The following is a 144179-nucleotide window of genomic DNA, read 5'->3' as shown; positions in this document are numbered from 1 at the left end:
CAAGAGGGACGGGACGGGATGGATGGGAGCCTTACCCTTTCCTTCGATGACCATGGGCGGCTTAGGTGGATTGCTTGGTCTCCTTTAGTGCGTTTGGTCTTAGGTGGTCAAGGTATCTCAAGATCATTATTCAAGAGCTTACTTCCAACTTGGAATCAAACTCTCTGTCTTTGCTAGAAGATGGAGTGTCTCATGGAGGTCGTAGCTGCAATGGTGATTCCATTCTGAGTATTGGTGTGACACTTGGTTGGGGAAGACCTGCTACTTCATAATCAATCACTTCCTATGTGCTCCATCTAGGTGCGATCACAACCCATTTGTGTGACTCCTTTCTCGATTCTGAAGATGCTCCTTTTTGGGGTTTGAAGTCTACCCATAATTGTTCAATCTCATGCCCCTCAGTTTCATACTCTATCGTGCTTATCTCTTCTTTGCTCTCGTCATTGGAGGAACAACAGTCTTCGTACTCATCATCATAATTATTCTCATCCAACTGCTTGCCATCTCCTAAGTGTGGTTCCTTGTCATTGGTGGCTAAGGCCCAATTTTACATCAAGTTTAGGTCGTGCACCTTGGTCTATTGCCACTTGGGTTCATCCAAGAGATCCTTGAGCGGTTTAAGATTTGCGGCTGGGTTACCAACTAATTTGTTTGTCAGGTGCTCTAAGATCTCGTGGAGGTCTCGTTTGTTGTTCAGGATGTGAAATGTGACAAAGGCGGGTTGCCCATGCGAGCTCCTAGCCATCATGTAGATTGGTACTGAGGGCATGTCTCTAGGCTTACTGGTTGCCTTAGTAGCTTGCTCATACTCCTTGTTATCTGAGAATGGTAGATTGATTGTGCCTAGCACATGCATCCAATCTCCCTTATTCTCACGGCATGGGATATACTTAGTCAGTGGCTTATATGATTTCCTGATCTGAGCTGAGATGATGTCTAGGTCCACTGGTGTAGTCTTCCAAGTATCCATCTCCACTCTTACCACTTTCATTCAATTTCTTAAGAAGATCTTATCATTATGCCAATCTTCTATGACTAGTGCATTGCGTATCCATGGTTAGCCTAATAGGATATCATAGTACACTCATTTCATGACTATCCACAGAGAACCGGACTCCTACGATCTTCAATGGCCAATTTTTCAACACTTTGAATGGCTTCACTTTCATTCCGTTAGCCAAAGCGTGATGTTGAACTTAGCATCCTTGACAAGTGGGTTACCCCAAGCCTAGAGTACTATGTGGCTCAATACACTGACTCTAGCCCATGTGTCTACAATCCTTTTCATCGTGGTATCACCTAGAGCTAGGGTCGACAAGACTACATGCATCTCTATGCTCTCCCAAAAAGCATTAACATTTCAAAGACTTGGGTAGTACTGAGTGCAGCATTAGGCTCGGTATTTGTGTTACTACATCGTGGTTTTGCAAGTCAATGGTAGGTTGCTTCATCGATTCTTCCACCCATTGCTTTAGCCACTGCCATAGCGTAGATGATGTCTAAGCAGATCTCCTAGGCTCAAGGTTACAAGGGTGGTCACTAGTGGGCTCCTCTCACCTACTCCTTGAACTTTTTTATGGCTTCGAGTTGGCGCTTTGAGTTGGGGTACTCCCCTATCTTAGCATTCCCTTTTTCAACCATCTTTGGAGCATGTGTTTCTCCCTCAACATCTATGACTTTCTTTCCGACAGGTAATGCTGTTGCACTCTCAGTTTTCAATGTGACCTTCACTTCACTTTTCTTCTTTCATCACCTATGACTTTTCTTTCCGATTGAGGCTACATCTAGGTCACTAGGACCTGGTAATGATATGCCGGCCTGCTTTGTCTATGCACGGGTCATAACATGCAATGGGATGGGTGTGGCCTATTCGTTGAGTGTCTCGACACCAAACAACCCCAATGAAACTAATGGTACCATTGCCAAACTAGAGGATGGTCTCCGCCTAGGACAAAAGGTGGGTGATGTAGCGCAAAGAGATGTGTCCTATTGGATGACCACAAGTCCAACAAGAAATTGGCTCTTGGATCTGTCCTCCTAAGCCTCTGCCTCTCCCTCTACCTAATGCCATTACCGGCATTGGTCGATAGTCCATGATGAGACATGGATTTCCCTCTTCGTCGTATGAGACATAGGGGTTCACGCAAGGCTCCTCATCATTTGGTTCCTCCACATAGTGGACTAGAGCGTCACTCGATGGATGGGTTATGTAAGGTCCAGGTGGCCTAGGTATCCATGTGGGATTGATCTCTGTCCTAGGGATGGATGGCTTTGCATCATTAGTTGCTAGAAGGGCCAACATGGCTCCTCTCCCAAAGAAATTCAGAGACCTATTCCCTAGGTAAGACTGGTTGTAAGGCTATGAGTATGGGAGTTTCCCTGGCAGTCTACAGTGCATGACATCATGGCCAAACCTACTGCAATTGGCACAAGGTCAGGACCTAGGGTCCTGACACTCAACTAGAAGGTGGTTTTGCCAAAATATACACATTGGACATGTGACTGTATAGGTCTTCTCATCATCTCTTGTAGTTTGGTAAGCTCCATTTTTATCTTTGCTAGCTCCGAGCTTCAATATTAATACCCTTTCTAGGGTTCTAGAGTCGGCTTTGTCTTGATTCGAGAGATCCTGGAGCTTCTCTCCTTAAGCTGGTCGTCCACTCGTATGGCCTCTTCAAAGACCCTAGTTAGTGTGTCTCTTTGCAAGCTTGAGTTGCCTGCTAAGGCCTTGTAGAGTTCCTCACTGTGTTTTCCGTTGATGAACACAGTGGATATCACTCTCTCAGTGGGTCATTCATTAATGGGAATTCTCTTATAGAGACTCTGCATGTGAGTAACATAGTCCCTAATGTCCTCTTTGCCCCCCCAGCTTGACATTCATCAACCGCACTATAAGATTATGTGAGTACCCGACCTCCGAGAATCTCTTAATAAAGAGACTCTTGAGGTCATTGAAATTGTTGCGCTCCGCAGTGTCTAAGCTTGTGTACCACATCCTACCCTTATCGCCCAAGCATAGTTAAAAGCTTGTGAGCATTGAGTGAGATCTGTGAGGCCGTTAGTCTCGCAAACCTGCTCAAACTGCTCTATGAAACTGTACAAGTTGTTTCTCGACTAGTACTTGTCTAGTTATTTCGCAACTGTGGGGATTCTCAATTGGCTCTTGGAGCCTTGGGTAACTACTAATCTTGCAAGCAACGATGTTGCTAGTGCTACTACACTTTGTTTTACCGATGTGTTTTCTATTAGTCGCTTCATGGTGAGAATATCGCTCAACATTAAATCTGCATCTAGTGCTCTTTTCCTCTATGCATTTGGTCCTGTTCAATTTTTATTTGCTAGGCCTAGCATGCACTAAAGTTTTCACATTTCTATATCCTGTTGCAATCTTCGAGTCTATTGTTGTTAGTTGTATGCCGCTATGCTTTGCAAGGCTCTTTGTGCCAGCTTTCTTTCCTCCTCCTCGAGGTCTGATATGATGTCTTTTGATAGTCTACCATGGTGGTCTAGCTTGGTTTGTGCATCGCATTCATCCACCATTCATTGGATTTGACTGGGAAATCTCCCAAGTCGAGCTCTTTGTTTTCATGGTTTGTACTGGGTTCTGCCATGTCTGTGGTCTCCTGCTCCACTAAGTTGTCGAGGTTGATCAAGTTGGGCAATGTCGCGCTCCCAATGGTGTCGGTCCTTCTATGTGTTTGACTTTCTGTATTGTGACTTTTACTAGGTCCTACCGATTGGGGCTCTTGATCACCCATCTAGGTTTGAGGGTCGTCTCCTATTAGTGGGTCTGTTTTTTTAATTAAGTTTGAGTGTGTTCCTTTTTATTTTCAAACAAGCCTCAATTTACGTTCACTCAATGTGTGCGTGGTGCTCTTTTTTGTGCACTATGCGAAATCAAGCTTTTAGTTTTTTAAAGTGTACTTCAAGTGTTGAAAACAATGTGGGTACAAACACGAGATAATAAATGCAGCTTCTACACTCTCATCTAAGTTCTCAGCCAAATACGGCTTTATACTTTGTCACTAGCCACTCTCTTTGGTTTCTAGGATCTATGCTATGCTACTAAGCTCAATCGAGGTTTACGGCTCTAAAAGGGGCTAAGAGCTGACGTGATTGTGTCAACGGTCGTGTCTAGCCATTCGGTTGTGATTTCTAAGGTCAATTGGGCATATAAGGCTCTCAAAGCCTTCCTCGGTTGCGAGAGGTGTTCTGCTTCACCCAAGATGCGCTAAATTTGTCAACTTCTCCTGTTAGAATTTTGGTTTGATTCTGCATTGTTCGATTTTACAGTGTCTGATCCCCAGAATTGGATATCTGATTTCCGTTCGTCCGATTCAAACTAGATCGATTCTGACATCTGATTGTTCTGCGTCCTGATTCTAGAGTGTCCGAGTGGCCAATGGCCAAGTGTCTGAATCCAATTTTGAAGGTGTCCGATTGTGATACATCCGATCGTTTGAATTGGACAAGCAATGGGTGGTCCGATTTTTAGGAACAAACGAGTAGCCTCCAATTGAAAAGGTCGAGGGAGTCCAATCGTTTGATTTGATAGAATTGGACATCTAATTGTTCGATTCTAGGAATTGGACCCTGTGGACCATGTCTAATTCCAACAGCATGCAAACAACGGCGATGAAAATTCGACTCATGATGTGTAAAAAGGCCAATGAAAAAGCCTCAAAAGAGGTAGGGTACCCAACTCTATAAAGAAAATGCTAAAAATTCACACACACACACACACACACACACACACACACACACACACACACACACACTCGCGCACACATACACACACACACACACATAAGTGTAAAAAAATGTTAATCAAAGCTCATCATAATGTGTGCCAAGTTTTGTTTCTCTTGCTCTTGTTTCTTGCCTACTTGCATGATGTTATTGAGAGAGAGAGAGAGAGAGAGAGATATATATATATATATATATATATATATATATATATATATATATATATATATATATATATATATATATATATATATATATATATAGAGAGAGAGAGAGAGAGAGAGAGAGTGTGTGTGTGTGTTACAAGACATGTCACGGTCACGGACGATGTAGCCAAAAAGAATTAGAGAAAGACCAAGGAAGCCCAAGTCAAAGTTGAAAATGGGTGTACAAGGTTAAGTGCAAGTCAGATGGTTCGTTAGAACGCTATAAGGCTAGGCTGGTTGCAAAAGGGTATGCACAACAATATGGCCTTGACTATGAGGAGACTTTCAATCCGGTGGCTAAAATGGGCAACAATCAGAACTATCATTGCTTTGGCAGCATGCAAAGGCTGGAAATTATGGCAAATGGACGTCAAGAATGCTTTCTTGAACGATGATTTGATTGAGGAAGTATATATGGAGCAGCCTGAAGGCTATGTTCACCCAGACTTTCCTACACATGTATGTAAGCTGAAAAAGGCTTTATATGGGCTAAAATAGGCACCTAGAGTATGGAATGCTCAAATTAGCAGTTATTTATAGCAACATAGATTTAGATTGGGTGATTCAGATCATAGTCTATTCACCAAGAAGACAGATCATGGATATGTGTTTCTAGTGGTTTATGTAGATGATCTTATCATCATAGAGATGATGAAGAGGGCATTGCTGAAATTAAATCATGTTTACAGGCTGGATTCAAAGTCAAAGACCTTGGTGAACTAAAGTCTTTTCTCTTGGGATTGAGGTAGTCTCTTTGCCTCAAGGTATATGGCTGCTACAGAAGCAGTATCCTCATGACATGTTACAGAAGTATGGTATGGCTGAATGCAAGCCTATGGAGACACCTCTTGATCAAAATGTCAAGATGCAGATTGATATTGGGAATGACATAGAGAATGTGACCATGTATCGACAAATGATGGGAAGCTTGATATACTTGACTATTACCCATCCTGACTTATGTTATGCAGTGGGGCCGATTAGTTAGTTCATGCAGAAGCCTCGCAAACCACATTTAGATGCAGTCAGGAGGATCATGAGATATATAAAGGGTACTATAGATTATGGGCTGTTTTATGCATATGGAAAATCCCTTGACTTGATAAGGTTTACTAATGTTGATTGGGTTGGTTGTGCCTATGACAGGAGGTCAACCACTGGTTATCCATTTGGATTGGGCAACAGTATGATCAGTTGGCAAAGTAAAAAACAACCTATTGTTGCATTGTCTAGTACAGAAGCTAAGTACAGAGGAGCTGCCTTAGCGGCTTGCGAAGTAGTTTGGTTGATGAAACTACTGAAAGACTTGGGAATACAGGTGGAAAGTAGAGTGAGATTGCATTGTGATAACCTCAGCAGTGTTGTGTTGGCTAGCAATCTTGTCTACCATGCTAGGTCCAAACATATTGAGGTTCACTACAATTTCATCAGAGAAATGGTTCTTACAGGACAGATTGACTTGCTTCATGTGAAGATACTGACGACCAAGTAGCATACATATTTACCAAGTCTCTTGGTAAAAAAAGTTCATATACTTCAAACAACTACTTGGAGTCTATTAGATGATTTGAGCTTGAGGGGGAGTGTTAGAATACCAAGCTCCCATTACTCTTCATTCAGTCTATCTTTATGTGTGTAACTGACATTAGCTGGATACAGTTGTACACGTGTGTGACATTCAATAAGCCAATGTAGTCAGTGACTTGACCACAGTTAGTCTTGGTTAGTCATACCTATGTGTGTAAGTCTCTTTCAGCTAGTATGATGGAAGAATAATGGAAGAAGAAAAACAATGTGTTGAGGCTCATCTTTTTCTCCACTCTGTCTCTCTCCCTCTCTTCCAACATAGAGTAGGATCGCCCCCTGCCTCTAGGCATGAAATCACCACATTCAAAAGTACTATGGCTATATGCAAAGCTGTCTCCACAACCATGATGATCCTCTAGCCCTAGATAAGCTATCATGGCTTTGTTGATGATAGAACATACTATCCTAATTTTCATTCTTTCCATTGTTAGATGCATTGGTGCCCATCTCTTTTGTAAGCAACACAATCAACTCTTCAAAATTAGGCATAGAGTGTCCTCTCAAAGAAATGGAAGTATCAAGGGAGTTGTATGTAGGTCCAAATATGTTTAGAGTGATTAATACTAAATCATCATCATCATCAACTAGTACATTGATTGAAGCAAGATCTTCTACAACCTGTTTTATTTCTGCCACATAGTCATTGATGCTTCTACTTCAACGCCATGCACCATGAAATCTATGCTTTAGCTATATCTTCTTGGCCTGCATTTGAGTGTCATACATCTTCTCAATCATTTTCCAAGCATCTTTATATACACTTTCCTTTTTAATGTGCAAAATCCATGTCTCTGAGATACATAAAGATATCCAAAGCAAATTTTTTATGTTTTTACCTATCTGGCCCTTGGATACCTGCGTGGGGCCCTCTCTTGACCCCGTCTAGGCTCTAGAGAAGCACAAGATCCATTCCCCAACCCAGTTATAACACCGACTCAGCACGACATCACGAGACACCCCAAGGCAACACAGAATGCAACACGGCACAAAGCATGCTCGCTGTTTGCAAAATGGCCCATCTTGAGGTCATCACGTCATATTCACATCCATAAAATATTTACAAGGCACAGCAAGGGACCTTGTCATGGATGGAGGGTGGAGCTATCAAAGCACATCAACACGACTCGACACCGTGGGGTGAGGGAGCTACAAAAGAGGTACTCCCTCATAGGTGTTGTGTCATGTTGAGGTGTGCGTTTCGAGTTGTGACAGGTGTCAAGCTGTCACGGGTGAGTGTCGAGTTGGGAAAAGATGTTGAGATGCGATGCGTCGCGGTCCTATGAGATGCCTCCAAGGGATCGCAAAAGCAAACCCCGCAGGGGATTCCAATCCTTATATTCTTTTTCTATTCTTCAATGGGCTCATCAGGTAGTTCTAGGTATGCATCTTTAACTATAATGAGGTCTCACAAATCTCTCCCCATTAGAAAATACTCCATACGATAGGACCATACATTGTAATTGTCCTTAGTCAATTTTCCACCCACAATTTGTATACTTTGTGTGGTTTTTAATATTATGATAGCTACAAATTTAGTAAAACCAATAGTACATAATGTGCCAAATCAATATCCAAGCATGTGAACAAGTTTGAGCATCAACTGCTCAAACCGAGACAAAAAAATATTCAAATTTTCCAAGAAAATGCATATAAATTGAATTCCACTACTATAGTTGTTATACATGTATTTATCTTTTGTCACATGTATCCATACATGATTCCCATATGTCAAACATTGGCTATCAACCAATAAATAGTGAAAATTGGACTCAAATGCTGTTCATATTACCCAAAATACATCAAAACACACGTCTAAAATTGACCAAATTTACTACTATTTTTTTGAAGTTTTTATACCAAGAATGAAGTTCCATCCAAAAATGACATAAAATTGGTCTTTTAGCCTTGAACCAAGGTAGTTCAACTTCTATAGTGTGAACCGGTTTGCAAAATAACCAGTTCCATCTCTTGTCAGTGTGGACATAGAGCTTCAAAATAAATTATTCATCTTCTCCAAGTGTGAACTCATCATCAAGTTAACTAGTTTGACTATCGTATTAGTGTGAAAGAGGATTGATTTGGGGGGGTTAATTTAGCATTAATAGGGATTTGATTAAAAAATCTTCACACTGATTTATACGTCATGCACCGTCTGTTGATGGCAAATTGCAACAGGCCTCATATGTGCCTTGACTAGCTTGACAATATCCAAGACATCCTTGGATCCCCATCAATCAATATGGAGCTTAAGCTCATTCTTAATCATAGTAATGACATGACTAATCTCCTCGTTTTTCTTCTTTATCACTGTTCATAACCTCGTGCTATTGATAATCATGCTCTATGTTTCTACAAGATGCCCCTTAAGCTTCTCCTTTACAAAAAGCAGGTCCCCCCGGTGAAGCTAGGCCTAAGCTTAAGTAGCCCATGTGCTTGTGAGCATCAATACATGAACCAATTCAAATCTAAAAACTAATTGAACATGGATGTCAAACATGATCTACATCCTCCTAAATTGGCTTTCCAAATACATTCAAAAAGCGAGCATCAATGCTCAAAATCCGAGCTCCAATAGCTCTACAATCTGATTTACCTATTTCGAAGAGATTAGATGAGGATTTGTAGCTAATTTAATGGTAGACAACAAGGTTTCAATTCAATGTAGACCCTCTTTGCCATGCTTCTCAACTTGAGCTTTTAATCCAACACTTCTGCTCTAATACGACTAAAAAGAATAGAAGAGGATGCGCAACAAAAAGAGCAATGGCACAAGATATGGAGGCTCAAGAGTTTTTCTCCTTTTTCTTCTTCATTCTTCTCCTTCTCTCATTGTCAACAATTGAGTACATGCAAAGTAATCTCAAAAGTGACCTTTAAGTCACTTCACACATAGCATCTACTTTATTTATGCATAAATGGGATATAGACTTACCCTACATCTTATTTCTCAATAACATTCCAATGCCTTTAGGATCCATAACTTCTATAATCTATGAATATGCATATTGATTGTTATTGGTTAACTGACAATTTATACAAATAAGAGCTTGAGGGCAATTTGTTTCAAAGAATTGAAAGACTTCAATCAAATTATGTTTTTCAAGAATATCATCTATCTTTATATCATTCTCAATATAAGTAACGTTCTCAACATCGACTTAGTAATTTCCATCCCACAATTTTCAAATCTCAGCTTGGATTTTGATCACTCAAATCCATGAATAGGCTTAAAGGTAACCAAGGTCACATTGCATAGAGCTTGAAATTTTATTGATCCATAAGCCAAGATATACATTGCCTAAAATATCTCCTAGTTCAAGACTTGGTTAAAGAAACACTTTAAAAATTATCCCAACTTTAATCAAGTTTTCTTGCCGACACAATAGAAAAAACATAAAAGCACACGGCAGAAAAAAAAACAACTAAAAGAAAAGATAAACATTTAGTCTCTTAGACCATGGATCCTATGGTCAAGACTAGGACCAAGAAATGAGAGTCTCTCTAAGAGAATAACACTCAATAACTATCTTTGCTATCAAACACTCATATAAGGTGACCTAAATGCCATCCTAGCCGCCCGCCGAATAGCCACCTAGGGAACAACCCACCCTCACATAAAGGCTCACAAGCACTAATAAAAGGCCCAAGAAGCTAACCCCCTGTCACTTAGGACCTAGTAATGCAAACGAAAATAAACTATAAGCCCAATATACCTTAAGAAATGTGCTTTCAATCCATCATCATATATATTTCATCTTGCTCTAGTTTTCCTTCTTTTTCCCCTTGTTCTTTCTTTCCTCTTCTTAGTAGGGATGGCTTGTTTGATTGTAGTCTCCCAAGGAGATCAAGGTATCGGTGGCTCAAACCCAAGAACCAACTAGAACCTTACCAAGCAACACATATGTTTGACTATTATTTTTCTCTTTTAACCTCATAGGTAGGTCTCATCCCAAGGAGGACAAGGTATCATCCTCGAGCTTGACTCAAACCCCAAAACCTACCAAGCCCTCACAAGGTGACAAGCTCAAGGAAGTTACTATATGTATATCATCTACATCATGTGCATTCAAGGCCTATTTATAAATATCCTTATTTGTGAATTTTTCATGAATAAAACATAACCCTTTTCTATTCAATCTATAAATAACCCCTTTATATTACACCCTTCTATATGGAAAAAATGTATAAAAATAGTATTTTAAAAATACCTTATTTAGAACCCACGTGATGCACACATATATTCATGAGTAACTTACTCGAGGTGACAAGTATCTTCTAGCACAATTGTTTTCCATTTTTCTTCTTTATTATGGGACTTGCAACAAATTTCAGCTCGTAGGTGTAGGAGCTTTCGCTCAACCGCCAAGACCCACGGACTGCTTATTGTTTCAAGCATTCTAAGCGAGCTCTAATGGCTATCTCTCACCTAGCTGACGTGCCGTCAATCCTACGAGTGTAGTGAGCTTACCTTGATGCTTGATCGAGTACCCTCCTCTCTCTTGCACTCCAGTAGCTCCACGATTCGTGATGCTAGCTCAAGCATCCTCAAATCTCCTCCATCTCCAAGCTTCATCCTCCATAGCCACATGCGCAAGAGAAGAGAAGAGGAGAGAAGAGAATAAGAGAAGAGGAGATGGCGAAGAGCTTTACCCTCTTGATCCCTCACTCTCACACACACTCACTCCCTCACACTCTCACACTCCCTCTCTCAAGAGCACACACAAGCAAAAAGGAGAGAAGAAGAGAGGAAGAAGAAGACTCTTTTTGCCACATACCAAAGAATGAGCTTCTCATTCACTTTTCAACTTTATATACAAAGTCCTAAATCCTTTTTGGGCGGTCATCCCCTTTTCTCTCTTTTACATGGCCGACCGTAGCCTAGGCCCTTTTTCCCATTTTCCACCATTCTAATTTATCCTATTCCCGGCTAATGCGTACACTTTGCACAGGAGCGAGCCTGGCACTCTTTTACAAAGATTCGGGGGCGCTTCCGCATTTTAATTCTTTTGTTGCCTTGGGCTGACACCGAAGCTCTCTGAGGGTCGTGCCCGAACATTTGAATTTTTCAAGGACTGGCTACCGGTCAAGGCACCTTTTTCTGCTTTTATCTTGCGCTTTTTTTGCTATTTCTATTTTTTTCATTTTTCGCTCCTCTATGCTGCGGGAACACAGTAACATTACCCCCCTCCTAGCCAAGTGCCAGTCCCATGGCACTGCGATGGGACATAGTGGCTAGTTAGGTTGGCTGTTAGGCGGAACAGGCAGGTGGGTGGTTGGGGGAATGATAGGTGATGGAGGTTGGGGACGATGACTAGGAAAGATTCCGGCGTGCCTTAGGCTCCATGAAGATACTCGGCATCTGTCACACAGTTGTGGCGCTGATTATGTAGCGGGTCGTCTTTTGAGTATGAGAAACGCTTGAAGCAATAAGAAATCCCTTAGGAGGATGGTATTGGAGGGATTTATTCTGGAGAAACCCCTCAAATGCTGTTTGTCTTGAAAACCCATGGCTTCGATTGAAGATCTTTGTCTTTGAGTTGAAGGTCTTCAGTTTTGAGTTGAAGGTCTTTAGTTTGAGTTGAAGATCTTCAGGCTTGTGGAATCAATAAGCGATCCATGGATCTTGAGGCGTTGGGCATGGATCTTTGGACGATGCGGTTCCAAAATCTATGCCAATGGCAGTTCTACCTTGACCTGGTTCGATCATGATGGCCATCAGCAGGCGGATGGCTGGATGCCGGCATGTTTGGGTCATTAAAGGGTGCCATGGGTGATCCTCTTCTGCGGGTAGCCATTTCTTGAGAGTCGAACATAACCTACAAGAAAAGTTGTGCACTCCCTAAGGGGTGTGTCTACTTGCCGTGTAGTGTGTGATGTTCGTGGCAGTGGAACTGGGAGATGGGTCTAACCTTGGGCAAGCCCTTGGTGACGTCCCACACTTGAGGACCCAACTTGTGCTTCATTGGAGGTGCGGTGGGAGCCTTAGGGAGATAGGTCTGAAAGTCTTGCCCTTGATGTGCCCTAAGTGTGAAGTGGGGGAGGGGGCTAGGGAGAACCCTAGGTGCAGTGACTGTGGTGCTTTCTTTCTTGCTTTTCTTTTCTTTTCGTTTCTTTTTCTCTCTTTTTTTTTTTGTATTGAAATGATACATAGGCCTAATTGTCTTGATCGGAATGAGGAGGAGAAGGGGGTCAGAGAGACTTGCTCAAAAATTGGTGACTTTGCATGTAATCTTTTAGATTCATGCGGACATGAAGGGAGGTGCTGGAGAGAAAGGGGTGGTTGCATCTAGTGAATTGGCTGTCGTTCATGTCCTCTAGGAGGGCTAGGCAAAAAGAGGGAAGGAGACTAGCCCTCATCATGAGAAGAGCCATGGCACAGTTATCTATAGCGTTAGGGTCAAAGAATAGGGGAGGCAGGCCGCGCTCTTGTGGAGCTGGGTCCTGCTTAAGAAGTAGCCTAAGTAACCTAAGATAATTACAAGTGGTTATAAAAGCGGGGTTAGGACATGAGGAAAAGTCTGCAAGGAAGCGCATCATAGACTCGTCTAGGCTTTCGGCGGTAAAAAGAAGGGCGTTCTCAAAGGATACTGCAGTGGAGTTATAAATAACGGGAAAGTCGTACCGCCCGTGGAGGGTGGTGTCAAAATCTACGCTTACCCTTCGAGGGTACGCCATGTAGGTAGGGTCGCTCCGCTTGAATGGTAGGGTATTACAAAAAGCCATCCAGGCGAGCATGCTTATGTTGCATACTCGGCTCCTCCACAGGGGTTGGCTCTTATAGTTTTGTACAGTGTGGGGGATTTCAAAAACCTTATCTTGCCAGTAGTCGGCCGCTTCGGTGCCCCAAAAGGTTCGGGTCTTTTCCCGCTCCTCCAGCCATTTTTTCCCCAACTCGCCACCGACCGCGATCACCTCATCCATCACTTTGAGAGGTAGAACCCTCCACAGACTGTTGGGTAGGAGGAAACTGAAGGAGAATGGATCCTTTCCTAGTTCCTATACCTCCCACACCACCAGTTCTGCGTGGAATCCTGCGGAAAGATCTTCTGGGCATGGAGGGAGAGGCGCTGACGGTAGCACGGCTGCTGTGAGAAATGCGGAATCTAGAGCATGGCATAACCGGAAGCTATGGAGGATGGAGAAAGAAGTGTAGACTCATGATGGAAAGGACACTGTTTGTTACACAAGTGAATTAGGTTCCAAGATTGAGACTTGGACTCATAAACACAATCTTGTGTATGTGGACAATGACATTGACACTTTACTGAAATGAAAAGAGTACTATCATTGCGTTAAGAAAGGAAGCAAGTACAATGCTTTATAGGAAAGTAGGAAACTACAGTAGGCACCATTGTGCATATGGGATAAGTTAGCCTACATGTCCTTGACCCTGAGACTCCATACAAAGAGGCTGTTTGAGTGTGATTGCTGATTCTCAACACCCCTCCTCAATCACAACTAGGAAAGGCACAAAGTGTGTAGAGGCTGTAATGAGAACCACCTGCAAAGTGTGGGCATACCACAGACATGGCAAAACACCAGAGGCTGTTGCAGAAAAAGCTAAGTGTGGGTACCATAAACATGGTGGACATCCAGAGGCTGTAACAGGGGCCTCACAAAGTGTACAGGGACTGTAATGCCAAGTTACATAAGGAGTTTACAAAGCTTATGGCAGGAAGCATTAGGGCAAGGAAAATACAAGGCTATTAAAACAGTCTATCAGAATTATGAGAGTACAAGGACTGATGAGTCTTGTCCTTCCGATCCTGGTGGTCTTCATCTTCATCTTCTTCCTTTGCTTCATTTTCTTCTTCTTCTTTGACTGTGACTAGATAGGCCTTTTGGGATCTCTTTCTTGCGTGGCAGAACTTCTCGGTGTGTCCGGTCCTTTTGCAGAAGTCACAAAAGAGCTGATCCTTCTTGCCTTTGTACCTGTTGCCAACATATAATGCATGCTCATCTCTAGAGGTACTTGGTTCTTCTTTAGTTTTTAGCTTCTTTTCTTCTTCTAACAGTGATGCCTGGATATCAACAAGTTCAGGATTTGGCATATTGATTAAAGTTGTTGATACATTATTATATTCAGGAGGCAAGCTCTTAAGTAGAACACCGATGCAAACATCTTCATCCATTTTAATGTTTATTCCTGCAAGTTGGGTTAGGAGTCCTTCCATGTAATTAAGATGTGTGGCAAGTGATGAGCTGGACTTCATTTCAAGCCTGAAGAACTCAATCAGGATGAGCTTGATGCGGGTTTGCCAAGTGTGGAATCCGACTCCTTTGAATCGAGCATTTGGAGAGTCTTTTCCCATGTTGAGATTGCAAGATCAGCAGCAAATCAACACCAAAATTCTGAGATTTTATCAGTAGAAGAGCAGAATGCAGTGTGTCAAGAGACACAGTTAATGACAATGTGAAAACACACTATGTCAGTGTTGATGTTGAGCTTGATTTTTTTTATTCTTCTTGTTTGGGATCGTTAGGTCGTTCTTCAATCTTCTCAGGTCCTTCCCCTCCTTGATTTGATGCTGGGTCAATGGATTAGAGTGACAGAGACTTGGGTTGAGTGTCAGGAGAAAGAAAAACTGAGAAAAAAAAGCTTGAGAAATTTTGGCTATGGTGGAATTAGGGTTTCTGAGACAGGGGCCTGGTTTTTTCAACATTGCAGGAGCTATACTTGATCATTTTAAAATTTTTTTACATGTCTAGGAAGCTGACTTCATGGGCTACAAAAGCCCTATCATGATGATCAAAATCATGGTCAGTATGCAGCACGCAGACACGTCGAACAGCAGCAGGCGCATTTCTGACAGGATTCCGCGATTTGCGCAATGCTGACGCCAGGGAGCAGCAATGTCATCGATTATCATGCCAGGATGAAGCGCCTTGAGCAGAGGAACAACTCTCCAGAAGAAATCGTGGGCTGAAATGGCCTGGTTGAAGAGTTATGGAAGCTCCAAGCAAGGTAGGTCCTGTCTGGCTATGGCAGACACAGAGCAGAGATTGGGGATTTTCACAATGCTGAGCTCCAGATGGTCCAATGTCCTGGATTGATGTGATACAGGGAAGCTTTGTGAGTTGGGGAATACTTTTCCAGAAGGAAGCTCCAAGAGATTTGACCTGTGGAGTGAGATATAAGCAGTTCAATCTGACAGGGTGCTGCTGGCTATGGCTGCCATGGAAGCTTCAGTGAGAGTAGAGTTGGGAGATGAGGTCATGAGCTGACATTGAGCTAGACTGAGGTTGAAAGGAATCAAGAGAGGCTAGACAAGCAATGCCATGCCCAACTGGGCTCTGATACCATGTGAGAAATGCGGGATCTAGAGCATGGCATAACCGGAAGCTATGGAGGATGGAGAAAGAAGTGTAGACTCATGATGGAAAGGACACTGTTTGTTACACAAGTGAATTAGGTTCCAAGATTGAGACTTGGACTCATAAACACAATCTTGTGTATGTGGACAATGACATTGACACTTTACTGAAATGAAAAGAGTACTATCATTGCGTTAAGAAAGGAAGCAAGTACAATGCTTTATAGGAAAGTAGGAAACTACAGTAGGCACCATTGTGCATATGGGATAAGTTAGCCTGCATGTCCTTGACCCTGAGACTCCATACAAAGAGGCTGTTTGAGTGTGATTGCTGATTCTCAACAGCTGCTCTCTTTAGAGACGGCTTTTCTTTCTGCACAACGGGGTCTTCTTGTGGCGGGTCTTGGGCCTGCGGCGAGGGGGGTTGTGGGACTACGTCTTCCCTGAATCGATTCACATCGATTTCCAGCTCTGCTTCTTCCCCCTGCCATTCTGCATGTGCTGCTTCTTCCTCGAATTCTAGGGCGTCTATCTCCTGGGGGGTTAGGCCGACCAGCATTAGGTATTTTTTATGTTCATCCAGACTCAGCCTAACCTCCGCAGGTAATGGTGGCATCTACAGTCTAGCATGTAGGGCTCTTCTTGCTATGCCGAGCTTTCTTTTCATTCCCTCCAGTGGCTCTCCTTGCGTTGCGTGCGTGGCGTCCATGATAGTGTCGAGGAAGGCCTTCTTTTGAGTGCTGAAGGCCACTTGGGCTGCCTCCGCCTTGCTCTCCGCGATGATTTTTTCCTTTTCTATCAGAGCAAGGTGGCGCGCCAGTGTCTTCATCCTCTTCTCGTTGTGCGTAGCCCACTCCTCTGCCCTTTTGTTCATTACTTCCAAGCCCTCTCCCTATCTTAAGGTCAGCATCATGATTTTTTGCTCATAATCTTCTAGTTCCCTAACTAGCCTCTCTTGTTCTCCTCTTTCAGAGGTCAGCTGATCTGTCAGGTGCTTGAGTTTCTCTTGCTGCTCCTCCATGCCTCGTTTTCTTTCTTCGTCCCTGGCATTCAGCTCCGTCACAAGTCCATCAATCTGAGCAGATTGCGCAGCAAGCTCCTGGTACTGCACTATTAAGAGCTTGTGCTCTCTTTGCATGTTTACTAACTCTTGAGTCTCGTTTTCGAGTAGCTGCCTCCAGTGTTCCTCCCTCTCCTCCCTAGCCTTCAGTTCTTGTCTCAGATCTGCAATCTCGCGCTGCTGCAAGGCTATCATTCTTATCTTGTCCAGCTGGAAGGCGGCCACGATTTCCTTCTCGGCTACCAACTCAGTCACACGGCTATCTTGCGTTCCTCCTTCGCTCTCTCCAATTGGGAGAGCAGCTCGGTGACGTATTCATCGTAATTAGCCGGTGGCGTCATCGTTGTGTGAATGGGTGAGGTTGAGGCTTCGACTTTTTGCTTTTTGGGCTCTTGCCTGGACTCTGCATCCGTGGCTGGCCTCTTCTATCCTGTGGCCGTAGTCTCCATGCTCTGCCCCTGGCCCATCTCCTTGTTGATGAAATACTGCATCCACGCCACAAAGTTTGACATATCTGCGCTAGTGGGGATGCTGGGGGTGATGGTGGTGAGTTCCGCGGAAGGCACCAGGAGGGTAGGGATCGGATGGAGCGGGGCCTTGCCCTTGCCTTCAGGGACTAGAGGTGGCACGAACTTTGGCATCTGTGTGCTAGACCCTGGCCCCTCTTCCCTGCGCGAGCTCAGGTTCCTTAGTCCATCTGCTCGACACTGTTGTTCAATGGACCAGTAGGTGGCCTTCGCCAGGTTCTCTTCCTCCTTTCCTCGTAGCTCCTCCTCTTCCTCATCCGCTTTTCTCTTCCTTTCCTCCTCCCTTTTCTTCTGCTCCTCCTTCTTTTTTCCTTTCTGTTCTCTTTTCCTCCTTTTCTCCTCTTCAGCTTCTTGTTTTGATGCCTCCTTTGCTTTCTGTAACTCCTCTTTTTCCCTCTCCTCCTCCTCTCTCTTTGTTCTCTCTCTCTCTCCTTTGCTTCTTTCAGGGATTCCTTCTTCACCCTTTCCAAGTCTTCCCTTTCCTTCTTCCTGCCTTCGTCATTCTTCTTCTTCCTCTGCGCCGCCTTCTTCTTCGTTGTCCTGATTGTCTTCTTACTAGTTTGTCCCTCCCCTTCTTCTTCTGTTTCCGTTCTGTCGGTGGACCTGTCTTTGTCCTGGCAAGGAGGCGGCCTCTCCGGCGTTTCTCCTTCTCCCTCCTCCGCCTCCTGTGCTGCCTTTACTACCTCCTGAATGAGTGCAGTTAAGACTCCTTTGTATCCGATGAAAGAGGCCTTGGAGGAGGCTTTCTTCCTTTCTGTTACCTTAGAAGCCGGAGATTCTGCTCCTGTTGGTGCATTTCCCAGGGCTAGCGCCTTGGTCGCTTGATCAATCGTCTTTCGCACGTAGCCATTCCAATCTACCTCGTCTAGGGTGTGGGCTACTACATTCTCCAGCATTGGCACGCTAATTCGATGCATTAAGGAATTGTAACGTTGGCTGGAGAAGAGCACGTGCACCAACTTGGCCTGCAACCTGGCTTCTATGTCAGGGATGTCCTAGATGCTTATGCCGTCGTTCGTGAGCACCTCTTCCTTCTTCATTTTCAGCAAGGCATAAACATCCCTTTTTTGTCTCCTTTCTGTCCTTGGTACCAATCCCAAAGCCTTTTCCACCAAGGCTGGATCCAACCGGACTTGCACCTACTTTGCACCCTCTCCTCGGCCCACTGTTACAATGCCACCTTCTTGGTCCGGATTGTATGTTCTGAGGAATTCTACGTATTTTAAGTGATCCGGCTCCTGCGAGAATTTTTCAATATACTTTGTAAGGTTGCACTGTTCCACTACCCTCTTGGCTGCCTCCTCCTTGACCACCACGACTTCGATGTTGTGGATGGTTCAGAACTTGAGCTGGCCGAAGGCGCGGTTCTCTAAATGGATGTGATACTACTCCCTTTCCTCGTCTGTGAACGGAAGTCGATGGGTGCGGTCTTGCTGCGACATTTTTTACTCCTACCATAATTCGTAACTTTCGTTAGCATTTTTCACATATCACTTTGCTGTTTATGCGAGAATAAAAACTCTTGACTCAATTTTTTAGGAAGACATTTTTCTCATACTATATGCTTATGCTTTTTACTACCTTTACTTTACTGTACCCCCTTTTTATTCATTTCCTATCTGATTATTTTCACCTTCACCACATACCCACATACCCCCTCCTCTTCTGGCTTAGAAAAGAATCCTTCCTAGGATTGGGGGTTAAAAGGTGAAGGGCTTTGGGCCTATTTGGGTGGGAGTTTACGTGTGAAGAAGCCACGTGTAGAATTTTGGATTGTATTCCAGTTGAGCATGACAATCAAGAGCAGATGGTTGGATGGAGACTTGGGAGATGTAGGTCAAGACATCGTGAAAGAGATCTCCAGTATTAAGGCGGTTGGCAACATGCAATTCCTCTTCCGTGAGGAATTGGTCAATGTAGGGGTGATCGAGCATAAGGTTGTCCAAATGCTAATTTCGGGTGATGGCCAAAACCCTAAACGAGATAGGTGCCACATAAGTAGGGTCATATTCGATGGTTTTAACTGCCCTGCGTTGCTTAGCATTGGTCAGTATCCGGCAACCTTTTTTCTCCCATTGGATTCTCAGAGCAAACCACTGCTGCAAGAACGTGGAAGGCGAGCTTGCCATCTGCGTGAGCTCTTGCAACTTGTGTTCAGGAACAAAACGAGGAGGCTTACGATAGGAAGTGATTAGTCTTCTGAGGGCAGCTTGCTCCTTTGAGATTTCGTCGTTTGCTATCAATTCAGCAGCAATTTTGGGAAATTTAGTGGTCATAAGTTCGTATTCTTCCCAAGTGCATGGCAATGCACGAACATCTGAAGCAAGTGTTTTGTCAAGAAGGCCTAGGTCTAGCCTCTCATAATTTCTAGCGAATGTAGTGAAAGTTTCGTCCAACATCTTGATGCAGGTTATTAAGTCATCCCCAGAAGTCACGGTGAGGTCCTTAGCCAAGGAGAGGAAAGGTCGTATCGCGTAGGAAGGTTTAAGACCTGCTGGTGGGGATGGTGCAACTGGACTGGATAGTGGTGACTCCATCACCGGTGTCACAGGTTGGGCTTTGCACTCCGAAGCACTTTGAGGTGCTGTAGGAAGCTCTGGGGGCATGGGAGTTGTGCTGGGTTCCGAGTGAGCAGTCATAGGGGTTTTTAAGTTCTCTGGATTAGGCAAGCTTAAGGCTTGTGGCGTTTGCTTTGGTTGATAGATGAGCTGGGGCTTACTAGACACAGCTGGCGATGGTGTGCTAACTACGTTTTGGGCACCACGTGGGCAAGCCTCCCTCACTGGGGTGAGATTGCTTGTAGATGAGCTTTTTAGCTGGCCATTTTTAGGCACCCAAATCCAGGGGTTGCCCTCGTAGTATCCTTGTGCTCGCAAGAGATCTTTGGGGATCCATTGCGGCGTGGTTGTGTGTCTATGTCGATAGCATCTAGACTGCCTCTTAGGCCATGTGATGCCTGATGATTTCAGCATTTAGGATCACGTTTGGGTGGTCTATCCGGATGTGGTCTTTGCCGTTTTGGCACCCATATAAGCTTGGACTCCTTGGCCTTGTGAGCACTCTTGGTGGGTTTGGGCCTAGGGTCGAGAGCCTGGCACGAGGCCGTAGTTTTCTTCTGTTTAGACTTGGGCTGGAGCGTGGTCGTAGGGGTTTCTACTGGTGGCTTCGTAATGGTGGAGGAATCATGACAGCCCTTACTGAAAGTCGTCACTATATGCACATTGCCGATAGCAAGATGAATTCGATTTAGGTTGTAATCCACATTACAGTTCGTTTGCTTCTTGAAAGTGCGACCCAATAGTGACACATTACCGACTCCTTTAGTGTCAGACAACACATGGAAGAAAGCTGGTAAACTTTCAGACTCGATGGAAATGACTACCTTGCACTTACCTAGGAGTGAATAAGAAGTACCCCCAAATGGGGTGAGTTTGGCATTAGTGGGCTATAGTTTCGGTTGACCAATGCATGTCCAATGGTCATGCGTCAAGATGTTGTAGTCGGCCCCTTCATCAATCAAGGCATCGAAAGAGTACATCGCTCCTGCTGCGACTGTGATTCGTAGATACGCCGGTGCCACTGCTTCTTCGTCCTGATCTGTAAGGTCGGTTATAGTAGCCATGCAGACGTTCATTGGGGGTTCTAGCATGGGTGGCTCATGTAATGGATGGGAAGGAGGATAGTACTTCTTTATGTGGCTACCGTTAAAAAAGCCTATTCCTTCACCTTCAAGTGTCTCCAACTCAACATTCCCTGTTCTACCAATCATGCATACTCTGAAAGGCCCTAGCCCCCAAAACTTCATTTTCTGTTTATGTCCTTTTACAGAGTATAGCAGAACAAGGTCCCCTTGTTCGAAGTCTTGTTGTTTGACATGCTTGTCAAACCACATCTTTCATCAAGCCTTCTCACAAATCAGAGAGTGAGTGGAGAGAAGTCGGGTCTCTGTTAGGCACTCTAGCTCCACTAAGCGATTGGTCCAAGCCTCTCTTCCCTCCCAATGCTCCTGGACTGCTAGCCTTAAGCTAGGGATGAAGAATTCTAAGGGCAAAATGGCTTCAGTTCCATACGTCAGCCTAAAAGGCGTCTGCCCTACAGCCATTTTATAAGTTGTGCGATAGGCCCACAAGGCCGCCATTAGCTTGTTGTCCCAGTCACTTCTTGAGGTAGACACTACCTTTGTAAGCACGTTGACTAAGATTTTATTTGTGGATTCAGCTTGGCCATTAGCCTGAGGGTAATAGGGAGAGGACTTCCGATGAATTATTAGGAAGGTAGAGAGCAGGTGGGCAATCACCTCATTAATGAAGTGCGTGCCTTGGTCGCTTACAAGTTCGATTGGACAGCCAAACCGTGAAATGACCTGCTCCCACAAGAACTTTGCAGTGGTCCTAGCATCATTCTTCCTCGTGGCTCGTGCCTCTGCCCACTTTGTTAGATAATCGGTTGCCACTATGATGTAGCGAGCTTGGGAATATTGTGCCGCAGGACTGATAGGTCCAATAAAATCGATGCCCTATTTTTCAAAGGGTTGTCGGGATATGACAAGGGTCAACTCCATCTTGTCTTTCCGCACAGGCACTTTGGTCCTTTGGCACTCATCGCAGTGCTTTACAAATTTAGCTGCATCGCAGAAGAGGGTGGGCCACCATAGTTGGGATTGTAGCACCTTTCGGGCTGTTGTGTCTCCGCTAAAGTGTCCTCCAGCGATTCCGCCATGTGCTTCGTTCAATGCATCGTGCATCTCGTGCTCACGTACGCATCTGCGCAATAAACCGTCTTGTCCCAAACTGTAGAGTTGGTCGGCTATCAGTTGGTATGGTTGAATTTTCAAGATAAGTCTTCTCAGCCTGGCCTTCTCAATGGGTTGCTCAGGTAGTCCGTTTTCTAGCACTTGCACTATGTCATCGGCCCAATACGGCGTTAGATCAACTTTAAACAATTCTATCTCGCTAGACAGGTTAAAGAGATGAGCATCCGGTAAATCCTCAGGTATGCCTTGTCCAGCGGCTTCTTGCGTGGGTATGCAGGACATGTGGTCAGCCATGTAATGCTACTTTCCTTTGCGTACAACCATAGAGAAGTTAAACTCCAGTAGAAGGAGTAACCATCTAGCTATGTGTCTCGTAGCGCAAGGCTTGTTCACAAGATACAGCAAGGCCTGATGGTCAACAAAGAAGACAAAGGGAGTGGCCAACAGGTAATGCCTAAATTTCTTTACCGCAAATACCATAGCCAACCCTCCCTTTCTGTCGTGGAATAGTTCATCTCGGTCTCTATGAGCTGCCTGCTGGCAAAACTCACCGAGTAATCTAAGTTATGTTCACCAGGCTGATATAGCACGGCTCCAATAGCGAACTTAAAAGGCGTCTATGTGTACATGAAATGTTACGTTCCAGTCTAGGGCTCGTAAGATTGGTGTAGTCGTAAGAGCCTTTTTAAACTCCTCATATGCGCCCTGGCATTCCTCCGTCCACTCGAACACTATCAGCAGCTTGTACAATGGTCTAGCAATTAGTACGTAATTTAGTACAAAGCGTCGATAATATCCAATGTGTCCTAAGAAGCACCGAACTCCCTTGTAGTTATCGGGTGGCGGTAAGTCAACAATGACTCTGAGTTTGGAAAAGTCAGTGGCAATGCCGTTCCTTGACACTACGTGCCCTAAGATACATCCGTGTTTCACCCAGAACTGGCACTTTAAGGATTTCAACGAGAGGTGATACAACCTACACCTTTCAAAGACAGCTCTCAATTTCTCTAAGTGTTCGGCCCAACTAGAGTGTAAGCATAAGTCGTCTACAAACACTTCCAGTTCGTGCCTAAGCATGTCCTTAAAAATAGTGCACATTAGGCGTTGAAAAGTTGCAGGTGCGTTCATTAGCCTAAAAGGCATGACAATATAGGCGAACACACCCCATTCCGTGGCAAAGGCAGTCTTGTGCTTGTCGTCGAGGTGCACTTGCACTTGATTATAGCCCAAGAAACCATCCAGAAAACTGCAGGCTTCTTTACCTGCTACCCTCTCAAGCATGTGCTCGGTGTAAGGTAAAGGATATTTATCCCTCTTCGTAGCGGCATCCACTTTCTTGTAGTTCAGCACACTCGGATTTTTCCATTTTTCTTCATGACAATCACGATAGGTGATACCCAGTCCATGTGCTCGATCTCATATATGAATCCTGCCCTCATGAGTTTATCAATCTCCTCTTTTACTGCATGGGCATGTTTGGGATTCATGGGGTAAGGTCGTTGTTTCGTTGGCACTACATCAGGGACCATTGTGATATTATGAGTCACAACCCTAGGGTCGACTCCCTTAAGCTCGTCCAATGTCCAGGCAAATATGTCAATGTACTCTTGCAAGAGCGCAACGAGTTTGGTCTCCTCATCCTCCGTCAAGTCATCTGCAATGAACATCGGTCTTGGCTTTTCACCTTCCCCAACCAAGTTAACTTCCTTGACTTTGTCGGGTCCCTCGATCGGTTCACTAGTTTGGCCTTGTCTTTTCGCACCTAGCACAATCACCACTCTGTCACCCTTTTTAAATTTTGTAAACCGTTTGGGTAGATCCTCCGGTTTCTTCTGCCTTTCTGCTTCTGAGTCCTTTGCTTGCTTCCTAGTCTCCTCTTTTAGCCTCCTGCGCCTTAGGTGGACTCGCAAGTCTCCCTTGGTGCATTTGACTTTAGAAGGTTGTGGTATCTCGGGATCACTCTCAGTGCTGACCTCTGACTCTGAGTTAAACTCGCACCCCTCACTTGAGGAAGGTGTTTCCCTAGGGGGTCGTAGTTCCGTAGGTGGATCCGTCTTGAGCATTGGGATTACCCACGGTCGTGCTACTCTGGCTTGCTCGTAATCCACGGCTCCTATGCGTTCTAGCCAAGATCTATCACACTCCATTTGCATGACTCCTTTTTTGTTCTGACTGGTCCTTCCTTTCCTAGGCCTTGAGTCTACCCTGATTTGTTCTATCGCCTTTCCTTCCGTGTCATACTCTATTGTATCTATCTCTCCTTCACTCTCTTCTCCCGTGGAGCAACAGTCCTCATACTCCTCATCATATAAGTCCTGTCCTTCTGACTGCTCATCATCCCCTAAGCTTTCCTCTTTAATCTCCTTGTCATCAGTAACTAGAGCCCAGTTATATAACAAATTCAGGTCGTGGACCTTGGTCCATTTCCATTCTGGCTTAGCTAAAAGATCACGTAGAGGTTTTAAGTTAGCAGCCAAATTGCCTTCCAATTTATTGGTTAGATACTCTACGATTTCCTGAATCTCTAGTTTGTTGTTGGGGATATGGAACGAGGCTGGTTTGCTTGGGTTGGGTGAGCTTCCTGCCATCATGCAGAGTGGCACTAGTGGCTCCTCAATTGGCATGGTTGCGGCTTTAGCAGCCTACCGATATAATTCTTCCTCGTTCGAGAATGATAGGTCAATGGTTGCCAAAACATGCATCCAATCCCTCTCATCCTTAGGGCAAGGAATATATTTAGTGAGTGATCCATAGGGTTTGATCGTTTGAGTACCGCCTTTCAACATAGCTGAGATGGCATCTAGGTCAACAGAGGTCGTCTTCCAAGTGTCCATCTCTACCCTTACTGCACTAGTTCTATTCCCTAGGAAAATCAAACCATTGCCCTAATCCTCTATGACACGTGCATTCCTCATCCAAGGTCGGCCTAATAGTATGTCGTGATCCACTCCCTTCATGACAATGAAGTTTACCGAAAATTGCACACCGGCAATCTTTACTGGCCAATTCTTTAAGACCCCGAATGGTCTTACCTTCATTCCATTTGCTAACGTGACGTTAAACCGGGCAGTCTGTACAGGAGGGTTTTCCCATTCCTCTAAGACTGCATGGTTTAGTACGCTAACACCTACGCCTGTGTCTACAATTCCTTTTCGCGTCATATCTCCTAAGGCTAGGACGGGCAAAGCTGCGTGCATTTCAGTGCCTTCCCAAAAAGCATTGATGTGCAAAGACTTAGGATTTGAGTGTAGAGTTAGACTTGGGATCTATGTAATAGCATCATGATCTTGCGGATCGGCACCTGCAAGTCCTATGTGTCCCTCGATCAAGTCTTTTAACTCCTGCCACAAGGAATGATTTTGCCTAAGCAGATCTTCCAAGCTTAGAGTTACTGGAGTAGACAACAAGGTTGTGAGGAGGTTACTGGGCTCTTGTCTTCCCCTGAGGCTAGCATTTCTAGGCCATGTGTTCTGTCTGCCCTGGCAATCTTCCCCCTGGCCTTGCTGCTGAGTTGCTCCCAGTGGTGCAGGTATGCTCGCAGCTTGTGGTTTTGAAGGTGAGACTGGTGTGCTCATGCTAGAGAAGTCATCAATAGGATCTTCTAATATGGGTTCAGCATCCTCGAGGTGCTTTTGGGCATCCTTGACCCACTCCTTGACCTTGGTTATAGCCTCGAGCTGTCGTTTGGGGTGAGGATATTCCCCTACCTTGGCACTCCCTAGCTCGGCTGTCTTAGGAGCTGAGGTCTCCGCCTCTACGTCTGTGACCTTCCTTCCCGTTACTAACATAGTCGCTTCCTCGGTTTTAAGAGTTATCTTTGCCTCGGTTCTTTTTTTCTGTCTCCTTCAGCTTTTCTTTCCTATTGAGGTTGCATCAAGGTTACTTGGCCCTGGCAAGGAGATGCATGCCTGCTTTGTTTGAGCTCACGTCATGGCATGTAGTGGGATGGGCGTATCCTCACTACCAAAGGTTTCCACTCCAAAGAGCCCCAAAGGCACCGATGGCATGTTGGCAGAGTTGGTTGATGGCTTCTGCCTAGGACAGTCAGGAAACAGATGTGTGATTCCACACTCTGTGCATCGGAGATCCGCTTTGTCCGTGTTAGCTTGTTCTCATTCTGGGCAGTGTGATGAAATGTGGCCTGGGTGGCCGCAAGTCCAGCATGTGGCTGGATCCTTGCTGGGCCCTCCAAAGCCTCTACCTCTTCCTCTTCCTAAAGCCATCACTGGCACTGGCCGATAGTCCATCAGGACTGGGTTGCCCTCCTCGTCATAGGATATGTATGGGTTGACGTATGTTTCTTCCTCATTAGGCTCCTCCACAAAGTGAACAGGAGCATCACTAGATGGGTGGGTTACAAAAGGCCCTAGTGGCCTGGGTATACCAATTGGGTTCATCTCCAGCCTAGGCATGGCAGGTCTTGAGTCAGTCGGTGCTGGAAGAGCTAACTGGGCTCCTCTCCCAAAGAAATTGGGTGGCCTATTACCTAAGTATGGAGGGTTGTACTGCTGTGCATATGGGAATCTCCTCGGCATTCTGCAATGCACTGCATCATGCTCGAAACTACCGCAATTTGAGCACGGTCGAGATCTAGGATCTTGGCATTCGACTAGGAGGTGATTGCCGCCGCAGTATATACATTGTACATGCGTTCTCACAGGCTTCCTCACGAGCTCTTGCAATCGTGCAACCTCCATTCTCATCTCTGCCAACCCTTGGTCGTGGTCTACGCTATTTCCCTTATCCTGCACACTAGCGGTTGCTTTTTCCCCCGAAGTGGTTGATCTCTTAGGGTCCCTTTGGCTTGCACTTTCTCGGTTGATAGTCCTCATGCTGCGTTCCCTGAGTTGGTCATCTACGCATATTGCCTCCTCGAAAACTCTAGCTAGCACGTCTCGTTGCAGGGTGGAGTTACTAGCCAAAGCCTTGTAGAGCTCCTCGCTCTGAATCCCGTTCATGAACACTGTAGACACTGCCCTCTCGGTAGGTCGCTCATTGGCAGGGATTCTCTTGTAGAGGCTACGCACCTGAGTGATGTAATCCCTGACGTCCTCCTTCTCCCTTTGACTGATATTCATCAACCTAATGATAAGGTTATCCAAATACCCAGTCTCCGAAAACCTCTTGATGAATAGGCCCTTAAGGTGAGCAAAGTTCGTACGTTTTGCGTCATCCAGACTAGAATACCAGGTCCTTCCCTTATCGCCTAAGCACAGGCCGAAAGCTTGAGCTCGCTGTGCAGGGTCGGTAAGACCATTTGCCTCACACACTTGCTCGAACTGCTCCATGAAGCTGTACGGGTCACTGCTAGGTTCGTATCTAGCTAGTTGTTTTGCTACATGGGGATTCTAGCCTGCCCCTTAGCCCCTTGCATGACTCCCAATCCCGATAATAATGCGGTGGCTAGGGCAATAGCGCTCTGTTCAACGGATGTGTTGTCCAAGAGTCGCTTTGCTACCAGTTCACTCAATATCGTGTCAGCCTCTGCTGCCCGTTCCCTCTCTACGTTCGGTTTGGATTTGGCCGCTCCTGCTAGGTCTAGCACTCGTCTAGCCTCATACATATCTATGTCTTGCTATACCCTTCTAGCCCTTTGCTCATGGTTATAGGCAATTATGCCTTCTACCGCTCTCTTGATAGCTCTTCTCTCTTCTTCCAAGTTTGCTACCACTTCCTCTATAGGTCTGCCCTGGATCACGGTCTTGGTGAGTAGATCGTAGTCATGGACCAGTTCGTGGACTGAGGTTGGAAATTCTCCTAAGTCTAATTGGTCCTCTCCTCGTTCGCCTCTTGATCTCGACATTGTTTCTGCTTCCAGCTCCACGAGGTTGTCAATCAATCCAAACAGCTGCGGCAGCGTCCAATCCTCTATAGTGTTGCTTTTCATGTCTTCGTGCCTTCCCCAGGTCCTACTAGTAGGGCACTCAGGCACTTGTCTATGTCTTAGGGTCTTCTCCTACTAGTGGGTTCCTTAAGCGATTTATCTGAGTGAGTTCCTTTGATTATTGAACACAAGCCTCAATTTATGGTCACTCGGTAGTGTGTTGTTTCTCGTGCACTTGTGCCCAATCAGGCTTTCAGCTTTCTTAAGTGTACTTCAAGTGTGGAAATTCAATGTGAGTGCCGCAAGCAATTCCCCGGCGTCTTACTCACTCTCGCTCATTTTGGGCCTGATGGGCTTGTAGGTCCATTTTCTGGCCGTTTCGTCAGGGTTTAGGGTTTCCTTGTACGTTGCCTTGTTAGCTTTGTGTCGATCAGGTTTTATGGTTCAGCGGCTCGCGTCCGAGTCCTTGGGTCCCTCAACTATCTACTGTTGACCACTAAGCAGTTGTATACTACAATTTCTCTTATCACGTGTGCCAGAATCAAGTTCTGAGCGCCCGAAGGGTTTCGACAAGTTGCGCTAATGCGTATTTGTCGGGTCGGGTCAAATTTCTAACAGAGTTGACAAAAAGTTGCATTCGGATCAACTGGTCCGAATTGCAGGGTCCGAGTGGGTCACTCGGATGGGCCGAATGGCACGGGGTCAAGGGCCGAATCTCCGGATTTGACTCAGACGATTTTTATTCGGATGGGCCGAATGGCAGGTTCGAACAGGGTAATTCGGACGGGCCAAACGGCGCTTGGCTGAGAGCCGAATCCTGGGTGTGGCCGAGTTCCAAATTTGGGACTCGGACGGGTCGCTCGGACGGGTCAAATGGCGAATGTGCCACATGGCAAAGAGCTTTGACTTGAACGGTCGAGTGGGTTGACTCGGATAGTTGCCTTCCGACTAGGGTTTCGGGCCGAGTGGCCGAATGGTAAGGGGCCGAGGGCCGATTCTGGGACTCGACCCAGAAGCGACCGGTCGGACGGGCCGAACGCGGCATGATGGAAACAACGCGATGTCGATCTCGCTCGATTCTTGGGATTTACACAATCATACCAAGCACAACCCTCCAGATCCTATCTAGGGGGATAGAGGAAGGGATTCATATACCTGAATGGGTCAGTAAGTGCGTCGGTGATGCGATCGAATCACACGGGCCGGGGCTCTCTAGCTTTCTCTTTCTCTCACACTGAAATGGCACAAATGAGCTCTCTTTTGGCCTCCTGGCTCTTATATGCCTTCCCAAATGTGGTGTTGACGCTCCCAATCACTCTCTCGTCGATCTTAGACCTCATTAGCGAGCATTTTGCGCATTTTGCACGATTTTTTCCCTGTTTTGCCCTGTTTTGAAACAGTAAACCCTACCCTTTTCCGGTTTGATTTCCTAACTCTAACCTACGCTAAATGCAACGACAATCGAAGGCAAAAAACTGAAATAGATCCTCCATGCTTTCCAATCATCAACCAACCAAAATATCCCAAAATACTTACTTGTTTTGAAGATTGAAAACATCCAACCTCCTACCTATCTCAAGCTCCGTTTCAGGGATGAATACCCTACTTCGATGCTCGATATGAGGCGCGCAAGTGCTCAATCTTGAATCCGTTTGTCCCGGCAACGGAACCAAAATGTAGGAGCTTTCGCTCAACCGCCAAGACCCACGAACCGCTTATTGTTTCAAGCGTTCCAAGCGAGCTCTAATGGCTATCTCTCACCTAGCCAACGCGCCGTCGATCCTACGAGTGTAGTGAGCTTACATTGATGCTCGATTGAGTACCCTCCTCTCTCTTGCACTCCAGTAGCTCCACGATTCGTGATGCTAGCTCAAGCATCCTCAAACCTCCTCCATCTCCAAGCTCCATCCTCCATAGCCGCGCGCGCAAGAGAAGAGAAGAGAAGAGAAGAGAAGAGAAGAGAAGAGAAGAGAAGAGAAGAAGAGAAGAGGGGATGGCGAAGAGCTTCACCCTCTTGATCCCTCACTCTCACACACACTCACTCCCTCACACTCTCACACTCCCTCTCTCAAGAGCACACACAAGCAAGAAGGAGAGAAGAAGAGAGGAAGAAGAAGACTCTTTTTGCCACACACCAAAGAATGAGCTTCTCATTCACTTTTCAACTTTATATACAAAGTCCTAAATCCTTTTTGGGCGGTTATCCCTTTTTCCCTCTTTTACATGGCCGGCCGTAGCCTAGGCCCTTTTTCCCATTTCCCACCATTCTAATTTATCCTATTCCTGGCTAATGCGTACACTTTGCACAAGAACGAGCCTGGCACTCTTTTACAAAGATTCGGGGGCACTTCCGCATTTTAATTCTTTTGTTGCCTTGGGCCGACACCGAAGCTCTCTGAGGGTCGTGCCCGAACATTTGAATTTTTCAGGGACTGGCTACCGGTCAAGGCACCTTTTTCTGCTTTTATCCTGCGCCTTTTTTGCTATTTCCATTTTTTCCATTTTCCACTCCTCTGTGCTGCGAGAACACGGTAACAGTAGGCCACACTTGAAACCCAACCCCTTATACACTAGGGGACTTTATCATGACAAGGAATCAAATTGAACCCTCTTAACTAGGCACACTACCTCACAGAAGAAAGGCGGCCACCTATTGACCATCAAATTTACAATGATGACACCCAAGATCATCCTATGAACAACTTCAAATAATAAACTAGTAATCAAGACACTCTGTGTGGCAAGGATACTCAAACTTGAGCCCAAGCATTGGCCCTAGATCTATGAAAAGTGATACACAAGTGATCCCTACTTGTGCTGCTCACAACATAAAGTAGAAACCAACAAAGACAATGTGATAGAGATACATGGCATTGAAAATATCCATGTAGTTGCATAAAACACCATCCTTGACTATGAATGAGCTAACCTTCATAACAAGACTCAAATAGGAACCCACAGGTTAAAAGCATCTGCACTAAGGAAAAGAATGTGGCCCTTTTGGCCTAATGAAATATATCGAGAAAGTAAAAATCTCATCAAAATAATGTTGATTTAGTCCCTTAATCCCCTTAAAACCTCTCCTGAAGCACAATACCTAGACCAATGGATGTGCAACTTAGGCCCTACACTAGATGCATCAAGTTATTAGTCAAATCCCTTGAATAAATAGCAAGGGGCATCCGATAAAGATGACATTGCATGATCCAATGCATCCATGAAAGGATCGGAAGGTGATCAATCACTACTTGACCCATTACCCACACTAACCATCGGTGGCCAAAGCAATACATATTAATGAGCAATCCCCAAAGTAGCCTTGGGTTGATATCATTAGGTAATTCTAGAAGACTCTTAGGACCACAGTTAAGAAACACATATTCAACAAAGGCATAACAACTAGCCAAGGAATCCACAAAGTTTCTCCACTAAATGGGAATCACTTGAGACTCAAAGATCTCCAACATGTCCATGGATGCTCAATAGTACATCAGCAGAATGGGGTCCCTTACATTGTAGGTCCCATCCAACTGGTTGATCACTAATTGCAAGTTGCCTTTCACCAATAAACTATGAATGCCACCACATCTTGCTAAATTTATCCCCATGAGTAAGAATTTGTATTCTACCATATTATTAATGAAAGCAATGCCTAAATAAACTCCCATTTTCACAATCACTCTACATTGGGGGTCTTTAATAACAACCTCTATACTTGCATTCTTGTTGGCGGGCCCTCGGGAAGCCCTATCAAAGTACAATATATAAACCAAGCCTTCGTTGATATACCATGCCATATCGATCAACCTATTTGTACTTATGATAATCAAAGTCTAGCCAAGAGAGGGGATGTGTGACAAGTACAATCCCTCCTTCCTCACTAAACTCAATAGGAACACTAGAAAGACCCTATGATAGTGGTGGAAATAGATCTTAATGTCCCATGTGAAAGATATATCTAGCCACTCAGTAATGTGGTAACCCTTACTCCACCAAATTACTCTGCCTTGGTGGTAGCACTGCTCTAAGTATGGATGCTCAAGATAAGGATGACTTTTTCCATCTAATAGCCTTGGTACACTCTACAAGTTTAAGCTAGATCTTGTGACACCTAAAAAAGTACCAAGTCTTATGTCAGTCCTTACACATAATAGGGCTTCAACTTATTGAAGCTCAGTTTAGTCTTAAACTCTACCCCTTGTAAGTCTAGTAAAAGAACTGTAGAGCCATTCTTCCCCAAACAAAAAATTTTGTAAGGGCCATCACACTTGGGTTCTAACTTCCTTGGGGATATCTCACAACATGCACCATAATACAAGACCAATTGACCCTTAGCAAATTTATAATTCTTGGCTCGCAGACATGAAGCGATTTCATCCCCTTCTTCCCTATCTCTTGATGCAACAAAGTTTGTAATCTGATTTCATCAAGATGTGCTAAGAAAGTGAACCATTCTTGCAATGCTTTTGTCTCACTTAAAGAATGATTTAAAGCAAATCTCATAGTAGATAATCTCCAAGGGCAAGACACACTCTTCCCTATACATTGGTATTTTGGATAATTCTGTCTTGATATTCTCAAATGCCACTTTATATGGTTGCATCCATTCAAAAACATCATTCTGCAACAAAAGATTTGTCAAGTGCAATGAGTGCTCAACCAATGCACTAATGAACCAATGATAATAGCCCACAAACAAAAAAAAGATATGAATCTCATGAGGGCTAGTGGGTGGACTCATGGCCACAATAATGGCTACCTTTTCAAAATCAATGGCAATGCCAATCATGCACACAACATGACCCAATAATAAACCATAGGGCATCCTTGAGGATTTAATGCTATACAATACTTGTGATAACACTCAATGAACTTTCGTAGAACAATAAGTTGTCTATTGCAAACCGTAGTAGTCCCCAAAATCATCCATAAAAACATTAAGATCTTCAAGGGAGATATCGACAAATGTCTTGTTAGCCATCATTTGCAAGGACACAAGAGCATTATATAGACCAAAAGCCACAACATGGTATGCAAAGGTACCAAAGACTATAATAAATGTCATTTTCAACTTATCCTCCTCAACTACAGCCATATGGTTGTAACCCACAAAACAATCCATGAAGGAGTATATCTCTCACCATGCAAATTGATCTAAAATCTAATAAATAAAGGATGGAGGGTAGTAGTCCTTTACTATCTACTTATTTAGCTCCTTAAAATCGTAATTAATCATAACTCCATGCAAATACATCTCTAAACTTCTATAGCAGTTTCGTATACCCTATGCACTCATCATTTGATAATATGGTACCAAGTTTGATTGGGTGGGGATCATTAGGAGTCCCAAGATCCAGCTCTATCATGTCAACATCACAAATCTAATCTTTTTCCCCTACTGGCCCATTCAAACACATTTGATAGACTTCTTCTGTGGTGGAACCCTCATCAAAATCACTAGATCTTGAGGTTCTAATGGCAAAGGTTTTCTCAAGTACCTCCCATTATATATATATAGCAAAAAATCTGTCAATATTTTCTCATGAATTTTCCCTAGTGATATGCAATATTGCTACACAAACTCACAAGCACTGAGTGTCCCATCTCATGCTACCCTTGAGTAAAAAAATAACACGCAAATGTCTTATATATGATATGCATTAGGATTTGATCCATTTCAGTGATATTTATTAGAATGCTTACCGCCTGGTACACTTAGAATATAACAAACAGCATCAGTGCCAAATCTATGCTACCGAAATGCTTGTTTCACATATTAAAATCTTAGTTTCTTTATATTTTGAAGATAAATATGAGATATTTTTGTATTTTATAGTTTCTTAAATCATTATTAGTATACTACTAATTATTAGTAATTTTCTATCTTTTTTGCTATTTTTGTATAGTTCTTAATTCTTGGATATTTATTTCATAATAAATCAAAAAACAAATAGCAAATGTGAAGTGCTAAAAATTAAGTTCAAACCTTTCTTTGTTCAGTATTAAGATATTTTTTACTTTGGATTTCATTTGCAATGAAAAGTAAACCATATATGCTTAGATTACTTCCACCATCTTGACCCACATGTCACCTCATGTGAAGGCCGTTGATGCTATCCAAAGTTGTTAACACACTTGAAATCCTCTCCATGTGCTTCAACAATGCTCCATGATCAATCTTCACCATGCTTCATCCATCTCTTCCTCTCTCATACCCAAACCCCTTCCTCTCATAGGAATTACCATTATGTGTACAGGAAGGTAGGAGAGAGAGACTAAGATGTAGAGGAGAGAGAAATATTGAAAAACTAGCATTCTTATTTCTTCATCTCAACATACAAAATTAGCATCTTCTTGAAGAGGATGAAGAGGGGGATCCGTTTCTCATGTTTTATGTGAGGGATGGTGCCTACATTGAGTGCAACAATCAACCAATGCTAGGAATGATCTTGCCTTGTTTTGCAGACTCTTTTCTCTCTCTCTCTCTCTCTCTCTCCATGATTCCTCTTTTTTTTTCATTTTTACTAATACCCTTTCCCCCTTTGTCACATGCCCCCTCAAAATGTGTCCACCTCTTGAGATGTTGGCCTCTTTTTGGCCCTCCTTAGTTACCCACTCCACATTCCCACATAAATTAAGGGCTTGAAGTATGAAATGATGAGCAACCCATGGCTAGACACTTCTTTGCTTTTTGTAGACTTGACTTCACACTCCACTTTACCTCTAGCTTCAAAATGACCCACATTATGTGCGCCTCAAACGAGTTGCACAAACAACCACTTTGAAGCTTCAAATCATCCATTTCCATTTGAAAATACCCTACGGATCTATTAAAATTTCTCTAAAATCTTACATAGTATGCCTCTAAATCCACCTCTCAACACCCACATTTACTCACTTATCCTCATACTTATACATTGTAGGTCACGGGCACCCATCATTGTCACTTTATTCTTTATTCCTTTAGGGACTACTAAATAAGGTAAGGCCAGTCACACATTGTGATTGTTGAAGTTTCCACAAATGGTGTCTCTCTCTCTTGCTCTCTTGCTCCATCTTCTATAGCTCTTGCTTTGCTTTTGCTTTTGCTTGTTTGATTCCTCTCGGGTCTATCTTTCAACTAGTATTAGAGCTTGAACTTGAGGAGCTTTCCAAGGCTTAGTTGAGCCTTGTTGAGTTCTTATTGAGGTGAGACATAGCCATTCTATCCATTTTGAGTGGATATAAAGAATGTTGCAAAAGTCATGGATAGCTATGGTAGTTTGGTAGCACTTTTGTATTTTGGTCACATCTTTTGCATACGATATCGAATTCAAGTGTTTTATAGCTAGCAAAAATGAAGAGCATAAAAAGAGCTACATATTTGAGCACTCATAGATTTGATTCTTGTAGTCTTTAGTTCTCTATTTCACATAGAAAAGAATAGTTCTAGTTTGAACATCAAGCATTTGATTAATTTATGCTTTATTGATGCTTATAAGTAATGTTTACAATGGTCTGATGATACATTGATGCTCCAAAAAGGCTTTTGGAATTATTAAAGCTTGATTATCTCAGTCATTGAAGTATTTATTACTATAATAATAGTTTGGATAAAGAAGCATACAATAGTGAGTTTCATGCTTTGAATTACTATTGTACCTACATGGTATTTCAGATATGCTACAGGTCTACAGTGATGCCTACCATTGATGTATGAGCCTAGATATAGTTAAGACATACTTTGGCACTTGGATTTGACTTGGGATTTCCAGATGCTTTAATGTATATGTCTTAAACTTTAATTTCCCAGTTTGTATTCCAGATACTCTTTCAATGGGAGATACTTATACTTACTTAGTAGAGCTTGGTTCTTTGAGACAGTGGGACTTTTGTTTCATGTGTATACTCTATTATATGCTATTGGATGTAGTTACCAAATAGTGGGACTCTTGGTTTACGTGTATGCTCTCTTGTATGCTATTAGATGTAGTTACCTCCCCTTGTGGCCTGATTTGATTTCGTATGCTTTAAACACTAATACTTATCTCTATTAGTAGTTTGTCAATGATGTATATATGCATATTGGTTATGTATTGAGCACCATTGCTCTTTGCTTAGTCAATTGTGCATTTGACCGATCTCTGCAATTGCTATTGAGATCTTCTACATGTATGACATGCATGATGTATATGCTTATGAGATGTATAGTTTACTAACACTTTGATTTTGTGATAGTCTTTTGTATTGGTGGTCTATGCTCAGTCCTTGCATTCTTTGTATCTCAATTGCTACTTGGATATCCCTTGTAGTGGGAGCTTACTTTCCTGGCATTTTTTTCAAAATTGGTTTGATATATATTGCTATATTTATTTCAACATTGTTGTAATTACAGTTATTAGAATAGATAGCACAGATATGGCAAGTCTTGGTGTAGAAGATGTAGGTTAAACCATTGAAGTTAGAGGGCATAAACCCTAAGCTTTATGATGCAGAGGATTGGACAGAACTTAATGGGCCATGCAAGTTCACTATTATTCTCTCATTATCAAAGCAAGTGTATTTTAAGGTCATTTTTATTGAGGGTGGTGCTTATGCATTATGGTAAAATATTTGTGCTCTTTATGATAAGCAAAGTCCTGCATCTTAGTTATAATGGTTGAAAAAGCTTGTGGACCTTTGCATAAAGAAGGGTACCACTATGTCTACTCATTTGAATGAGTTTCATTCTATTTTCAACTAGCTTGTATCAAAGGCATTCTATTTGAAGATAATATCAAGTCCTTGTTCTTGCTTGTTAAACTGCTTGAGTCATGGGACACCTTTTATCTTGCTGAGTGCTCATCCCCTCAGGGTGGTTTGAAATGTAGTGATATAGAGAGTTCTCTACTATTAAAAGAGGTAAATATGAAGAACATTGATGCAACATGTACTTCTTATGCCTTGACTATTAAAGGAAAAAATTGTGATAATGGTAATAATAACCATGGTAGAGACTCACATCCCAAAAGAAGCAAGTATCACTCTCATGGGTAATCTCATAGTAAGTCATGTGGATATAAGCCCTCTTTGACATTTTGTTATTGTGAAGCAAAAAGGTCATGTTTGACCACAGTGCTTTAAAATGTACAATGATAGATACAATGAGAAAGGTAAGGGAAAAGTACAGGAAAATACAAAGTCCATTAATATAGTACCTAAGTTCAATGTGAGGATGGAGGAGGTAAATGCATTGGAGTATAGCTCTAATGTTTATATACTTGTAGCTTCATCTTTTAATGCTACTCAATTGACCAATGCATTGTTTTCTTACTCTCCATGTTGGTAGCTTGATTTGAAAGATTCTTTCCATGCTAGTGTAATATCTCCCCCCCGTGACCCCCGTGCCTCCCCCCATGAGAACCCCCCTTTAAAAAATTTCAATTCAGCCTAAAACTATGACTAATGACGAATGGGATGAGCTTGATGAGTTATGCAAGTCTACCCTCATCTTGTCTCTCACTGAACATGTGCATTACAATGTAGTTGAGGAAGCACAGAGTGCTTGGCAGCTTTGGGATAAAATTAAAAACCTCTATGACCAGAAAAGTCCAGCAAGTCGGATGTATTGGTTGAAGCACCTTATGGACCTGCACATGAAGGAGAATATGGCAATGTCTACTCATTTGAGCCAGTTCCATGCTATTCTCGAGAACTTGACTTCGTAGGGTATTACCTTTAATGATGAGATTACTCCATTGTTTTTTGTTAGGACTCTAATGATGAGGTTCCACCGATTCTACTTGGAAGATCAATCGTGGCAAACTTGTGCTTGCTAGAGGTGCCAAAGCTGGCAGCCTCTATCCTCTTGTAGTTGATGGACTCTCTTGCTTTCTGGTTTGCAGTACTTACCGCCCCTTGACTACACATGTTTTGATTCATGTGAGCATTGTCTTTATGGAAAACATATTTGGAATACATATAAGAAGTCTGGTAGGACATGCATGAGTGAGCCCCTAGCATTGGTACATTCGAATGTCTGTGGACCCATGCCCTGTCAGTCTATGGATGGTGCAAAGTATTTTGTGACGTTCATTGATAATTTTTTGTGTAAAGTTTGGGCTTACCCCATTAAGCTTAAGTCCAAAGTCTTGGCTATATTTCAGAGATGGCTTGCATTGGTTGAGAACCAGAGTGGGCATAGGCTATGAAATGCATTAGGACTGACAACGAGGGAGAATATGTGTCACGTGCTTTTGAGCAACTATGTGACGAGAGGGGTATTAAGCGTCAATTGATTGCCCCCAATGTCCCATCCCAGAATGGTTTGGCTGAGCAAATGTATAGAACCATCCAGGAGCGTGTACACAATATGCAGGCTTACCATAGAGCTTTTGGGCTGAGGTAGTCAGTACAGCTGTGCATGTCATAAGTAGATCACCTTTTGGTGGTTTGGATTTCCAGGTTGCAGAGGATGTATGGACTAGGAAACCTCCATCTTATGCGCATCTATGTGTCTTTGGATGTGAGGCATTCTACCATGTGCCCAAAGACAAGCGTACTAAGTTGGATCCTAAGAGTGTCAAATGCATTTCCCTTGGCTATGGGAATGCAAGCGAGATGGGTTACCGCCTCTGGGATCTGCAAGTGTGGAAAGTCATCCACAGCCATGATGTAGTCTTCCATGAAGACAAAATGCATAGGCAACGAGAGAAGGTGGTAGAGATACATAGGGTTATATTCCAGGAGGAGCCACGTGCTCCTGCATAGCCAGTTGGACAGCCTGCACCAACAGTTGGTACACATGGCCAAGGTGTTGGACCAGCCGCAGAGCCTACCATGAGATAGTCTGTTAGAGATAGACATCCACCTGATAGATTTGAGCCCTTGATGCATTATGTCTTGGTTACAGATGCAGGAGGGCCTCTCACCTATGATGAGGCTATGTGCGGGGGTGATAGTCACTCCTAGGAGAGGGCTATGCAATCTGAGATAGACTCACTACACAAGAATATGACTTGGGATTTGGTTGCATTGCCTAAGATCAAGAAGGTTTTGGCATGGAAATGGGTGTACAAGCTGAAAAGTACCCCTGGAAACCCCAAGCTGGCTAATAAGGAAAGACTTGTCGCTAAGGGTTTTAAACAAAAGTATAGAGTTGACTTTGATGAAATATTTTCTCCTGTGGTCAAGATGACCACCCTATGCTTGGTTTTGGCCTTGGTCACGCAGCTTGACTTGGACTTGTACCAGATGAATGTCAAGATTGCATTCTTGCATGGGGATTTGCATGATGAGATATACATGGAGCAGCCTAAGGGCTTTGCAGAACCTGGCAAGGAGCACCTAGTGTGCAAGTTGAAGAAAAATTTTATGGCTTGAATTAGGCACCTAGGGAGTGGTATCATAAGTTTGATGCCTTTATGCAATCACGGGGCTACAGCAGAAGTGCTATGGATTCGTGTCTTTACACGAAGAAAGCTCGTGATGGCTCATTGCTTATTTTGGTACTTTATGTGGATAATATACTGATAGCAGGGAAAGCTCATGATGAGCTGAATGCTCTTAAATCTCAGCTGAAGAAGAGCTTTGAGATGAAGGATTTGGGATAGGCTTCTCACATTCTTGATATGCGCATTTGTGAAGGTTTCACAGGCCGATTGTCCGCAAGCGGATGAGCAAAGGGCCGAGATGGTCAATATCCCTTATGCATCAAGCGTAGGCAGTTTGATGTATGCCATGATAGCCACTCGTCCAAATATTTCCTTTGCAGTTGGTGTTGTGGCACGCTATATGGCTACACCTGGAAAAAAGCATTGGGATGCCGTAAAGGGTATCATGAGATACCTGAAGGGCACACCAGATATGTGTATTTGCTATGGCAGTCAGGATACAGGAGTTGTGGGCTACACAGACTCTGATTATGTAGGACATGCAGATAGTAGGAAGTCCACTTTCGGTTATGTCTTTACCTATACTGGAGGTGTTGTTTCTTGAATGTACAGGGTTCAAAAGTATACGGCTCTCTCTACCACCACTGAGGCCAAGTATGTTGCAACCACTGAGGCAAAAATCCGGTCTTCCATGCAAAGACGAAACACATTGAGGCTTCATACGTGGGGTCGTGGAGGATAAGTCTGTTGACCATGTCAAGATCTCCACTAATGAAAATCCTACAGATCTACTCACGAAAAGCCTCACTACTGAGTGCTTTGTCTTCCTCACGAGATTGATGGACGTTGGGTGAGATGACGTTTTTCCTCATCCTATTATACATGTGTACATTGTACTGTCTTTTTTTTCTTTTCCCTCCTCACTAGGGCAGATTCGCCTTTAAGTGGGAGGTTGTTGGGGGTAAAGGAGCCTCTGCCTAGCCGCATGTGTATTACTACACTGACAGTACCCGCCACTGCACACTGCAGGTGGCGGGCGCCCGTCACCATCACTTTATTCTTTATTCTTTTAGTAACAGTTTGAATAAAGGAAGGTCCGGTCACACATTGTGACTGTTGGAGTTCCCATTTGTATCTCTCTCTCTTCTTTCTCTTGCTCTCCACCATAGCTCACTTCCAAGCAAGCTTCGATCCTTCTCACCTTTCAGTATACATGTTATGTACGTATGTGTATGCACATGTGTGTATGTATGTATGTACATATATATATGCATGTGGATATATGTGTATACATATGTATGTGTGTGTAGACATGCGTATATGTGTGTAGATATATGTATGTGTATATTTAATATATGTGTTTCCATTCATGTGGTCTCATAAGTATGTGTATCTCTTATCTCTCCCTCATGTCATTTTTCTCTTATCTCCTTTCTTTTCTTCCCAAGTGCCTTGTCTTTCGTCTTTTTTCACATCATATATATGCATGTTATATGTACATGTGTGTGTGTGTGTGTGTGTGTGTGTGTGTGTGTGTGTGTGTGCACATGCACACATTGTTGAGATGACAAGCTCAACACATGCGGACATTGATGATGGACCGCCTGGTTAGATGGGTCCACACGTCTACACTTAGCACGTCGGTGGTCATTATGACTCACACATGGCCACTGACTCATTACTTAGTATATTCAGGTTGTTACACCTATTTACAGCTGGCATAGTTATAGCGCCAGTCGACTAGTGTAGTCGGTTATGCATTGTTTGACTTAGTAGGCCACTTTCCTTTATGTTGCATCTTATCTATACTTTGTGTACATTGTAAAGAGTGTGAAAGAAGAAGAAGAAACCAGCAAGAAAACGTTTTGGCCTCCATCTCTCTTCTTGTCTCTTGAGTGAGCTTGTCCTTGTGCATTCTGTGTGTGTTCGGCACAGCATCTTGAGCAATTCCCCCCACCACGCGATTCTTGACACACATGTGTGTATGCACGCATGTATTTGAGCAGGTATATATTTGTGCATGGATATATATGTTGTATGCATGTGTATATGTGCATCTTTTTCTCTCATCTCCTTGCTTTTCTTCCCAAGTACCTTATCTTTCATCTTTTTTCACCTCATATATATGCATGTTATATATATGCATGTTGTGTGTGTGTGTGTGTGTGTGTGTGTGTGTGTGTGTGTGTGTGTGTGCACATGCATACATGTGTGTATGCATGCATGTATTTGAGCAAGTATATATTTGTGCATGGATATATATGTTGCATGCATGTGTATCCATGTGTATATGTGCATGTTTCATAAGTTTGTATCCATTCTCTCTCCTCTCCTTTATTCTCTCCCTCCCTCTGTGTGTGTGTGTGTGTGTGTGTGTGACTAATTTTTCTAGTATCCCTCCCTTTTCTTTCACTCTCTCCATTTGTCTCTCTCATATGTTTCTATGTGTATAGGCATGTGTGCATACATGCATACACTCGAGTAAGTTACTCATGAATATATGTGTGCATCACGTGGGTTCAAAATAAGGTATTTTTAAAATACCATTTTTGTACATTTTTTACATACAGAATGGTGTAATATAAAAGGGTTATTTACAAACTGAATAGAAAATGGTTATTTTTTATTCAAGAAAAAATAATAGATAATGATATTTATAAATAGGCCTTGAATGCACATGATGTAGAGGATATACATATAGTAACTTCCCCAAGTGCATACATAAGCATATGTGTTTACACATCAGGGCATACATATATGTATAAGTGTAGATATAAAAATATTTGTGGGTATTTTTAGAATATCTACACATTACATGCACATGTTTAACCATTAATATATAATTTCATTGTGAAATTTTTTTCTTTTTATAGTATACATGCATTTTGATATTTTTAGAGTATACACACATCGAATGCACATGTTCAACCATTAAAATATCATTTCATCTCATATCTTCAATTAGAAAAGAATTTCATCTCATACCTTCATTTCATCTCATATCTTCAATTACAAAAGAAATTCGAGAGGAACACACACACACACACATAGAGAACTACGAATAGCTCTCCAAAGGCTCATGTTTGAGTCTTTTAATAAGCATATCACCTTTCAAAAGAAAATCTTTTCTTTCTTGCATACCCACTATACGAGAGAGAGAGAGAGAGAGAGAGAGAGAGAGAGAGAGAGAGAGAGAGAGCCATGTATCAACTTTTCAAAGACAAATTTTCCTTTTTCCTCATTAAATCACCCTTCAAAAAATTTCATCTTTATTTCTTGAATATCAAACCTCTCTCCTTATGGCTTGTGCCACATAGGCTTAGGGGCGAGTCACCCAAGCAAACCTTTAAATAATAAATAGTAAAGATTCACTAGGTATGTTTGCTATTTTTTAGCTTTTTGTATATGAGGATGGATTCATTAATTGCAACCAGCAAACGGAAGGGAGGTCTAGAAAAGGACTCTACCTTGGACCATTATATCACAATACCTTATCTTTCCAAAGTTTGTTATTATCCATCACAAGTTATCAAGGGACAATGTAGAGTTCTCTCTTTTTACATTGAAGAATCTATAAAGATGTTTTCGAGGGTATCCTATCAAGTGGAATGTAGAGAAAATAATATTTTTGGAAAAATTGGAAACTACGATTTTTTTGTCAAGGCCTTAGTTACTACATATGATGTGGTAAATATTACTTAGCATATATCACATAACTTACCTTTCCAATGTTTGTTATTATCCATCACAAGTTGTCAAGGGACAATGCACAATTCTCTCTCTTTACATTGAAGAACCTATCAAGATATCTTGGAGGGTATCCTATTAGGTGGAATGCAAAGAAAATAATGTTTTGGAGAAACATAAAACTCTACAATTTTTTTGTCAAGGCCATAGTTGCTACATATGACATGGTAAATATCACTTTAGCATATGCAACATTTGGTCTGATGAGTAGGATCAAGGATCCAAATGTGCTTATAGAATATGAAGATGTGTACTTAGAAGTAGATCAATTTCAAAAATTGATCAACAAACTTTAAAAGAACTAAAGCAACAATTACATTATGAAGTTGGGCCATCTTCAAAGAGACCATGAGAAATGAGCTTGAGTATTGTATTGTCGCTTTATTTTTAAAAAAATTAAATGAGAAATTTATTTTTTATGTAAAAGATTATTACAAATGTCACTACATAGTGTGTTTCATTGCTATACTAGATGTTAGGACCAAAAACATTAAAAAATAGTACTTTTGTTAATCCCTTGATTAAGAAAAGAGTCACAGAGAGTATACCATGTATACAATCATATGGTATTTTTTTATTGTCTTCTTTGGAGATAGTAATGTCAATTCCATCGTTCTCTCCTCTTTTTTATCCAAAATATCTAAAGTTTGACATGTTTTAGTGGTCCCAATAGTTCTATTCTCACTAGTAAAGCTATCAAAATATATGGCAATGATGGGACTTGAAATTAATATTCAATATTTTAAAAATTGAGAGATATTTTTTAATCAAAATATCTAAATTCTAACATGTTTTGGTAGTCCCAACAATCCTATCCACTGATAAAAGTTATCAAAAGATATAACAAAGATGGGACCTGAAGTTAATACTAGATATTTTGAAAATTGAGAGATTTGTCTACATGACTTTTTTTTATACCCACTTATTTAAGCCCTCTCAATTCTCCTTCTTGACCTTCTCTACACAATATATCTGCTCTCTCGATTCTCCTTCTGTACTTTCTCTTTAAAATTCTTTCTCTACACAATATATGCACTTTTTTTTCCATGGCATCCATAAGGTATCCTTCTCATTCTATTCGTATCATCTATAACAAAAGTATATGTGAAACTTGGAAACCCAAAACTTTTGCTATAAATGATTAGATTACCATACTACTATTCTACAACGGCTCCCATAAGGTGAAAAAAGCAAAAGAAGAGGATGTAAAATATCATTGGAATGAGTATTGCTGTTAAAGCTACACCTCAAGAATGTTTGCTTAGCTTCAGCATGTTTATATGACTAGGGATATATGCTTGCCTCAAACTAAAAATATTTATCTACAAATACACAAAAAGTTGTGATACAAATAATAAACGTAAGTTTTATTCTATCAATGTAAGTAATAAAAATGGAATATTTTTAATAAATATATTTCCATCAACAAGTTTTGAGCAACACTCTCCTATGAAGAGATTGAGTGGTCCTTTCTAGGACATTATAAGTTATTAGAGACATATTGAAGTTTTTGACAAGACAACTTAAGTTCAAGATATAAGTTCTTAAAATACTCACAAAATAAAACAAATAAATATATAATTTTGAGTTCAAAAGTGTAAATACACTATAACTTTTTAATAAGAAAATATAACTTTTGGATATATGTTCAAGGTCAATGGTATAAACCATTGAAAAAAAATATTTATTATTTGCTTTGTATCAATTGTTATATCTCTCACTATTGTATTTCTTGAACTAGAAATATATAATCCATTGAGAATTTGATCTTTCTCATTAACATTTCTTATGAAAAAATATTTTTAAAAAATATTATACTCTTTAATATGATTTTATAAATAAAAATATGATTTGATTTATATACCCAAAGTATTTTTTACATCATGAATTACAAGATATAAGTGTATATATAAGTATATAAAATAATAATGTACTTTTCGAGTGCATTTCTTAGATATTGGTAAATTATCAACAAAATTAGTTAAAATTTTAAAAGATAAAAAGTATAAAAATATATACACAATATATTTTAACATGGCCATATATTCCATTTAGAGTTTTCACAAACTTGACTTCTCAAGTATAAATACCAATATAAAGTAAGCTATTACAAAGACAAAATATACAATAATTTACTAGGCTATCATATGAGTCGAAAACTTTATAATCTTTGGTATTATTCCTACACACCATTAAAAAGTCATCAAAATAAAAGACTTTTTGAATGTTTGAATACATTCACAAGAAAAGAAAGTATCTCAATCTTCTATTTGTAGATCTCTTTCTCTATTTCAAATTCTTCTATTAACCTTCTCATCATGTCTAATACGACACAAATAAGGGGTTTTAGCCATCCTTGAAGACCCCACTCAATTTGTATTAAATATTTTTTCTTTTTCATATTTTTCTCAAGTTTTTTTAACTATAATTAAAATCTTTGTTTTAAAAAAAGTAATTTTAAGCCTAAAAATATTTTTAAATAGAAAATGAGTTTAACTTTTTTTAACAAACTTTAGACTTTTTTCAAAGAATAAGACATTCATGAAAAATTAAATTAAATTTGTTTGAAAAGTGTAAGATCTCATTAAAAATAAAGCTTATAGCATCATCACATAATTGAATCCATTAGTGGCCATTATCTTAAAGCTAAAAAATTGTTTCAAATAAAATATTTTAATAATAATTAAAAACTTTGAGAAAAACATGAAAAACAAAAATAATCGATACTATGTGAATAGAGGGTTCAACCACTTACAAGGCCCAAACTTGAGTTCAAATCTCCCCTAGTGTAAGAATACAAATCTCAACAATAGCATCTTCTACAAGATGTATCACCAATAGCTTTGTCATCCTTGCCATCTACCACAAAACTAACTCATCACTATCCATACCTTCAATAGGACCAACATTATCTCTTTCTCATCAAAAACATTTATTACTCCTCCATCATGACCACTATTTCTTTTGAGCTACCACATCAAGTGCATTTTGCATCTACCTTTGACACGAGTGCCATGGGATTAACATTCATTTTGGAAGGGATAATATTAGTAGTAATTTGGAAAAGCAAAGTCAAAGAAGGTCAACAAACTCAAAGCACAAGTGCTTACATTATTTTTGAAAAAATATTATTTTACAGAGCTTTAATGTATTATTATTGGGCACTTGTATTTTTTTTTGCCTTCATTCACATCACATTATCATGGTTGTATTATTTTGTAAGAGCCAAGCTCGCACCCATACACATTGTATTTTTTTTTTGCCTTCATTCACATCACATTATCATGGTTGTATTATTTTGTAAGAGCCAAGCTCGCACCCATACACATTGTATTGCCTCCTACAGATGTAATTATCACAGGCACAACCATTGTGTGGATTGTGCACATAAATATATAATTATCAATAGAGTAGGCTATGTCTAATTAGGTCAAGATACAAGCGTGCTTCAAGTAAGGATCGGTCTAGAGTGAGTCTAAAGTCCACAAAGTGGATAGGTTGCCCAAAAGAGGATACAAATCCAAAGATGCAAATGATGCACTATTCTAGAAATGGGACCAAACCATAACCCTAGTTTTTGTCTATATAAGGGTGGAAAATCTAGGGTATATTTATCCTTATGGATACATCCATGTTGCAGAAACTTTGTTAATGCAACTACTATAGTTTTTCATTTACTTTTTACTTTTTCTATTCTACCAACTTGTGAATTTTTCAATGTTCTACAAAATGCTAAGGAGCATTGGGCTGAGGATCCCAATGTCCTAAACCACCATAATCCACAATTCATCTAGTTTCTTACAAGCATAGAACTATAAGATATATATTCCAACATTCCTAAAAAAACAAAGATAGTTATAACCATAGAAACATTGTTTTTAGAACACCAATATATATTTGGATGGGTGAGCATGTGTCTCAAGTTATTGCTTGTGAATACTTGATAGCTTTACCTTCTCCTTGAGGCCTTCTTTGCTAATTTGAACAATATCATAATGATGTAAGTACAATGTTTTCTCCTTTCAAGTTGATAACTTGTTAAGTGAGGGGAAGAGAGTGAGTGAATGAGAGGTGTGTTTAAGTGAGAACCAAATCAAAAAAGCTTTACATCCTCTTCTTGCTTTTTCTATTCTTCTTTCGACATTGGCATACTTGATAGTGGATATGAAGGAGTGATGATATCAAATTGTATTGCTTGGATTGTGAAACCATCTTGAACCTTTAAGCTTTTGGACTATAATGCAAGAAGGTAAAATTATATTGCTTGGATTCTTGCTTTCTTAGATTGGAGAGAAGGGTATATAAGTAGTTAGAGCAAAGTGCTAAGAAGACAATGTAAGAGACCGTTGCCAAAGTGAATTGTAGTTTTTAAAACAATAACACCTATGTTCTCGTCCTATATTTGAATTGTTATACATCTATCCCAAAATTAAATTTCATATGAAAATAAATAAATATAAAAAATAAAAAGTACTTCAATATTGCATCACTATAGAATCCAAATATGAAATTTAAAGAATGAATCTTTCCATATCTCAAGCCCAAGATAGTAACATTTTAGTGCAAATTTCTCATGACATTAAGTGAAACTAGGTAGCACTAGGGAATTGAGATAATGAAATCTAAAAAATCAAACAAAAAAAACCTACTTTGATGGTAATATACAATCACATAAATAACTTAAATAATTTTTATATTGTAAGAAAAAAGACATGCCTAGGGATTCTCTTAGGACTTTGCGGACATGTATCTTAGCATATTTCCTTTTCAGTTTTTTCTCTAGAAGTAAGCAAGTATCTAGCAAAATGACTTGTTTGAAAAAAGCTTTATATTGTATAGAGAGTTTACAAAAAATCAAGTCAACATGTGGAAATGATAGATTATAATTTCATTTTCTTTACCATATGATCAAGTAAGTTATTTAGAGAATAAGGCATATCAACATTTTCAATATTAACTTTAACTTGATTGAGAATGGTGTTTAGTCCAAAAATTTGAAAAATGGTAAATTATAATATCATTTTCTTTACCATATGATCAAGTAAGTTATTTAGAGAATAAGGCATATCAATGTTTTCAGTATTAACTTTAACTTGATTGAGAATGGTGTTTAGTCCAAACATTTGAAAAATGGCAAAGAGTGGATTAGATGAAAATATGTGAAGTTGTTGCATCATGGAGTAACTCATTAGGGTCGAAAAACGTTAAAAACGGTACTTTTGTTAATCCGTGGATTAAGGACATGACCAAAGAGATTTTGAAACGTGGAAAAAAATATGGTATTCTTGTCTCCTTTGCTTTTGAGATAGTAGAGTTCATTTTGTGGTTCTCCCCTCCTATTTAGCCGAAATCTTCAAACCCCCTTGACAAGTTTTGGTAGTCCCAACGGCCCCTATTAACTAATAAAAGCTAACAAAACCTCTAACAAAGGCATAATGACGTTAAGTTAATTAAGACCATTTTGAGAATCATGAGAATTTTCAAAGTTCTTGGCGCTTGTAGTATTTTTAATCTATCTCCTTGACCTCTCTCTTTAGGTTTCTTTCACTGCACATTATTTGCATACTCGTTGTCTTTTGCATGGCATCCACAAGACGTCCTTCTCATTCTATAAACTCTTGCACCATGTATAGCAAGAGCGCAAATGGAGAATGGGAGCCCAAAACATTTACTATAAAAGATTGGGTTACAATGCTACCACCTTGCAAGGGTTCTCACAGAGTGGAAAAAAAAAGGGGGGGGATATCAAATATCATTGGAAGAGACGTATCTTTGCCTTCAAAACCACACCTCAAGGCTAGTTTGCTTTGGTGCAACATGTTTACATAGCCAGATATATGCACTTGGCTCCATGGGAATGTTTTTCCTAGCAAGCACACTGTAAGTTTGAGTTGTAAAATATACGTGAGTATATGGTTTTGTTTGAAGGATATGCTAAATAATGGATTGTTGGTTATAGATATCTTTCTATCAACAAATTTTGAGTGGGAACTTGTGGAGAGCCTCAACGGAACATTCCATGCCATTCATAAAGAATTCGTAGACATTATTTGTGCTAATCGGACCATGATTTTTTTTCATGAAAGTGAAATTTTTGTGTCTTATACACAATATGTGGTTCCTTCAAGAGGAGGTGTGTATGGATACCTTGAAGATCTGGAGTTACCAAGCCTCTCATCTTTGGATTGTGAGATGCCTGATGAAGCAACAATGAAGAGTTTTAAACTCAAAATTGCTCAAGATATTCAAAAGGCTATGACTCTTAGAAGGATCTCGAGAAGAGTACGCTTATCGTGGTTTTTACCCTTGCATGTTTTTGTAGCTTGCTTTAAAATAGCATGTTTACAACGAACAAATGTTTCATGGCTAAACAAAAAAATTTCAAGGAAGATTTGGACAAAATTTTAGGTCTATGTTGGAAAGTCAAGGAATCTAACCACAAAGATGACTTTATAAGATGCAATGTGTGCCCTCAATCATTGGGTTTATCCTATAATATATCTCGACAATCTCTTATCATCATAGGTTTTGATTATAAAAGATACAAACTTAGATTGGATGCTTGGGTTCTTTTAGATTCAGATATTGATTGTAAGACATTGAAATTTACACTACATGTTACCGCACAAGTAAAAGAGGTGAACATTACTTCAAAGTGGAGTCTTAAGGATGTGAGAGACACCTTGGAGTTTCTAGACAATGTTACTCCTGGATATAAGTTCAAGGTAAATGGTGTTGTAATTGGAAAAAGAGCTGAGAGCTCTATATCATGTATGAGTTGTTTGCCTCCTAGTGTTGTGAGTTTCGAACCATAAATATGAATGTACAAATAGTTTTGAATCTTTATTTTGCTCACAAATATTGCTGCCAGAAACATGGAATTATACACATTGAGAAGTACCATTTAAAAAAATCTTGGTATAAGCTTTGCAATGATTCTGTGAATAACAAATCGTCGTTTATGGACCAAAATGATTTCATTATATCATGAGTTACAAAATTGCAGTACAATTTAATAAGAAAGACTTGGTACAAGCTTTATAATTCTCTATGATTCTATGAACAAAAAATCGTCTTTCATGGGTAAGATCAATATGACATATCATTACATTTTGGATTAGAATATTACACTACAGATGTATAAGGACCCGCGGAATGTTACTTCAGTACAAATAGAAAAATTGATAATTATAAGGCTATTCTTTAGCTTCTCTTTTATCTTTAGCTTCTCCTTGATCTATAACTTCTCCATCCTTAAGACTTCTCTCTTTCTTTGGAAAAGCTACTTCATCTTCCATACGAAATCCGTCATCACTAGTTTCCTCTTAGTAGTTGTTTTCTTTCATTGCTCGAAGAACTTAATTGCCTTAGGCACTCTTTTCTCCTTAGACTTTAGAGGAGATGGATTGAATTTCAATGGGGAAAGCTTAGGCATGCCCTTCATTTTGTGCCCCTTTTGTTTGGACCTTGGAGACTTCTTTTTCTTGGTGTTTGCTATTTTCTTGCCTTTGCCCTTTGTTGTTGCCTGTCCTTTGGAATTTTTAGCTAGGAGAGGGGAATCTGGGTCCACTAGTGTAATTGCCCTATCTAAAACTAGTTCAATACACATCTCCTATATCCACCACATGTATGTCTTAGGGAAGTCTCTGCACTGTAATAGAGCACACAAGTTATTTAAAGTAGCAAGAGACTTTCACTATAAAAAGGATAAAGCATAGGAGACTTACATTCACCCCCTTTAAATTCAGTAACTTTGAATCTATTATCCTCGAAGCATTTGAAACCACTCTCTAGCCACAACTATGTACGTCATTTTGCAATGGGACCTCTTGAAGCAGAAACTTGAAAGGACTCTGAGGATCAACAATGCTTTCAAAGCTAGTGTCCACGTGGGTAGTAACAAGTCTAGCAGCACTGCACATATTAACTTATTAGTGAATATTATAAACTTTATCCAATAAATATAATATAAATAGTGTTTATTGATAATACATCTTTGATTGGCCATGGATTCCTAAAAGAGAATTCATAAAAATGATCTCTCTTGCATGAATATCGATATAGATTAGGCTCCAGTGTCCTCTGCAAACCAAAACACAAGTGAGAAATAATAACCCTAAAGACAAATCATCAAGAGATAGAATGTTGAAGAAAGTACATTTCAATATATGGAAAAAAAATATGATGGTTTGTGACACTATCGAAGTCCTTAAAAAACCTTGCAATATTTGAATCAGATTTTAAAAACAAATCCACTAAGAGAAGTGGATCATAACAAATATACTCTTAGCAATATTAATGCTAAGAGAAGCAACATATGCCCTGTATACAAAGTAAAGAATGAATAAGAAAATGAGTGCAATATAAGGACCCTTGGAAAAATTCGTTATAAATAAATAGAAGTGAAAGACCTTACCTCAAACAAAAATAAACTACTGAATATGTTAGTCGAGTATCCTTTTTCTCAAATAGGATCTTATCCTCTCGAGAAATGCTGAGGTAGTGTTCTTTCTCAAGACTAACAGAAACATTCACGACCATTTGGCCCTTCACTTTCCCCATCCTCTTGTAGTTCACTAGGCCAAGAGTCAAAATCTTTCTCTACCAGAACAAATCCTCATTTTCTATTACCTCTTTCCTTTTCTCCTCCATGACAAATTCCTGCTCACTTGCAACCCTTGTAGGGTACAAATGGATAACCTCTTCAATCTTGGGGGGGGTGCTGGTGGCTCTTTCTACTTTCTCCCGGGTGGAACATTGAGGATTTCAAATTCCTTTTGATCAATCGATGGAGGAGGCTTCAAAACTTTGTCAAACCTTTATCTAAGTCTGCTAACCATACTAAAGTCTTTATTCATTAATATAATTCGATGTGCATGGGCAGCTGCAATATAAGTATCATTCATAAAATCTATCAAAAAATCCTCTGCTACCTCTTGCAAGCATAGGAGAGTAGACAACTGCCATCTCTTGTTGAGGCCATCCATAGAAGCAATAGAGAACAACCTATAAAATATCTCCTTGACCAGTCTAAAAAATACAGCCTTAGAAATGAGGTGTCTGGTTGACTTTTGAGCTTTCTTGATCTCTGCAAAACACCTCTACATGTAAAACTATCTTGACTTTCTCTTTTTTCTCACACGGGCTTCCTTGGCAAGTTGAGAGTGAGGAGAAGATGAGGGCTCAAACTCACCAAATGACTTGTTCTCTGAGGATTCACCTACACATACTTTACCAGTCGATGTAACAGGGACAACAATTTCTTCAATCGTCTCCTCAACAGTTAGCTCAGCACCTTCTTTGGAAGATTTCTTCACCAACACCTTCCTTGTAGTTTGTTTTGTCATGGCCATTGAAACCAACACGATGCGATAAGGAAGCTAAATACAAAGGCGACTTACTCCTCTTGCGCGATATGGAAGGCAAAATAATGCTTGGCCCAATACAATGCAATAGTACGAATCTGAGGTTGATCCTTTGACCTTATCGCTTCATATGGAAGCCAAAAGGATGCTATTCCTTGAACCCCTTCTCCCTGCTTCAAATTTCTAATACAATGTGATTACGCAAATTTGACATCCTCCTTTAACGTTATCGCTTCATATGGAAGCCGAGACGGTTGTAGGCCTTGGACCCATCTTCCTAGCTTCGCACAAGTTTGGTCAATACAACACGATTAGGCATATTCGATTTCCTTCTTTGTCCTTATTGCTTCGTATTGGGGGCTTCCAACAAAATGCGAATGAATGAGCAGCGCTGACGTACGATACCTCTGTCAATCAAATACGTCAGTACTGTCAGTCGTACGACACCTCTGTTGATCAATTCCATCACTTCTATCGAACGAACGTCAGTCATGATGTAAAGTTTTAATTCGTGCTCGCACCAAATGAGGAGTTCTTATATACTTGGGTTGCTAATGTCCACATGTCATGTTCTCATTCGCTGTGATATTAGGGTTTTTGGAACGTTTCTTCTTCCCCCCTTGCGCCTATTTAAGTCCACTCAAAAAATTTTGCACCTTTTTCCTTCCGATTTCCTCACATGCCAAATGTCTTCCTCTCTGCCCTGCTCGACGTAATGTCACTTTCTTCTTCCCCTTCTCCCCTCGACTCCATCTATGTTTCCTTCTCCCCTCAGCTCCTTTCAAAGTCCAAATTGCCCGTCTCCATCTCCATTCCCTTCTTAATCATAGATGCAGGTCCCTCCATCATCATGTTCCCCCGACGTCACCCACTCCGTCGCCCCTACATTTCGTACTTCGTCCATAATCCACGCCACCCCCTCCGTTCATAATATCATTCCCAACCCGCATGTCATTTCATTCCCAACCTGCACGTCATTTCATCCACTTCGTCGTAGAAATTACCACATCCTCCCCTGTCAAAATCGTCTTCTATGCACGCCTGAGCACATTGCCAAAGTCCATCCCCAAGGCAATGTACACAAAAGCAGTGCAAGAAGGTGAATAACAAGGTTTTGATTTTTCTCTTAGCACGTCGTATTCGCTTCTCATCCTCCACGGCACTTCCAAATCCTCCCCCATCAAATTCATCTTCCACCAGACACGTGAGCAACTTCCAAAGTCCTTTCGCAAGGCAAAGTTTTTCTAAAATTTCCAAAGTCCTTCCGCAAGGCGCGAGAAGGTGAATATGAAGGTTCTGATTTCCTCTAATTGCATCATATTTGCCAATCCTTACACAAGGTTTTCTCACATATGTTTTCTCTTTCACATCGTATCAGTGTAGAATCCCAACCAACTTGCCAACCGGAACAGCGCGATGGTGGAGTTTTGAGATTCCTAAACACTTCAATTCGCGTCATATAATTCAATCATCCAACACAAAGCGAGGGTTGCACTTCAAGAGCTGTATACGTTTATATTCACGTTGTATATGCAAGCAGTCTACAGAGCTATTGTTTCTCAAGAAGATGTCAAGAACAAAAATGTCACACATGTCTGCCTCCACATCTATAAAGGGGAAAAGGGTCCTTGAGCCTACATGACAAAGGAGTCTGTTGCTTTAGATGTTTCAATAGCATCTCATATGACAAGTGAAGGTTCAAGGAAGGCTTTAAAGAAGGGAAAGGCTTCAAAGTCTCTTGTGAGGGTCCTAGGGCTTTCTCGAATTACAGATGTTACAACCTCTAAGAAGCTTTTGTATTTTCTCATAGAAAACAATATTGACATTACTTTATATCTAAGAGCTAGGGAGATTTTCAATCCATAGTTGATCAAGTTCTTAATTTCTCAAATGACTTTTGCAAGGAAGATTTTGTAGAGTTTGAAGAGTTGACATATCCTGTTGTTCAGTTAGATTCCAAGGAGTATGTTCACACCTCTATTGGAAGGTCAAGCACTGAGAAGTCCTTTTTTACCAAGAAATGTGGTTATCATTCTCTCGATAGATTTTATGCAGTTGAGTTATGCTCTATACACCCAAAAAAATGCAAGCTTAAGTCTACTGCATTCATTGTATTTGCCCTTGTGAAATACCCTTTAAAATCTGATGAAAAGCATAAAGAAACCTCAAAATTATCTAGATGTTGTCTTCTTAAAGAGATAGTAGATGAAGTTGATGTTGAGGAGCAACTAGACACCCAGATGGAAGCATTAGTTGCAAAGGACCTGGATGTTGTTGAATTCAAAGCAGAGACAGTAATTGAAGAAACCACTATAGAGGTTGATGAGCCATCTGACAGTCCTTCAAGCCTTATTGTTCCATCTTTGCCTATTTTCCCAATTAAAGACAAGGAATACATATTATTGTCTGATCTCCAAACTCTTTTCAATTTGAGAGAAGATTATTGCTTGGCAGTTATTGCACAGGCATCTGTAGATTCAAAAGGCATAGTGGATGTTGAAAATGAGTCCAAGGAGGACTTACTTAAATTAGATACTCAAATGTCCGATGATTAGTTTATAGGCGCATCAAATTCTTTTTCCCTATGTTCAAGCAAGGTTAAAGATGCTGAGAGAGAGTTACAGGCTGCTGACAAAGAGTTTGACCAATTTCAAGAGAAGCTTGGAATCTCCAATTTCGGAAGGGAGAAGTCATAATATATAAAGGGGCTCAATGATATCAAGGAAACATCAATTAACTTATGGAATCCAAGCAAACTTGAGAGTGATGAAAATCAAATGGTAATGCATTCTTTTGTTTTTGTGGAATCACATACATATTTTCATTTTTTTCATTTTGACTGTTGCTTTTACAGTTGGAGATTGTGGATGAGGATAATTTCTTGGGAAGAGCCAAAGGATCGAGAGTTGGTGGTAGTTTCTTAAAGGATGTTGCTTTTGGGCATTACATATCAAGGATTGATCTCAATATTCTGTTGGTTTTGCGTAGCACTTTCTCATAGGAGATCGCATGGCCAATTGTCTGTGTTAAAGCACTTACAAGGCTTCTTGGATACTCAAGTTTGCAATACAATGTGCACAAAGTTATGTTTTTGGAAAAGAGAGCAGCCATCCGAATATTTGGTTATGGTCCTAGCTTCTCTGCTTCCAGGGCTGGATACTTCCTTGCATACTCATCTTATGTTTTAGCAGCAAACAAAGCAGATATCAAATCCATAGCTAGATACAAGAGAATAAATTTTTTACGTTATAGAGGAAAAATGCCCGAGAAGGAAGAGGATTTTAAGGCTCTTAAAAGCTAGACATGTACATAACATTTTGAAAATAGTATCGGTATTTTAGATTCCACCACATTTATTGTGTTCTTTGAAGTTGTTTTCGAAAAAATCCATTGAATAACTCTTGAAAGGCATTGGTTTTTGTTGCTCCTCCTTTATGTCTGGTGCTCCGAAAGAAACACATACATGCTTGGTAGTGAGATTTGCTCTTCCACAAAATAAGGCCCATGAATAAGAAGAATATGTTGTGACAACCCAACAAGCAATAATCAGTTTAAATCATTAAACCTTATTTTCAAAGCAGAAAGATTCAAATTTATGTCCATCTTACCAAGTAGAAAGTAATATCCTTTTCTCCCAAGCTTCCTTGTTTGCTTGAACAAGATTCATAATTGAACATTTGTACTCTTCCGAATAGTTAGATGTTATATTTTGTTCCCTGAGCATTTTTTAAAATATGTCAAGGTGTCTCCAAACCTCCATTCGTAAGAATGCAATTCGTGGTGTGCTAGCCACATTTGTTGTGATTGCACACAACTCTATCCAACACTCCCATAATGTGTTCATTTGTTTACCAGTATGATTTCTTAGAAATCATCTAGCTTTTGCACCCCCCATAGAGACATCTGCTAAGACCTCTCTTGTTTTCCCTGAGGCTTTTGGATCCTTTCTCGAGCGAACTTGACCTCCATGAAAACCCATTTTTGATAGTAAAGCCTCACATTTATCAATGCAATGATCTGACAAAGATACTAGTTTTATTGAATATGCATAGTCAAGATGCAATCTAAGCAACTTATGAATTATTCTAATCTTTGCATGTAATGTACAAATATGAATGTTCCTTAGAGAGATTGAGAGAATAGGATCCCATAAGCCATCCACGTTTTTGAACTTACTCAAATTTATAGATTTTCAAGTCGGGGCTCTTCTTGCTGGCCGCAAAGTACTCCATTCTTTGGATCCAAAACTCTCCATGCAATAAATACAAGGATATTTTGCATTGGCCCCATTACTTACTCCAAGCATACATTTGATAGTTTTTAAGTCAGCACTCATATACCATTCAACATTAAAACTACCAACACCATCGACTATCAACATTTCACCTTCACTTTGAGACTTCATAATATCAAGAATACCTGTATGAGAGAATAACCATTTCAAGATTTCATGACTTTCAGTTGGTACTTTGGTCTGCCAAAGCTCCACCATCTCGGATTGTATCTTAAATTTTTGTTCTTGCCCCTGTCGGGTACTGTAATACAATGCCATGTTCATGATACAAATGCTAACTCTTTTTATCTTTTGTCTCTTTTAAAACTGTACTTCATCCAATTTTAGTGAAAACTTTAAAATACCACCACATTCTTGGACAATAAATTTATACATATGGTAATCTAGACTCTTTTAAGATCAATTCAAATCTTATTAAATGTTTATATTTAAAAAATATATTTTTTTATTTTTTTCATAAGATATGGATCCTTCTATATGAATATACTCCCTAAAAACATCTGGAATTCTACGATTCATAGTTGTCCTAGCAATTGAAACTACAAGAGACCGAGGCAAACCAAATGCACTTATTCTATGACATTTAAGATTTGTAAACCACAATTTAAAGAGAGCACGATAACCTCTATGACGAATACCCATACTGTCACATGTCTCCACTATTTTATCTGGTTTAACTATTCATTTTAAATCTTTCACTAACTCTTTCAGAGTTTGGCTTCTCAAGTCTACATTTTCAAGTGATTTAAGAATCCTTATAATGTCTTTCTTTGTCATGGTTTCTTTAATAAGCTTAATCCTCTCATCATTCTCTCGAATATTAATACCTGAAATATTAGAGACATATCTCTTTGCAAGATTTAATCTCTTTTTCTTCATCCGACTACATAAGTCCATTATATTTTTAAGTCGTCTTTTTCTTTGTCTAAATCCTATTGGATTTTCTTTCAAGCATAGTAATTTTTCTTGCAATGACTGATTAGAGTTTTCTAGATTATCAACCTTATTTGTTAGCTCAGAAATAGTTTTTTGTGCCAATGTTAATGCTTTTTTCATTTCATACATTTGTTCTATAAATGTAAAAGATGAAAAATATAACCTCATGCAATAGCCAAGCATCCCATCACAACCATCTCCAACATACCTTATGAAGTTGTGAATATTGTAAAAAAGAGGATGCTTACCTATGGAAGGGTCTGAAGGATAAATATTTCCATCCATCCATAAGTCTACATGCTTCTTTCCTTGTAATCGCAACCTATTAGCTTCATCATTGTCCAACAATGCTCGATGGTATATACTCCTCCAAGATGAATAGAGAGGATTTAACTGAATAGTAAGTTTATACTTGTGTGGTCGGGGTGCGCTTGTATTGCTAGAAGAGGTACTGGTAAACATTTTAATAGGGAACCCTAAACGGGACAACAATATCATAGAGAAGAAAATAAAAACCACAGAAAAGAGAGGTGCAAAAAATGAACGTCGAGGAATACAAACGAGTGGCGTCTTTTGGTGCGAAAATTCAAAAATACAAGATTTTGCAATTTCCAAGAGAATAAGTTTGAAAATGTGACACTTAACATCCATTGAAGATTGAAGATATTTAATACCCGACCTCTTAAATGAATCATATATTCTCTCATTAATCACGTCCAAGCAGCCAAATTTGGAGGGTTTTTTTCTTCTAAACTTCCTCTAATTAGCAACTTAATCATTTTTTTACAAGTACCGTTTTAAAAAGTTTTTGGCCCTAATGTAACTTAAAGCTAGAGTGCATTCACTATTTCTACACTCAAGGGATGCACTTCAAAACTACACATCTATCATGCACAATTAACAGAATGGTTATCGTATTTAATAAAATTTAAGTAAATTTACAAGATTAAAATTAATATAATATTTTTTAATAAATTTTAAAAATATTAAAAATTTTAAAATCAAATATTTTATTCCCTTACAACATGTATGTAAAATGGTTCTTTAGTGCCTTTTAAATGCACATGATACAAGTTGTTTCCTTATAGTTGTACCCCTCAAATCTTTGCATACAAGGGTGGGGCTTCATGCATTGACAAACTCGTTTTGAGAATGGTATCTTATATTACTTCATGAGTCAATACAAGGATTATATTTTGCTAATTCTAGGAAAATAGCATAGAGTTGAAAAACCAAAAACAACTCCTATCAACAAGCTACTAAAAGCAAAAACCACACCTATATGTAGAATCGACACAATTGATGAAATAACATGTGCTCACCTATGAAAGATGCTAGAGATGCAAGTTGGTATTATACAACTAGCCCATCATGACAACCTTCATAGGGTGAATGTAAATGGTGTAGGTTTCTCTTACGAATATGGTATTGTACAACTAGCCCATCATTACAATATAACACGTTATTAGTGAGTTTGGGAATCTCCCAATTCTCATTTTTTGAATACTAAAAAGGTGGCACTCGAATAATATGCCCATAAGTTTCTCAAAACCATATGATGTGACCTATCATTGAAAAGCGCTTGAAAAATGAAATCTATTGAGCTATAGAGTACTCGATTCAGAGTTATAGTGTTCAAGTTATGACAAATCCAAAGATTTGACCACGTGTCCCAAACTTTTGAAAAATTTCCATATTCCCCAATATGGTGTTATATTCATAGAACCAAGATATAGCTAGTGTGTAGGTTTCGCTTACAAGGGTGGTGTATTTCAATAAGAAGAGTTAAGGGTAGGCTTTGAAAGTAAAATAACTTGATATTACATCTAAAGTGAACGCAAGCTTTCATTCCATGTGGAATCCTCTTCAACATAATTTCAAACCACTAAACAAATGCATGAGAAACTCATTTACAATAGTTTTCATTTTCCAAAAATGTATAGCCAATCTCTCAAATAGTTCTTTTGGTGTTGTCCTTTCATCCATTACAAGTTCAATACATAGAAGACTTTTCTTTGTTGAGATTACATCAATTCGTATTAAACCTATTTGCTTATTTGTTGAACCTAAGTTCATTGTTAAGATGAATTGGTATGAATTTTCTAGCTAGTTTTTAAGGGCATTTAGAACTTATTAAGTTTTGTTTGGGTAGCTTAATCAAATGTGGGAATAATAAAAAAAGTGGAGAATGAAAATGAAAGAGTATGCATTGAAAAAATGGAGTTTGTCGGTAAGGTATTGACATTGCCAAGGAATCTTGCTAGAATGACTATATTACTTTTCCATCTTTTTCTAAACAAGTGAGGCCTAGTATAAGAAACACTACTTGAACTCAAAATTGTAAGTGGTTAGAATTAGTGGCCCATTCCATCTCCTTGGGATCTCTCTTGAGGAACCCCAAATCTTGGGGAATACCCTATATCCTAATTGAACATTTATCATCATTACTCTTATTCAACCTATTTTGTCTGGCATTGTGTTACATACTATTATTGATAGCTAGAGACTCATGACGTAGAAATTATAGATTTTCAAAAACATGAAGGTTCGGAAGAAGTTAGAAGACAACTTGAGAGTGATTAGCCATTATTGGTGCTTATTTGGGGTTTGCCAATCTTCTTTTGCTCGTCCATGAACGTATATAGACTAGACATGCGTATATACGTTTGTGAAAATGAAATAGAGCAGGGTGTAAGGGGTCTAGGAGTGTATGGATGCAAAACTGATTGACATCCAAAAATAAGTGTAAAGAAGTTTGGGGGAGGGGCATGAAGGCGACTGTGGTTAAATCTTGACGACGCTTTCGTGTGTGTGTGTCTCTCTCTCTCTCTCTCATATATATATATATATATATATATATATGCGCCTTATATTGCCTCTTGGCAAAATATAGTCGAGTCCGTCTTTCGTCCTTTGCAGGTAGAGCCCCTCTCTCACATATTGCTTAGACTCCACGGAATTTTATTAACGAGTCCAGCCCCTCTCTCAGATATAGAAAGCAGTCGTGAAGAAAAGAATCCAAGCTTGCTCAATGCTTACCACTCTCAACCACTGAGCGGTCAAGGGTGTCTTACCAGTTTCAAAACGGGTCTCATGGGCCGTGAGAAGAGAACATTCAAAGAAGAAAAGCCTGCCATGCATATAAGGGACGGATGGACAAGACAACGATTTTTGCAGAGGACGCCTGCAGAGCCGCCGGCAAGACCAGACCAAGTGTTTGAAGCACACTTCATGCCCAGGCTCTTTATGAGAGCCGGTGGCCGGTTCGGTTGGCAGGCAGTCACTATTAGCAGTGTTATAGTACGTACAACGTGTTACGATATGAAACAGGAAAAAAGCAAGATCAAAATCATACACACTACATGCCCAGCAGCCCATGAGTCATCGCTTCTCTCCCGTCTTTTCACGTTGTCATGATACACGTAAGGACGCAATATGGTCCCCTTCTGGCACACAGAATGGCTTTCATTGTATGGCCTTGGTTGTGAAGACCGCTTGGCGCTGAACCTTTCTCGAGGGATTGTGATTTTTACCCCTGAAGAGACGGATATGAAAAAGGCCACCCTTCCAAAGACGCTGAAATATTCTACCCTTCGAAAGAAGAGGTGTCTTTTGAACATTTTCAAGGGGTACCCTTCTTGCGTTGGTGCAATGGAGCGTATGTTTAGATTTTCCCCTTCGACACACTTCACACAAAGTATAGGACGGCTTTGTTGAGAGCACGTTGAAGATCTCGAGACCGCCATTAAATGGGGATTGAATTGAAGATGAGGCATCCCCCCCACCCCCTGCCAAAACACACACACGCTCTCTCTCTCTCTCTCTCTCTCTCTCTCTCTCTCTCTCGTGCTAATGAGACCCGTATACATTAGACAAAACTTTAGGATCCTTCTCTACTCTCTCTCAGTGAGACCCCGAGAAAGTTAGATGGATCTCTCTCTCTCTCTCTCAGTCGCTGCTACATCACGACATAGATAGTACAGATGGAACGCCGCATAATTGCATCAGCCAGGCACGTAGAAAACGTCGAAAACCTCTGTCTATATAAATTAGCTGAACCAAGCGTACATAAGCCGTAGCAATATCCGTAAAAGCAAACATCAGACGACAACAATTCCGAGGACTCCAAAACGTACCCAACAAAATACTTCGTCGTCGCTTAGAATTCCATGAGGTATCTTGGAACGAAATGTACACAAATTTAGGGAGGTTGTGTGGCCCTTTCAGCTATGATTCAGTATCCCCATGTAGCTCTTCAATTCGTGCCTACACTCACATTGCAGCACACGCTTTTGCTGGGAAGTCAACCTCAATAACGGCCCAGACGACAGGGTTTCGAGTTACGACTCACCCGACGGCCTACAGGAATAGGATTCAATGCGATATTACAAATCCTCGAATCAGGGAAAAGCTCCTCTAACAGCGAAAAGCTCACCTAATGAAACGGAGAAGATACAGACAGATTCTTTGCGCTGAACTGGAATATGTCCAAGTGGCATCATGTATACCAGTCTCTGCTATGGAGTCAGTTTCTCGACCCACGTTCGGCAAGGGTCGATGACGCACAGAGAGAGAGAGAGAGAGAGAGAGAGAGAGAGAGAGAGAGTTTGTGGTTGTGTATCAATAATGAAAGTGAAAATGAAAACTATAAAAGCTTACTCGGACCGAGTCGGACGAGAGAGTCCCAAGGGGAGACGGGGGAGGGGGGGGGGGGGAGGGGGGATGCTTGCATGCACTGCATGCTACACTTATCAGGTGAAGTACACAAGGAAATTAAACGGGGGAAGAAAGGCATAAAGCCTCTCTCGCCGTGCTCGCATTTAAGAGAAGCACGACCGTCTGTCCCAGAGAGAGAAAGAGAGAGAGAGAGAGGGAGAGAGCTTTTCCTCTTCTTTTAGTTCTTCCACTGTTTGATGGCAAGCACTTGAGTTCTCCCAGCGGTCCCTTCCCAGTACTACACCCGCTATAACACCGATATCATCGCATGACACAGCTCCGCCAGTCACACCAGCTTACCCACCTTCCTTCTTTTCTCTTCTCTTCTGGATATGTGTATTATTTTGTGACAAGACCCCACCCTTTTAAATTCATCGAATTTCAAATGCCCACTTCAATGTCTCGTCCTCCTTCGAGCCTCTTCCTCCCCCTTGTGTTAGGCTACACGATCCTTGCTTCTTTCTCTTGTTGCTAGGCTAGCAGGCTAGCTGTGGACTCTGGCTCGTCCTCTGTTACCGACGATAAGGTATTTTACTGGGCTACAACTACTAATGTCATCTACTGGGCTCCTTTCGTGACAAACGGTAGTTCCTGATCCCCCCTAAGTCACCAACTTTTACCTTGTCTTATTCCCATACTATATATGTATGTATACACTACAGACAGATTTTCCGGATCTCCTTCGGTCTAGCTAACCAACTACACTGCAGTCGTTTATCATAGGTGTCAGCCATCCTTAGAAGCGAGCAGCCATCTCTTATTTCAGTCCGCACGCACAGTTACTTAAACGGAACTCTCACTAATACAGAGCCAAAAACGCCAATATCTCACTACCAACCCAGCCCATCGTGTGTAATATAGCCATCATGAAAATCATCATTGTCGTTATCGTCGTCATGATTCAGGCAGTCATCTACTCCTGCCTATTCTTACTGACTGTCGCTGCAGGAGTATCCATAGACATACGCTTGAGGCCTTCCCCGCGAATTTTCATACAACATGCCAAGCTAAGCCACGACTATGGAAGCACGTTTCAGCTGCAGGACACGATCAGTAGCAGAAGGCTGTTGGGCAGAATCCCCTCTACTCAGAAGCACCTGTTCACGGAAGCAGGAAGAGCAATACAACATCATCATCATCATCATCATCGTGCTGTGCAGGCGCACGCGGCCATCCATCACCACCGTCGCACTAGTACTGCCGTTTCACACAAATTATCATGTCAAAGATCGGCGCCATGCGCAGATCAAACTGGACATTACTTGAGCCATCAGGCTTCGCTGTATTCAGCAGAGGAAAAGAAGGTTGTGCCCACTGGTCCTAACCCTTTACACAACAGGAGGAAGAAGAGAAGGATGTCCTAGCTGCCTTGAGACAGCCAGGTGATTATCTGGCCTTGCAAGCTCATATAGTCATCATTATTACCGTTAATTTCGAATTTCGCTCGATCAGGTTGTGTACACCCTAATTTTGGTTCATATATACTTAATGTTCGGTCTTTACACGACATGGACAAAAATGTGATTGTCACAGCCTACGAACCGATGCAAGGACATTGTTGTCTTGTCTCTTTCAAAGTCTGGACAGCTAATAACAAAACTATCCTAAGTCTCGTCGCATAACGAGTGGTCTATCGGCCCCAAACATACGTGGGACAGCATCGGAACTTGCTCAATATTTCACTCGACTCAATCACAGTTGACGTATTAGTTAATTTTGTAATCGCAAGGTGTGATATAACGTAGATGGGTAAAAACGTACGTGCATTGTATGGCGTCGTCAGGAGGCTGGTTATTTTGAAGTTATTGTCTGTACGTATGTAGGATCCATGCTTTTGTAGAACCGTGCGTGCACTGTGCACTCTCTGTGACTCTACATCCGTGTGCGCAGAGAGAGAGAGAGTGTGTGTGTGTGTGTCTCTATATACGGTTTCAAGTTTACTTTTGTACGTCACAAATGAGGGGTCACGATAAAAGATTTTGAACCCTTCTCCGGAAGTTTGTACTAACCTTTCGCTATTTCGGAAAGAAAATACTTATCTACAAATAAAAAAGTGGAGACTTGTAAATTATGTCTTGCATAAAGTTCGCAAAAAGACCGCCAAGCTATCGCAGTCATGATTATCCCTTGCTCTCAATAAAAAAATTTATGAATTATGAAAGTTCATAGTACAATAAAGCTATACATACGAAGGTGTCACATTAGTCACAATAAAGTTTACCGACAAAGGTCCCAACTGTTGTGATCATCCAGGAAGCATTGCCCCTTCCTCTCAACCACAAAAACCGTCGATAATTCGCAGGACAATAAAGATGTGCATATGAGGTTCTTTTATTAGAAACAAGTGTCCTAATTCATCTACTTCGAAGCACCAAAACTATGCATCACTTAGTCAACATAACACCTCAAACTATCTCCTTAGCTTGACAATGCAACTCATATTAGAGCTTTAAACTTTCTAATGGTACAAGAACTTGTGATAGAGCTTACATATGTTTCAATAATAGGTGTACACACCTTCAAGCATACTATGCTTTATGTCCCATGAGGTGTCAAGGTGCGACCTCAATAGTACTCATAACTCTCCATTCTCTCGCAACTAGTAACCTTCAGCAAGTCAATCGCAGTTATAAGTTTTCGGTCTTTTTCAACAATTTAACTTTGTGCATGACCACATACTAGACAATGGTTGCAATAATAGGACGTTATAAAACATGTGATATTAGAAGGGGAGATGAATTCAAAGATATGTGGTGGTGCAAGAGTATTTTTACAAAAACAAATTAGCTACTTTTTGTGGGTGCATGACGATTTCATTGAATCAATGACTATTTACTTCATTACTTCAGGGCGAACAAAGTGCCTTTCCAATGGGTACACACTAGCATGCACAAGAGCATTGCCTTCTGTCCCCCGAGGGAGGTGCCAGCACTACCTTAATTCCAATTGGCAAAAGTGACTTCTCTGTCTAGGAAAAAATTTTCCATGATGATTCACCGTACCATCCCACCATCGTTAAGGCATGTACCCTAATGGACAATGTTTTAAAGTCAAAGAATTTAAACTCCTCCCACAATGCCTTTTTAATTGGAGGCACCATTGACATTTGCTACGAGTACTTTTCAAACTATCCCGCTCAATGCTCATAGGAAACTTTTTTTGCAACCAATGGGAAAATGATTAATTAAGAAAAGCTACTTTTGGTGACTAGTTGGTTTTTATGGCTAAAGGACGACAAGATTTATTTCTCCCAGGGACAAGAAAGCTTTACTCAATAATCAAAAATCTCTCCTTAAAAACATACGGTGCAAGCCATGAGCTGTCCTAATTATGCAACACATGTATGTTTCCTTGATAACATGCATGCAGCATTTTCATGAACACACGAGAACCAGCTTCTCCACCAAGGTGTTTGGTAGGGCAGTGAAAGTGCACCGCAAACTTAATCATCTGTTGTCTTGATTCCAAGAGTGCAAAAGAGATGCAATGGATAACCAAGGTTAGTGCCCTTCAGCTCGGTTTCATTCATCAACTTAAAACCTCTTGATCCTAGCACTGATATTATACGTCCCTCATTCATCCTACATCTGTCACCCCCCATCACTGGTACCGATGTCAGGACCAAGAAAACAGGGAATACTAGCTTTTTCCCTTCATATTGATACTAAAAATGTTGAGCTCCTAAAGGTTTGAAGGGGCCATGTGACATTCCCCAAAAGCAAAACATACAATATGCAACTTATGACAATCCTTTTGGATTGAGTACGTCATCATAAACTTGCTCATCATGGCTGCACCTTATGAATTTCATGGTTGGCCTAGAAGTTAAGATCAATAAAATGCTCAATTGTGCATTAAAAACTGAAGGTACCAACATATTTGACTCAGTCTTTCAACATACAGCTTAGGAGCACTTCATCCTTTGACAGGTGGCTAGTATAACTTGAGGTTCCCAACAAATGCTCTATGAGATCTATGATGCTAACAAAACCAAAGGAATGAATTTTCCCAAGAGCTCGATCATCTTGCATGCTGACCCACAAGCAACAGGACAGAAAGACCCAAAATACAGAGATTGGTTGATCAACGCAGGAGAAAAAGGTATCCTGATACCATGATGACCTTTCTAAGATGACTAATCAATTGATAGGTTCTGCAAGATTCCTATCTAGTGCGAGGACACTATTAAGTAAAAGAGGGATATCAACTCTAAAATAACATGATATCTCGCATCATTACAGGGTTACATTGCGTGTATAGATGTCTATCCATTCCATTGAAATATCTTAAAACAGCATTGTTCAGCACTACTTCAAACAAACTAGTCCATGACAGCTTATCATGAAACAAAAACCAGTACATTTCCTGCCATTGCTACTGGCCACTCCATTGTGCAGACTTAGAAAAGAAAACTAGGAAATTGATACATTGTAAAAGCCATAGTTGTGGAATGGGCTTGTTACCTTCACCTTGGTGCAAACCACTTTTAGCAAAGAAGCAACTACATAAACTGTTTTATATTGGCCTAAATTTCTGCTGCAGTAACATCCATTTGAGAAGTCAACTTCTTTGTCCTGGTCATCAGACATATCAAGGATGATATATTTTGGACAAGTATGCATTTAGATAATGGTGAAAAGAATGAAAAAACCCTGTGTAAGGTAAACAACAAATACAACTGGCACTATCCTCATTCATAAGACAACTGCATGTCCCAGAACCTCCACATATTCATAAAGGAAACTGTAGGCTGCATAACTCTCCTCGAACATGCCAAAAAGTCAGTAATAAGAATTCTCTGTTTTTCGAGATGCATGCATTTCTGATGTATGGCAACAATCTCCTTATGCTTCTTTGAAAGGGCAAGAGAGAATCAAGTGCTATAATAGCTACCTTGTGATGATATATAACCACCAGCAATCTCCTTATGGTTCTAGGAAAGATCAAGATCAAATCAAGTGTTATGATAGTTACCATTCAAAAATACATAGCCAGCTCTTGACCACCACATTAAGCAGGTAAGAAAACTTAGCAATGTTCCTGGCCTATGCTTGGTCAAAACTTTCTATCGAAATGATTACATCTGCTTACATAAAAACTGCAAAACTCTTCCTACCACTCCACTGCACACATGTGACAAACACTTCTCGAAACATAAATCCCCAATAAGGACTGCGAAAGTGGACTCCAACAATGTAAATCTTTTATAAGAGATCTTCATGAGATCATGTTCAAGCTGAAATTTTATTGCTACTCTGATGAGTGAGTTAAAAATTCTTAATAAGAAATTTGGGACATAAAAGAGGTGTGTCACACCTGAGATTAGTGGGGGAGTAAATACCATACCATTCCTCCCACTAACCCTGTGGTTGCACCTTGTGCATGTGGGGGGAGGAGGTTAATCTGACCCTGCACTTACCCTGCTAGCACCTTAGACACAGCTTGCTATGCAGCCAAAATATTAGCCCACACAGCAACAAAAACATTGCAGTTGGATAGAGACCTCTGAACCAAATGTAACTGCATGCTTTCCGACCAAAAGACAGCGCATATGAGCATGATTTAAAAACCACTTATCAACAAAGAAGAGTCCTTGAAGCAAAACATCCACAAAGAAGAAGAAGACAGAAATAGGAGAGGAGTTCTTATTATCAATTGGCATTCTGGTGACCAAAAATGTACCTGTGCACTTAATGCCAAAATAATCCATAAATCGACTTGAAGCTATTAACATTTCTGAAAACCTTTCACAATGCCCGTAACCTCAATTTTTCACCAGGATAAATAAGATCTGGATTCAAAATTCCTGGATTCAAATCAACAAGCTCCTTCCAGCTGGATTTGCCAGTTTTTCTAGAGATTTTTGAGAGAGTGTCACCCTCCTTTATTTCATATATTGAAGGAGACCTACATGTCAGCATTACATCTTAGACAGCACAAAAAAGCATAATGGATCTCAATATATTAAAAGCACAAAAACGTATGGATACAGTGTCTATAATAATTATCTACACAAAAACATTACCCCTAACATACTGCTAGATTTCGAGCCCTTGTAATCAAGCTCTGAGTTACAGTATTTAAGGCCCAACCATTAAACAAAATTACCCAGATATCATTTTCTCCTGTTTCTGCAAAGACAAGATTCATCTTCTTTAAAAAATCAAGTACAACAGTAACTATGGCAGCTAAACTACAGAAACTCCCTAGGCAGGGAATAGATGGAAAGTAGCTACTGGGACAGCTGGAAGAAGACTTGCTGGTGGCCCACTCGGAGCAGGGATACAGCTTGATATGTCTGCTGATTTTGGGAGCCACAATGCACATGCATCTCCTGCCCTCTGACAGGATAAAACCTACATAAGGCCAGCAAAGGGCTCCTCCCCCACCATGACACCCCTGCACCTTGCATACCAGGAAAGTCATTGCCCACACATCCAGCTAACTCTCTAAGAAGTTTGCCTGTGCCTGTAGGAGTCCGCCCTCTGACCATGTAGCACACTAGCCTTGACTGATGCCTGGTGCTGCTGAGGGAAAGAGCTGACAAAATCACCACCAACTAATATCACCTAGTACATGCTCTACAAAACCTGAAACATGTATTCAAAAACACCTGTACTGTTTTACAAAACCAGAGGCAATGTTGGTTGCCTCTGTGGCAGTTCTCCAATAGTTGCACCATCTGCCATCCTTCCTGGTCTTAGCAAGCCAAGAGCTAGAAAAACAAGAGAACTTGATAGACTGCTAGTTCCTCCAATCCTACTCCAAAAATTGCAGTCAAAAAGTCTTTGGAGCCAATGTCCAACCAAAACTCCTTGTAATGCATCCTCCAGCAAAAAAGTGTCCATACGAGGAAAATTATCCTGGCATTTTTTTGGGTCTAGTTGGGGCCACTGGTCATTTTCCATTGGCCATACTTCATAATTGGTGTCACACTCTTTTGTGTTCTGGTGTGAATGCTTCCTATGCACACAGGCCCATTTTACCTTCTTGCTGGAGAAGGCCCAAGGGTCTTTTCCCGTGTGAACACCACTCTCTCTCTTTTGTTGTTCAATATTCACTTTAAGTGTGTGCACCCCACGCACATGCGCATGTGTTTAGCTGAGCTCCTGCCCAGCAATGGTATCAAAGCAGGTTCCATGGTAGACCTGCCTCACCACCATTGAGCTCTTAAGCTGCCACACTTGGCCACCTCTAACCTGAGCACTCAACTCCCTACCCATTTGCAGGCAGCATCACTACCTATGCCCCTAGGTCTGTCTATCTAGCACCCCACTCTTCCCCTCAACCACCTTGCACTAACTACACCTCATGATGTTAGACACTTTTTATTGTGTTCCAACTTCCTCCATTGTTCTAGTGTGAATGCTTCCTTATCCACATGCATTTTTTACCTCCAATTGGAGAAGGGTTTTTTGCACATGTGGACACCCACCTCGAGTGTGGTACTATAGAACCTTCAAGAATTGCACTTTCATCCTATCATTCTCTCATTTGTGGATGTAACATTCTAACACTTTCTCTCTTGTTGTTTACTTTTCACAGCATGTGAGTGTGTGGGTGCGTGCACATGTGTTGGAGAAGGGTTTTTTGCATGTATGAACACCCACCTCCAATGTGGCACTGTAGCACCTTTAGGGATTGTACTTTCATTCTATCATTCTCACATTAGTGGATGTGACATCCCAACACTTTCTCTCTTGTTGTTCACTTTTCACAAAGAGAGAGAGAGAGAGAGAGAGAGAGAGAGAGAGAAATGAAATGAAATGATATATTAACGTCTACAAAAGGCCAAAATGACCTATGAGACCATGAGTTACAATCATGCGTATGATGGTACAACTGTCTGGGCAAAATAAGTAGCACAAGCAAAAAAAGGAAAGAAAGGAAACTAACTATGGCTATGTGTAAAACATAGCTCTATCTAGTAACAATGAGCTCCAAAATGGTACAATCTCATGTGGGTATGGAGGGCCTAGCTCTAGCCCGAGCAATAACCCCATGTATCTGCCTATGTAGGTGTCGTCGGTGTCTGTGTCGAGGCCTAGGACGTCTGGATCGGCTAAGCTGAACGGCTCAATCCATCAGTATTCCTTGTCTGTGTGTGGACTGTGGCAGTGAGGGAGGCTCTTGTGTGGACTGTGGCTGTAATTGTATTGAAGTCTTCTGAGTCTCCTTTGCAAATCGTATCTCAAGAAGAAAAAGGCTATGGCATCGCTAATCGGTAAAATCCATGACTCTGGATAGTGGTCCAAATCTGTCTCTAAAGAGACACTGGAAACGACCACGGACCTCATAATACACTGGGCAGTGGCAGATATAATGCTCCTCTGTCTCTGGCTCTAATTGGCATATCTGGCATATGCGCTCCTCTGGTGGGATGGATCTATATCTGCTAGTCTCAATTTCTAGCTTATGTGAGGAGGTGCGCAACTGGCCAATAGTACATCCGATCCCATGGGAAAGGTGGGTATCCATGTATCTCAAGCGAACAATAAATCCATCATCTGTAGTATGAAGGAAATGCTCGCAATAGAAAGCCATCTTTGTCCCTAGCTCCAACCCTGGGGAGAGAGAGAGAGAGAGAGAGAGAGAGAGAGAGAGAGACTGTGTGTGTGTGTGCGCGCATGCACGTGCTTGTGTGTGTGTGTGTGTGTGTGTGCGCGCGCGCGCATGCACGTGCTTGTGTGTGTGTGTGTGTGTGTGTGTGTGTGTGTGTGTGTGTGCACGTGAGGTGCAACTCAGCATTGACCTAATAGTAGTATCAATGCATAGCTTCTCTATCATCACCACTCAGCTCATGAGCATCCTTTAGTGTGCTTCCCTCTTTGAATTTGCACATTGTGTGAATGCCGCCTATTAGAGATTTGGTCACCTCCAAGACAAGCACCGACTAAGACAAGGCATAGTGGATAGCATTGTGTGCATTCAGGGCAGTTGTGTGTGTGTGCACGTGAGGTGCAACTCAGCATTGACCTAATAGTAGTATCAATGCATAGCTTCTCTATCATCACCACTCAGCTCATGAGCATCCTTTAGTGTGCTTCCCTCTTTGAATTCGCACATTGTGTGAATGCTACCTATTAGAGATTTGGTCACCTCCAAGACAGGCACCGACTTAGACAAGGCGTAGTGGATAGCATCGTGTGCATTTAGGGCAGGTCGGACAGGCAGATTTGTACTCACCAAGGCAGTTTGGGCAGGCAATTGGCCTACCATGTGGCAAGTCAGTCAAACCCAGCAGTCGGACCAGTTTGTGCAGCAGTTGGCTGCATTACATGTGGATCGACTGCATATTTTCTGCACATTATTTTCTCCTATTTACAGCAGGCCTGCCTTTGGTCACTGTCACTTCAGTTTTGTGCAGTTTGACAGATCTCCAACTGTTTATACTCACATAACGCATCGTACATATTCTAGCTTCTGCATTCAGCATTCATTCTCTCCAGTCTTAGGTATATTCTCTCTCTCTCTCTCTCTCTCCCCCTCTCTCTCTCTCTCCATGTTCATTGTTTTCAGTCAGTCCCAACATGCAATTCTGCATTGCAGCACTCTCACATGGTATCAAAGCAGCTTTGAGGGGCTGATGATCATGGGCAGACCTGAAGAGGAGAATTCAGTGCAAAACCAAGGCTGTGTTTTCAATGTTCTTGTTTAGACATTCGGCCCCTTCCTAAGTGTCATTTCAGGCCATTTTGCATAACTGTGATTGCAAGCAATGATGGAAGCGATCTTGAAGTCTTATGATTTGGCAAAGCTCATGACAGAGGACATCGACCTTTTAATAGTCACCAATCTTTCTATTCTTTCTCAAACAAGGAAGCTGCAATTGTCAAAGGTCCAGGCCCATCAAGACAAACTGAATGCCCACATCTGCTTGTTCCTATTTCTCTCTAGCCAACCGATCGTGATTGCTCACATTAAGCACTCAACAAGTGCTCGTGAGATATGGCTAGAGTTGGACAAGCTTTACAGCCGGATAAACCATCATGAAGCAGTCTCTTTGGAGGTTTAGATACCAACTTTGAATCCAAACAAGTCCGCCTCCGTGCAAAAGCATCTTAACAAACTTTGGCAACTAAAGATGCATGTTCAGAGTACCAGAACGGTTGTTACATCCGAAGACATGGTGGTAACTAAAGATTACTTCAAAGCATATGGAGATCCTTAAGTGGGAAGAGTTGGTTCCTACGGTCTTGGACCAAAAGGAGCAATTGAAGAACCTTAATCCTCCAAAGTCGAAGGCCCTTACAACTCAAAATTCCAAGAAGAAAGGGAAAGATAAGGAGGAAAAATTCAAAAAACAAGTAGTCTACTTGCCACCACGTGTGGTGAAGCAGGTCATTGAAAGAAAGATCGCCCAAATAAGGACAAGAAGGACACCAATAAGAAGAAATCTATGAAGGACTCTAGTCTGTCACAAGTGATGGATGTCCCCTCATCAAGTAAAATCATTCATCTAGAGGTTATTGAGTCCTCTACATTGGATGCACCAAATGTGGCGATGATGGCCCCTCAGACTCGAGAGTGGGATGTAGACAATGGCTATGTTTGCCATATGACTCATAGAAGTGATGGATATTCCCTCATCAACAAAATTCCTTCATCTAGAAGTTATTGAGTCTTCTACACACGATGCACCAAGTGGTGGATGTTCCCTCATTAGCGAATTCCTTCATCTAGAAGTTATTGAGTCTTCTACATCAAATGCACCAATGAGGGCCCCTCAAACTAGAGAGTGAGATGTATGGTACTTTCTTCCAGATGACTCCTTCCCCAAATGATATTGCCCATATGTGCCCAACATATGGGCATATTCCCATTGGTCATAGATCTTCAATTCCTATCCAGAGCAAAGGTGATAAATAGCTTATTCAAAATGGGCTAAGTGGTGATCATACTTCATAGATTCTCTATGTACCAAGCATGTGCTACCATCTTCTTTCAGTGAGAATGTTGTGCTAAGGGTGTCTCCAAGATGCAGAGTTCCACAACTCTTACTTCCTTACTTCTTTCTTCACAATCTCAAACAGAGTTCTGGCATGCTTGGTTCAGCCTGTCAGAAGTGGAGCAGCGGTGGAAGCATAAACATGTGCTGAAATAAACTGCTAAAACACAAGACAAAAAGAGAAAAGAAAGAAGACGATACAGATGAGAACTCAGATGTATGCACGGGAAATGGAATCCATATATCTGAACACGAGACAGTCGCATACAACAGTGAGTCACTGGCTGCGTGGGCACTGGCACTGGCTCCTCTCTCCACAGAGTCTGCAGATGGTGAAGATGATGATGATGTGACTGAGGAGGAGCACTGAGTATAAATAGGCTGAAAAAGTGGGGAGCAATAATGCTGGTCGGACAGCATTTAATGCTGGCCGATTGGTGCATAAAATGCCCCAATGGCATAAAATGCCACACCAGAAAAATACCTAAAATACCTAATAAAAATGCCCAGCCCAGATCAAGCTCAGACTCACACATGAGCTGACAAATACTCTGCTAACACCCTCTCTCAGATCATGAGTGATCTGATACAATACAATAGTACAATGAAAAGGGATCAGAAACTATACAACATAGAACCACCAAGTAGAACCATGGATACCCAAGCAGTGGGTGATCAAGCCACCACCAAGGTGCCTCGGAGAGAACCCGATGTCGATGTCGATCGTACCAAACACTTGAAAATAGAGAAGATCATAGCATATCTCTGTGTCCATCACCAATGTCTCGCAGTAGCATACAAGACCATCCTGTCAAACATGCCGCTGAGCATATGTGACCATGGATTCTCCGCCTTTGGCCAGACCGCCAAAGTGTCCCCTCATGTGAGCTCCAGACGAAAGCCTCCCGCTCTCTGTCAGATAACCAGCTCAGCATGAACCTGGATGTCAATCCCAGCTCCAGGATTTGATTCCGCCAGACTGAAGTCGATGCGTCAGGAACGTCCCTCTTTGGAACCTGTGCACCTGTATAAAAGTATAGATGAGGCGCGGCTGCCCCATCTGAACACCTGCTCACACTCCCTCTCTGGCACAGGAGAGTCGTGAGGGATGACCTCATCACCACCACTAGAAAGCAGCCGAGGAAGAGGCCACCAAGCCCTTCCCGCGATCCAAAGAAGAGGATCCCTTCCGCGCCTTGGACTTCACCTTGGTCGGAGGATCGGAATCGGAGTCTGATAAAGGAGAGGACTCATCGGTAGAGTCAGCATCCCGCTTCGTCTCCTCCTCCTTCCTGGAAGCCGCTAACTTCTTGCAGTCCTTCCGCAAATGTCCCTTCTTGCCACAGTGGTAACACTGGGCCTTCGACTTCTTCTTCCCGTCACCCCTCTCTGAAGCTACATAAGCCTCACCTCCAGAATGTGCCGCAAGCCGCCCCTGTAATCTCAAGGATGCCTCATGCTTATCATCAGTGGAAGTGCACGGAGTCATATGGAGAGGATAAGAAGAGAAGTAGAGAAGAGATGGAATTGAGAGAGGAAACACAGCCAAAACACAAGCACAGACTACAGAAAATGAGAGTTCACATGCAATAGAACCCAAAATCTGATCAATAGAAGACAAAAGCTGCTGCAGAAAGTCAAAAAATCAGTCAAAAACTACCAAAAACAGAGAAAACGGCCTGAAGTAACAGTCACCCAGCCACGAGAGATGCTGAATCAGCAAAACGCAGACTGTAAACTGGAGAAAAACAGGTAGAAAACTGTCGCCAGCAGCTGCAGATGAAAAACGCAGGCAGCAGAGGGTGCGTAGGCAGCAGAGGGTGCAGAGGCAGCAGGCGATGGCAAAACTGCAAAAAACGCAGGCTGAAAACAGCCCCAAAACAGGTCGCCTGGCTGCGACAGCAGTCGTCTGATCAGCAGGGGTATAAAACAGTCCTGAAATCAGCAAGAAAACACAGCAGAAACACAAATCCTGAAAACTGATACCATGTCAGAAGTGGAGCAGCGGTGGAAGCATAAACATGTGCTGAAATAAACTGCTGAAACACAAGACAAAAAGAGAAAAGAAAGAAGACGATACAGATGAGAACTCAGATGTATGCACGGGAAATGGAATCCATATATCTGAACACGAGACAATCGCATACAACAGTGAGTCACTGGCTGCGTGGGCACTGGCACTGGCTCCTCTCTCCACAGAGTCTGCAGATGGTGAAGATGATGATGATGTGACTGAGGAGGAGCACTGAGTATAAATAGGCTGAAAAAGTGGGGAGCAATAATGCTGGTCGGACAGCATTTAATGCTGGCCGATTGGTGCATAAAATGCCCCAATGGCATAAAATGCCACACCAGAAAAATACCTAAAATACCTAATAAAAATGCCCAGCCCAGATCAAGCTCAGACTCACACATGAGCTGACAAATACTCTGCTAACACAGCCATCTCAACTACGAGTACCTTAGAAAGGTAGATCGTGACCAGCTAGTACGTGAATTGTCACATGTTGGGGTGACCCATCCCCCTTGTCTATCCTACATTCAAGGCAAACAGCAATGTAATTCAATTCCCAACAAGTCTTCTAGATAGGCCACTAAGCCCATAGTTGATAACATACATCTCATACTTCCATACGTGTACGAGTATGAAAGTATGATTCAGACCCTTGGGCTAACATACATTGCCCTAATTTATTTCTTAAAAGACTAGAAAAATATAAGAATGATAAGTTGAATCTTGATATGAATTGTAGATATTTCAAAAAAGCTTACACTTTGAAAAACAAGCATAAAAAACGTTGAAATTTCACAAGGGGACTATGAATTTTGAGATTATAATCAGCCCACAAAGATCACAAAATGTCATGACTCATTGACTCATATATTATAATCAGCCCACTAAGATCACAAAATGTCATGACTCATAATACATCATAGTACTCTAGACTCTATAGAGGCCACTCAAGAGACTGAAAACACAAGGGTCAAGACTCCGAATTGTAGACTTCTTGTGGTATGTGCTACTCAAGCTGACTCATGAGTCATTTTCATCTCTAGCATCCTCATCCTCCTAACCCTCACCCTCATCGTCATCCTCATCCTCCACCTCATCCGAGCACTTCATGCACCTACTGTCACAAGAGCTGAATTCTCATCATCTTCCTCTCTCGTTTCTTGCAAAGGAAGCAGCCTTTCATCATCCTTTTCCTTGTTTAGCATTTCCAAGGTCACTTCTATCTTCTCAAATCCTCTTTCTTTCAACTTGCTTATGAGACGCAAATCGGTGTGTATAAAAACAAGCTTCTCTGTATTCTGTCTTAAGCTTCTTCCTTGTCTTCCTATGAATGAGAGAAAAAGTGCTCTAATTTCTCTCACATGGTGAAGCACAAGTGCCCTTAGACAATATCCTGAAGTGCCAAGCATTGTTAATTTGGTGTCTCTACCCCAAAAGTTTCCCACCACTTCACACCTTGATGCATCCTTTCTTATCCTTTGCAATAGGACACACAAATGCATCTAGCTAAACTTATACTTATCCAATTCATCATATAACTCCCCTTGAGTACTTACATCATAGTTTAAAACGCATACACCTATATCCATCCAACCCTTACTCACCTCCCTGTCAGTGTCAAGATTCTTTGCTTTCCAAATAGCATGGAGCCCAAAAGCAACAACATGCAATGGAGAGTGAATCATGTTCTATCGATCTACACAAAGTGCCTTGACTTGCTATAGCTTGGAAGCACAAAAAACCTCAAGACTTTCAATTTTTTCCATCATGCAATCAGTGAGCTTATACAACTACCCCATAGTGGCACCCTCTCTATCAGCAAAACACAATATCTTTAAAATTGGACCACATAGCTTCACAATCATCTTGGCATTGGTCCAAAATGAAGAACCTAATATAATAGATGAAACCTGCAAAGCCTTGGCACTTCTGCTCTCTTTCTTTCTGCAATACTCATCACTAACAACCATGCGGTGCAATCCATTGAAGACTCATCCAACATGTTTGCTAAAATGATAAACATATATGCAAACCAAGTTTGTGATGGTTCAAGCAATTCTTTTAAGTTGAACTTTCCATACAAAGCAAGAACTGTATTTTTTTTGTGTGACAAATGTCACAAACTGCACAGTTTCTTCCAAAATAGGCTTCACCTAAGAAAGTTCTCCGATATCCTCAAACAACAAATCAAGGCAATGGCATGTGCAATAGTTAAAAAATGGTTGGCCACTCTTGTTCAACCAAGTGACCAGCACGAATACAATTGGCTCCATTATCCATGCACACTTGGGCCACGTTTTGAGGCCCCACTTCAAGAATTGCACTCTCAAGAATTTCAAAGATGTACTCTCCAGACTTATACTCACCACCTGTATCAACTGATCGCAAGAATGTGAAACTAAACATGCATGAAACCATTACGTTGATAATGGGTAGACAACGTGCATCAGACCATCCATCACAAGCAATGCTACCACCATATCTTTTCCATTTCTCTTTGAGATCGAGCAAGTCTCCTTGCACACATTTGACCTCATCATCCAATTCTTTAGTGCGCAAGTGATGGTATGAAGGGGTCTTGAAGCTTAGGCCAACATTTCCAATTGCCTTCACCATGTGAAGAAAGCGACGCCTCACCTTCCAATGAAGAATGTGCTTTGCATAAAAGAACCGACGAAGGAAAATCGATGTCTCTTTCCTTGCTTGTATGTCCCAACTTTAAAACAAGGGGCCTTCCCTAGCGTTAGTTTTGCACTTTTTAGGCATCATTCCATGAGCATCACTAGCTTGAGAGGAACAAGCAGCTACATTGGCACTAGCACTTCCTAATACATCTCCCAAATCAGAAACCTTTACATCCGTTGCATCCTGTGAACTCCTAGGAGCACTTACATGCAATCTACCAACTGCATCTTTTACATCTTGGGGTATACCAGAGCATTTATCAACCCCAAATCCTTTCAGTCCCAAGATGTGGGCACGAATACAAGTGGGGCCACCATTCCATGTGTGGGAACAATATTTGCATTGCATAATATACTCTCCATTCTTCAATTTCTGCAATTCAGTCACAAATTGCCACTCTTTTCCTTGCTTTCGAACCATGCTGACCTGAAAACTGAGATCAGAGAGAGAGAGGATGGGGCTGAGTACTCAACAATGAGCACAATACAGTCTACACACACTGCTCTCTTGTGAAGCTCAATTTCTGCACACACTCATCAAGCTGAATTTCTGCACACACGGATCACTAGTGTCTGAATACTGCTGGTTGCGCACGTGCAGGGTGAGAGCTGACCATGCGGGCTGCGCACGCAGAAAAAATGCAGAGAATTCGGGTGAAATTTGTCACAAGCAGAGCACCAAGAAGAAATCGAAGAAAATTGGGGCCATCATGGAAAAAAAAAATTAATGTGAAAAAGACATCAAGTATGAAATGGCACACTCATCAAGCTGAATTTCTGCACACATGGATCACTAAAGTCTGAATACTGCTGGTTGCGCACGTGCAGGGTGAGAGCTGACCATGCGGGCTGCACACGCAGGAAAAATGCAGAGAATTCGGGTGAAATTTGTCACAAGCAGAGCACCAAGAAGAAATCGAAAAATTGGGGCCATCATGGAAAAAAAAAATTAATGTGAAAAAGACATCAAGTATGAAATGGCACATCGTACGTTTTCATACGTGACGTTTTCAAATGTCTTGTATGATGATTCATACATGTCTGAATCCAACTATGACTGAGCCCATGCAGCTAGTTTCCATGGATTTGTGTGGACCTAGGAGGAATGCATCTCTTAAGGGAGTCTTTATTTCATGCTCATTGTTCATGATTTTATCAAGATGCCTTGGGCGTATATTCTAGAGTTAAAGTCAAAATTATTCTCTCATTTTCAAAATTGGACATCTTTTGAGGAGAAAGGTTATTGACGGAAGCTAAAGACAATGAGATCCGACAAAGGTGGAGAATTCATCTCCAATGAGATGGCTGGTTTCTGTGCGGAGCAAGGGATCATCAAGAGCTTGCCAATACAAATGCTCCTCAAAAGAATGGTATTTTGGAGCAAAGAATAGAAGTGTGATCGAGATGGCTCAAACAATGATGGAGCATCGACAAACACCGTAATGTCTGAAGCGACTGCCATTGCCATCAACATCTTGAACTGATCACTCACCTCAGTTGTTCCCGATATGACTCCTTTTGAGGCTTATTTTGTGCTAAAGCCTAATGTGTCTTATTTCAAGGTTTTTTGATGTGATGCTTATGTCTTCAGACCGAGAAAGAAATGTACAAATTCGAGCCAAAGTACAAGAAACAAGTGTTTTCTCGCTACAATTCCCAGTCGTCAAAGCACTATATTTATGCTCCAATCTCCCGAGATGTCTATCTGAGCCAAAACCTCACCAATGATGCACTTAGCAAGACTTCAACCCAGAATCTCACCAATGTGAGCCCAAATGTTGACTAATAAAACATCGACTTTCGAAAAATATGTCTAAACATCAATTTGACATCAAAATACCACCATCTTCAAGTATTACAATATTTAGGAATTTCATAGCTATGCATTTTATTTTTAAAGTATTGTTCTAACATTCAAATATGTAGGCACACTTTTAGATTCTAATTAAACATAAGAAATTTGTGTGATCTTGAGATTGGTTATCACATATTGATCAATGTAGATGAATCATCACATATTGATTGGCCATCGCATAATGATTAGTACATATGGATCTAGCCACCAACAAGAAGAGTTCCTTGAAACAGGTGCCAAGGGGGCTTCAATGACATCGATTGGGTCAGGTGATCTGCATTACCAAGAAAGAGACTTTGATTCATTGGTGAACCACAAGATATTGAGTGAGAACTTTTGATACTAGCATATACATGATCTCAATGATTAACAAATTTACTTCTTGTTTTTGAAACTTTATACATTCACGTATATATTTAATTTATTTTGAAAAGGGTTCTTTGACTAGTGTTAGGTCATGTTAAACCCATCAGGGACATTTAAGAAACTTTAAACATGGATATAGATTTTATGTTGGAGGAAATATGCCTCACAAGAAAATCAATCATTTGATCAAAACTCCGGTCAATAGTGTTTGATTCTTTGAGTTTTCCATGTATTTCAAATATCATCTCTATTAAGCACAATTGGGTTGAAGGTGTATGCATGGTTCTCCACAAAGGGTGGTTCTCAAATTATAGAAGGGTTGGCCAATCTAATAAGCACTAACCCTAATAGAAGGCTTATGAATAATCTCTTATATCGTGAACGTGGCATCATATATAACATGCCAAAACCTGCTATTGAAACCGGCCTTTCTCCTCGGATAGGGTAGTAATAACCTGATTTGACAATAATTATAGCAAGTAATTGATTCAAAGAAATTGAAATGCACACTTTTCCTCTTAATTATTGAACAATGGAGAGTTTGTTAGCCCCAAAACTCGCACCCCTTTCAGTATTTCTTTATCTTTTATTGCAAATGGATGGAGTATAATTGTGATTCACCGATCTCCTCCACTAATCCAAGTGCTACTTGCTATCATTAATGACCAACAAGCCTTCAAAACCATTTCCCCCCTTGGTTTGCTTAGGGAATTGGCCTTTACATTGCTCCCTACGAGACAAATTTAGCCCGACACTGAAATTACTTGGCTAACCTCTTGAATCTCCCTAAAATTCTTCTATTTTAGCTACTGGAATTCAAGACTTAGACCTTCAATTTTGAGTATGAGTCTGGAGGCAACTGCAAGAACCCTAATTTCTATTGTAAATTAGGGTTTACAATAGAGATAGATTGAAATCTCTTCCTATGATGATTCAAACTATTGGAAACTGCTAAGGGAAGTTCAAAAATGACTGGAGAATGAGAGAGAATGTTGAAGAGAGAAATTTCTAATTTTCTTTGCAGAAACCACCTCCAATTCGTTTATGCCCTGGTCAAAAGAGCCTGACATGTGATCTTTAGTCTAGGAATCCAAAATCGCTGTCACCCGCCTCAAACTTCTGTCACTTGCTTATTTTGACCCTTCTGGGTCTGTCACCTGCTACTACAGATCTTTAAACACTTGTTTCTGGCTTCTTGGCTTGTCTCCAATGTTGTAGCCTGTACAATAGTTCAAGTCCCTCTCCAACAAGGCTTCCTACCATGGTATGCATATGTATCAAACCATCTCCACCTAGCAAGAGTTGAACTCATAGTCCCTAAAAGAGATCATAAGGGGGTAGGCTAGTGTCAAAGTGCAATCAATGCGGAAGCGTATGACCAGATTGAAAGAAAGAAGTGAACATGGAGAGAGAGAGAGAGAGAGAGAGAGAGAGAGAGAGAGAGAGATAGTAGAATGTTGAAGACTAGAGAGTATGAATGCTGAATACTAAAGGCAGATATATACAAGGGGTTGGAGTATCACCAGCTGAAGCTCTTTGTCACCTACAAGAAATTGAAGTGAATGTAGCCCCCAAGCAGGCCAGCCATAAATAGGCTTTGAAAAATGAGCAAAATGCATCAATTTGTCCGATCAAAACTGGCCCACAGCATCAAACTAGTAAGATAATAAAAATGCAGCGATCAACTGTCTGCCACGTGGTATAGTCTGTCCACCTAGTCTAGCCTGCATGTCCTACCTTGAATCATGTCCAAATTGCTGGTGACTACATGGACTACTGCCCAACCTGCTCCAGAACATAATGTGGCTGCCTAAACTACCCTATACATGCATGTACCCATTCTAGAGATAAGCATATCTCTAACACTCCCTCTTAGAACTTGGACACAGCATCAAGGCTAAGGGATGTGGAATGCTAATGAAGAACGGCCTAAGAAAGTGCTTTGGTAAACAAATCTACCACATTATCCTCTGTCTTGCAATACTCCACAACAATGGTCCCATACAAGAGCTTCTCATGAATATAATGATATTGGATCTCTTTGTGCTTCATTCTAGCATGGAAAATGCAATTTGTAGATGAAGGGGAAACTGTAGGCTGCTTCTTGCTACTCCAAAAAGTTGCATCTAATACAATCTCAACTGGAACTATTGAACAAGGTTTATCAGCCTTTAGCTAATGGCAGCAAAAATAGATCATTTGGAGAATCAATAAGCAAAGAGCGAACCAAGGAAACCATCTTCACAATTAAGGAGCAATTGCTCAAAAGAGTCATTGCTCCCAAAGGGAAAATCAAATAAAAATTTGTCAACCAACTGCCCCCATATAACCATTAAAAACTGAGTGCTTCAAATAAAATGAATTGACAAGCAAGGGGAGCTGTCCCAATGTTGAGAAACACGGATCTAGAACTATGCTAGCTATGGCGGATGAAGGTTATACACATAAACCATGACTGAGATAAAGAATTGTAACTCAAGTGAATTAGGTTCCAAGATAGATTAACTTGGACTCATAAACACAATCTTGAGTGTCACAAAATGATGATAGCTTACCTTGAAAATAGAGCCAAGTACATGCTTATATAGCTTTTGGATGGTTCCACTCTTCCTCACTGTGCTTATGGGATTTAGGATATCTCTTCCTAGAGTATACATCATTATCTATCTCTCATACAAAGCCACTTATGGGCAAGCCTCTTTTGGGCACACATTCAGCCTCTATGGGCATACATCATTTGATTTCTCAACACCCCCCTCAAATGATGAGTCTCTACCCTTGCTGGCTTTTACCCCCCCTGCATGTAAACATGGACCAGGAGACTAGCTCTTTGGCAGCCTAGTCAAGTTAAGGCTTGAAACTTTACATCTTGGTAGGGTTTTTACATCCACTATGGGAAACACGATCCACTAAGGGAGATCCACTATGGGAAATTCTTTGTTGTCAGCAACGGAAATTTCTTTATATTCTTCTTGCTTCTTTGGCAACCTCTTGGTTTTCATGCCCTCGTCCCTTTCGTTGATGCATGGTACGTGCCTTGACTTGATAGATTCTCTTTGGACAACTCTTGACTAGCATGACTTGATAGCTCATTACATTTTCCTTGGATACATAGGATTTGCAACTTGGGTTGAATTTCATGATTTTATTTTAAGAGTTTCAATCATGGATTTCATGGAGAGGTCTTACCATGAACTTGCAATTGCTCAGGCAGTGTCTAACTCCTTACAATGAGATTGAGGTTTTTCAAGGATTTAATCAATTGTGTATACAAACACTAGCTTGTTACAAGGATATGAATCACTATTAAGCTCAAAATCAATTACCTCAACTTATGAAAAAGAGGATAATGTGAATGAGGTCAAAACTGAACTAGTAGATGTGAATATGGCTTTATTATAAAGGAGTTTAAACCTTAATAGTTTAGCTCACAATAAGAAAAAATAAACAAAGATTCCAAAGTTGATTGCGCCGATGATTAACTGTATCCAATCTGGGAGCTCCTTTGACCTGCTACGTTTCTACCTTTGTTCAAGTCGGTGGGCAACATCCTGGCCATCATCCTATGTTACATCGAGGCCTTCCTAAGAATAGTGTTCATGCTGGCTGTGGCTCAGGTTGAAGGTGTGGGTGATGGCCTTCCTTCAGAGCTTGGGCATCCTGGTGCAAATGCATGAGGATCGGGAAAGCTGCCAGCGAGCTTCTTGAGCAAGTTCATAGGCTGCAACATTGCTTTGCTCTCCTTCTTCTGCTCGATGGAGGAGATGACCTTAGATCACAGGGACCTCTGCTCCCTCTCCATCGCCAGCGCCGCCTTGAAACTTCCGTATTTCTCCAAGAACAGAACGGACGTGCCTCACAGCTTCTACAACATTACCAGTGCCAGCCTCACCTTTTGTTCTGATCATGGCTGCACCCTCTGCTATTCTTCGCAAAGCCTCTCCCAAGTTTCGACATCCACAGACAAAAGGAATACGAAAATTGTGCTTGTTTATGTGGTTAACATCATCTCCAGGTGTCAACACTTCGCTTTCATCGATGCAATCAACACCAATAGCCTCAAGTATCTGGGCTTCAACAAAATGCCCAATCCTTGCTTTTGCCATAACAGGGATAGTGACCACATTCTTGATTTCCTTGATCAGGCCGGGGTCACTCATTCTCGCAACTCCACCTTCAGCCCTTATATCAGCTGGTACACTCTCTTGCGCACGTCCCTCACCGCCTCTCTGCGGTCTGCTCCGCTTTTTGGATTACCAGGACTGATTCCACTCGCAAATGGCAAACAATGGAGTTGTTGCCGTGTATGGGAACGGGCCTATCTCAGACCCGAATGGAAAGCAATTGTTTACCTTTGTCCAAATTTCCCTCTGTGGGCTAGATATCTATATGTGTAGTAGTACCATCCTGTTGAGCAGCAAGAACCTCATTTGCATGTGTTGTCCCTTCTTTGGCTTCAGTACATTCTACCATAAAGTGACCCAATTTTCCGCAATTGAAGCAATGTCTCGCAAAGACTCCCTATTTGAGATAGAAATGCAAAGTGTGCATACCGCGGGAATTCGCTCGTAGCAAAGTGGGACACTTGCAAAAGGTATTGAAGAGCATGCACATTCTTTTTCTATTGCTAGCTCACGCACTAGGGGGGTACCAACACTTTGCCAATCCTAGTCATAGCATCAAAAGGGGCCAATACACGGCTGGGCAGCCCTCCACTCCCACCCAAATTGGACATTCTTGCTTTAGCAATTCTATGAAGTCTGCCATGGGCATGGGACAATATGCACTAGTTTCCGATCATAAAACAATGGCAGCTTACTTAAAAGCACCTCATGCTGATGAGGGGATCACAACACGACCTCATAGAACCCCCTTGAGGCCACAAAGATGTCCTCCACACAGTCCTCTTGCACATCACTCATCAGCCATGAGCATACCGAAGACATTGTAGGAATTCTTGCAGTAACAAGATGACTGCTTTTTCATGGAAGGAGGAAAACAAATGCAACACCTCTTTTGTATCCACAATAGTAACGATGGCATCACTCTCTTCAAAGTTACTACAATTATCCTGATTATGTTGCACATACTCCCCAAGCAACATGATGGCAAAATCCAAAAGACACTCCCAAACCAAGTCCTAGGAGTCATCCAATTGCCCTACTGCTTGAGCATAGGACAAAATGCAACCCATCTCTAAAGCACAAGGCAATGCTTGTGATGCATTTGTCCCTTCCATCCGGAAGGCCTCAACACAGTTGGGATGCTTGACATGGAGCTCAACTTGTTCGGTGTTAAGAGTTTGGGACCATTTCATCTCATCCATATCCAGTTGGGAGAGGTCTACCACTCCATCATTGAAAGCATTATTTAACTCAGCCATAGGGGAAGGGACGTCCCATTCTCAGTCCTGCCTGAGATCACAGTGTGTTGCCAGCCCTATCCAAGGATAATTTCAAATTGCTGCACAGTGAACAGGTCTATCATGTCATTCTGTGCAAGTCACTGAACTGAAGGCACGTCAGTCTGCACAGAAGATGCCAGCCACATCACGTCTCTATGCCTGAAGTCACATGTACACGGTTTAACTCCAGGAAATGACTGCAACAGGACTCAGTACAGAGTCCCTTCACACTGTGCAGGTCAGTGGAGTTAGGGCTCATCAGTGTACAACTTTACCCCCGCACGGTTTAGGAACAGGACTACCAGCGTACGGGGCTGCAGTGACTCGTGGCGCTGTGTCAGGTTGCACAGCTTGCAGATAGCCTGCCCAGGGCTGCACAACCTGCAGACCTGGAGTGGGCTATTCCTGCATAGGATATCTGTGCAGGGTCAGTCTGCAGGCATGCTCTCTCTGACTTGGCAAATCTGTGGCGTGCTGGACAGGGGTTCCACTACAACAGGTCTGGTGTAAATCAGGTGAGCGCGACTGTGAGGACTGAAGGGTGGCCACATTGTCAGAAGGGCAAGGCAGGCGTGCAAGCCCTCTCTCTCTCTCTCTCTCTCTCTTTTTTTTTCGTAAAAGGTAATTATATTAATTACGAAAAAAATACAAGATTACTGGATTACAAGATACATGATGACACAAAGCCATCATGTGAAGAGGTTTTCTCTTTCTCTCTCTCTCTCTTTTTTCTGATTACAAGATACACGAGGGCCCTAGGCCAACGTGTGGGGAAGCCCCGTAGTAATGCACTGAAAAAGTTACACCAATCATGGCAACGACCCAGAGGCAATTGCCATATGCCACGGATGCAAATCCTCTCGAGGGAGCAAGTCGGAGTGTCGGATGATATCCAGCTGCCAATGCAAGAGCCCTTTAAGCCTGGCAATATGTCGGGGTACATTAGAGGCCGAATCAAAGAGAAAAGCATTGCGCGTTGTCCAAATGTGCCAGCATCCCCAATATCTGAAAAAGTGAAATAAGATCTTCTCATGCAACTGTGGCGGTGCGGAATACATCGGGCGCACAAAAACCCAATCGAAAGGAGTTAGCGAGGATCCCACCACCGCGCGCCAAATGTGCGACAAGAGTGACCAGATATTCTTGGCGAGCGGGCAAGAGAGAAAACGATGTCGGGCCGATTCCACCGGTGTGGTACAGAAGAAACAATTGCCATTCGAGATGCGACGCTTGGCAAGGGCCGAGGCCAGAGGAAGACCACCAATCATTACCCGCCAAAGAAAAACCTTGCATTTGAAAGGTGTCTTATTTTGCCAGCCCTCCATCAGCGTTTTGTGCCACCATGACAGCGATTTCCGCAGTCCCCAAACAGTGTTAGCTTTCTCTCCCAGCCATTGGTGATCTTGAACAAGAAGATGATACACCTGATTAGTGGAGGCCTTTTCCAGACTCAGGCGGCCTGCAAGATCCCAGTCCTGCCAAGGGCGATCCACCGTCAAGGCAGGAAAGGGTTGCCGACCCTGAAGCTTCGACGAAAGCTGCTCCCACAAATCACGGTATCCACGCGGGATCTTAAAGAGTCGCCGAGCAGTCCGAAATGAGACGAGGACATTGCGAGTAGCAAGGGTAGCATCCGCAACCGACATCACACCTAAACGGGCCATGCGATTAAATCTTGGTCTGAGTTGATGTTTATCTTCCCATGAAAGGAGTCTCGATACTGCCAACAATTCCAGCTGAAAGGAATTAGTCTGCAAGCGGTCCCCCACTGGGTGCCAGCGGGCCTTTTGGAGCACCACTTTCCAAGAGGCGACCAAGTGCAGTAACAAAGAGGAAGAGGGACTGGAAACACGAGAGTCAGCATTAAGGACATGCCACCAGGAGGCCCGAAGCCGTGTGTTGCCATGGCGGAGCCCGCTGCCCTCAAGAAAATAACGGGCTATGATGGACCAAGGGTGGTGATCCACACACATGGCACGAAAAAGGGACCAACGGAGAGCTAACATATGAGTGTGTGCATCCAAAATCGCTCCGCCACCCATGCGCTTAGGGGTACATGCGTGTGACCAAGAAATCCAGGAAATGCCGGCCTGCAGTGAGTCCTTCTTCCATAGCATGAAACGGATGGGCTGAGTGAGGGCCTTCAAAGTAGTAGGAGTCCATGGCAACAATGGCAGGAAATACGTTAGCATTGGAAGCATGATTGTCTGGGCCACTTTGAGGCGGACATGGAATGGCCACGCTTGCGACTTCCAATACATAAACTTTGCTGCCAATTTTTGTGAAATCCACTCCAGCAGGGCTTTTGGCCGTACATCCACCCCCAATGGGTATCCAAGATGCCTGACAATGGAGCCACGGGAAACCACCCGGCCTTGCCAGCCTAAGGACTGCAAATCAGGCTCTGTACAACTGAGAAGGGCTGACTTAAGGGCATTGATGCGAAGCCCAGAGGCCTGACCAAAGAGTGTCCAAACATCTAATGCCCTTCGAATGTTGTCCCTGTCCGCCTGCAAAATCATAAAGGTGTCATCCGCCAAAGATTGGCTAACGAAGTGCTGACCCAACGGAAGAGACAGACCGGCCAGCTGGGCAGAGGCTGCCATGGAGGATAACATTGAAAGGACCGGGTGAGTCGCCAGGGCAAAGAAGAGAGGGCTCAAAGGACAACCCTGTCGGACCGAGCGTGCAAGGACAAATGGCTCTGTAACTCCACCATTAAGCATAACTCTGGAGGAAGCCTCAGCACTAATGGTGTAGATCAATCGGGACATTCGGGTACCAAAGCCCATAGCCGACATGAGGTCTGCAATGAAAGACCAGTCCACATAATCAAATGCCTTTTCCAAGTCCAATTGGATCAATACCACTTCCTGACCGGAGTGCCGCGCATAGTCAATGGCCATTTGCACATTTAAGATATTATACAGAATGTTGCGGCCCTTAATGAAACCATATTGGAGAGGATGCACAATAGCTGGAAGGTGCTTGTGGAGCCGATTCGCCAGCACTTTGGAGTAGATTTTATACATGGAGCCCATCAACGAGATTGGTCGCCAGTGTTGCAACTTTGACGGCGAAGGGACCTTTGGAATTAGTTTGATAAGGCCTTCTTTCCATGAGGAGGGCATGACCCCCGTTTCCCACACCTGCTGAAACATGGCCACCAATGGCTTCGCCAACTGCGTGGCCGAGGTCTGAAAGAATTCATTAGTGAGACCATCCCAGCCAGGGCTTTTATCATTCGGCAGGTGCAACAAAACATCCATAACCTCGTCCTCGCAAATATCCGTCTCCAAAGCGGCTTGCATATCAACTGGAACCTGCTGGCGGACCAGATGATAGAAGACCGCACGGGCATGCGTAACCTGGCTAGAAGCCGAGGAAGAGGAACCAAGAAGATCCATAAAATAGTTTCTGCACATAGTGACAATGGTCTGCGGATCCGTGACCATGCGACCTTCCGAATCCTGGAGTCTGGTCATATTTTCGCGGGGCGAAGATGCATGCAAGGCGCGAAAGAACTTATGAGACTGGCAGGTGCTATCTTGCATTGTGTCCATCAAGTTGTGCAGCTTGGCCTGTTGATAAGATTTCAACTGAAACACTTGAATAAGATGGGCCAACCGCCTCTCCAGAGACAGCAGAAAATCATCATCAGGGGAATCCAGGAGCAAGGAACGGACCAAGGCCAGTAAGTCTTCGGCTGCATGTCGACGTCGGCGGCAAAGCGAGGCATGATGGATCCCATACTGGCGAGCAACCCGCTGCACATTAGAGAGCAGCCGTGCAAATGAAGGCCAGCCCTCAGAGGCGAAGTCCAATAAGAACCTCTCAATCAACTGCTGCATATAGCCCTGGAAAACTGAATGCTTCAGATAAGAGGAGTTGAAACGTAAAGGGAGCCTATCCAGGAATTGCACAAAAGGTGCAATAGAGTGTGCCCGCATCTCAAGCTGGAGGGGGAAATGGTCCGACAACGCATATTGCCGCAAGACCTTCATTTCCAGCATGTCGGGAAGAAAGTCATCGCCCTGCATGATATACATTCTGTCCAGCCGCGACCAGGTAGTTGCATATTGTGCGGAATGAAAAGTAAACCCTGAAAAAGAAGGGTGAAGCCACGACCAAAGATCTTGCTTGAGCACGTGCAAAGCAAAAGAACTCCACACCCGGCTTTCCGGCGTATCCATTACCGAATACCCTGAAGTGGACGGAGAAGAGTCGACACACATATTGAAATCTCCCATCAAGAAACCCCTTCGGCCGAGTGACATGGAGCCTTGCAAAGTGGACCAAAGATTCCGCCGGGATGCGGGATCATTCGGAGCATAGAGGCCCAACAGCCATAAAATCTCGCCTTCAAATAAGACTTCGATCACCAGAAAGCGGCCCTGCACATCATTTTTAACAAGGACAGGCTGATATTTCTCATGGACAATCATCAGCACGCCCGAATAGTGCGTAGCATGGGTCCCTGCATAAAACAGGCGGAATCCATGACAATCCATCACTTTTCCTGCTTCACCGTGACTTTTGTGCTCAACTGCACACAATACATCCCACTGGTTCTCATGCAAGACGGTCCACATGGCATGTTGCTTATGGCGAGAGCAAATGCCTCGCACATTCCACGTGGCTATCTTCATGTATCCTCAAAGAAGGAAGTCAGGAACGAGGCACCTGCTGCCTCGATTTCACCTTTTCCGCGAGAGCATCCAGGACACCCTCATCCAGAAAATCAGCCAATACTGCAAAAGAATTCTGGCGACCTGCGTTGGAGGTAGAAGGGCAATCCACTGCCTTGGGAGCGGGGCGGGGATAACGCCGATCCCAGGGTGTAATAACATTTCCTTTGGCATCGAACGACAGCTTGGCAGGTGGGCCTCTGGGGCCGTCCGTATAGGCTCTCCTTGGAGACTGATTGCGGGGGCCCAACGGGGCCCTAGGACGCGGAGCCTGCTGTGAAGTGGCCATTTCTTTCCGGCACGTATACGTGCGCACGGAATCCTGGGAAGCAGGAGGCCCAGGATCCGCCAGCCTGTATCCAACTTTTTACCTTTTTGAGGACGTGCCTCAATCCAGTTAGTACGACGGGAATCCACACTTCGGACCTGTTGTTTGCCTTTGTCCATGACATGAGGAGACTGAAGGGCTTCCTGGGGCGTGGCATCAAGCAGCATGTCGTCCTTGGGCCGAAGACGATTGCTTTTCAGGGCATTCGGCCATGAAATGCCCCAATTTACCACATGAAAAGCAGTGGCCCGCAAAGTTGCCCCATTTTAAGCGAAAATACAAAGGATGCATGCCCGAACAATTGAGGCGAAGCCAAGCAGGCCTTTTCCTGGCCGTGTCCCATAGCATGCATAAACGGTTGCGGTTCATCGCCCTGAGGCTTGGGGGAACCAGCACTGTTCCCACAACTGCCATCGCATCCTTCAACATGGGCCAATAGACCGCCGGACAGTTTTCCACCTCTACCCACACCGGGCATTCGCGTTGAAGCAGACGCTGGAAGTCGGCCATGGGGCGCCATGGCACAACATGAACCAGGCGGCGATCAAAGAATAGTGGCAACTTGGACAGGAGCTCAGCGCGATGCGTTTCCGATTTCAGCAGGACCTCATAAAACCCGCGAGGTCCAAGGAAAATCTCCTCAACCGACTCCCCTTGCAATAGATGGTGCAGCCACTGGCGAATATGCGAAAGCATTGGGATCCTGCCAGTGAAGAAAAGAATAACTGCACGGTCATAGAACACCGAGAAGGATCGCAAGACTGATTTGGGGTCCACCGTGGCTTCCAGCACATCATCCGTTCCCGCAACAGAAAAAGATTCGGTATTATGCTGGACATAATCGCCAAGCAGAGTATTGGCGAAGTCCAGCAAATGCTCCCAGTCGATTTCCTGCGAATCCACCGGATCAGAGGCCACTTGCGCATAGGAGCGTTCCGGAGGACTCATAGGCTCATCAGGCGTAGGCTTGGAGCGTTTGCCGGCAGGCGGCTGTTCAGAACTCGGCGGCAACTCCTCCGTGCATGGCACCATATCTTCCGGCTCCTCTGCATCGGAATCAGGGCCAAGGGCTGCCACCGTCCGATCAAGAATATCCAAATCCAGGCCAGCCATACTACTGTCTTCACACAGAGGACGAACTCTCTCTCTCTCTCTCTCTCTCTCTCTCTCTCTCTCTCTCTCTCTCTCTCTCTCTCTCTCTCTCTCTCTCTCTCTCTCTCTCTCTCTCTCTCTCTCTCTCTCGCCTTCTTTATATAGATCAGTGGGCACGCTGTTCAGGATGCCGCCTCTCTGACAACCGCCAGATTTAGGGTTTACAGGAGCTGGACTCCGTTCTTCAGGCCCTATATGAAAATTTTGTGCACAGGTGCAGTAGCTGTGAACTCGCTTCTGGCTCTCGCAGTCGTTCAGTCACCTGCCACAGGAAGGAAGGAGGACAATGATCCTCCTCAGGCACTGCTGCTCCTGAACTGTGACTGCCGCAGGCCTGTGGAAACACAGATCCCACACGACTGCAGGACGACTAGGGTGTCAGCGGGGGACAGGGCCGTGCTGTCGTTACCTCCAATCTGCCACGTAGCACAGTCGCAAGAAGGCGGGGCGCAGGACGATTTGGAGAGTGCCAGGCGTAGACGCAAGTGGTAACAGAAGGCAGAGGCGCAGGCACGGACGCTGTAGCAAGTCGAAAGGCGGCGGACAGGCAACGGCTCCCAAGTCAGATGGCGACGGCAGGGTCCCCGACACGCAGGACGAGCGCGGGTCAGGCAGCCGACGGCCGCGCGAGGCGACCAGGCGACGACATCGCGCTCCCCGTCACGTTCCCCGAGAACTCTCTCTCTCTCTCTCTCTCTCTCTCTCTCTCTCTCTCTCTCTCTCTCTCTCTCTTTTTTTCGTAAATCTCTCTCTCTCTCTCTCTCTCTCTCTCTCTCTCTCTCTCTCTCTCTCTCTCTCTCTCTCTCTCTCTCTCTCTCTCTCTCTCTCTTTTTTCGTAAAAGGTAATTGTATTAATTACGAAGAAAGTACAAGATTACATGATTACACGAGTACAAGAGGCACGAGGGCCATAGGCCAACGTGCGGGAAATCCCCGGACTAGGGTACTAAAAAGTTACACCAATCATGGCAAGGACCCAGAGGCAATTGCCAAATGCCAGGAATACAAATCCTCCCGAGGGAGCAAGTCAGAGTGCCTGATGAGATCTAGCTGCCAATGCAAGAGCCCTTTAAGCTTTGCAATATGTCGCGGTACATTAGAAGCCGAATCAAAGAGAAAAGCATTTCGGGTGGTCCAAATGTGCCAGCATCCCCAGTATCTGAAAAAATGGAATAAGATCTTCATATGTAACGGTGGTGGTGTGGGATACTTCGGGCGCACAAAAACCCAATCGAAGGGAGTCAGTGAAGACCCCACCACCGCGTGCCAGATTCGTGACAAGAGTGACCAGATATTTTTGGCGAGCGGGCAGGAAAGAAAACGATGTCGGGCCGATTCCGCCGAAGTGGTGCAGAAGAAGCAAGTGCCATTCGAGATTCGACGCTTGGAAAGGGCCGAGGCAAGAGGAAGACCACCAATCATTACCCGCCACAGAAAGACCTTGCATTTGAAAGGTGTCTTGTTCTGCCATCCCTCCATCAACGTTGCCTGCCACCATGACAGTGATTTCCGCAGGCCCCAAACAGCATTAACTTTCACGCCCAACCATTGGTGATCTTTAATGAGAAGATGATACACCTGATTAGTAGAGGCCTTTTCCAGACTCAACCGGCCTGCAAGGTCCCAGTCCTGCCAAGGGCGATCCATAGCCAGGGCAGGGAAGGGTTGCCTACCCTGAAGTTCCGAGGAAAGCTTCCCCCATAAATCACGGTATCCGCACGGGATCCTGAAAAGTCTCCTAGCAGTCCGAAATGATACAAGGACATTGCGAGTGGCAAGGGTAGCATCCGCAATCGAAGTCACACCCAAACGGGCCATGCGGTTAAATCTTGGTCTGAGCTGATGTTTATCTTCCCATGAAAGTAATGTGGATACCGCCAACAATTCCAGCTGAAAAGAATTTGTCTGCACGCGGTCCCCTACAGGATGCCAACGGGCCTTTTGGAGCACCACTTTCCAAGAGCCGACCAAATGCACTAACAAAGAGGAAGAGGGACTGGAGAAACGAGCGTCAGCATTAAGGACATGCCACCATGAGGCTCGAAGCCGTGTGTTACCCTGGCGGAGGCCGCTGTCCTCAAGAAAATAACGGGCTATGATGGTCCACGGGTGATGATCCACACACATGGCACGAAACAGAGACCAACGAAGAGCCAGCATATGAGTTTCTGTATCCAAAATAGCTCCACCACCCATGCGCTTAGGGGTACATGCATGTGACCATGAAATCCAGGAAATGCCTGCCTGCAGTGAATCTTTCTTCCATAGCATGAAACGAATGGGATGAGTAAGAGCCTTCAAAGCACTGGGCGTCCATGGCAGTAATGGCAGGAAATACGTCAGCATTGGTAGCATAATTGTCTGAGCCACTTTGAGGCGGACATGGAACGGCCAGGCTTGCGACTTCCAATACATAAACTTCACGGCCAGTTTGTGTGAAAGCCACTCCAGCAGGGCCTTTGGCCGTACATCCACCCCCAATGGGTATCCAAGATGCCTGACAATCGCGCCACGAGAAACCACCTGGCCCTGCCAGCCTAATGACTCTAAATCAGGCTCCGTGCAACTGAGAATGGCTGACTTGAAGGCATTGATGCGAAGACCAGAAGCTTGACCAAAGAGCGTCCAAACATCTAATGCCTTGCGAATGTTATCCCTGTCCGCCTGCAAAATCATAAAGGAGTCATCAGCCAAAGATTGGCTAATGAAGTGCTGCCCCAAAGGAAGAGATAACCCTGCCAGCTGGGCAGAAGCCGCCATGGAGGATAACATTGAAAGGACCGGGTGAGTCGCCAGGGCAAAGAAGAGAGGACTCAAAGGGCAGCCTTGTCTGAGCGAGCGCGCAAGGAGAAATGGCTCTGTGACCCCACCATTAAGCATAACTCTTGAAGAAGCCTCAGTACTAATGGTGTAGATCAATCGGGACATGCGGATCCCAAAGCCCATAGCAGACATAAGCTCTGCAAGGAAAGACCAGTCCACACAGTCAAACGCCTTTTCCAGGTCCAGTTGAATCAAGACCACTTGCTGATTGGAGTGCCTCGCATAATCAATAGCCATTTGCACATTCAAGATATTGTGCAAAATGTTGCGTCCCTTAATGAAACCATATTGGAGGGGGTGCACAAGAGCTGGAAGGTGCTTGTGAAGCCGATTTGCCAGCACTTTGGAAAAGATTTTATACATCACTCCCATCAACGAAATTGGTCTCCAGTGTTGCAGCTTTGACGGCGAAGGGACCTTGGGGATCAGTTTGATGAGGCCTTCTTTCCATGAAGAAGGCATGACCCCTGTTTCCCAAACCTGCTGGAACATGACCACTAAAGGCTTTACCAACTGCGTGGCTGAGTGCTCAAAAAATTCATTAGTGAGACCATCCCAACCAGGACTTTTATCCTTAGGCAGGTGCAACAACACATCCATAACCTCCTCTTCGCAAATATCCGCCTCCAAAGAGGCTTGCATATCAAGCGGAACCTGCTGGTGGACCAGTTGATAGAAGACCGAGCGGGCATGCGTAACCTGGCTAGACGGCAAGGATGAAGAACCAAAAAGATCCATAAAATAATTTCTGCACATATTGATAATGGTCTGCGGATCAGTGACCATGCGACCTTCCGAGTCCTGAAGTCGAGTCATATTTTCGCGAGCCGGAGAAGCATGCAAGGCGCGAAAGAACTTATGAGACTGGCAGGCATTATCTTGCAATGTGTCAGTCAAGTTATGCAGCTTGGCCTGCTGATAAGATTTCAAGCTAAAGACTTGAATAAGATTGGCCAAACGCCGCTCCAGTGACAGCAGAAAATCATCATCTGGGGAATCCAGGAGCAAGGAACGGACCAAGGCCAATAAGTCCTCTGCTGCAAGTCGACGGCGGCGACAAAGAGAGGCAGTGTGAATCCCATACTGCCGAGCAACCCGCTGCACATTAGAGAGCAGGCGTGCAAACGAAGCCAAGCCCTCAGAGGCGAAGTCCAATAAGAACCTCTCAATCAGTTGCTGCATATAGTCCTGAAAAATTGGATGCTTCAAATAAGAGGAGTTGAAGCGTAAAGGGAGCTTATCCAGGAGCTGCGTAAAAGGTGCAACAGATTGTGCCCGCATCTCAAGCTGGAGGGAAAAATGATCCGACAACGCATATTGCTGCAAGACCTTCATCTCCAGCATCTCGGGAAGAAAATCATCCCCCTGCATGATATACATTCTGTCCAATCGCGACCAAGTGGTTGCATATTGCGCAGAATGAAAAGTAAAACCTGAAACAGAAGGGTGAAGCCACGACCAAAGATCTTGCTTAAGTATGTGCAAAGCAAAGGAGTTCCACACCCGGCTTTCTGGCGTATCCATTACCGAATGTCCTGAGGTGGACTGCGAAGAGTCAACACACATATTGAAATCTCCCATCAAAAACCCTCTGCGGCCAAGTGCCATGGAGCCCTGCAAAGTCAACCATAGATCCCGTCGGGATGTGGGATCATTGGGAGCATAAAGTCCCAGCAGCCATAAAATCTCACCTTCAAATAGGACTTCGATTACCAGAAAGCGGCCGTGCACATCATTTTTAACAAGAACAGGCTGGTATTTCTCATGAACAATCATCAGCACGCCCGAATAATGCTTAGCATGTGTCCCTGCATAAAACAGACGAAATCCACGACAATCCACAACCTTTCCTGCCTCACCATGACTTTTGTGCTCCACTGCACATAATACATCCCACTGATTTTCATGCAAGACAGACCACATGGTATGCTGCTTATGGCGAGAGCAAATGCCTCGCACGTTCCACGTGGCAATCTTCATATATTTTCAAACAAAGGAAGTCAGGAACGAGGCGCCTGTTGCCTCGATTGCATCTTTTCCGCGAGGGCATCCAGGACACCCTCATCCAGAAAATCAGCCAATACTGCAAATGAATTCGGGCGACCTGCTTTAGAGGTAGACGGGAAATCCACTACCTTGGGAGCAGGGCGGGGATAACGCCTATCCCAAGGAGTAATCACATTGCCTTTCGCATCAAACGCCAGCTTAGCAGGTGGGCCCTTGGGGCCCTCGGAATAGACTTTCCTTGAAGACGGATTGCGGGGGGCTGACGGGGCCATGGTACGCACAACCTGCTGTGGGGTGACCATGTCTTTCCTGCGCGTGTACGTGCGCACGGAATCCGGGGAAACATGAGGCCCAGGATCTGCCAGGCCTGCGTCCAACTTTTTACCTTTTTTTTGTCGTGCCTCAATCCAATCAGAGCTAGGAGAATCCAAAGCTCGGACCTGTTGTTTACCTTTTTCCATGACAGTAGGGGGCTGAAGGGTCTCCTGTGTCTGGGCATCAAGCACCATGTCATCCTTGGGCTGCACAACCTGCGCCTCTTCAGAAGACAGTTGCCGTTCCGGGCATTCAGCTACAAAATGTCCTAATTTACCACATGAAAAGCAGTGTCCGGCAAAATTGCCCCATTTTAGGCGAAAATGCAAAGGATGCATGCCAGCGCAATTGAGGCGAAGCCACGCAGGCCTTTTCCTGGCCGTATCCCATAACATGCATAGACGGTTTCGGTTCATAGCCCTGAGGCTGGGGGGAACCAGCACTGTGCCCACAACCGCCATCGCATCTTTCAACAATGGCCAATATACCGCTGGACAATTTTCCACTTCCACCCACACCGGGCATTCGCGTTGAAGCAGACGCTGGAAGTCAGCCATAGGGCGCCATGGTACCACATGGACCAAGCGGCGGTCAAAGAATAGTGGCAACTTGGACAGTAGCTCAGCTCGGTGCGATTCGGATTTCAACAGCACCTCATAAAAGCCGCGAGGGCCAAGGAAGATCTCCTCAACATACTCCCCTTGCAATAAGTGGTGCATCCACTGGCGAATATGTGAGAGCACTGGGATCCTGCCGGTGAAAAAAAGTATAACTGCACGGTCATAGAACACCGAGAAGGACCGCAAGACTGATTTTGGGTCCACTGTCGCTTCCAGCACATCATCCGCAGCCGCAGCAGAGAAAGTTTCATTATTATGCTGGACATAATCGCCAAGCAGAGTATTGGCAAAGTCCAGCAAATGCTCCCAGTCTATTTCCTGCGAATCCACAGGTTCGGAGGCAACCTGCGCATAGGAACGGTCCTGAGGACCCATTGGCTCGTCTGAAGTGTGCTTAGAGCGTTTGCCTGCCGGCGGCAGTTCAGAACCCGGAGGCGGCTCCTCCGTGCATGGCACCATATCCTCCGGCTCCTCGGTATCGGAATCAGGGCCAAGGGCTGCCACCGTCCGGTCGAGAAAATCCATATCCAGGCCAGCCATACCGCTGTCTTCTCTCTTTCGCTCGCTCCCTCACTGCAGCAACAGGATGCACTGTCTACAGTCTCTGCTCTTCAATAATCTGCTGCCTCCTCGGCACAGATCTGTCCTTGTAAAATGTCTATCTGCCTGTCCCTAAACTGTCGTGTCCCGGCCTGTGCAGGGATGTATTCTGCAAGCACACCCTTTGATCCTGGCGATTCTCTGGTCAGGGCTTCTACGATGCAGCGCAGCAAGGTTACAGGTAGACAGTGTGCAGGTCACGTTGGCGCGCCAGGTAGGCAGTGTGCAGGCGACGTTGACGGGCGCCCAGGGCCAGCACAGGTGACAGCAGCCCCGATTTGCTTGCTCTCTCTCTCGCTTTCTCTGCCTGAGCCCTGCGCACAGGGGACCACGCAGAGTCGCACAGGCCTGGGCACGTGGTGCTGGTTGCGCAAGCAGGCAGGGGCGCAAGGCTGAAGACAAGTCGCTGTAGCGGGCTGAGAGGTGACGCCGACCAGAGGACGATCTGTGGCGAGCAGGCGGGCGACAGCGCCCAGGCCTGACAGCGACCACCGACCAGCAGGTCCACCAGGCGACGTCTGCAGGAAACGACGGGCTGCCCTAGCCAACACGGGCGTCGGCGGCGAAACCTGCGCCTCCACAGGGAGGCGCCCGCGCGCAGGCGGACGTTTGCAGGCAGGACGCGAGGCGCTGACGACGGCGGGCTACGAGCAGGCGCTGACGAAAAAACGGCGGGCTTCAGAGGCAGCGACGGGCCTGCGAGCGACGGTGGCTTCAGAGGCAGGCGACGGGCCTGCGGGCGACGGCCAGACGGCGGCAGATAGCAGCAGCATAGGTACAAGGGCGAGTCGGCGTCAGATCGAGCTCCTCCATAGCCGTCCCGTCACCCGTACTCTCTCTCTCTCTCTCTCTCTCTCTCCTGACAGAGCTCTCTCTCTCTCTCTCTCTCTCTCTCTCTCTCTCTCTCTCTCTCTCTCTCTCTCTCTCTCTCTCTCTCTCTCTCTCTCTCTCTCTCTCTCTCTCTCTCTCTCTCTCTCTCTCTCTCTCTATATATATATATATATATATATATATATATACATATATAAGTCTCACTTAAACCATACTTTATTCAACTCATTTTAATGTAGTATGTATTCATTTCACGCGATCAAGTGGTCTTAACATATGGTGCATTGTTCATTTTGTTTTGTCTAGTGCAATATAATCTTTACAGTGATGCTTTTAGAGTGTCTTTGAATACGCGTGATGTGTTTACCTTATAATTATGAGAATTTCCTACTTTTACCTACTTTTTAATATACCGTTCCCTCCCCATTCCGAGAATGGGGCCTCCACATTTCTATGACATTTCCATTCCCATTCACTGTTCTCCATTTCTGGTGGCTATTAGATGCAGTCTCCCCAAGAATGAACATTCAAAGTTTCCCTTAGCATGGTACATTGTGTCAGGAAAATAGAGCCTTGGTGCAGCCTCCCCAAGAATTGAATTTACAGTTACACTTATCAATCTCCATATCAGAAGCTTGGCACATTGAATGAGCAATGCAAAGCTGACATGGAAATTTCAACAACCTGGTGCATGTTATCCATACAATCCCAAAGATCCAACAAAGGTTCAAATGCATTTTTAACCATACCTGACTCTTACTATCAGGACGGCACCTAGAAGGGTAGCTGCAGCAGCCAGGAGGGCAACCAAGTTACCTTTCTTTCTTCCCTTGCCATCCATTATGTTTCTGCTCGTCAGGTTTTCTGATTGTGCCTGTGAGTTACACAACAAACACTCTCATTCAGTAATTTGATAAGTAGTGCACACCTATTCCTGAGGAGACTCTAGCACTCAAAATATCCAAGATCCCAACATCTGCAAACTATTTAAGATTGAACCAGCTGTGATTGCATCTCACCTTACGTATGTTGTCATCTTGTGTGTCATGTGATTTATGATACATTCCGAAGGTTCCAACTTCTTTCAAAGAGGATTGATCACCAGTCAAACTTGTATCCTCCACAGCTTCACTTGAACTTGTAATTACATGCATAGCATGAGCAGCATTTGATGAATGTGTCTCAAAAGGTGAGGCTTGAGTTGCACATTCTTCATCAGGAAAAAAGGCTACACTCCTGCTTCCACTTAAAAAACCAGAATCGTCTTCTATCGCAGGTTGGCCTGATGGATCATGAACATTCTCTAATCGTCCGCTTGAAGAATCAACCACATCATTCTTATCAGAAGTAATGGTTTGGTGTGATTCTGTTAATAACTGATCAGGGGCTCCAGGTGTATTCTCGGACATTGAACTTAAAGATTCAAGTCCATCATCCTCATCAGAAGTGGCAACACATGGTGATCCCTTAGCTTGTGGATCGGGATCATGAGAGGATGCAGCTCCAGTAGACACATCTGAATCAACAGGTCTTCGTGTAGACAATGGACTAAATCGAGCCTGTCAGTGTTTGCACACACAATCACAGATCAGCAAGCCAGTGGTGAAGGAGTTGACATTGTAAACAGCATACTAACCTTCTCTGATGTTTCCCTGTTGTCCACTGATTTGGGACTTGACTGACTACTTGCTTGACGCAAAGAATCTCGAAGTCCACCAACCATCTCTGTCGGCATTGAAATGGTGTGTGTGACATAGTCAAAATTGGGCACCTATAAAAACATTCAGTACAGCATTAATGCACCACAAGTGAACAAACTCAGGTCAAAACAGATCACAACAGTTACAAGTGTGCTTCTGTAGCCAATACACCCCACATTGATTTCTTTACCTCCAAATTTCTAGCTCTGGCTTTCTTGGATAATGCTCTGATGCACAGACATACTCTGCGAATATCTTTCTTCTCGACAACATCGGGTGGGGAGAACAAGTCAACACCAGTCAATCCTAGCTTCTGGCAAACCTGTGGAAAGAAAAGTCTGCAGTTCTAACATCCATTTCAAGGAGGCCAATGTAGATAAATAATAGAGAAACACTATCCCTGCAGACGAAATGTAAAGAAACGCTATTATATATATACCATTTTTGTCATTATAACCTGACAACTAGCAGACTCAACGGGATAAGTACAGAGGCTTGGGATTACGGTACTTGCGTTCATGATGTGCAATTTTCACCTATGGGAGTAGAAACAAAGCCAAGACAATTCAAAGCTAGTACATTTCCACCTGTCAAACCAGATGGGAAACCAGGCACTCATATCCCATCACTGATGGACACTTTTGGAGGGCCTCACCTCAAGAGATGCCAACCCATGTACTGAGCTCCATCCATAGGAACTTGTTTTGTTTATTGATGACAAGACATTCCATGGACCTATTATCATCACTTATTTGGTTTCATATGTCATTTTGGAATTTAGTAACCTCCTTTCATATGATTTTCTTTCCTTCTATTGTAATGTGCTGATTTTCTTTCCTAAGAGACCCCCATGATTTTCAGAATGTAAATACTAAATAGGTATGTGAATATTTTGTTCATCAAAGGTGTAAAATTTAAAACTTTGGGAGAATACTGTGAAAAAACCATATTTTTGAGTATGTTTAGGAAAATTTAAGGCCAAAATATGCAAATTTCTGTATGTATGGGCTATTTTCTAAGTTTTGAAGCAAAGATTCTAGCCCTCTGACCCAGGAAGCCTCCAAAAATAGCCATTGGGCTATTTTCTAAGTTTTGAAGCAAAGATTCTAGCCCTCTGACCCAGGAAACCTCCAAAGATAGCCATTGGGCTGAAAGTCCCCCCAATTGTTTACCTTGGGAAGGAGCAAGGACCTCCAAACAGAACCTGAAAGATGTTGGTAACAAAACAGATAGACTTACAAAGACATTCTCTTCCTTTGTAGGACCTCCAAACAGAACCTGAAAGATGTTGGTTTGATGCTAAACTTACAAAGACATTTTCTTCCTTTGTAGAACATGTGCAACGAACTTCTGGGATGACAATAGAGCACATTGCAGTACTACCAAGCATCAAAGTGCAGTCATAAACAGCTTGATGTAAGCAAGGCCTTCTACTATGTTAAGAATAATAAGCATAAATGTGCACTTTAAGACTGGAATTATAAATAGCTTGAAAAGTTAAACAACTTTGCTTGTTTGCCTGCAGATTCCTTCACTGCCATTGAGACCATGGATGAACAGGGACAAACACAGAAACAGATTCCTTCACTGCCATTAAGACCATGGAAGAACAGGAACAGACACAGAAACAGATCTCATGCAAAAAACACTTCACATTCCAATTTGTTATCACAACTCTGAATGATGTGTATGACAGTCACTATGGGCAATCATTCAATTTGACAGTTTCAGAAAAATAGAGTAAAGCTTGATCAACACAAACAAGCATAACTTACTCTTAAAAAAGAGTCTACATTTGAATAAGGAAGATATTTGCCACTGTGCTTTCCATAGAAAGATGCTTCTGGAAACAATGACTTAGGGGAATCTGGTTCTCCATCAGAGTGGTTTTGCAACAAAGTTCGTATTCTCAAAGAGACTCTGTGCCTGCGGTACCCAAAACAGTATATTCAATGTCTATCAAATCAGGGACAAATAATATACAGTTTAATAGCTTTCAAGAAAAAACAGGCACAGAGAATCGTGTGGGCCTTAGCTGTCCGCATGCACAGACAAACACTGACTGCATGACACACACCCCTTTAAAACCATTGTGTCATGATGTGTGTGTGTGTGAGAGTGAAAGATATTGCACACACACAAAACACATCCTTCTGGTGATTCAACTTTCTAAGATTCACAAAGGAAAGACTCTCAATGTCAGAATCTCCTTAATGAACATCCAAAAAGAGTGGACACTTCAAATTTTAAGCCCAACACCTACATGCTGAAACTGAAGGCAAATATACACAGATCGACTCAAAGACTGCTGAAACACACAAATAAGATTCACAATAACCCCACAGAAAACATTCCAAATGTACATCATACAAAGCATCAAGAAGGCGACAATTGAGCCCAATCCAGAAAGATACCACATTGCCACACCTTTTTTTAAAGACAAAAGCACTGTTTCCATTTCATTCATGCTGCATTTGTACAGAAAGCCCTCAATGCAAAGAATTCAAAGTAACATACACGAAGAAATAGTGACAGAACAAATCCACATGGCTCAAGCTGATGAAGTTCAACACTTTGACAATAGTTGTTTCTGTAAGCATCTGAAACCTGGACCAGAAATTTGAAGACCCTTGTACAAATGGCATCTGAAATGATGGGTTCAGACATGGCTATTTTGGGGGTAAACTTTTTTGAAGAAAAGTGAAAAAAGCTTGCTGACTACTGGTCCATCTACAGAGAAAGTATCAAGGTGCATATGAAGGACAGATTTCAGCCTGTACGACCTGAAAAAAATAGCCCCCAGCTTGGAAACACAGTCACCTGAGTTGCTAAGAGCTGCCCAAGCTGGAGCAATACAAGTGAGTCCAAGCTAGACAGATACCATGCTCCCACACCTTCTCTCTTTAGGGTTAAAGCACTGTTTCCATTTCATTGATGCTGCACACATAAAAAGTCCTTGGTGCAGGGAACCCAAGTAACATACATAAGAAATGGTGACAGAACAAATCTACATTGCCCAAGGTGATGAAGCTCAACGCTATTGACCAAGAACTGCTTCCATGAGCAATGAAACACTGATACATAACAATGCATCGGGGTTAAGAAGCTGGCTTCTAATCCACACAGCCCACAGGCAATACTGGCAAGGTCTTAGCCTAGTGCCATCATGTCAATTGTAAGCATATACTGTACATACAGGCACCCAACCATCCTCATTTTCCTGCATGTCTTGTGCTTCACCTGGCATTTTTGTGATGCTCTTTGTATCCCTCATTTGAATCCATGGAATCACTGATCCATACATTTCTATCAGCGCCTGCAAATGGGTCTATCCTGATGATGCCTGTATGGATGACTTGGGGATTATTCACACCTATATATTGCCAAGTTGCACCTAATGTGATGAGGAACAGCTCATCTCGTTGTGACCTTGTATGTAAGAAGAAGAGAGCACTCATCCCAATGTGTACTTCCTATTTAGATGCTTTTATAGTTATCCATTGTGTCTAAACCCACTTTCTTCTATCTTATGCTACCCATTGCTTATTAGAGGTAATCATTAGGAGTTCTTTGGATTGACCATTCCTAAGACCAAATCCATTCTAGCAATGAGGTAAGAAGAGGAAAGATTGGCAAATAAGTGATTTACAATTCACATGCCAAGATCCATTTTGTAACCATTTTGTAATTTAAAAGATTTTGATGAGTGAGGGAATAACCATGACAATCGCTATTGAAAACTAGTAGGAAAACATGTATGGTAATATTGCAATGGTTACAATATGAGGTTTCATAACCCAATAGTTGATTGGGGAATGCAAGGCCAAAGGCATAACCTTTTCGAAAGGTTTTTATCGATCTCTTTAAGTTTTTTCAAATTATTGAGATCAGTCTCCACCTCCCAAAGTTACAAAGATAACACTATCAATTGCAGCATTATTAGCACCCCACTATTTTTTAGCAATGTACATATCTTGGGTGCCAAGTCCCACAACCAGAGAGTGCATTTCATTTTTATGTCTGTGCCATTTTTGACTGGCCGACTAGTATTCCAAGCGCCTCCAAATGCTGGCCAACCTGTATTTGTGACATATTTATCATTGCCTATTTATTGGCAGTTCCTCCTTCACTATCAATCACGCATTCACATACTCATCCTAAAGCATACCTGCTTCTTGATAGAGAGAGGGAGTTTACTGCACTCTGCTGACTGCACAGTCAGCCTATGCCACTGTATTGCTCTTGAAACCTAGGTATATGGATTTCATTTCGTAAGCCTGTTCTCTCTAAGTTCTTGTGTTCTTGCCATTCTTTGTGTTCAAACTTCATTGCAGTTTCTATCAGCAGTGTCTCTTTGCTTCCATTGCTACACACTTCCTTGATATGGTACCAAAGCATGTGTCTCTTGTTTTTAGTGTTGTCTGCTGTGTTTGACTGTTGTTTTCAGGTCTGATTGACCATAGATTTCTCCAAAAACTTGTGTTTACTGCTGATTTGATGTGGGGAGGCCCATGTGACAGCTTCTGTTGTTGGGCGGTAGTTTTCAACCACCAAGGGCCTATTGCAGCCTGCCATTTTTGCTTCTACAACTAACATTTCGCTGTTGTGCAATCGTTTTCAATTTTCTTTTTTGCAGGCCTGATCTTCCTCTGTCATCTACAGCCCATGTTTTCAGCCTGATCTAGACACACTTAAGCAGGATCACAAGTCAGATGTTATGTGGAACCAACCTGTAGATTTGATCTATAGGGTAGTGAACTTAAACTTACGATACACACACTATTCAATTCAGCAAAGAAAATAAATGACACAAGAAACTAGAGAGTAGGGCCAATAACACCAAGTTGGGCCTCAAGGTGAGGGCCCCTTATGGTATTTCTTCAATATCAAATATAAGCCTTTACACGAACCACTTGTGACCCACCCCAACAATCAATGCAACTATCACAAACCAACACTCTTTTAGCTAATGATTCCTTGTGTGCCCGGCTCTTCAATGGACCAAATTTGCTCCAATTGTTATATCCTCAATTGCCAATGATTCTTCATGTGCTTGGCTCTTCAATACACTCCAATTGCTATATCCTCAGTTGCTCTCACCAACCTTGACCAACGAGCTTTGAACGTATCTCAATTACACACTCAAACTAGTGTGTCTTCAAGCTGTGATCACTCCAATGTTGGCTAACATGACATTGAGAAATGCATCAATGATCTCTCACTGCTATCACATTGCAATCAATGAGAAATTCACATGAATCTCAGTCCCAAACCGATCTGATTATTGGAATGAGCCCTTCACACTGATTGTCCAACCTTAGAGCTTTGCCCTAACCAATGCACCTTCAACTCATTGTCAAATTAAAGTAATTCAGACTTGTAATCCTGCTCTCCATAGGCCCTAATCTCTAGCACGCATTTTCCCTAAGATTGGATGCTGAATTTAATGTTTTTGGTGGCCAGAAAGTCAGACCTGAAATGTCTGAATACATTTTCTCTAACATCTGCCCCAAGTCTTTGATGATTTGGTGGCCCAAAACAAGGGGGAAATTGAGGGGTTTTGGTTGGAATGTCTTGAACAAGCAATTCCACACCCAAAATGACTGATTTCTGCAAACCCTAGCCACTGATCTGCTGTAAACAACAACCCTAATTATAATCTATTGTAAAACAAAGCTTGCACAACCTAAGAGAGAGAGGAGAATAAAGAGATTGATTCCTGGATGTCCAACAGCTTGAAATGGCCGCAAGACACTCTTCTCTTGTTGTTCATAATGAAAAATCAGCTCAATAAGCATGCATCTACTTTAGTTGCTACAATCTCCAAACTCGCATTGCTCCAAAAATGAGAGAGAAGAAGAGGAAAAGAGAGCCCTAAAAAGCCAAGATCAAGTTTCCAAATGAATAACCAACTACTCCTTACTCAAATCACATTATGGATTAAGGGCTAATTAAAAACTTGATCATTAATCGTAAGTGAGTTGCTCGCAAGATGAAACTTTAACTCAAGGTCTCCTTAATCAAAGTGCCCTAAGTGAGCTGCTTACTAAGCAAAAATTTCAATATAATCAAACGTGCAAACTTTCAATTTAATGAAAGTTTCACATTACATCTTGTTCTCCTTTTGCCTTACTCTTCTATCACATAACCTATATACTTGTCCATTGTATACCCAATGTCAAATTCTTCATTGCTTGTACAATGATCACCACACTAAGAGCTAGGGGTACTAAAATTCATTTTAATTAAAATTCTTCATGAAACTTACCTAAATCATTAAGTTCTTTTCTCATTCTGGTGACATCATACTTCAAGTACTACAATCTCTTCACATTTGTACTCTCTCACTTGTGTTGCTATTAAAGCTTGGTTTGTGTAGGAGCAGCTTGGATACATCATTTCAAGATTGGCCTTGAGTCCTTGGCAGCCCTCTTCTACTCCAAATGATTGGGACAAAGACAATTGTGAGAAAGTAGCCCTTGACTAGGACAATGACAATTCCAAGGCATAGTCTACTTTTCTTCAATGCATCTCTCTGAAAGCCTTACTAACAATTATCTCTTACAAGACATCTCCAAAAGTATGCAAGAAGCTACAACTTGTGTACAAGGCTCCATCAACCATGCAAGTTGTGACCCTCTATGGTCAATTACAAAATATCACATTCAAGACAACTACTATAATTCAATCATTTCTTCTCAAGGTGACACATACAGAATGAGCTTCACAACTTGCAATCCGCCCTTTCCAAAGCCCATCCTCAGGAGACTATTCTCTACAAGCTACCTCCAAAGTTTCATGGTGTGACTAATGACTGACGAGCTTAGACATCGATGACGCCTAACCTCTATGCTACTTCAATATAATCCTTCTTTGCATTTATAAGGGAGGTTGTGGTATGGTGGCAAGCACAATGCTTTAAGTGCTCCACAAAGAGGTGACAACAAGAAGAAGAGTCAATGCTACCATTATGATAGGAAGAGCCACCTTCAAAAGGGGTGCAAGAAACTAGTAGCACAGCAAAAGAAAAAGGACAAGGAGAAAAAGAAGGATAAGGATGACTCCAACAAGAAGTTGTTGTGAAGAAATACCCTAGCGCAAAAATAGAAACTGAAGCGTACAACAAAGCATAAACTTAGAAGAACACAATTAGGGTTAGGGTAACTCAGAGACAATGAATCTAAATGAATTACTAAATACTAAATACGCAATGCTCATGCAGCAAACAAACCGTGGAAGAATGAAAAACATACCCAAAACTCTCGTGTCTGAAGGACCAAGGTAGAGATATTAAGGGGGAGAGTGTGGCATACTCCTAATGAAACCCGAAATGCAGCAAAGGTAGCCTCTGAGAGCCGAATACCACAGACAGCCAAGGAGGCCGAAACTGATATAGACACGTAATAGATGAGAGAGAAAACCACAAATGCAAATATCTGAAGGGTGTAGACAGCTTGGGCAGCAGCAATAAGGACCAAACACAACAATATGAAGTGTGGAAAGTGCTACGCGACAGCTAGAAGAACCAAACACAAGTGTAGAAGCAGTTGCCAAGTAGTTTGCAGCAATAAACGCAGAGCGTGCAGCCACCGGACAGCAAACATAGCCTTCTCGAGGTGGGTGACAATTGGCGATAGCACCTAGTGGTGATTACCAAAAAGACGGGATTGGAAATGGACACCTGATAGATGTAGACAGAAATGGGCAGCTTCAGTTGAGATGTGCTCTACGAACAAGGTGTGGGCAACGAGGCTAGAGGGTCTAAAAGCTGCAAAAATGAGATTGAGGTTGAATGGAGGGCAGCCGGCCAATTTATAGAAAGTTTCAAGACCTCGTACCACGCACTGTTTTAAAACACTCTCAAATCGCACAAGGCATCGCACAAAGGATACACAAAGGCTGCTCGAAGCAACCTAGCAAGGCTAAGCAAGCAAGGGAAACTGCCACGTACAATGTCCGAATATGGTGGATTGAGAGCCAACCACTCAAAGAGCCCGAAAAAGAATAAAAGCGCACAAGTGCATATTTACAGAACAAAATGCCAATGCATTAGAGTTATGCAAGAGGTAGTGTAAGGGTGATCATGTAAAATGCATTCAATAAATACAATGGCTAAATAAAAATTTGTAAGCATCATCACTGTCAATATCAAAAGAAAGAAAGCCTCCACCTCTCAAGCTAAAAGGGAAAGCTAGAGGAAATCGCCCTCTTTATCAACAAAAAGAAGTAGAGGTTGTACCCCAACTGATCCTAGATAAAACGTATTGCAACACTAGCCAATAAACCGTCTTCGTCATTATATCTGCAAAGTTGTCAGAGGAAAACACAAACTCTAGGCATATAGTGTCTAGCTCAATCTGCTCCCTGGTGAAGTGGAAGTGGACCCCCACATCCCACATCCATGGTGTAATGATCGAATTGCCTACAAGGGCAATTTAAGTCTAGTTGTTGCAATAGACAACAGTGGGAGAGTCGCATGGAAAGTGTAGCACTGTCAATAAGCTTCTCAAGTAAATGGCCTCTATGGTACCATCAAAAAGAGCCCAATACTCAACCTCCATTGTGAAAGCCACCGCCATCCCTTACCTACCGATGGCCCAAGAGACGGGTATCATACTCAACGTAAAGAAGTTAGACAACAGTGGGAGAGTCGCATGGAAAGTATAGCACTGTCAATAAGCTTCTCAAGTAGATGGCCTCTATGGTACCATCAAAAAGAGCCCAATACTAAACCTCCGTTGTGAAAGCCACCACCATCTCCTGCCTACCGATGGCCCAAGAGACGGGTATCATACCCAACGTAAAGAGATAGCCGCTATGGGAATGCTGGGTGTTAGGATTACTTGGCCAGTCAAAGTCAATGTACCCCTACAGACATAAACCAAATCCATAAGTTGGGCCATAAGAATAAGTACACTGCAAATATCTCAAAACACGCAAATATACAATCCAATGTGATATTCCAAGTACAATGAAATATTGACTAAGCAAACTGGCAAGTAAGCTAAAACTAGCCTAGTACGAATCAACCAAAGAAGCTTCCCTACAACAGACCTATAGGTGTGCTCGAAGGGCTGACCTAGGGTATCTTTACAAAGATGAACAATGGGATAAAGAGACAGGCCAATTTCCAGCCTCCACACTGCTGCGTTTTGGCGACCAGCCTGCTGCCATTCACTATTCAGCACTCCTACACTCTGACTGGTGGTCACAGACTTGGGATCCGTCTTCGGTGGACGTCACACTCCGACATTGCTCTACCCTTGAGCACACTGTACACTCTTACATTCATTTACAACATTCATTCACTTCAGAGTTGTGTTCTCTCTCTCCCTTCTTCTGTTTGTGTTTGAGTTTTGAGTTTTGCGTTTAGGGTTTGAGTTTTGAGTTTTGTGTTTAGGGTTTGAGTTTTGCCCTCTGTGTCTGTGTCTGTGTGTTTCTGTCATGGTCTTACACTCTCTGTGTCCTCAGTGCAAACCCTAGTAGTCTTCTTAACACCGGGAGGCGGCTCCACATAGACTTCCTTATCCAAATAACCATTCAAAAAGGCACTTTTGATGTCCATCTCATAGATCGGCCAAGCGTGGTGAGCAACTAGCGCAACCAGCAAACAAAATGAAGTTAATCTCGATGCAAGAGCAAAGTTTTCTTCATAGTCAATACCTTTCTTCTATCAAAACCCTTGCACCACAAAGGTAAGCCTTGTATTTGTCCAAAGTCCCATCGGCTTGTAGCTTAGTCCTAAAAATCCACTTTGTCCCAATGACTTTCTCGTGACTCGAACACTTACCAAAGTTCAAGTCTCATTTCAATCAATACTTTCTAACTCCTTTTCTATAGCCTCTCGCCACCATTGGGGGTGCTAATGAGCCTCCTGCCAATTATACAGCTCGAAATGTGTTATATAATCAGTAGTAAACAGCAATGCAAATGAAGCACAAAACCTGATATAGAAGACTACACAATGTCCCTTTCATCAAACACCACATCTCTCCTAGTGATCACCTTTTTTTTTCAAGGATCAAACAAACAGCAGGCTTTCGCTTCAAAGGAGTATCCTAAAAAAATCAAGAGATCAATGTGGAGAGTGAGCTTGCCTATTTTGTCATCAGGGATGTGCATGTAAGCATGACTCCATAAAGTGGAGAACTATAAGCCGAGAGCCAAAGAACGCCTAATATGGAGTCCTCTGAGAAACAACCGCAGTCAAGCACCAGTTGAGATTGTACACTGAAGTGTTAACAACCTCGAGCCAAAGGCACTCAAGGAGCTCTACCACGAACAACATAGAGCATGCCATGTTCATGATGGTTCGATTCCTATACTCTACGACTCCATTCTATACAGGGGAGTTGATAAAGGTGAGTTGGTGTTAAATACCATGCTCCTGTAGAAACTCGAAAAACTCGTGGAAGGTAAACTCACCCCCACTGTCACTCCTCATGCATCCTACACGACGACCAATCTGGTTATGCACCAACAATACCCAAGCAAATAAATATGTGAAGGCATCGGACTTATGCTTAAGAAAGTATATCCACATGTAAGAAGAATGATCATCCACAATCAAAAAGAAGTACAATACGCCTTTCAAGACGATGGTGGATGTTTGACCAGAAAGATCAACATCAATCAATCTAAGAGATGCCTCAACTCTAATGTTGACTGCTAAGGGAATGGGTTACAATATTGTTTCTCGAGTTGACAAGCTTTACAAACATCCCACAATAGCTTCAAACAAGGAAGACCATCAACCATCCGACAACGTGACAACTCATAAAGAGAGTCATCTCCAAGATATCCTAGGCAAAAATACCAAAGACCCTCAGTCCTCATGACTCTTGTGTAGCAGCTAAAGACTAGAAACAATGAAACTCAAAGCCCTGGGCTGTCCACTCGGAAAGAAACTGTCATATGGTACAAGCCACTAGTTTGCATCTCATTGCCAGCAATTACTAAACTAGTCTGAGAGTCAAGGACCTCGACTGTGAGAACTGTGAAGAAGACTACTCAATCCAACCGGCAAAGCTATTGAAGGGATAACAAGTTCACCCCAAGCTAGGGGACATAGTAGACATTATCCAACATAGCTCAATCCGGACCTTGGTCAATGGAAAAACTAATGTGACTCTGAGCCTAAATTGTGACCAAGAAATTGTTTCAAACTCAAACGTGTCTAGCTATAGGGGCTTGGGAAATGAAAATGTCCCCAATGGGGATCAAGTGATGGATAGCTCCACCGTCCACAATCCGAGTAGCTGAAATACTCAACTATGATAAGTGGGCCTCTGCAACAGTCACTTCATCACGAGGCAACTTGCATATGTGGACAAGATTCACATCCTTAAATGTCTCTATGGAGATGAAGTGGACCTCTGCAGACTAGTCAAACAATCCCTTTGACCTTGAGAGCCTTGTCGACTATGATGGCTGACTAACGGTAGTGTGGGTCTAGCCTTACCGTTACCTTTGTTGAGGATTGCCACCACCTTGCCTTCCCTAGTGGGGGGGTTGCTCAACAAAGAAGCAAGGATCAGAATCCAGATTCTTAGCTTTTGGTGTTGTGGCTCTTGCCTTTGATTGACATTTGTCAAAATGGCCAGCCTTCTAACAATGTTGATAATATCAATTTTCAATCGATACACTCTGCTACCCGCTTTAAGGAATACCTAGTAGTTTCCTTGGGTCTCACTTGTTTGGTTTTGATTTTAATTTTAAGTTTGTTTTTTATTTCATTTAGCATTTTCATTTTGTTTACCCTTCCCTTGTTGCTCCTTCTGAGAAAAAGCAATGAGATCCCTATAGAGGTCAAACTATAAAACTAATTGAATAGCAAAGCATAACACAGCTAACACTCAAATTCGTAGAATGTGGGCATGGTAGGCTATGAGATCATCTATTGTACAAAATGGGACTATTTCTACGGCAACTTATTTAGAAACAATGTGACCTAGTCATTTGAGAACTTAGGAGCCCCTGTGGTAGAGTACTCGGCGACAAGGTCCCAATACTTAGTCAGCTTAACTTTCGACTCATCCCAACAGTGATTTTAAGTTTTGGAACCCATAATCCAAATTGATGCAACAGGTCCTATCCCAAGCCACATAGTAGTTAGTCAACCCTCACATGCTAAGTCAAAATGTTGAAGCTGTGAATGAAATTCAAGTAATAGACCTTGCATCAGATCGAGAATAGCGTAGGCATTTCTAGCCCTCCATGAGTGTTCAACCTTGTATGGAACAAGTGCGGGATCAAGTTGGGATTCCAACCCCTACACAAGATCCCATAGCTTTTGAGAGTCAAGTACATGTCTCATCATGTTTGACCAAGTAGTAAAGTTCAATCCATTAAAACGAGTTTTATCATTAAAAGCACATTAGGCTAATGAGGACAAAGAACCATGAGGTGTTCAATAAGTGGAATAGAAAGGAGGCGGTGCAAAGGGATAAGTGGGAGAGGGAAGGGGGATGCAAAAATAGGCTGTTAGTGTCCAATGGGTGCTAATTTATGTAGAGGAACTAGAACATGAATGTTTCCATAAAGTGTCGGTGGAGGTGGAGGCACCTAGACACACAATCCTTATCCAAGAGATGGATAGGGCACAACAAGATGACCAAAAGGCCCACTAGGTAATACCATGGAGGCAAATTGTGGTATCAACTAGTCCACACTCGGTCGATGGCCTTCCCAAACCATAAAAAATCCAAAAGTGTAGGAATAGAAGGATGAATCTCCATCTTGGAAACACCATCCAACTCGGGAAAAGACGAGGTCTTGAGAGTCATGCCTATGGGTGAAGGACTTCCCCGTGTGATATGAGAGGGCATGGGTGGTGCACTTAATGGAGACTGAGAGAAACGTGCAACAAAGCTGATGGGTGGGTTGGGTGGAAGATTGAATGGATTTGTCATTAGAGTTGCTATGGAAAAAGTGTTAGGTTCCTTTTATCCATTAAATGCAAATGATAAAAAAGATGAATCATCGAAATCATATTGACCATGAGATGTAAAAGTGAATGGAAAAGATGGAGAAGGAGCACTTACCATAGATTCTTGCAATTTTTGTTTATCTTTTCTTGAGTTTAAACAGAAAAAATTGTCTTGTTCAGGGCTTATGAATCAAAACTCGGTAGGAAGAGTGCCTTCATCCTAAGCATCACCGATATCTTGCTGAAAAGAGGAAGTAAAATCACAAGATTGAAAAGTGGTAGCATGTGTACCTAACACGGAAGGGAATGAAGGTGGAGAAGAAAATGGCTTATACTCCATGCTAGTTTCCACATAAGAGTGATCAGTCCTTTGTGAAACTTTTGTCCTTGCAAAATCATTAGACTCATGCACCAAATCTAACAAGGAAAACCCAAATTTACCTTCAATCTGTCGTTGAGCTCAATACATGAGAGAGATCGTATTCAGCTCGTGAAATCCATGATAGTCCAAAGACTCTCTGGCCATGTCAAATGGATAAGCAAGCTATGAAGCCCACTCTGTTGTATATCTCAATGTGCTAGACTCGGGAGCATCATGTGTGAGAGTGTGCAACAGAAAAGAAAAACGAACATAGAGAGAAGCATAGAGAGAGAGAGAGAGGAAGTAGAAGATGAAGGAAGAATAGTACACTAACTAAAGAAGAATGTTGATACAATGGAGATGGATTGATCTAACCCTGCACACAGCCCAAAGCGTTAGTGAGGGCACCAGATCAGGCTGATAACAATGGCAGCACCAAGCACAAAGAGTCGAAGTGTCATAGTATGCACCTGCAAGGGAGAGACGGAAGACTCAAGAGTGTGTATGTATGCCAAGTGGGGATGCAGCTATAAATAGCAAAAGCACCAAAAAATTGGCCGACCTGATCTTGAAGAGGCCATTAATGCTGGTCACTGAAGAAAAATGCCAGAAAAATAAGGGAGACCCCAAAAAAATCCTAGATGACAATGACAATGTGCCACAAGTATAGGCAAACTATGGAAAGCAAAAACTGACCTAGGAATGCACACAAGAAGCTGACAAATAAAGAAAAACACCTAAACTGCCAAAGCTCCTATGTCTTCATCTAACTCTAAGAGGAGCTCACAACCAGGAGATAATAGACTGACATAACTAACATAGGCAGGCTAACACCCCCTCTTAGATGCTAGGAGTGTCCGAAGACCCAACTACTCATGTGATGAAGCATAGAAGCCTAGGGCAAAGGCTTCACCTATGTTGTCCTCCATGGGATAGTAGGCCACTGCTTACTCAGAATCCACGATCCACTCTCAAACATAGTGATACTGAACCTCGATATGGTTCATGCGAGCATGACATACATGGTTCTTTGCCAGAGCTAGGACACTCTGGTTATCCATACACAGCTCCGTAGGCCCGGGCTTGGAAAAGCCAATCTCCGCTAACATACAGCAAAGCCAAACCACCTCCATAGCTATAGAACATAATGCATGATACTCTGCCTCTATAGAAGAAAGGGCCACAATAGGCTACTTCTTGCTGCTCCACGAGATAACTCCCGATCCAAGGAAGAAGGCATGACCTGGAGTGGACTGTCATGAATCCACATCACCTCTCTAGTCAGAATCACTTCAACCATAGAGAATAACCCCCTCTCCATACATGATCCCATAGGATCGAGTCCCCTGTAAATAACAAAGATCGTGCAAGGCAACCCTCCAATGCTCCTGAGTGGGAGTCTTCATGAAAGAAGACAACAATGCCACAACGGAATAAATATCCAACTGAGGGTGAATAAGCCAAAGGAGGGAGCCAACAAGACACCTATAATGGGTGGCATCTATAAGGGGAGCTCCGGCCGCCAAAAGCTTGGACTCTAGGTCCATGGGACAAAAAATAGGCCAAAAATCAACCACACCAAACTCCAAGAGAAACTTGAAAATGTACTTACGTTGCAAGATAAAAATACCCTATACCATCTAATAGATCTCCGAGCCAAGGAAAAAATGTAGGATCCCAAGTTCCATCATGTCAAACTCCTATCGCAAAAACTCCCGAGTTCAATCAACCTGCTAAGTATAGCTCCCTGTAATGATAAGATCATCCACATACAAGATAAGCAAAACACACCTATCACCCTCAACCTTAAAGTATAGGTTGGGGTTATGAGCTAATCGATGGAAGCCACTCTGTAGAAAGAATCGATCAATCCTCTAGTACCAAGCACAACGAGCCTACTTCAGACCATAGAAGGCCTTCCGCAATCGGTACACATGGTCCTCCTTCCCCAACACTAGAAAACTTGGAGGCTATGAAATATAAATGTCCTCCTCGAGGACACCATTCAAGAAGGCAAACTTTATGTCCATCTAATAAACAGGCCAGCAATAGTGAGTTGCAGGAGCCAAGATAGCCCGAATCATAAACATCCGAGCTGTAGGTACAAAAGTCTCAAAATAGTCCAAACCTACCCCCGTAAGCAAAACCCTTGGCTACAAGCCTAGCTTTGTGCTTGTCCAAGAAGCCATCTACCGTTAGCAAACATGTGTGAGTCTGTGCATGCTTTAAGGCTAGGCATTATTTAGATTATTTTAGGAATGTCTATATTGAAGACATATTTTTGTCCTATTTATTCAAGCTCCTCCTTCTCAGTCAATTAGTCACTCACCATCACACTTGTGGATCTTCTGCTGGAGAGAGGAGCAGGTGCTGGTGCTCACATAGCCAGTGACTCACCGTTGTACATGACCGTCTTGTGTTGGATATGTGGATTCCATTTCCCAAGCATACATCTAAGTTCTCATCTGTATTGTGTTCTTCAGTGTTCCTTCTTTCCTTACTCTTTTGTCTTGTGTTCGGTAGTTTGTTTCAGCACATGTTTATGCTTCCATTGCTGCATCCACTCCTCACATGGTATCAGATTTCAGATTCTATGCTCCTGCTGTGTTTTCTTTGCTGATTTCAAGACCGTTTTGACCATTGCTGATCATGGGACTCCTGAGCTGACCAAGGCGACCTGTTTTCCTACAATTAATGCTATGTTTGCTGATGTCTGCATCCGTACAGCCTGCGTCAGTCCCCCCTGCTGCCTGCATTTCTGATCCAGCCTGCATCAGCCCCTCCACTGACACTTCTGGATCTTCTGCTAGAGAGAGGAGCAAGTGCTGGTGCCCAAACAGCCAGTGACTCACCATTGTATGCGACTGTCTCGTGTTGGATATATGGATTCCATTTCCTGGGCATACATTTGAGTTCTCATCTGTATTGTGTTCTTCAATGTTCCTTCTTTCCTTCCTCTTTTATCTTGTGTTCAGCAGTTTATTTCAGCACATGTTTATGCTTCCATTGTTGCATCCACTTCTGACATCTACAAGGTACTTGGTCTTATAGACCCACTTCACACCTATTAACTTCCACTTTGAGAGACCGCGGAATCAACTCCCAATTCTAATTACACTCGATAGAATCAAGCTCCACCTATATGGCCTGACACCAAATATTCCATGTAAGAGCCTTCTCAATGGTAATAGGCTCATTGGCATGAAGACTCTATGACATAAGAGCATAGTTCACACAAAGTGAACTATTCCACTCTGCCTGTAAGCGAGTTGATCTGCATGGACTTGTAGGAGAAGCAAGAAAGTGAGAAACACCTGATTCCTGCATGAGCTAGCGGTACCAACGAGCAATTGGAATAGGCTCATCCTGCTATGAGGGAGACCAAGTAGCCTCCAGTACCTGTAATGCACCTATCTGGGTAGGGACTCGCCCTCACCAACAAGGGAAGGAAAATCCTCCTAATCTGAGAAAGAATCTCCCTCTAACAGCTGAGCAACCCTAGAAGACTCCGAAGGGGAGGCTGAAGGGTGGAAGTATGTGACGAAGTAGTAGTAGTCACATCCATCAAAGGTGGTAGGGAAGCCAGAGTAGAGGGTGGCGAAGGAGGAGGGGGAGAATCCGAAGACGAAGAAGGGGTGTTAACAGGCAATCTACAAGGAAGTAGAGATATTGATAGTGGGGGAGGATCATTCAATGACAAAGAATCACCTGCAGTAGAATCATCAATAGGATCCTCGGAGACTGAAGCCTCATTGAAGATCACATCTGTGGTCACCTCAAGCTTCCATGTCGTGGGGTCATAGAGGCAATAGCCCTTAGCTTCTTCAACTTCAAGTCAGCTTCATTTTCCTCTTCTTCTTGTCCACATGGACAAACACATCACATCCAAAGATGCAAAGTGACACACGAAGGGCTTTGAACCAAAGAAAGCCTCGTAGGGAGTCATGTCCTGTAATGCAGAAGTCAAGGAGCGGTTGCATAAACGAACCGTAGTAGCCATTGCCTCACCCCAATGAGAAAGACCCTGATGCTCCAACATTGAGCGAGCCATCTCTAGCATGGTCCAATTTGCATGCTCCACCACACCATTCTTCGAAGGGGTATTCGGATGGGTATATTCCACCCAAATGCTGTAATCCTTGCAAAACTAAGAAAAGCGACTAGAAGTAAACTCTCCACCATGATCTGCTCATATGCAACAAACTTTGAAGGTAGTCTATGTCTCCACAAACACCTTCCACTCGCAGAAATGGGAGTATGCTTCGCTCTCTTAGACTCCGAAAAATAAGGCCACACATAACAACAAAAGTCATCTATAATAGTATCAAATACTTGGCCTTCCCAAGGGAGGCTATGCCCATAGGTCTGCAAAGGTCGGTATAAATCAACTCAAGCAAAGTAGAAGCTCTCCAAGTGGCAACCTGGTGATGAGACTACCTATACTGCTTTGCCCCACAAACAACTAGGGTACAAAGTGTAAATAGGAGGAAAATCAAGAAGTCCCTCCACCATCGTCTTACAAGAAGCCTTTTGTATAGCATCAAAATTTAGATGACCATAACAAGCACACCAAAGCAACCCAAGCTCATGGAAAGACCTCGCGGCTAAGATTGTGAGCATGTAAATCCCACCCTCCTAAGATCCTGTCCAAAAAACGGCACCTACAGAAGCATCCTCCACTGTCACCATAGCCTGTGTAAATACCACGCGGATACCAAGCTGTGTAAAACCATGAACATACAATAGATTAAAACCTAAATCCGGTACATAGAGAACTTTGGCCGAAGAAGATTGCCTGTCTAGCAATAAAGAAATAGTCCCCACTCCTTGTCATGTGAGAAGAGGCTCCACTATTAACGAGCCAAGGCTTCTCCTAAGCAAAAGAAGTGAGAGTTGTATCCTCCTCAGCAAATATATGCACAAAGACAGACTCTATCATTGTCAAGGCAACCTTATCCTTTGAATCCTTCTCGTTTGGCTTCAAATGGGGATACTTTTGCCAAAACTTCTCTTCCGGCTTTGTATCCTTCCCATAGTGTGGGCGTTTGAGCTTCTTCTCCTTCTTCTCATCCTTCTTTCGTCCTACTTCTTGTCCTTGACTTGTGCCTTCTTCTTCCCTCCACCTATGCCTGCAGTAAATGCCTTGGTGGTGCAAAAACCACTGGCCCCAACCTCTCTAAGTCACTCATCATGCTCCAAGACAAGCGGTGAAAGCTCCTTCCATAAGAGTATCTCGGGGGTCCTTGATGTGATAAGGCTGATGTAGAAGACATCAAATCGAGGAGATGGCAACTAAGTCTAAAGCATCATAGCTATGTCTTCAAAGAATATCATCCAAGCAAGAGAGGCAAGCTCACTTCTCATCATAGTACGGAGGACTTTCAAAAAAGAGGGAAACGGAAACGGGAAAAACCGGAGTTTCGACCAAATTTTGAAAACGGAGAAACAGCGTTTTGGATTGTACACTAAAATAATACAATATTATGTAGGTATGTAAATATATCAATGCCTACAATAACATGTACCAAAATTTCATACAAAACTTTTGAGTCCATGTTATATGATTGAAACCATGATTCATTACACATGTCACGACTCACGAGTGAAGATTGAAGAGTTAAGACTCAATGGTTAAAACTTAAGACAGCTTAACACAATTAAGACTCAATTTTCAAAACTGAAGGCAACAAATGAATTATAATTTATGACTCCTAAATCATCTATGATCTAAAGAGCAGTGAAGACTAACATCAAGAACAATGGAACAAGAATTAAGATGCATAATAAGTGAAATCAAGATACAATGATATATGTAACTATGTCATGTGAATAATCAATTAAAACTCCAAAGTCCAGTGAGCACTGAGTATCGTATACTAGTCTCTAGACTCTAGTAACTACTGAGTAATAAGTATCAACATCAATGAACGACTGGCAACTATAGTTTGGACAACAAGGCCCGATGTCTTTGTTGGAAACGCATGCCAAGTGGTCTTTCACACGTGTTACGCTCCCTGAATTCTCCAATCCACAATAATTGCACCGCCACTTCTTTGATCCGCCGAAGCCCTCGTATCCCTTGATTGAAGTGACGTGTCTCCAATATGGATCCAACGCCACGATTAGCCTTTAGATAATGAGGGGAAGAAGAAGAAGAAAAAGAAGAAGAGGAAGAGAAAGAGAAAGAGGAAGAAAAGGAAGAAGAAGAAGAAGAGGAGGAGAAAGAGGAAGAGGACGAAGACGAAGAAGAGAAGGAAGAGGAAGAAGATGAAGAAGTAAAGGCTAATGGGGGGAAGAAGAGGAAGAGGAAAAAGAAGAAGAGGAGGAGGAGGATGAAGAAGACGAAGACGAAGAAGACAAAGAAGAGGAAGAAGTAAAGGCTAATGGGGGGAAGAACAAGAAGAAGAAGAAGAGGAGGAGGAAGTGAGAGGAAGAGGAAGAGGAGGAGGAGAAGAAGAAGAAGAAGAGGAAGAGAAAGAGAAAGGGGAAGAGGAAGAGGAAGAAGAGGAGGAAGAAGAAGAGGAGGAGGAGGAGGAGGAGGAGAAGGAAGACGAAGAAGAGGAAGAGGAGGAGGAGGAGGAGGAGGCGGCGGCGGCGAGGGGAGCTGGAGTGCCCCGAAACGGACCGCAGGATGCAAAAACGCTGGTCTGCCATTTCCGTTTCGGCCTGAAACAACCACTCCATTTTGGCAGCCCCGAAACGCCATTTTGGGGTACTAAGCTTCTCATGTCCTCCATCTTCGTGATGTGCTCCTTCATAGCTGAGGAATCATCAAGACTGAGCATCCACAACTTCTTCTCAAGGGAAATCTTGTGGGCAAATGTCTTGTGCTAATACAAAGACGCAAGCTTCTTTCACACTTCCACCGTGGTCTTCAACCTGCGAACATGCACAAGGACAAAATCTTGCAAACTCATACAAAGAAAGGATTGGGCTCAAGAGTTAAGCCAATCCCACAAGGCTACTCAGTCCATGGAGTCCCATTTGTTGGATCCTCCTTAGAACGGGGGATGGAATCCGAAACAATAGCCCAAAGATCAAAGGTGTTGAGTATGCACTACACCTTACATGACCACAACGAATAGTTGGAACCATAAAGTTTGTCTTCTTTGGGTAGTCTCTTGTTTGCAACTAGGTTACTATGACCAAAAATATATTTTCTAGCCTTGGTGTGTTTAACACTCCTCATGTGTTCACAAGCCAAAGAGGGACTGAGAGGGTTTTGGTAGTGGGGAATCAATGCCTCAGTCATATGTATATGATGCGATGGTTCCTTGAGCATGGCTTTCTACATGCATGACTAATCTGAGCTTTCAAATCTTGAAGCCAATGTGCCTTCACGTCCATGATGAAAGTGCTCGTTGATGACCAAGCTAGCTTTACTCATACTTGGTTCTCACATGGGAGACCCCTTTTCAGGATAGCTGAAGGAGGAGAATCCATGGTCATGATAATATGATATACATTGTTGTTCATGGCAAGCAAAAAGCTTTTGCTATTTCTACTTTCTTTCATCAAGGTTCAAGTATGATCAACATTGACTTTAGTGTCTTTTCCAAGGCACCTCTAGCATTCACCTAATTGCCTATGTATTCTGGTATTTTGTACAAATCACCTATGATCTAAGGGGTGTTAGCTTGCTATATCTCATGGGCTTTATCTTGCATGGCTTGGGAGGCACATAAGGGTAGGTGGCACATGTTCTCATCATGGGTGGCACCTTTCTACCTAGCTGACCTAATCACAGGTCCAACTTGGTAATCAGCCTACACACAGTTATTGCTTTGTGCTAGCCATTTATGGCATACCCTTCCTTCTCACTTCTTGTTTCCTTTGAAGCATTGTTATTGGTCATGCATATGGAGTTGTGTACCCATGACCTTATACTTTGCTCTCATGCTCATGTGATGGATTCCAATGCCCGTCCATAGTCTTCTCTAAGCTCTCTACTTTCTACTTTGACCATTCAATGTTTAGTGTTCATGTGTTTGCGTTTTATGCTTCCACTTCCATTGTGCACTCTTATAGAAATTACCATTCATCCCATGATGGCAAATGCTCATGAAGATTATGTTTTTGCTGTCAAAAGTGGGTGTAGCGATGTAAGATTGTTGTGATAGATTGCACAACACAAGAGAAAAAGAGAGACTATGAGAAAAGAGCAACAAAAGAACAAGAAAAAGGGAGAACTCAAAGGTATGCTCCGAAAATGGGATCCATATACAAAGACATGAGAATGTCACATACAACAATGAGTGACTCATTGCGTGGACCTAGCACCGACTTCCTCCCTTTGAGACAACCTGCTTTGGAAGTCTACAAGTGATGAATAAATGAGGAGAAGGGAGCCAATGAATAAATGGGTAAAATATACCAATATCTAGATCAGGTCATCCAGCAAATAAAATAATAATAAAAGTTGGTCAGCCATAAATTAAAAACTAGATCCTCAAAAACAAGTACCAAAAAAATGCAAAAAATACACTACTGTGCCCATCCCACTAAACCACACACAAATTCACTTGTGATCTGACTATTCTACCAACACCCTCTCTTAGATCATGGGCAATCTTGTATAATACAATGATACAATGATAACGACTCATCATAGTACATACGGCAATAACCATTAGAATAGGACCATGGGTACCCAAGTAGTGGGTGATCAAGCAACCACCAAGGAGTTGCAAAGAGAACCTGATATCGATATTGATCGTACCAGCTCTTGAAAACAGAGAAGAATCACAACAACTCTCTATGTCTGTCAAACAATGCCTCAAAATAGCATGCATGACAATCCTATCAAGAATACCTCTAAGCATACATGGCAATCAATTCCCTGTCTTCAACCAAACCACCAAAGTGTCCCATATAAGCTTGAATCAGGAGCAAATCTTGCTCTCGATCAAGAAACAGCCCATCATGAACCTAGATGTGAATCCCAACTCTAGGATTTCAAAATATTCTAGAGTTCAATCGATGCGAGAGGGAAGTCCTTGCAATCCTTGCATAAGTGACCCTTCTTATCACAATGGTAGCATTGGGTCTTCAACTTCTCCTTCCTGTCACCCCTCCCTAAGGCAGCAAATGCCTCATCTTAGCCACCATGTCAAGATGGAAGCCTTCCCTGTAACCTCAAGGATGTCTCAAGCTCAAGCAATATCGAGGACATATGAGTGAAACTCATTAGCTAAAGATGTTTGGGCCCTTATGGTATGCACCAACCAATGCGTGGTTCGATGTATCCAAGAATGGCTAGTGGTATCCATAATCCAATGTATAATCATTTTGGCATGGTTCTTGGTGCACAAGCGATATGTCTAGGAATGCACCTACTTGCCTTGAAGCTCATGGAATGAATATTGGTCATATGAATGCTCCATTTAACACTGGTCACAATGTAAATGCAGCCACCTATTTATGATAATATGGCATTGAAAGAAAAGGAAAAAGATTTCAATGAGGGTAGAAAAGCAATGAAGTTTGAGATATTTAGTGGTGCACGAGCCAGACTAAAAGCTTTGACTTTAATTCAACAATTTTATGTAACATACTCAAGAGGGAACTTCATTGTGTCATCCAAAGTACACAAGATAGCCACATTCTTGAAGCATAATGCACTGCAATGGTGGACATCACTTCTAATGCAAGACAAAGCACTATCAACATAGGTATAGTTTGAGCAAGTGTTTGCTTCAACATGGTTGACAAGCACCTTTAAGGTTAATGTAGTGACTACTTTTGGCATAAGTCGGATGCTCCTCATGATTGATTTTCGTACAACAATAAGTCACACGTGTGGGTACTAGCAATAGCTCCCTCTCTCCAATAGAACCTGCTCTAGAAGTCTGGAAGTGATGAATAAATAAGGAGGAGGGAGCCACTATATAAATACGCAAAAATATGTCAATATCTTGATCAGGTCGGCCAGCAAATAAAATAATGATAAAAGTTGTTCAACCATCAAATAATGATTTGAAAAACTCAAAAATGCACTAGAAAAATGTGCACAAAATAAACTATTGTGCCCAACCCACTAAACCACGCACAAACTGACTCATGAGCTAACTAATCTGATAACATTTACTTGGCATAACTTTCATTTGTGCATGTAGGCTGTATATAAGAACAAATAAATGGAACTTGGCTAAGAGAGATAGAAGGCTTCATGCACTAGAAGTCAAGGTCAACACAATTATACAAGGCAATTGAATATTAAGAGCAAGATATATACTACAGATTACCTTATGGCACAAAGCACATAATACTCAAATGCTTTAGGAGAAAGATAAGCACTACGAAACAGATTGCCTTATGGCACAAAGCACGTAATAATCAAATGCTGTGAAATTGGCAACGTGAGAGCTGGACCAAAACATTCTTTAGATAAGGGATGCTCTTCTAAAGGTTTCTTCAAATGTTTGCAATTTGAAATATGAAAGCAGTCCATCATTGCAATGACACAAACCAATGGATCATGAACGCAAAGTTAGCAGACATTGGAAACAAAATGTGTGATACGTTGTCCCCCCACTGACATTACTGATCCTAAAGAAGCTCAAAAGTTAGAGGAACCTTTAACAGATGTGAAGTTACACTATTGCTTTGGGGAATCAGAAATCTCCCAGCTGGGTGGATTGACCATGGAATTTTTAATGGCTTTGGGAGAAATGCAAGCCATCATATTGATAGTCATGCTTGGCGACAATGAGGACAGCTAAGACCAATTACACTGATGTCTGTCATACACAAGCTTGTTGCCACAAACTTGGTTAACTGAGTTAAAGGCATCCTTCGTAGTGGCTTGCAGCCAAGGCAATATGGATTAAGATTTGGTCCAAGGCAACAATAATGACACAGCCTCTGTTCTCACACTGCAATGGGATTCCATCTCTCAAGTCACAATGAGCCTCAACTTTGGTTATAAATCAATAGAGCTGTGACAAAGTGAGCAACTGAATTGGAAGGGTACATGTCCAAATGGGAGAATGAAAGACCCACATCCAAACACAAGAAGTCTTGAACCAAGGAATGTGAGTGGAAATCACTTGCCACACATAAAGTAATGAGCTGCAAACCTCCCGTACAGCTTTGCAGCTGACTTCTTGATCCAAGCTCTCCAATAAAAAGTCCCTCCAAGCACAAAAAAAATTTGTTGTCCTGTCTGATGGTTAAAACCATTATGCATAACTGCTTGAGCTCCCTACAAAAAGAATCTAACTGAAATAAGGCTCGTTGCTTCTAAGCGAAGGAGCATTTGGACCGTGTAGATTGATTGTTGTGCTTCAATATTAGGTCTTTGTTTTTTCCAAACATATTCAACCTCAACAATCCATGGAAAATCCAATCAAAGAACTTACTACTATAAAAGCAAAGAGCCTTCACATAAAAGAAAGAACTAGTCAGTTTGCAAATTCGTCAACTGAGAAGAAAATGCAATCTTTTCCTTGGACGCTCCTTGATGAGCTGTTGGTAGAAATGGCATAAATGTGCAGCATGACTTACAAAATTTCTCCATCCGCAAGGAGGTCTGGAAGACTGGCATCTTTATTATATCTCTCATTGAGAACAGACTCTAGCCAGATCCTTGCTTGTTGCTGCAATCGTAAGTAAAAGGATAAATATTTAAAGCATCTCAAAGGATAAGACTATAATAATCAGTACCTGTGTGAACAAAGTACGGAACTTATTAGGAATTTGAGGCCTCAAAAGTATAATATTATTATTAGCAATACCTATGGCACTGTAGTGAACAGAGCACTAGAATCGAGCACTAGAATCTTTAAGGCATCACGAGCATTGTAAGTGTAGCTTCAACGAATGAAGGCTCTCTTTTTTTTTCAGAGAATGAAGGAAGGTTCTTAACAAGAACAGCTTGGCGGAATTGCCAGTCTAGTGTCGATGCAATCAGAAGGAGCATTTTGCGAAATGTCAAAAGCAAAAACCGCAATACACACCCCAACACACACACACACACACACACACACTCTCTCTCTCTCTCTCTCTCTCTCTCTCTCTCTCTCAGAGACACTCGGACCTGGGCTCAGACAGAGATAAAGCTTGCCATTTCAGACAGACTCGGACTCAGAGAGAAAACGTGCCGTTTTCCCTTCCCTTACCTTCAAGAACTCAACGTCCGACTCTCTAAAATGAATGTCAGGAGACTGAGGAATTTCAGCCGGTTCCACCATCGCACTATTCATGCCGAAAGGAAGTGACAAGAGGAGTAAGAAGGGGGCATTCTCGAAGACGAAGCTATCAAACGAATGCTTGTGTGTCGTCTGGCGATGAAGAGAGATTGGGAGTTGGAGGTGGAGGTTATTTCGGGGCGGGCAAGGCCAATAAGTGGTGCTGAGACGGGTCCCCACTCTTCCCACCTGAGATTGCAGCCTCGTCCCTTTCGCACACACGTTTGACACGGTTAAAACAATAAGAATGACGACTGCAAAATCTTTCCACGGAGAAAACCGGAATCCTTTGATTAAAAATACCAATACGATCGTTTCGAGTGGAAAGATGATACCTTTAAAACTAGCCTTGCAAGAGCTTCGCGACCTAGCAGTTTTACGAACCGGCAAGCAAAGTTGTCATTCTCTAAATATTCTTTTTTTCTCTCTCTTGAATTTTTTATATCTAAATTTGTTCTCTCTCTTTCTCTCTTTGCCTTTTATTTTTATTTATTTTCTTTCATCTCCTCTCTCTCTCTACTCTTTTTCCCTTTTTTTCTCTTCTCTCTTTTTTTATCTTCATTCTTTCTTTAAATTATTTTTCTCTCTTTTAGATTTCATTTTTCCTCTATAATTCTCTCCTTCTTCTCTCTCTTTTTCTTTTTCTTTCTCTCTCCCCGCTTCTCTTCCTTTTCTTCTCTCTCTCTCCTTTCTTTTCCTTCTCTCTCCTCTTTTTTCATTTTTTTCTCCTTTTTTAAATTCTATATTTTCTCTCTATAATTTTGCCTATTCTCTCTCTCTCTCTCTCTCTCTCTCTCTCTCTCTCTCAAAGTATGTGAAAAACTGTCAAAATAAATTTAAATTTTTAAAAAAAATCAAAATATGTAATTAAAAAAGAATTTTTCAAAAGGCTTTTAAAAATATTTGTTTAAAATAGGAGAAAAAAGATTTTAAAAAGGGAGAGAGTTTTAAATTAAAAAGGTTTAATATGGCTAAAAGAGGGGGAGAAGTGAGTGAGAAACTTTTGATTTAAAGAGGGGGATGGGTTTAATAAAAAGGGGGAGGGTTTAAAAAGGGGGTAGGTTCGAAAAACCCTTTGGAGGTTCACAGCTTCTCGAACCTACAACCAAAATAATATAGTAGTATAGACTAGTGATCCCTACACACGAGCTCTGAAGATGGCCATGTAAAGGAAGTGAAGTTGTCATGCAAAACTTCGCTTCCCTCACTTCTTTCCCACACATTGTATTTTGCTTTCCTTATCTTTCCCTCTTCATATTTTATTCTCTCTCTCTCTCCAATTTTTTCCTATTTTCTCTCTCTTATCACCTCTCTTTATTTTTTCTCTTTTCTCTTTTCTCTCTCTTCCGTCTTTATAAATCTTTTTCCTCTCTCTCTCTTCTCACCTCTCTCCAATTTTCTTATTCTCTTCAAATATATATATATATATATATCTCTCTCTCTCTCTGCATATGAGCAAGGTCCGACAACATTCCGTCTACTTGTTGCTAATGTGGCCACACACACATGTACCTTTCAAGCTGAAAGACAACTCATCTCTCTCTCTCTCTCTCTCTCTCTCTCTCTCTCTCTCTCTCTTTGTGTGCATATGAGCAAGGTCCGACAGCATTCCGTCTACTTGTTGTTAATGTGGCCACACACACATGTACCTTTCAAGCTGAAAGACAACTCGTCTCTCTCTCTCTCTCTCTCTCTCTCTCTCTCTCTCTCTCTCTCTCTCTCTCTCTCTCTCTCTCTCTCTCTCTCTCTCTCTCTCTCTCTCTCTCACACACACACACAACTTTTACTTTCTTCTCTCTCCCCCCTCTTTGTTCTCACCTTATATTTCTTCTCTTTTTCTCTCTTCTGTGTGTGTGTGTGTGTGTATGTGCCATGTTCTACCTTTACCACCCACCACCTCTCTTACATGCGATCTCTACTATCATAACCTTAGCATGTTGAGAGATAGACATGTGAACCCTATGTATGTAAGGGTGGATAAGGGTAGCTAGGTGTGAATGAACTGGAGGGCAGGGGGAAACCCTAACCCTAGCCATCTAGAGGTTATATAAATAGCCGAAAGATTACTCTCAACGTAGAGGAGAGTGTACCAGTTGTACTTGTGAACAACTCATTAAGCAAAATCTTCTTATATTTGAGCTCTCTCTCTCCCTCTCGTGCACACTCTCATGCTCTCACTCTGATATTTCAACATGGTATCAGAGCCTCCTTTGATCCTTTTAACTTTCATCGTCCACATTTTCAACTAAGTGCATATAAGCATTCATCTTCTTCATCTTATCCCTTGACCTCCATAGCCAATGCTTGACCCCCTGAGCTAGTGTGAGCAAAGGAGGCTATATTAACTCATGATTTCTTTTGAAGACTCTATCCCCAACTCACGACGCTTTAGCACAGCACATTAAACAATGACATTGGTCAACAGGGAAGACAACATTGTGTGTTTTCCAGAAATGATGCAGATTTCGCAACAACATGTTCAGTCCGATGGCGCAACTAGCCCCTCTAATCCCCTAAGCCACCATAGGGCTTTGTTAGCCCCCCAAGTGAGCTATCTCGACCTAAGAGGGTTTGTCAAAATTCCATCCCTATTGCTCACACAGAGCAAAACCCTAACTAGATATCCTGCTAGCAACCATAGCCAAAGCTTGAATGCTTGGTTTTTTGAACATTTTTCACTTATTGAAATCATTAACAGTGATTCTAATCACTGAAGCATATTCTCTAAAGCGTGTTCCAAATTTGGGAGCAGCTCCAACACTCACAGGACATCAACAAGCTTACTGAGATGCTAACTTTCAACCGGTCTTTACTCATTCTTTACTCAAGTAAGTTTGACATCAGTGTTTCTAAACACTATTGATTAACCTTCTAATTACTTGCTTGCTAGATATTTGTTAAATCTAGCATAAACACATTGTCCTCATCCCTCATCTCATCACATTTGAGCTTGTTATGTATTAATCATCTCCTTTTGCTTTCACACTTATTGGCCATTATGTAAAGAACTAGACATTGCCATTGAGCAAATCGGTAAGACCTTCCTATCATGGCCATGGCTTATACCGATGTTAGACCTCAAATCCGTAAGTTTAATGGAAAAGACTTTCATCCATGTCAATTACTAGTGAAATATAAAATGATGGAATGGGGCTATTGGCCCTTCATCAAAGGGACCAAGGTTATTGATCCATCAAGTCCACTTGATGGAATAGGGCTATTGGCCCTTCATCAAAGGGACCAAGGTTATTGATCCATCAAGCCCACTTGATGTAGAAGATGATGAAAGAGCCCAAGCCATAATAATGCTTCATCTAGAAGAATCACTAATCCATCACATTGACCAACTCTCCACTGCCAAGGAGAAATGGGATGAGCTTGAAAAGCTCTACGGTGTTGTAAGAAAAAACTCTAAAATTTTCCTTAATATCAACATTTTTAGTCTGGAGTATAAACAAGGAGAAGACCTAGGTAAGTTCATTTCTCACATGAAGGGGCTCATGGCACAACTATCCTCAATTCAAGCTCCAATTCATGATGAAGATGCCATTGCAATTCTCTTGAAGGCCGCAAAGAATGTATTTTCAACCCTTGTAGCTAGTCTTACAAATATCCCTAATCCAACTTTGAAAAGCACCATCCAATCTTGTTTAGATGAGGAGAAAAGAAATAAGAAAGAAGGTAGCACTAGTCAGGCATCCACTTCAACATCCCATGACCAAGTCTCGGTTCATACTGTATCCACTAAATGCTCCTTCTGCAAACAAAAAGGGACATCTTGTCAACAACTATTGGAAAAATGGTACTGACAAAATGAAGTGCAACAAATGTAAGAAGGCAGGGCATACTACTAGTAAATGTCCTACCAACCTTGAAGTACTAAAAGAATTGGAGGCCAAATTTGTCTCCAACCCACCTAATGATCGACTTTTCTAAATCTACAAATCATCTATCTATAAGCACTCTTGTAACTTGATTTATAAAGGCATCCCACTTTGTTTTTTTTTTTTTTTTTGGGCAAGGGAGGGGGGGGGGGGGAGGGAGGGGGGGGCATTAACATGTCTCATAGTCCAATGCCACTTTGGCATTGAGGGGGGGTGTTGAGAGATAGGCATGTGAACCCTATGTATGTAAGGTTGGATAAGGGTAGCTGGGTGTGAATGAACTAGAGGATAGGGGGAAACCCTAACCCTAGCCATCCATAAGCTATATAAACATCCTAAAGGTCACTCTCAACGTAGAGGAGATGTACCAATTGTACTTGTGAATAACTCATTAAGCAAGATCTTCTTCTTGTACTTGAGCTCTCTCTCTCCCTCTTATGCACACTATCATCCTCTCACTTTGATATTTCAACATCTTTGCCACGCGTTGCCACTGTTGTAACCCTAGTGCCCACCACCTCTACTATGCACTGCCTCTACTAGGAGAGAGAGAGAGAGAGAGAGAGAGAGAGAGAGAGAGAGAGAGAGAGAGCTCTACCCCCACCACCATAGCTGTTGCCTACGACCTTGGCCTTCACCTACCACCTCTACCTAGGCACGCCACCGTGACCATGACATTTAGGCCAATGCAAGTTGTGACTGCAACAATCCTTATTATTGCAATGATGTTATGCTCCATCTGTTGGGGGTAAAGGCGCCTCCGCCGTGCCGCCCCGTGTATTACTACACTGACAGTACCCGCCACTGCACACTGCAGGTGGCGGGCGCCCGTCACGTCACTTTATTCTTTATTCTTTTAGTGACAGTTTGAATAAAGGAAGGCCCGGTCACACATTGTGACTGTTGGAGTTCCCATTTCTTGTCTCTCTCTTTCTTGCTCTTGCTCTCCCGCCATAGCTCACGTGCAAGCTTCGATCCTTCTCACCTTTCAACTGGTATCAAAGCTTAGCATTCTCTTGCTCGAGCTTGACTCGGTGCTTCCCAACCTTCGCATCGACTCGCTTCACGCATTGGATCTCCATCCCGGCAGCCATATCTGATCTCCCCGAGCTCCCGTCACTCCCCGGCTTCCCGAGCACCTTCCCAGCCTATTGAGGCACCTTCAAGGCATTGATACTGAGGTATTTGATCATTCTTTCAGGGTTTTATTTCAGTCTACAGGTTGCAAACAGCAAGGGCAGCCATGGCTTCAAACCCTTGAAGCTTATTCCCCTCATATTGTGCCTTACACCTATCAAGGCTCAAAGAGGCTTGTCATAGGCCTTTGATAGGCCCTTCTTGAGCCCCCCATTACCCCCTTTTTAGCCCATGTGGAGCAGCAGCAAGTTCAGCACCAACAGGGCAGATTGCATCATTTTTTTCCAGGCTGTGAGCACACATCTACTTCAGCTCCACACTTGGCCATTGCTTCTTGCTCTCTACCTTGATCAAGAGGGCTATAGACTTCATGCTTGATGTCATTCAAGCTTTGGGCATTGGTCTTGATCATTCGGGGATGATCTCTTCAGATTTGGGACTGTCATAACAGGCTCAAAACAGGGCAGCACCATTGGCATTAGCATTTGTTGCTTATACTCCATTCCGGTTGTGCTATTTGATGCCCGTATGCGGTCTACATGATGCCTAGTGCCTTGGGAATGTATGCACATGATTATGCCATGATTTTGGCCTGAAATATTGGCTGATTTGGGAATGTTATTTACTGTTATACAGTGCTGAAAACAGGGCAGCCACACTTGGCATTGGCATTTGATGCTTATATTCTACTCCGGTTACCTTATTTGATGCCCGTATGCGGTCTACTTCCTACCCGGATGTATTGGGGATGTATGCATTTGGTTTGACCATGATTTTGGCTTGAATTTGGGGCTGAAATCTACTGTTTAGAACAGTAAATACATGCTGGAATAACAGTGGGCTGAAGGTACTTTACATGCTTTGGCACTTACCTACCGATACCGGATGTATGCTTTGAGCTTTGGCATGATGTCTCTGACATTTGGGGACGACTTGGAGCATATGTATGAGATTATGGGATGCTTTTGAGCTTCGCATTAGCTCCGTCTTCACTGGCATTTGGACCGACTTGGCATGCTCGTGGACCGCCTATGCCTCATGTCTCTGCTTGACAGTTAGGCTTTTGCATTACATGCTTTGGTTCGTGACATATGCTATTTGGTTCGTGTATGCCATACCGACATTTGGAGCTTGGATTTGGATGTATTTGAGAATTCCCGGCTTACTTGATCACTGATCTTGGTTGCTATTTGGATGTCATTGAGTTGACCGAGAGCTTATTTGGGCTTATGTATTGCTTCATGGTTAATACGACCGGTGCTTCATGTATGTCATGCTCTCTTGGATGCGCTTGATGCATTGACAGGGTCACTTATCACTGGTGCTTTCTCTTGGGTTGTTTGAGCTTTTGAGCTCGCTTTGTACGCCTTTTGTGCCAGTGGGAGCATTTTACATGCTTGCTTGACCTTTGACAGTTGCATGCTATTGGAGCACTTACATGTATTTGGAGCAGTTTATGCCTTGAGCAGCTACATACGCATTGAGACTTTGGGATCATACTCCGATCTTTATGGATATGCATTGATGTACTCTTGGTTCACAGGATGCTTATGAGCTGAGTCTCATATTTGGATCTTTCTCTTTGAGCAGACACCTATTTGTGTCAGGTTTTGGCAGTTACACGAACACTTTGCCTAGAGTGTCTGGGGGTGTGCCTTTCACTAGCAGATGTTATTTTGACATGCTTCGGTGTTGAGCTCATGTTCTTTTCACTGTCATTGGCCTTGCTTATGTCCGTTTCATGCCGACTTTGGACCTAGCATTGTTTGCTTGACATTGGATCCTATTTTGGGACAATTTGCTCTCTAGACTGCATACCTGCAATTTATTATAGCAAGCAGTTATTGGTGGACTGAGGTGTACTTTTCATGCTGAAATATCCTGATTTGGTGTACCGCACCTAGCACTAAGTGGGCAGCAACTTTTGGCACACTTTGCTCGCCCTTTGGACCCCGTTTTGGTCATTTTTGGGCAGTTTCTGCAGTAAAACAGCAAGCAGTTTTGGACTGTTTGGGCATTTCCAGCCTGCATAATGGCGTCATCTTCGCATGATAGTGCCATCTTTAACATTACAAAGTTGGATGGTACCAACTACTCTTACTGGAAGAGTCAAATATGGCAGGTTTTGGTGCAGAAATCTCAGATTAAGCCACTTCGGTTAAGTGGGGAGCATCCTGAAACTATGGACAATGACGACTGGCTTGAACTTGATGAGCTATGCAAGTCCACGATTGTATTGTCTCTCACTGAACAGGTACATTATAATGTATTTGAGGAAGCACAGAGTGCATGGGATCTATGGAATAAGATCAAGAATCTTTATGATAAGAAAAGTCCGGCGAGTCAGATGTACTGGTTGAAGCAACTTATGGATCTGCGCATGAAGGATAATGCGACTATGTCTGCTCACTTGAGCCAGTTCCATGCTATACTAAAGAACCTGACTTTGCAGGATATCACCTTTGGAGAGGAAGTAACTCCTCTTTTCTTACTTGGGACTCTGAATGAGTCATGGGATGTATTCCGCATTGCTCTTTGTGCCTCTAGTGCTTCTCTAAAATTGGCAGATGTTGAGAGTGCTCTTCTTCAGGAAGAGGTGAATCGCAAAAACTTGGATGCCTCTCGTGGTAGTCATGCTTTGACAGTTAGAGGCAGGAATGACATGAATGATTGTGGTAATAACCGTGGTCGTGACTCGCAGAAGGGTCGGTCTAAATCTCGTGGCAAGTCGCGTAGTAAGTCGCGTGGGCGCAATGCAAATGTCACTTGTCATCATTGTGGGAAAAAGGGCCATATTAGACCACAGTGTCATGAGTTGCGCAATGAGAAGCGCAAGGATAAGGGGAAAGATAAAGTGCAGGAGAAGTCCTCTGATCGCAGCATAGTACCTGCGAAGTCTAGCGTCAAGATTGAGGAAATTAATGTCACGCAGACTGAGGAGTCCGATGGTGGTGATGAGTTTATACTTGCAGCTAGTTCTTCTGATGCTTCACACTTGACTGAGACATCTAGTATGTATGCACAGTGCTGGTTATTGGATTCTAGAGCATCCTTCCATGTGACGCCTTACTGTGAGTGGTTCCACTCTTACCGCACTATATCTGGTTCAGTCAGACTTGGAAACGATAGGTCTCTTGACATTGTGGGCATGGGTGATATTCAGTTGCAGTTTTCCACTGGCAATTCATTTTTGCTTAGGGATGTACGTCATGTACTTGCGCTTACACACAGTCTTATGTCTGCAGGACAGCTGGATGATGCAGGATTTCATGTATGTTTTGGGGATTCTGCCTGGAAGATTACTTGTGGCAGACTTGTGCTTGCTAGAGGCGCCAAGTCTGGCAGCCTCTATCCTCTTGTTGTATCTGGGTCCTCAGTTGACCATGTTTTGGCAGTGGGCTCTATCCCACATGTATCACTTTGGCATGCCCGTTTGGTGCATATGTCTTTGAAGGGAATGAAAATGTTATCTGGTTTGCAGTATCTTCCGCCTTTGGACTATGCACGTTTTGACTCGTGTGATCATTGTCTTTATGGTAAGCAGAATAGGTCTATGCATAAGAAATCGGGTAGGCCACGCATGAGTGAGCCCTTGGCATTGGTGCATTCCGATGTTTGTGGGCCTATGCCTTGTATGTCTATGGGTGGCGCGAAGTACTTTGTTACCTTCATTGATGATTTTTCTAGGAAAGTGTGGGCTTATCCCATAAAGCAAAAGTCCGATGTCTTGTCAGTCTTTCAGCGTTGGCTTGCTCTTGTTGAGAACCAGACTGGGTATAGGCTGAAATGCCTTAGGACTGACAATGGGGGAGAATATGTCTCACGTGCTTTTGAGCAGTTTTGTGATGATAGGGGTATTAAGCGTCAGTTGACCGCCCCTTACAGCCCACCCCAGAATGGTTTGGCTGAGCGCATGAACAGGACTATTCAGGAGCGTGTGCGCTCTATGCTTAGCCATGCAGGCCTACCCCAGAGTTTTTGGGCTGAGGCAGTTAGTATGGCAGTGCATGTCATAAACCGATCGCCTTCCAGTGGATTGGATTTCCAGGTTGCAGAGGAAGTTTGGGCTGGTAAGTCACCCTCTTATGCGCATCTCCGTGTCTTTGGATGTGGGGCATTCTGCCATGTGCCCAAGGACAAGAGGAGCAAATTGGATCCAAAGAGCATTAAATGCATATTCCTTGGCTATGGTGAGTCAGGAGAGATGGGCTATCGCCTATGGGATCTGCAGGCGCGGAAAATAGTCCGCAGCCATGATGTCGTCTTCCATGAAGACAAGATGCACAGGCAGCCTGAGAAGGTGGTTGAGATCTGCAGAGTGATCTTTCAGGAGGAGCCTAGAGCTCCAGCACAGCCAGTAGTACAGCCTGCAGCAGTTCCTCCACAGGGCCAGGATGTTGGACAGGCAGTAGAGCCTGCGATGAGACGGTCTGCTAGAGACAGACGCCCACCTAACAGATTTCAGCCCTCTATGCATTATGTTTTGGTTACAGATGCAGGAGAGCCTTTCACTTATGATGAGGCTATGCGTAGGGGTGACATCACTCCTGGGAGAGGGCTATGCAGTCTGAGATAGACTCCCTGCATAAGAATGAGACTTGGGATTTGGTTGTCTTGCCTAAGGGCAAGAAGGCTTCGCCATGCAAGTGGGTGTACAAGCTGAAAAGTATCCCTGGACATCCCAAGCCGGCATACAAGGCTAGATTGGTAGCAAAGGGTTTTAAGCAGGAACATGGTGTGGACTTTGATGAGGTCTTCTCTCCTGTGGTTAACATGACCACCCTGCGCTTAGTCTTGGCTTTGATTGCACAGCTTGACTTAGATCTATATCAGATGGATGTCAAGACGACTTTTCTACATGGGGACTTGCATGATGAGATCTATATGGATCAGCCTAAGGGCTTTGCAGAACCTGGCAGGGAGCACCTAGTGTGCAAATTGAAGAAGAGCTTGTATGGCTTGAAGCAGGCACCTAGGGAATGGTATCATAAGTTTGATGCCTTTATGCAGTCACAGGGCTACAGCAGGAGTGCTATGGATCCATGTCTTTACACGAAGAAAGCCCGTGATGGCAGTTTGCTTATCTTGGTACTCTATGTTGATGATATGCTGATAGCAGGGAAAGCTCATGATGAGCCCCTCTCATCACATAACTCCTCAAAAGCACGTGAGACATACTCACCCCCATTATCTGTCCTAGGCGTTTTAGCCTATACCTAGACTGGTTCTCAACTAATGCAAGCCATCTCTGAAACACAGCCAAGACATCGGATTTCAGCTTAATGGGATAAGCCCAAACTTTCTGTGAAAAATCATATATGAACGTAACAAAATACTTTGCACCACCCATAGACTGATAAGGCATGGGCCCACAGACATCTGAATGTACCAATGCCAAGGGCTCACTCATGCGTGGTCTACCAGACTTCTTATGCGTAGACCTAGTCTGCCTGCCATAAAGACAATGCTCACATGAATCAAAACATGCATAATCAAGGGGCGGTAAGTACTGCAAACTAGAAAGCATTTTCATTCTCTTCAAAGACATATGGCCCAAATGGGCATGCCAAAGAGATACACGTGGGATAGAACCCACAAACAAAACATGATCAAGGGAAGAAGCGGATACAATCAGGGGATAGAGGCTGCCATCCTTGGCACCTCTCGCAATCACAAGTCTGCCACGAGTGATCTTCCATGCAGAGCCTCCAAAAGATACATGATAACCTGCATCATCAAGCTGTCCAGTTGACATGAGATTGCATGTCAAAGCAGGTACATGACGTACATCCTGCATAACAAAACTGCTGCCAGAAGGAAATTGCAGCCTAATATCACCAATGCCCACAATATCAAGAGATCTGTCATCACCCAAGCGCACCGAACCCGAAACAGTACGGTATGATTGAAACCACTCTCGACAAGGTATCACATGAAAGGACACACCTGAGTCCAAGGGCCAACATTGTGCATACCTAGAGTGTATCTCTGTCATCTGCGAAGCACTAGAAGAAGCTGCTAGGATATAATCATCATCATCATCAACATCCTCGGACTGCATAACATTGATCTCTTCAATTTTAACACTGGACTTTGCACGCACTATGCTGTAATCAGAAGACTTATCCTGCACTTTGTCTTTCCCCTTATCTTTGCGCCTTTCATTGTGTAGTTCATGGCATTGTGGCCTATTATGGCCATTTTTCCCACAATGGTGACAAGTAATATCTGCATTCCTGCCACGGGATTTACTACGTGACTTCCCACGAGACTTGGACCGAGATTTCTGAGAATCCCGTCCACGGCCACTGCCACTGCCATGCTTTCCATATCCATCATTCCTGCCTCTAACTGTCATAGCATGCGACACACGAGAGGCATCCAAATTCTTACGGTTAACCTCTTCCTGCAGAAGAGCACTCTCAACATCAGATAATTTCAAGGTAGCAATAGAGGCACATAATGCAGTGTGGAATACATCCCATGACTCATTAAGAGTACCAAGCAAGAAAAGAGGAGTGACATCCTCTGCAAAAGTGATAACTTGCAAAGTCAAGTTCTTGAGTATAGCATGGAACTGGCTCAAGTGAGCAGATATGGTCACATTCTCCTTCATGCATAGATCCATAAGCTGCTTCAGCCAATACATCTGACTCGCTGGACTTTTCTTGTCATAGAGATTCTTGATTTTATCCCACAACTGCCATGCACTCTGTTCTTCCTCAAAGATATTGTAATGAACCTGTTCTGTGAGAGACAATACAATAGTGGACTTGCATAACTCATCAAGCTCAAGCCATTTCTCATCTGGCATAGTTGCAGGCGGATGCCCGCTCAACCTCAAAGGTTTGATCTGTGATTTTTGCACCAACACCTGCCAAATCTGGCTCTTCCAATAAGAGTAATTCGTACCATCAAGCTTAGTGATGTTGAAAATAGCATGATCAGTGGACGAACTCACCATAATGCAGGCTGGAAGATTGTAGACAGTTCAAAACTACTTGCTGTTTACTGCAGAAAATGACCAAAAAATCACCAAAATCGAGAGAAAATGGCGAAAAAAGTGGAACCAAAACTGTTGCCCACCAAGTACTAGTGAAAGTATATCATTTCAAAATGTTTCAGCAGGAAAAATCCATGTCAATCCATACATATATGCTTGTTGTAATAAATTACATATTTCAGTAAAAGAGAGCTAACATTGCCAATATCGGATCCCAAGGCAATCAGATACTGCCAAGACCAAAGCTAGCATCATCCAAGCATAACATAAGAATATGATGGTCGATAAGCATGAATCCAACACCCAAGTATGTCATACAAACATCTACCAGTGAGTAGGCACACCCCCCAGTCAATGGGGTAAAGTGCTCCTGCTACTACCAAAACTTGACACAAGTAGGTGTCAGCTCACAAAGATACGGATCCAAATCTGAGACTCAGCTCATAAGCATACAGTGAACCAAGACATATAATGTGTCATCCCAAATGGTAAGAAATCCCAAAGTCTCAAGTATCTGTAACTGCTCAATAGCATGTAACTGCTCAATACATAAAGGCACCGCCTGCTCAATGTCTGATAAGCATTCAAGAATGCTCCCACTGGCACAAAAGCCATATATACGAGCTCAAGAGCTCAAACCAAGGCAAGACACAGTGCCAACGACATAAGTCCAAGACAATACATCAATAGTACATCCCGAATATTTAGGCGGTAGAGCATCCGTATGTACCATCCATAAGCATGTAATCATCAAGTACATCCCAATCCAAACTCTGACAAGCCAACTAACATCCAAGACAACTCCAGATAATCCAAAATGCATCCAAGGTAGAGCTTCAATGAGCACTCAAGCTCAACGTATCCATAGGGTAATCAACCGTGACATGAGCATCAAGCCGTAGGCAACGGGTATGCATAAACCCAAGGAGCATCACTGTCAAGCACGAACCATGTCAATGAGTGCATAATGTCAAAGCTCTTCCAAAAAGCATTTGGAATTAAATCCAAGCTCGAAGTCGTACCCCGAAGATCAATACTTCATGGCATATATCCAAGACATAGGCCGGAACCAATAGGCATAACCCAAAGAATGTAGAATAGCTTCAGCCCACTTTTATTATAGCATGAAATGACTGTCAAAACTGAGAAATTTTAGTTCCAAATCAGTGCCAAAATGATGGCATAACATGTGCAATCCATCCCCAAGTCGATCGGCATCCAATAGGCATCAAACCGGTTGACTATGTATGCCTTTGCTTGAATGCCCTGAGGGTGCCTCAATAGGCCGGGAAGAAGCTCGGGAAGCCGGGGAGTGACAGGAGCTCGAAGGAGTCGGATATGTCATCAAGTTTTTAAGAGTGTAATGCCCTTGAGCTGTACACACAAAAGTCATCCATAAATACCCGCAAAGATTTCCCAATGAAAGAGGCAAATCCCCGACTTACCCATCTTGAAAAGTTGGCATATGCATTCATCAGACCAAAAGGCATTACTCTATAACAGAAGCATCCCCATGGGGTAATGAATGTTGTTTTCTTATGATCTTCTTCCGCTATTCTGATTTGGAAATATCCAGAGTATCCATCGCACACACTGTAAAATTCATGACCAACCACTTGATCCAAGATCTCATCCTGAAATGGAAGAGGATAGTAGTTCCTCCTAGTAGTTGCATTAAGAGGCTTAAAATCAACGCATACTCTCCACTTTCCATTCTTCTTTCGTCTGATTACAACAAGAGACACCCACTCTGCATCATCAATAGGATATATAAATTCAACATCAAGCAACTTCTGAATTTTAGCTTTAAGTACATTTTCATGAATTTTACCAAGTCTCCTAAGTTTTTGAGCCACTGGTTTATATCCTTCTTTCAATTTGATATGGTGCACAATGCTGTTAGTACCCCTCAGTTGGTGATATTCTATAGCAAATGGTTTTGGATATTTCTGAAAAATGGTTGAATATTCATCTCTTTCATCATTAGTCAAGTCATTTTCCAACATATTCATAAGCTTAGGCAGTCCAACATTCATTTCAGGTTGCTGATCACATGTTTCCTGCATGAAGTCTATACTTCCTATAGCAATATTTACCACTTTTCCCTTTCTTTTTGAGCCCTCGATTGACAACCGAAAGAGGTTAACATCCCTAGAGAGTAGGCTAGCTTCCCATTCTCTATCTTCCTCATCAATACTAGAATTTTTTGAATCACTACTTTCATCACCTCCAACATCGCTTTCATGTCCACTTTGAATGACAGACCTTGTTTTCATGTCAAAGATCAGCCTCTTATGAATTCGCTTCTCTAGATAGAGTTCCAATTGACCTCTATACCAGTCTTGTCTGGATCTCATACCAATCAACCACAGTTGTCCCAAGATCAGAGGATATGCCCCAAGTTTTGCAGGCATAACATGGAAATCCAAACATGCTCTTTGGCCTCTAATGTTGATCTTCAAGTTCTCAATGACTCCCAAACATTTCACTTTTGAGATATTTGCCATTTTAACCTGAAACAGTGACTTCCGTGTCATTTTAAGATGCATTTGCAACATTGCTTCTTCAATGACAAACTTGTGCACCACGATCAATATAAACTTGATCAATTCTCCTTCCATGTATCCATGCGTCCATGACAAGTATAATGTCTTTCACATCTGATAGGTGTATCACTCCAACATGCCCAGTTTGGATTTTTCCTTTCCTGATGCTAACCAAACTATGCCATTGCCTCCTCAGAGACGAGGTCATCTGCAGTAGCTGACCATACGTAACATTAGCCTTTTAACCTTTTAAGTCTTCAAGTAGGTTGTAAGGAACTTGATTGACTCCCAAAGCAAAGTCCCCCATTTGAATCTTCCTTCGTGGTCTAGCTTTCCTGTTGGTTTCTGGATCATCTGCAACCTGTTTTCCCTTTTTAATCCTTGCTGTCCTTTGAGTTTCAGTTTCAGTATCCCTCTCTCTGACTCTCTTGTTAGCAAAAACATCTACATTTTTTCCATCATCAGACATGCTGGTTTCGATCAAATTCATACCCGATGTGCCTTCATTAGGTCTTCTTTCCAACTGTTGCCTAGCTGGTTCAAGTAGTCTTTGTTCATGTTGAGGTCTAACATCTTGCCTAACATTCCCTTGTGGCATGGGATACATCTCCCCTCCTGTTCTTCTTGGATAAGGGCAATCAAGAGCAATATGACCCCTCTCATTGCAATTAAAGCATTCAAAGTTTTCCCATCTATTCCTTGGAGGTCCTCTAAATCTAGGTTGCATTTGAGGCTACCTTGCCTGCAATAGGCTCATATTCAAATTCAAATTTGCCAATTGTTCTTGCAGTTTATTAATCACATCATCATCAGCTTTTCTATGGCCTTGTTGAGTCCCATTCTCCACTCTTTCAAATGCCCCATGAAGATTCACAACTTGCTGTCCTGCATTTCCTGCAATAGTATCAACCTGATTAGGCCGTAAAAATGCATGCACATCAATACCTCTTGATTGATCCAACCTCAATTGTATTTTCCTTTGCTTTTCTTTGGCTATTTTGACTGCAGCTTCATATATATCAGGGTCTTTGATCAAAATCTTTTATCTAATTTTAGGTTTAAGCAATGAATCAAACTTGTCCTTTTTCAAGAACATCATGGGAGATCGCTTCATACTCTGTGTGATTTCTATCCATTTTGCTTCAAATCTCGCACAACAAATTTAGACACTTCCTCATTTTCTCTCTAAAACATATTTTCCAAAGATTTCCATAAACTCTTAGGAGTTTGCTTAGTTGCAAACCTTGTAAGGAACTCATTTTTGACTTCATTCCAAATTGCCCTTACCTCTTTATTCAGTGAGTTCCACCATAATCTTGCAAAACCTTCAAGCAACATGTTGATCATTTGAAGCTTATATGCATCACTTGTTGAGATATCGAGCTCCACTCGTGATACGCCAGGGTGACCGTTGTGTATTTATGTCATCGACTTGTCAGTTGCAGACGCGGTTGGTACACCGCCCATGAATAATAGCTACATGATAGCTATTCTTATCTACTCTAGTTCGTGGCTCAGTTAGTATGCCACCTTAGTTAGTTGAGTTTGGTTTGAGACCCATATATAGGGTTCTTCTATTTCTTTGTATTTGAGTTCTTTTGGCTTCCACAACTAAGAAGAGGAAAATTGTTTTCAGCCTCCACCCTTGTGTGTATTCCCCCATTGTGCAAGCAAAAAAGCTACAAGTGAAACTCCTTCCTTCTCTCCCACAATCTTGACATGGTATCAGAGCCTTGTTCGTGGTAAGGAGCTCAAGAAAGCAAGCCAAGCTCGCGGTGTTCTGGTAAGAGGAGCAGTGTTGCTTTCATTTTCTGTTTTGGGAGCATATCTCTGCAGGTAGCACAACCGGAAAGTGCAGGAGTGCATTGTCTCAGGTTGAGACGCCCTTCGCGGTGAAGTAAGAGGGCAGTATATGCTGCGGGAATGGGCTTTAGCCCTAGGCGACCTTGTTTTTTTGATTTGAGGCCATTTCGGGGCCTGTTTTGGAGGCGGAAGTTTTCTGCACGCACTCAGGAAAAGGCCCAGTTTTATGCTGTGCAGCCACTGTTCTACAGGTCGGTGAAAAGTTACTGTAGAAATTGCATCGTATGCTTGTGCGCAGAGACATTGGGAGTTACAGAATCATCCCTGTTGCCTGTTGATGCAAAATCGTCACTAGGAAGTGACTGTGTGGTTAAATACCACTTTCGCCAGTTTTGCAGATTTTCCCTTGTGAGGGTGAAGCTGTGTTTTTTGCAGTGACAGAATTTTTTGCAGTCTTCTGTAATGGCATCTGATTCTCTTTCATAGATTGTCACTGAAAAGCTTGACAAGAACAACTTCCAAGCATGGAAGTTTAAAATGACGAATTTCCTTATGGGAAAAGGATATTGGGAATTTGTTGCAGGAAATGAAGAAGAACCAGTTCTTCCTGATGTTCCCAATCAACAGCAAATGCAGGCATTTAAAGCATAGCATGAGAGAGCCAGGAAAGTTATGTACTGGCTGTCTATCAGCATCTCAGACTCTATGATTGTGCATATTCAAGATGCAAGTACACCAAAGGAGGCATGGGATACTTTGTCAAAAATGTATAGCACAAATACGCAAGCCAGGAAAATGCAGCTCAAGCAAGAGTTGCACAATGTGCAAAGAGAAAGTATGAGCATCAATGACTACTACATGAAGGTGAAGAAGATTGCAGATGCACTTGCTTCCATTGGGTCGCTAGTGGAAGATGATGATTTAGTCTCAGTGACCTTGAATGGTCTAGGAAAGGATTATGCACAGTTCCGAACATCCATTTCCGTCCGTGAAAGATTTCCTGATTTTGAGGAGTTGATTGCTCTTCTAATTTCTGAGGAGCAGAGAAATGGTGGTGCATCTTCTTCAGGAGGAACTTCAAAAGAAGTTGTCTTCTACTCAAATGCTGGAAGAGGTAGAGGTAGAGGTAGAGGAGGCCGATTTGGAGGCCGTGGCAGAAATCAGAATATGCAGCAAACTCAAAAAAACCAGTCCTATGGAGGAGGACGTGGTAACTCTAGAGGCAGGGGGAGCCAAAGAGGTCGTGGTGGATGGCAAAGAGGCCAAAATGCAAACAATAATGTTGAATGCTACTACTGTGGTAAAATGGGTCATATGACTAAAGACTGCTATAAAAAGCAGAATGACATTATGAATGGAAAACTGCAACAAGGGAATTATGCATCTTCTAGTAGACAGGGTGATGACAGAAATGAGCATTTGTTTATGGTGCAGTACATGAACAATTCTGTGACAAGTGTAGAAGAAAGCAATGATGTCTGGTATGTTGACTCAGGTGCATCAAACCACATGACAGGTCATGCAGAATGGATGCAGGATGCAAGGAAAATGGAAAAACCAGGATTTGT

General features: G+C 42.5%; 1 protein-coding gene across 4 annotated transcripts; it reads right to left on the bottom strand.

Moving 5' to 3' along the window:
• Positions 1 to 66928: 66928 nt before the first annotated feature.
• LOC148020969 (uncharacterized) lies at positions 66929 to 126453 on the bottom strand. Of its 4 annotated transcripts, none has more exons than XR_015694655.1 (9): positions 126170 to 126450; positions 125556 to 125647; positions 102537 to 102687; positions 100952 to 101083; positions 100698 to 100832; positions 100081 to 100620; positions 99811 to 99935; positions 68109 to 68333; positions 66929 to 67359 (listed from the first exon to the last, which is right to left on the bottom strand). XR_015694655.1 is itself a non-coding variant. In XM_087698801.1 (9 exons), exons 1-8 carry the CDS (start codon positions 126251 to 126253, stop codon positions 80084 to 80086), a joined length of 1377 nt encoding a protein of 458 aa, XP_087554927.1. In that variant the 5' UTR covers positions 126254 to 126453; the 3' UTR covers positions 68129 to 68333; positions 80060 to 80083. The 4 variants fall into 4 exon arrangements, 2 of the variants coding, with proteins under 2 accessions (XP_087554926.1, XP_087554927.1); XR_015694656.1 differs by having other exon boundaries at positions 66929 to 67000; XM_087698801.1 differs by lacking the exon at positions 66929 to 67359 and adding an exon at positions 80060 to 80201 and having other exon boundaries at positions 68129 to 68333; positions 126170 to 126453.
• Positions 126454 to 144179: the final 17726 nt, after the last annotated feature.

This window comes from Lygodium microphyllum, chromosome 18 (genome assembly GCF_053477565.2).
Source record: "Lygodium microphyllum isolate KBCC chromosome 18, Lygodium_microphyllum_v1.1.10, whole genome shotgun sequence".
Taxonomy (NCBI): domain Eukaryota; kingdom Viridiplantae; phylum Streptophyta; class Polypodiopsida; order Schizaeales; family Lygodiaceae; genus Lygodium; species Lygodium microphyllum.
The sequence above is the reverse complement of the archived record's forward strand: the minus strand, read 5'-3'. Positions and strand labels throughout refer to the sequence as shown.

Bases quoted from the DNA above. Each gene is read 5' to 3' on its own strand.
- LOC148020969 (XM_087698800.1), bottom strand. From the start codon at position 126,253: ATGAATAGTGCGATGGTGGAACCGGCTGAAATTCCTCAGTCTCCTGAC. The intron at 99,936-100,080 runs GTGAGATGCAAT...TGTAACTCACAG, and splicing joins AAGATGACAACATACGTAAG to GCACAATCAGAAAACCTGAC. The intron at 68,334-99,810 runs GTATGGTTAAAA...GCTGACATGTAG, and splicing joins GTCCTGATAGTAAGAGTCAG to GTCTCCTTCAATATATGAAA.